The sequence below is a fragment of the Rhinolophus sinicus genome, chromosome X (genome assembly GCF_036562045.2).
Source record: "Rhinolophus sinicus isolate RSC01 chromosome X, ASM3656204v1, whole genome shotgun sequence".
Taxonomy (NCBI): Eukaryota; Metazoa; Chordata; class Mammalia; order Chiroptera; family Rhinolophidae; genus Rhinolophus; species Rhinolophus sinicus.
Window position 1 is genome coordinate 96,960,381 of NC_133768.1, and position 137,679 is coordinate 97,098,059.

Sequence of the window (137,679 nt, forward strand, 5' to 3'; positions counted from 1 at the left end):
AGATATCACCTCACCCCAGTCAGAATGGCTATCATCAACAAGACAAATAGTAACAAGTGTTGGAGAGGCTGTGGAGAAACAGGAACCCTCATACACTGTTGGTGGGAATGCAGACTGGTGCAGCCGTTATGGAAGGCAGTGTGGAGGTTCCTCAAAAATTACGAATAGAATTGCCATATGACCCAGCATTCCCTCTCCTATGTATCTACCCAAAAATCTGAAAACATTTATAGATAAAGACACGTGTGCTCCAATGTTCATTGCAGCTTTGTTTACGGTGGCCAAGACATGGAAACAACCAAAATGTCCTTCGATAGATGAATGGATAAAGAAGTTGTGGTATATATACACAATGGAATACTATTCGGCGGTAAGAAAAGATGATATAGGAACATTTGTGACAACATGGATGGATCTTGAGAGTGTAATGATGAGCGAAATAAGTCAGACAGAAAAAGCAGAGAACCATGTGATTTCACTGATGTGGTATATAAACCAAAAACAACAAAAGAACAAGACAAATGAGAAACAGAAACTCATAGACACAGACAGTAGTGTAGTTGTTACCAGACGGTAAGGTGGGAGGGGGGTGGGAGATGAGGGTAAGAGGGATCAAATATATGGTGATGGAAGGAGAACTGACTCTGCGTGGTGAACACCCATAGGGATTTATAGATGATGTAATACAGAATTGTACACCTGAAATCTATGTAACTTTACTAACAATTGTCACCCCAATTAATTAAAAAATATATTAATTTAATGAAAACATGCTCAACATCACTAACCATCAGAGAAATACAAATTAGAACCACAATGAGATATCACCTCACACCAGTCAGAATGGCTATCATCAATAAATAAATAAATAAAAGTGTTAGTGAAGATGTGGAGAAAAGGGAACCCTCGTGCACTGTTGGTGGGATTACAAATTGGTGCAGTCACTATGGAAAACAGTTTGAAGGTTCCTGAAAAAAATTAAAAATAGAACTAGGTACCTTAGGTATCTATCCAGAGAAATCCAAAACTCTAATTCAAAAAGAATTATGCACCCCTGTTTAATGCAGCACTATTCACAATATCCAAGACATGGAAACAACCGAAATGTCCACTGGTACATGACTGGATTAAGAAACTGTGGTGCATTTATACAATAGAGTATTACTCGGCTATAAAGAAGAATGAAATCTTACCATTTGCAATGATATGGATGGACCTAGAGAACATTATGTTAAGAGAACATTATGTTAAGTCAGACAGAGAAAGACAAATACCATATGATCTCATTTATATGTGAAATCTAAAAAATAGAATAAATGAACAAACTAATCAGAAATAGTCTCAGAGACATAGAGGAAAAACTGAGGGTTGCTAGTTGGGAGGGAGTGGGGATGAGGGAGAAGGTGAGGGAATTAGAAAGCACAAATCGGTAACCACAAGATGGCCATGGGAATACGACAGACAGTTTGGGGAATAGAATCAATGATGTTACAAAGATTTTGTAGGGTATCAGATGGGCACATGTCCCATTAGAGAGACCACCTCAGGGATGATGTAGATGCCTGACCACTGCGCTGTGCACCTGAAGCTGAAGCTGAATAACAATGAATGTCAAGTATAATTTAATACATATATGGTCACAGGATGTGGAGCTCACCATAGGGAATAGAGTCAATGGAATTATAAGAGCTATGTACGATGTCAGACTGCTAGTAGCTTGGGGGAGGGGGTTATCACTTCGTGAGGGGTGTAAATGTGTATTACATTGTTTTGTACACCTGAAACTAAACAAAAAAGAAAAAGAAGATGTGGTACATATGTACATGAAATATTACTCCGCCATAAAAAAGAATGAAATTTTACCATTTGCAACAACATGGATGGACCTATAGGGTGTTATGCTAAGTGAAATAAGTCAGACAGAGAAAGACAAATATCGCTTGGTTTCACTTATGTGTGGAATCTAAAAAACAAAAACAAACAAACAAACAAACAAAAAACAGACTCACAGAGAACTAACTGATAGTTGCCAGATGGGAGGGGGATTGAGGGCTGGGTATAAAAGGTGAAGGGATTAAGAACTACACATTGGTAGTTACAAAATGGTCACAGGAATGTAAAGTACAGCGTAGGGAATACAGTCAATAGTATTGTAATTAAATATGTATAGTGCCAAGTGAGTACTAGACTAATCGGGGGGATCATCACATAAATTATATAAATATCTAACGTCTAACCACTACACTGTACATATGAAACTAATATCAAATAATATTGAATGTCAAATATAATTGAAAACATTTTTAAATAAATTAATTTAAAAAAACTTAAAAGAACACACACACAAAAGCTAGACTGGTGCAGCCCCTATGGAAACAGTATAGCGATTCCTTAGAAAACTAAAGATGGATATACAATACAACCCAGCAATTCCACTTCCGGGTATCTATCCAAAGAAAACAAAAACAGTAATGCGAAAAGTTATATGTACCCCTATGTTTATTGAAGCATTATTTAAAATATCCAAGCGTTATTCTAAGATATGGAAGCAACCTAGGTGTCCACTGATAGATGCATGAATAAAGAAGCATATATATACATATACGCATATATATATTCAATGGAATATTACACAGCAATAAAAAAGAATGGAATCTTGCCATTTGCAACAACATGAATGCACCTAGAGGGTATTATGCTTAGGGAAATAAGTCAGGCAGAGAAAGACAAATACCGTATGGTTTCACTTATATGTGGAATCTAAAAACAAAACAAAACAAAAACAGACTCATAGACACAGAAACCAACAGGATGGTTACCAGAGGGAAGGGGATTGGGAGGATTCGTGGAAAGGGGAAGGGGAATATACTCAATGAATTGCAATAAATTTGCACAGTGACAGATTATTACTAGAATTAGTGGGGTGATCATATTGTAAGATATAAAAATGTCAAACCACTATATTGTACACCTGAAACGAATATAACCAATATAAGACTGCATACCACCTATACTTAAAACATAAATTTAAAAAAATAAATAAATTTGCCTATACAACTGAAAAAAACACACAAGCTACAAAAGTTAGCCTTGGAAAGGCTCTTTAGTTGAGCAAGGAAGGAAATCTATAACCAACAAGGAAAAGTAAGGTAAATAAACTGGGACTGTTTGGATGGAGCAAAGTTAAAGGAATCTAGATGTCTAGCACTATATACTGCATACTTTGCTATATGCTTTGCTATAACGAGGAATTATTAAACCTTTTTGAAATTATTCATTTAACTTTAAAATGAGGTATTTCTTGAATTCTTAATCCTTTCTGATGTCTGCTATAACAAAAACATATACATAGTTTATGAGAGAAGAAAGTTATTACAAATATATCATAAAGGTTTAAAATTAGTTTTAGTATTTATAGTTTTGTTATTAAAGTAAATTTTGAATGTTTTCCATGCTTGCATATGTAATATGATTTAAAAATCTAAATTAAGAACTTTTTTTTAGCATTACTTAATAAAATTATCAGGTTATTTCAACAGATATTTCATTAATGTTGCTGTTGATAAGATTAAGGTTTAATCATTAAACACCTATATCCTTCTCATTTTCATGATGCTGTATATTTCTTTATTGTTACTATTATGCTGAATTTTGAGTTTATTTGTTCCTCTACTTGGAAAAGAAAACCATTTTGTATAAAAAATTATAAACAAATAAATAAGAAAAGGTACCTTTACAGTGGAGCAATCTAGAGAACACTGCCTTGACCAAGTGATCAAACTTGACCTTTACCAGTGGGACAACCGACATCATGTATCTCCTGATACAATGCAATACAACTAGATGGTATTCCTGTTAGCAGTGTTTAACTAAGCTAATGTATAACTAAATATAATCATGAGAAAACAATCTAACAAGTCCAAATTACAAGACATAATATAAGACAATTGGCCCAGATTCTTCAAAAATGAATATTTCATGAGTGATGGAAAAAAAGTACAGGATTGTTCTGTATTAAAGAAAACTAATGATACATAACAACTAAATGAATTTACATGACCTGTGATCCTGAACTGTGGATCCTCAATTGGGAAAAAAAAAGAAAGAAAGCAAGCTCTAAAGTAGATTATTGGGACAATTTGGGAAATTTGATTATGGACTGTGAATGAAATAATATTTTATCAATGTTAAATTTTTTTAGTGTGCTAAGAAAATAATGATTATGTAGGCAAACACCCTTGTTTTTTAGGCAATACAGGCTGAAAAGATGTCTGAAAGTGTCTTGATGTTTGCAACTTAATTTCAAATGGTTCATAAAAATGTGTATATAAATATAAATATTATTACATATGTAGAGAGAGGGGAGGAGACAAAGAAGGAGAGAGACAAGAGAGAGAACAAATGTGGCAAAATGTTAACAATTGTTTAACCTTGCTTAAGGGTATATGGGTGCTCAGTGAACTATTCTTTCAACTTTTCTATAGTTGACATTTTTCTAAATAAAAAGTTGAAAAAATTTTTTAATTAAATTTGGAAATATCTATCAAAATTATAAATAAACATACCCTTTGACCCAGTAGTTCCCTTCTAGGAATTTATCTGACATATGATCAATATTATTCATTGCAGCATTGTTAGATAATAGCAAACGATTGGGAGCAATGAAAATTTCCTTCAACAGGGGACTAGCAAAATAAAATGGTTAAAAAACTGAAGAAGCTCTTTGAGGACTAATGTGAAATCATCTCCAAGATACAGTGCTAGGAAAAAAAGTTAAGGTACAGAACAATTCCTATAGGACTATGTTTCATGAAATAAATGGACCTCCCTCTTCCCCTCCCTGATCCCACACCCCTTGCAACATGGCTTTGCAGCTCCTCACATCCCTTGAATCCAGGCTACCCTCGTGACTTGCTCTGGTCAATAAATTATAACAGAAGTTACGGTATGCCAGGTCCAAGCCGAGGCTCCCAGAGGCCTTGTGTGCTTCTGTTCTTGTGCAACCCTGACACAACAATTAGAAAAAGCTGGAGGGTGAAAGACCCTGTGTTATAGAGCCAAATAATCCCAGTTGAGGCCATTCTAGACCAACTAATCCCCAATTGAGTCATCAACTGATCATCTGAGATCAGCTGAACCTGGCCTTGAGCAGTAGAACCATTCATCTTACAGGCAGACTCATCGGGAAAAAATGAATGACTATTGTTTTATGTCACTAAGGTTTTGGGAGGTGGAGGAGGAGATTACCCAGTTATAGCTCATACAAATAGGCTATCATTTGTGTAAAATTTTGGATAAGAGAATATATAGATGTGTTTGCTTGCATATGCAAACTTTCTCTGTTACGATGCACAAGAAACTGAAAACACAATTGCTTTTGAGGAGAGAAGCTACGGTGGCTGGGGGATGAAGAGGCGAGGGAGATATTTCACTGTCTGCTTTTTTGTACCTTTTGAATTTTGAAATATGTGAATGTATTTCCAATAAATGAGTGAATAAAGCAAATCTGTTTCTTTTACTCAAATCTTTCCAGAACCCTTGAATTATATCTAATGGGTAATGGAAACTGTCATACCAGGTTGGTGAGATTATAAATTGGTACAATCTTGGTGGGGTGAATTATGGCTTTAAGCAGCGCTGTGGGGACGGAGCCAGGAGTGCGGTTTCCAGGCTCTGCGCCTCACGTGGAGAGGTGCTGGCTCAGGTAGTAAATGGCCATCAACTGTGACTGGTTGGCCATTAGTTGTGGCTAGTTGGCCGTCAGCTGTAACCAGCGAGCCATTGGCCACTAATATAACTGCTGTGGCTACGCTAGCAGCGGATGGGGTCTAGCAAGATGGTGGCTGGCAAGCGCGGATTGCAGTTAGCAGGGAGTCGGTCGGTTGGCAGAAAAGCGGACAGCAGGTTGCACGTCGGGTGACACCAGCCTCCAGTGAGACTATACTAGTATGACTCCCCTACCTATGGCTCCGTGGGTGTTCCTTTTTGGCCTTGCCACATCCTGCGTTCTTATGTGGGGAGCAGGAGCAGAGACCCCGCAGGCCGCCCCGCACGACAAGCGCCTATAAAACATGTAAACACATAGACTATCTGTGGAAAAACCCACCTGAAACTAATAACCCTGGTTGCTTCTGAGAAAGGACCTTACAGAACTGGGGGTTAGGGTAGAAGAAAGACTGACTTTTCCTTATATGCCCTTTTTATTGCTTGAATTTTTTACACTGAACTTGTATTACCTAATGAATAATATGTACATACTATTTGACCCAGCAATTTATCACTTCTAAGATTCTCTCCTGCTGAAATACTTACAGAAGCAAAGATAAACGTATGTTATTACTTATATATATTAATAAAGTATAAAGTACTTAAATGACCATAAATTAAGGGTTAAAATAATTGCAGTTTAAAAGGTTAAAAATAATTGCAAAAACTGCAATTACTTTTGCACCAACCTAACAGTTAAATAAATTATGGAATGTTCATACAAGGGAATACTATACAGCTGCTAAAAATGAATGCATAAACCATCACCCAGATCAACACAGAACATTCCAGAACTCCTGAAGCACTCCCTAATGACCACTTCCAGCCATTCACCCCTATGAATGATCATAAACTGTTCTATGTAACCATCACCCAGGTCACCTATAACATTCCTAAAACATAGTTTGTGATAATTCATCAAGCTGTACACTTTTTTGTATGCTACATTTCAGTAAAAAATTTTAAAATATGCATATGTGTCTATTATAAATATGAAGGCTGTGTGGGGAGGAGTTTATTTACTTTGCATACTTCTATAAGGTTTGAACTTTTTATAATGAGCTTTTTTCCTTCATAATTGATCATATAAAATGACTAAAAAATAAATGAAGAAAACCAATAAAAAACAACATAATTTAAACACTTCTATGATATGTTGGTTTTGTCTTTGAGGAGAAAATATACACGGTCAGGATTACAAATCCTAGAATTTTTGACCCACCACCTACAACAGCCACAGTCGCCCTTCCATCCCCCCCACCCCATAGGTTCTGGAGGGAGATAAATGCTTCAAGAACAGATTCAGACAAAGAAACACTTCACTAGCTTTGGCTTTCAACTCAAACTTCAGTGTAGTTACCAGATTTGTTAGGCTAAAAATTCCTTTTGTCCAGCATAGGTAGGCCTCACTGACCCAAACCAGAAGTTTCTTTCTCTGAGCGCTTCATTCTGATCTTAGCTTCGGAGCTCTAACCACTCCCTAGTCAGAAGGGATAGGTAAGAAAACACAAAGTAAAGGAAAACCACAACTAAGGGAGGCAAGAAACCTTTTAGGGTGACAGATTGGTCCCAGTTTGCCTAGGACTTTGATTGTTTTAGCACTGAAAGTCCTCAGGAAACCCCTCAATTCCAAACAAACCAGGACCTAACAAACCAGGGCTGGAGTGCTCTTTAGACCCCTTTTCCCTGAGCCCCAAACAAGTTCCCCCCGTGACCTTCAAGGTAAGGGGGGGGTGTCTTCTCAGAAGCTAAAGGAGAGGTACCAGACTTCTCTTACTACACTTCACAGAAGAAAGCAGAATCACAATCCCAGAGAATCCAAAGGGGCACCCAAAAAGAGCATTCCACACAGATTCAACAGCTTTTAATCTGTTTGTAATGACAGTTCCAGACACCACTGTGACCCAATACTTTCCTGGATCTGAGTTCTGATTCATATTTTACTTTGAAGATTTGGGCCATATCTAGATATCTAGCACTCATGCTATAGTTTGCTTAACATGTTTCTTTAAATGAACTCACTTTTTCTTTATTATCCTTATTTTTTAAATATATGTATTCCAAAATATTATTTGCTAAATTTGTTTTAATAGGAAACTTCATATAATGCATAAACGGAAAACTGGTATCATGTGCCACAAACAGAAGGTACATATTAGGTATATATTAATAAATATTACCTCGAGGTGGAAGATTCCTCATGCAAGTTTTCCTCAGGAATGAGTGGAAGACAAGAAGCTTAATGCTCCTCCTAGAGGGCAGAGTGTGTGGTTAACACTTCCCCAGGGCATTCTTCCAGCTCCTTCTAGTATAGGTTAACATTCCCTGCTGATTTTCTTTCAGCTCCCTCTATTGGTTAGACTGCGGGGTTACTCAACAAAACTTTATTGAGTGGCTAGTATGTTTCTGAGGATACAGAAAAAAATGGGAACAATTTTCTATTGTAATTGAGCAAGGGTTGGTCAAACAGGACAGGAGGAAGTTAGAGAATTTGGACATAAATTCCTTTTATCCAAAGTAGACAGGCCTCAGTGACCCAAATTAGAAGCTTCTTTCTCTGAGCTCTATATTCTGACCTTAGCTTTGGAACTCTAACCACTCCTTTAGTTAGAGAAGATAGTAAACCTTCGTTTACTTAAGCCTCTGCCATCTGACTTTTACCCTTTCCACTTCACCAAAAGTACACATACAAAAGTCTCTGGGGGACCTCCTAATTATCAGATTCAATGAGAAATTTTCAGTCATCTTAAGTGACCCTGGAGATAATCTCCTCCTTAGCTTTGCTGATGCAGCTACCTTTCTGTTTTTCTCCTTTTTTTGCCACCTCATATCTCCTTCAACTGCCTTTTAAATGTTGATACTTGTCAGGATTTTGTCCTTAACCTTCTCCATGCAATCTCCCTCCTTACACCTACACATACAACTTCTACCAACATAAGCTAAAGACTCTCAAATCCTAAAAGACAAGATGAGGCCTGTTTCTCTCTCAAGCCTCATTTAAAAAAAAAAAAATATTGGGGTAACTGGTTAATACAGCCTTTTTCATAATTAGCAAATTACTCTTATTTCTGTTATAGTGTCTGGGTCTCTTCTTGCCTGTATCCTATTTCACTCTACCTGACTCCCACCTCCACCCCAAGTTTGTTCTTCAAGATTCAACTTCACTGTTACTCTTCCAGGAAGTATTCCAGAAGCAGACCACAGCCTGTGTTGGGTGCTCATTCTTTGTGCTTGCTCAACACACCCAAATCAGTGATTCTAACAGTTGGTGAACTTCAGTTTATTCCACTGGGCTAGTTTTCTTGAAGGTATGAACTTAATCTGCATTTACATTTCCCAGAACAGGGCTCAATAAATATTTGTAAAATTGATCAATATAAAAATTCCCTAAGATGACAGATTAGGTAAAGGCTATGCCTACGGCATCCCAGGATCACACCAAAATTACAAATAACTTACAGAACAATCAACCTCAAGAATCATCTGAAGACTAGTTGAACAGAACCTCTATAATTAAGGATATAAAGAAGCCACATCAAGACTGGTAGGAGGGGCAGAGACGTGAAACAGGCTGACCCCAAACCCACAGAGACAGGCTGAAGTCTGGGAGGCACACCTCAGAGACAGAGGTCCCTCCTGAAGAGGGAGGGGCTCCCCAGCCCCATACCGTGCTCCCCAGCCCAGGGGTCCTGTGCTGGGGAAAAAAGTTGCCACACCATCTGGCAGTGAAAATCAGCGAAGAGCCTGTCTGCTCTTCTTGGTGGAGTAGAACGTGGCTGGAAACCCAGACACCCTCTTGTAGAGCCGGCACATGGCCTCGCTTACTTGTGGGTACTTGCTTGGTCTCTGGTGGAGGGGGCGGCAGGTCAGGAGGCCCAGGGACACGTGGGGAAGGACTGAGTTGTGTGGTTTCAGTGAGGGAGCTGGAGGGACAGGAGCCATTGTCCCTGTGTGGAGCCTGACACACGTGTGGCCTACAGGAGGGCACCATCTTTTCAGGGTTAAGTCCTCCCCCAAAGGACCAAGACTGGGACTGTATTGGTCTGGTAGAATCCAGGTGTGCACACTGCCATGGTGGCACCCTGGGTCCCTGCCGTCTGCACAGCTGGTGCTACATCGCCTCAGGAACTCTTGACTGCTGGGATGCTGGCCCAACCCCACAGGTTGCAGAAGCCTGTATAAAGTGGGTGGAGGGCCTGTGGCAGCCCAGGAAACATTTGCTGGTGGGCAGTAACCCAAGACCTGCACCATAGGGTCTCTTGGGAAGTGCTCAGGAACCTGCAGGCCTGAGACTGATGGTGGTGGGCTGGAGACGGGTGGGGCTGGCTGTGGTCATCTTGGGGCGTTTTTGTGAGGTGGTCATGGGCCCAGCACTGGTGCAAAAGCCAAGACTGCATTGAATTTGTAAAAACCACCGACCACACCACTTAGCTGCCTGGAACCACACCCCACGCACCTACAGCTGCATTGCCAGGGGCACTCCGAGCGCCTGGGTGGCTGTCCCCCCCCCACAAGCCACAGAGGCCTTTTACAGCAGTAGACAATCTGCGGTGGACCAGGGAGACTTTGGTGGTGGACAGCAACCCAAACACTGCACCGCAGCCACTCCGGAGAAACTCTTGGGAATTTCTGACCCTGAAGCAGTGGCGGGCTGCGGTGTTCTTGGGGCACTGTGCTAAGTAGTCACAGACCAGGTAGTAGTATTAAGAACTGAATCTGCGTTAACTGTAAAAACCATCAGTCATGTCTCATGAGTCCCTTGAACTCCACCCCACCCAGCCAATGCTGCAATGCTGAGGGCACTCTCAACACCAGGTAAACCAACCCGGCCTGCACACCAAAGGAGCCTCTTTCAACGGCTGGGCCTTACAGGCAGCTGGCAGGTGGCAATAGGCCTAGGAGGCCCTGGGCTTCTTACTAAGCTGCCTCAGGTCCACTATTGGTGGCAGCCAGCCTCAGTTCACAGCAAGGCCACCCCCACATGCCTCCAGGTCCAGCAGAGGCAGCAGCCAACTACATATAACTTTGTGGCTCCTGCCAGGTAACCACGAGCTGGTAACACATAAGGCTGAAACTGGCCTTCACAGGAGTCCCTCCCAAAAGAAACCCGAAACAACACACTGAGAGGCTAGTTTCAGACCACAGAAGAGCACTATAATTAGCCCAATAAGTGGCACATCCAAAGAGGGGGTCTCAACAGGCAAAAGAGCCCTGGGGGTGAATCCCCCTCTGAGGGGTCAGCCCCCACACAACAGCTCACATACTGTGGGCATAGCCAATCCTTACAGTTAGTCAGCCTGGGAGTCAATCCCACCCACTGACATGACAAAAGCAATCAAGGCTTAACTACAACAGAACACACACAACACACTCAAGGGACACTCCTGGAACACACACACAGGCGATTTAGGGAGATGTTGCAATTGGACTACACAGGATACATACTATATAAGGTCGCCCAAAAAAGACTGAGAGACATAGATCTACCTAATATATAGAAGCAAACACAGAGCGGCAGCCAGAATGAGGAAACAAAAACACATGTCCCAAATAAAAGGAGAAACCTCCAGAAATGGAACTAAATAAAATGGAGGCAACCTACCAGAGACAAAGTTTAAAACACTGATTAGAAGAATGCTTGAGAAACTTAGTGAGAATTTCAACAGCGATCACAAGCATAAAGGACACAGAAACCATAAAAAAGAACCAATCAGAAATAAAGAACACAATAACTGAAATGAAGAATTCACCAGAAGGAATCACCAGCAGATCAGATGAAACAGAGACTCGAATCAGCTATTTAGAAGAAAAGGGAGCAGATACACCCTATCAAAACAACAAAAATAAAAAATAAAAAACAATGAAGATAGTTTAAGGGACCTATGGGACAACATCAAACATAACAACATTTGCATCATAGGAGAATCAGAAGGAGAAGAGAGGGAGCAAAGAATCGAGAACCTATTTAAAGAAATAATGACAGAAACTTCCCCAACCTGGTGAAGGAAATAGGCATACAAGCCCAGGAAATGCAAAGAGTTCCAAACAAGATGAACCCAAACAGGCCCACACCAAGATACATCACAATTAAAATGGCAAAGGTTAAAGACAAAGAGAATCCTAAAGGCAGCAAGAGATAGACAGATAGTTACTTACAAGGGAACCCCCATAAGACTACCAGCTGACTTTTCTACAGAAACTTTGCAGGCCAGATGGGAGTGGCAGAAAATATTCAAAGTGATGAAAAACAAAGGCCTACAACCTAGATTGCTCTACAGAGCAAGGCTATCATTTAAAATTGAAGGAGAGATAAAGAGCTTCCCAGAAAAGAATAAGCTAAAAGAATTCATTACCACCAAGCCAATATTATAGGAAATGTTAAAAGGAATTCTTTAAGCAGAAGGAGAAAACAAACTAGTAACAAAGGCTAAAAACATGAATAAAATGGCAATAACTATGTACCTATCAATAATCACTTTAAATGTAAATGGATTAAATGCTCCAATCAAAAGATATAAGGTAGCTGAGTGGATAAGAAAACAAGACCCTTACATATGCTACCTACAAGAGACCCACCTCAGATCAAAAGACACACACACACTAAAAGAAAAGTGATGGAAAAAGATATTTAATGCAAATGGAAATGAGAAAATTTTGGGGCAGCAATACTTATATTGGATAAAACAGACTTTAAAACGAAGTCTATAATAAGAGACAAAGAAGGACATTACACAATAATAAAGGAATCAATCCAACAAGAGGACATAATCCTAGTAAACATCTATGCATCCAACATAGGAACATCTAAATATATAAAACAAATATTGCCCGACATAAAGGCAGATATCAACAGTAACACAATCATAGTAGGGGACTTACACCCCACTGACACCAATGAACAGATCCTCCAGATAGAAAATCAACATGGAAACGGAAGCGTTAAATAACACACTAGACCAGATAGATTTAATTGATATTTTTAGAGCATTTCACCCAAAAGCAGCAGAATATACATTCTTTTCAAGTGCACATGGAACATTTTCCAAGATAGACCACATGTTAGGCCACAAAACAAGTTTCAATAACTTTAAAAAGATTGAAATCTTATCAAGAGTCTTCTCTGACTATAGTGGTATGAAACTAGAAATCAATTACAAGACAGAAACTGAGAAACAAACATATGGAGACTGAAAAACATGTTACTAAGTAATGAATGGGTCAACAATGATATCAAGGAAGAAATCAAAAGATACCTTGAGACAAGAGAATATGAAAACACAATGACTCAAAAATCTATGGGATACAGTGAAAGTAGTCCTAAGAGGGAAATTCATAGCAATGCAGGCCTACCTAAAGAAACAAACAAACAAAAAAACCCTCAAATCAACAGCCTGTCTTTGCACCTAACAGAACTGGAAAAAGACAGCAAAATAAGCCCAAAGTGAGTACAAGAAAAGAAATAATATAGATCACAGTGGAAATAAACAAAATAGAGAGACTGAAAAAAAACACACAATACAAAATACCAATGAAACCAAGAGCTGGTTTTTTGAAAAGAAAAACATAATTGACAAACCTTTAACCAGGATCATAAAAAAAAAAAAGGACCCAAATAAATAAAAACAGAAATGAAAGTGACAACCAACACCACAGAAATACAAAAAAAATGTTTTTAAGAAAATACTACAAGCATCTATACACCAACAAATTGAACAATCTGGAAGAAATGGACAAATTCATAGAAGCATACAATCTTCCAAGGCTGAATCAGGAAGAAACAGAACATCTGAACAGACCAATTACTACCAACAACATTAAATCAGTAATCAACAGGCTCCCAACAAACAAAAGTCCTGGACCAGATCATTCACAGGTGAATTTTACCAAACATTCAAAAAAGAATGAACACCTATTCTCCTCAAACTATTCCAAAAAATCCAGGAGGAGTGAAGGCTCCCAACCTCGTTTCACAAGGCCACCATTACCCTGATCCCAAAACCAGACAAAGACATTACAAAAAAAGAAAACTATAAGCTGATGTCCCTAATGAACATAGATGCAAAAATCCTCAAGAAAATATTAGCAAACCGAATTCAGCAATATATTAAAAAGATCATACACCACGATCAAGTGGGATTCATTCCTGGTACACAAGGTTGGTTCAATATCCACAAATCAATTAACATGATACACCACACAAACAAAATGAAAAATAAAAATCATATAGTAATGTCAAAATAAAATCATATGAATAAGCATTTGACAAAATCCATCATCCATTTATGAGAAAAAGTGTCAGCGAAGTGGGAACAGAGGAAACATATCTCAACATAATAAACGTCATATATGACAAACCCACAGCTAATGTCATGCTCAATGGGGAAAAGCTAAAAGCATTCCCCTTATGATCAGGAAGAAGACAATGATGACCACTTTCATGACTCTTATTCAACGCAGTACTGGAAGTTCTAGCCACAGCAGTGAGACAAGAAAAGTAAATAAAAGTCATGCAAATGGGAAAGGAGGAAGTAAAATTGTCATTATTTGCGGATGACATCATATTGTATATAGAGAACCCCAAACATTCCACCAAAAAACTATTAGAACTGATAAATGAATTTAGTAAAGTAGCAGGATACAAAATTAATATTAAAAAACTGGTTGCATTTTTATACACCAACAACAAACTCTCAGCAAGAGAAATTAAGAAATCAATCCCATTTACAATTGCATAAAAAAAAAACTTAGGAATAAATTTAACCAAGGAAGTAAGAGACCTGTATTCAGAAAATTGTAAGTCATTGAAGAGAGAAATTAAAAAGATACAAATAAATGGAAATATATACCATGCTCATTGATAGGAAGAATTAATATAGTTATAATGTCCATACTACCCAAAACAATATATAGATTCAATGCTATACCTATTTAAATACCAATGACATTCTTCACAGAACTAGAACAACTAATCCTAAAGCTTATATGAAACCATCAAAGACCCCGAATAGCCATGGAAATCCTGAGAAATAAGAACAAAGCTGAAGGTATCACACTACCTGATATCAAATTATACTACAAGGCTATTGTAATCAAAGCAGCATGGTACTGGCATCAAAACAGACACATAGATCAATCGAACAGTATAGAGAGCTCAGAAATAAATCCATGCCTATATGGTCATTTAATCTATGACAAAGCAAGCACAAATTTACATTGGCTAAAGATAGTCGATTTAAAAAATGGTGCTGGGAAAACTGCACAGATACATGCAAAAATGAATTTGGACAACCTTCTTACACCATATACAAGAAGGAATTCAAAATGGATTGAAGACTTAAATGTAAGACCCAAAACTATAAAACTCCTAGAAGAAAATATAGGAAGTAAACCCTCAGACATTACTCTTAGTAATATTTTACTGATATATCTCCTCAGGCAAGGGAAACAAAAGAAAAAATAAACTAATTGGACTACATGAAACTAAAAAGCTTTTTCACAGCAAAGGAAACCAACCATCAACAAAACAAAAAGACATCCTACTGAATGGGAGAAGATATTTGCCAGTGATTCATCTGATAAGGGGTTAATATCCAAAATTTATTTTTAAAAAACCTCATACAACTCAACACCAAAAAATCCCAAACAATCCAATTAAAACATGGGCAGATGACCTGAAGAGACATTTCTCCAAAGAGGACATACAAATAGCAAACAGACATATGAAAAAATGCTCAACATCACTAATAATCAGAGAAATGCAAATAAAAACCACGAGATACCACCTCACCCCAGTCAAAATGGCTATCATCAATAAACCAACAAACAAGTGCTGGCGAGGATGTGGAGTAAAGGGAACGCTTGTGCACTGTTGGTGGGATTGCAGATTGGTGCAGCCACTATGGAAAACAGTATGGATGTTCCTCAGAATATTACAAATAGAACTACCTTATGACCCAGCAATTCCACTCCTGGGTATTTATCCAAAGAAATCCAAAACACTAATTTGAAAAAACATATGCATCCCAATGTTCACCGCAGCACTATTCACAATAACCAAGATATGGAAACAACTGAAATGCCCATCAATACACAATTGGACAAAGAAATTATGCTACATTTATACAATGCAGTACTTCTCTGCGATAAAAAAGAGAATTAAATCTTCCCATTTGCAACAATATGGATAGACCTAGAGGGTATTTGTTAAATAAAATAAGTCAGACTGAGAAAGACAAATAACGTATGATCTCACTTATATGTGGAATCTAAAGAACAGAATAAATGAGCAAACAAAACAGAAATAGACTCAGAGATACAAAGAAAAAACTGATGGTTGCTAGATGGGAGGGGGGCTGGGAGATGAGGAACGTGAAGGGATTAGAAAGTACAAATTGGTAGTCACAAGTCATGGATATGTGAAACACAGTATGGGGAATATAATCAATAATGTTGTAACGACTATGTAGGGTGTCAGATGGGTACTAGAGCTATCGGGAGGGATCAATTCATATATTATATAAATGCCTAACCACTGCACTGTACACCTGAAACTAATATAATATTGAATGTGAAATACACACACACACACACACACACACACACACACACACACAGCCAAAAAAATGTGTATACATTTTAAGAAAGGAAAAAAACTATTAAAATTGTACTACTCAATATATACTGATAACAAAAGATGAATACAAGTCATGTGTATACATTTTTTGGCAACCCCGGTATACATATGAGGGTGCCAAAAAATGTATACACATTTTAAGAGATAACACTTTGGTCAACATTGCTCAAGCAGTAGTTCGCCGTAATCAGAAGTGTCTGGATGCTGATGGTAACCACTTTGAACACCTCGTGTAATTGCAGAAGTCAAACATGACTTGTATTCATCTTTTGTTATTGGTATATATTATTGTCATTTTAATAGTTTTTTCCTTTATTAAAATGTGTATACATTTTTTTGGCATCCTGTGTGTGCGTGTGCATTACTTTTGCTAAAAGAGCATTATTGAGACCATAGGCAAAATTTGAATGGGGTCTGTAGATTAAATGGTATCAAAATTAATTTCCTGATTTTGATCATTGTAATTTGGTTATGTAGAATGTCTTTAGGAAATTTTCACTGAAGCATTTAAGGATAACGGTATCATATCTGTAACTTAGACGGTTCAGAAAAAATGTGTGTCCATACATATACTATATATACATACAAAAATATACACATACCTATGAAAGACAAAGAGATAAAGTAAATGTGGTTAAATGTTAACAATTGGGGACCTGGGTGAAAGATACATGGGAGTTCTTTAGGCTATTCTTACAACTTCTCCGTAAGTGTGAAATATAATAGTTCATATATTTTTTAAAATACTGAAAAGAAAATCAAGTGTTTGTAACCTGAGTCATACATAAAAGATTTTATATTTTGCCTGTCTACCCCTCCATCCTGTTCTAAAAACAATTTAGTCTTACAAATATGTTTAAAAAAATAATAAGTTGAAAACAAATAAGAAATACATGTGGTCTTGGCAAGAACCTTCAAATTGTCAAATTCTACAAAATGCTCTTGAAAATTTGACAGATTATGGGGAGACGTTTCTCTTTGTTTTGGGAAACAGCTCAAACTTTAATATAGCTATTAGTTCTTTTGTGTTCCTGATAAATTTTTATTCAAAACCTCACTGAAATTAGACATAGAGAATGCAATGCTGGGCTATGGAGGCAGAAAATAATTGTTAATAAGAATAAAGGAAATAGACTTTAAAACTTTTTACAGAATTTTATGCAGTGGTACACACTTTATTAAATTTGCACTCTAAGATATACATACACAAGGTCAGCATTTCACAAAATTTCCTATTATTACAAAAGCAGGTATCATGAAATACAGTGATAATATAACTCAAGCAAAAGTTCATCATCTATAGCATTTTCTTATCATATTATCTCGTACTTGTTTTCAAATAGAAGCCTGAAATATGATATAAGACTATATTAGACCAGGAAGGGATAATTTTAATTTATAACAATGATCACTTTTCAAATATTAAACTTTATATAAAAATAAAGGAGTACCATCAATCAAGCTCATCTGAAGGTCAGTATCTCTTTTATTTATTTCAAAACAATCCCTGCACAAACTTAACTTTCTAGTCACTTTAAACAATAAAAACAAACCTTAGTTTAAACAATAAAGTGAATCATCTTGCCTCCTAATTCTCATACCACTGGAACAATTTCATTTTCCTGTCCCAATTCTATCCCACCGCTGAATTTCAAAAATAAATATCATCACATTCCAAAGGTTATTTCTTAAGAGTCCTAAACTAGAGCCAAAAAATCATGGCTAAAAGTGTCCCTTTAAGGCATAAAAGACAGTAGAGTGAGGGTGGATCAATATCCCGTAAGACAAAACCATCTCTTAGTACTATATAGGCAGAAACAGCTTAACATGGTTCTTTCACAAACAGAATAAACACACTGAATAACATCAAAGTAATGTTTCTTTAAAATGGCATACAAGGGAACAATCTTCACAATATATACATTTATGTTAGGTTTGAAGGATTATGGACTTTGCACAGGTGAAAGCAATAAGAGAAAGCCATTAATGGCCATTATGGCAGTTAGTAGAATTTAAAACAAGCAACACATCTGATGCTAACAGAACTACTTACTGCTAGCTAAGTGATGCTCTCTTATAACTGAAAGAGAATAGGGTTCCCTTCAAGCCATACAGTATTACTAGTTTGTGAGTACCCACAACGTGCAACATCTTCCTTTAAAATTCAAGGATATTTGCCTTCAAAAGATACAAGTGCAGTAGTTTTCGTTTCTTACATTCATTCAAAAATAGAATATTATGATCCTAGCAGGCAAATTTGCATATTAAATACAGACAATCCACCCATGATACCTGAACATTAAAAGAAATTCATCACAACAGACATTTTTACAGTTTTAAATAATAAATAACACAACAGACTAAACTCAGGTTTTTTAAATAGCTCCGTTCAGGACTTCCCTCTTTTAAAATGAAATAACTTCTGGTACCTCAGACTTACTATCACAGAAACTGTTCACAGCTCAAACAGCTTCTTAAAAGCAGAATGCGCAATAACATTGACTTCTTCAGCTCCTAAAAGCTGCCTCGTAGATATCAAACCACCCTTGCTATAAAGCAACATGAACAAGAACTGGATTCCAATTCCAGTGGCAACAGAATGACCAAAACACAGTCAACAGCACCACTCACCACACACGACAAAACAAACGAACCCAATGACAAAAATGTAATCAGAAAAAAGTAGCAGTTGAGAAAGCATGTGGCAATCAGGCACATAATGCCCCCTTTTCTACCCTACCATGTGATATACATCTTTACAGCACAGCACTACACCCCAAGACACCTCAGGCCTCATAATACCCCCCAAGACAAGACAAGCTGTCAAGCTCCATGTATGCTTTTCTACACAGTGGTTTGTGTGTAAAGAACATTATTCATTCATTTGTAGATGCTCCACACATCTGGTCAAGGCAGGAATTTCTTCTCCTTGATGACACCACCTAAAAATATTAACAATATTTTATACATTCCGTGGGGCAACAGGTTTGGGGAGAAAAACAACAACTGTGGTAGCTAAGTCATAAGAACCTGTGGCGACAACTCCAGGCACCCTGTAAGTCCATTTCCATTCTCAGCACTAAAATCAATCCTCACATCACACACGCCAACAGCAAACAAGCAGTATGGGTAGTAATGAAAGAAACTATGTGTTTCTTCTGCTCTGTGAGAAAGGGGCAAGTAAGCAGCTCAAACAGAAAGGGCAAACAAAATAATGTACTTTAGGCTGATGGAGAAAAAAAAGAAACATTTAATGTAATCAAATGCAATGCATCTGTTGTTGTGAAATGAGAGATTTGAAACTATGTAGTCAACAGAAGACAAAAATCTCTCAAGCAAGAGAATTTCTGATCAATTCTAGCTGTCATATCACTGCTGGGAAAAAAGAACCATTATTGAAAATACATCAGTGCTTTTCTTAAAAGTATAGACTCTAAGATGGGCACTCTTTGAGGCACTGAGAAAAAACTATACATACTCTAAGCAATCAAAAATGAGTACTTGAGATTTAGTCACTAGATCCAAAGTGAGATCAGCAAAAAGAGACATAAGTAAGGTCACTACACTTGTAAAATTGAACTTTAGAAAAGAGAGATGCCAAAGAAGAATGGCATCAAAGTAGTGGTTTAAATCTGTGACACTTTAATCCTCACTACGGATCAAAGTTCTGTGTCCCTCACTGAATGTTTTATGTAGGAAACAGCAGTTAAAACACTGGATCAGAAGTCACTTGGGTGAGAGATCATCCATCAAGATGAACGGAGGGCATGAATTGGAGCATGCTACTGGAGACTGCGGTTGTGCTGCCTTTAGCCAGTGAGGCTGAGGGTAAGCCATTGCTGCTACTGCTGCTACTACTGCCATCCAAAATATCTGAACTGAGGACAAAGCAAAAACAATTATAAGCGGATGCATCTATCAGGGTAAATGTAAACATAACATGCAACAACACAGTTTCAAGAACTCACGAATCAGTAAAGCATTTGTAAATAACAAAAAAGCATAAAAGCAATAGCAATGAACTACATTGTGCGTGTACTATATTCAGATATCTGCAAAAGGACAAAGTCATGGAAATGCAAAGTAAGACACCTGAGGTTCTGTACCATTTTGAGTGCTCTCCTGGAGGCACCAGAATGTCCAACATACAATAAGTGCTCCTCTTGACAGGTCATGGTTTTCGTGAGGGGGTTCCCTTACCTTCAGCTCAAGAGATTTCTATGCTTATATTTGTCTTCTTACCCTCCCATCAGCCTTAGAGTGAAAGGAATGGCTACTCACTGAGGTACCTACCCCAGACTGTGTGAAGAATTCTGTCAAGTACATTACTTCACGGTCCCTCTACTCCAGAACCAAAGCCTTTCAACTGCCCTAGATTTTACCACTTCCCCACTCCCAAGAGGCCTTCGCTTCAAAAACATTTTTTTCTCTAATTTCCCATATTATTTGCCCTTTATATTCTTCTCATTTTATGAATTTCTTACACTATTTCCTTTCCTCTTTCAAAACCCAAAGGTCTCCCTGCCATCACTAAAAGACTCCTTTCTTTAATCCCTTCCTTTACTACCCAGCTAAGCTTCTAAAAGGAATGCTCTGTATCCACAGATCCAATACCCTCACAGTCCATTCACCTCTTTAATCCCGATGACTGCCTTCTGCTCCTACCTTTCCACTAAAACACCTAATCTGGGCATTAAGAGCCTCTACAGCGTAGCCCAGGGATACCTTACCCATGCAGCCCAGGCCTTCACGGCTCCCGACAATCAATCTGGCTCATAAATCTGACTCCATACTTCAACATTCCCAATCAAGAACCTTCACAATTTGGCATCAGGCTGCCTTTCTGGCTTTGATGCCCATCAATCCAACATAAAAACTCTATGCTCTATATTTGGCCGAAATTCACTCATTCCTTTATTCTAATATTATTGAATGCCTGCCAAGGGCAGGAAGTATGCTAGATATTAGAAAAACAATGGTATATAAGACAGACCTTATCCCTGCCCTTATCAAATTTACAAGAGAGTGTAGGAGACAGACATTGAAATAACCATGCTAATAAATATGTAATTATAAATTTGTGATCAAAGCAATAAAGGAAAGATACAAGGGATTTCAGAATGTATAACATGGGCAACCTGATCTAATTTGGGAGAACAAGGAGGAACAAGTCTCCCCAAAAATGATATTTGAGCTGTCATCTGTAAAATGAGTAGGCACGAACTAGGTAAGGTTTGAGAGGAAGCAAGGATAGTTCTAGAGGCCAAAAGAAGGTAAGTTGGCTATAGTAGAGTAAGGAGAACACAATGAGAGACAAAGCTGGATAGGTAGTCAGGCAGTTTTAGGATTTACACATTTTTTTATTTTTGAAAATAAAGAAAAGCATAGAATTGGAAAAGGAATTATGAATCAAGAAATGTGGGTTCTAGTTGAAGTTTGGTCACTAGCTCCTTTGCAAAAGCCCACCCTAATCTAATGTGCACTAAGGTTAAATATTGAGTCTTTTAATATCATTTCTATGAATTTCTGTTAATATATTTCTAATGTTAAGCAACCTGTGGTACATTTGTAAGTTTCTGGGCCCTATACCACCCTCAATGAAATATAACTCCCCCACTTCTTTACCCTTCTATTTTTCTTCAAAATGCCATTTCTTTCTATTGCTTCTGGATTGTTTTTAGGTGGAGACAGAATACAAATAGGCTTTGGAAAAGTAAAAATAAAAATGGAAATAGTATATTCCACAGTGCTCCCACTCTATGCTCACTGCTGTCAAATGCATCATTAATAATACCACTTTTAAAAAAATAAGTTTGGAAAATTTAGCTGGCTCTGATATTTTTTCAACCAAAAGGCAAAAGGCGTCTAAAATATGAATTATTCAAACTAGTGAAAGTTGCACAGATAATCTAAGACATTGGAAAATCAAAAGACCTTTATATTTGCTTTGGAACATATGTGATTTTTTTCCTCCTGCAGCATTTTGCCTAGACTAATATTAAAACGAATTTACTTTCCTAAAGCACATGTTGGCTGGGCAGCCGAAGGGCACGCTCTGTGCTATTTAGCAGGAAGAAACAGGCTTGGATTAACCAGACTTATGGTGAGCCCTGGGTTGAAGGATTCCATTTGTAATAAGACCCGCTTGTTTAGGTGAATCCTATATTCATTCAAAAACATAGAACATGACTCACGCAGAGCAATCTGTCATTTAACACTGTTGATTACCTTGAGAAAAAAAAGCTGGCGGGGAAGTTACTCAGAAAAAATAAATAAATCTGAACATTTCATTTCATCTTTTTTTCAAGAATTTCTTCTCTATTATTAAATATGAGCACACAAAATTTTATTCATTAACAGAAAAATAGCACACTTACATTTAGTCGCCAGCGCAATTTAGATTCAGAACTTGGTAAACCTTTAAGCAGATATTTTCACTAAACTAGAATCTAGTTTCTGTTCTATTATGTTGGTGCAAAAGTGACTGTGGTTTTTGCCATTGTTTTTAATCTTTTAAACTGCAATTACTTTTGCACCAACCTAATAATTAATCTGGCACCTCTACCCACGGACATGGAAGCGCAGACAAATTACCACTGTTAGCATATTCTCATAAAGCAAGACTTAGGTGATGTTTTTGAATCCACAGAAAGATCACTGGACAAAAGTTGATTTTCACAGTGTCCATTAGTAAACCTTCTAAAAGCAACAAAGTATGGTCTAATTTGAGTTTCTCTCTTCTTTCTTTCCTAGCTTAAGCTCTGATGGAGATGTTAATGAGCCTTAGACTAATGGCCAAAAGCCAGACAATGGCAAGAAAGCAAAGGATCTAGATAATTCAAATTGGACAAAGGAGTCCATGAATCAAAAGTGAACTAATTCATTCCAGCCACTGAATATACATTTTGAGGCAATATTTAAACCACACAACCAAAAATACTTATGACTGTTAAAGTAGTGCCCTCTGTCTAAAAAAACGAAGGGTGAACTTGTAAGAGAATTATTAAAACATTCAAATGACAAAGTAACAACAAAACTCTGCTGTCCGGTGTGACTTGTGCTCTCATACGATCCAGCTGAGCCACTTTGTGCCTTGTCCAGTCAATAAACTGGGTTCTGTCAGATTAATGGCAGGCAGGTAAATGCACTAGAAACTGGCCATAGCCCTATGAAGCCCAGCACAGATTCTGATACAAGGTCAGACTATAGCAGGACAGCCCCTACCTCTTGATGTGAGTTAAACTGGTCCATACAGCATGTACTCTGGTCTCTACTATTTTATCTTAGGAAGCTCCAACATTATCCATATAACCTCTAAGTTTTTAAAATCAGACATTTAAAGATGATCATTTCCACAGTCACCTTGGGTGCAGATAAAAGTATCTGCACAGATGTATAAGCTTTCACAAACATCTTCAAAGTATATGTATACATTTCTATTATTAAATAAATCATGATTAAATCTTAGTCTTTGTCACATATTCACTACGAAATGCTCTTGCCATGACACATATAACATTAAAAACAATGTTAAAATCACTAACATAAATCTAATGAAAAATGTTAAAATAAAACCATAAAGGTTAGATCAGCAGTCACATTAACACTGACATACTGGGCAAGAAAATTCATGGAAGACTTTTGCCTTTTCTATAGGAGAAACAGACTATCACTTAATCTTCGCTACATAACTAGCAGCCCTAAAATTGCCTTTACTTTCATGCCACAGAGTCTTATTCACAAAAGAAAGAGGAGCAAAACAAGAGTTCCCCACATACAAAATGAATCAAAGCACCATGCAAAGGTACGAAGTGTGATCAAAAGATATGGTAAATGTTTCAATTTTTAAAAAACGTATTACAGTAAAGACACATTGCCATTAATCCCCCTCAAAATGCTACCCCTTGCTTCGAACACACTTATCCCATAGTTCTTGCTACTTTCTGAAGCAGTTCTATAAGTCCTCTTTCTTGAGCGTCTTTGGTTATGCTGTCATGGCTGTCTCCATGTCATGAATCGATTCAAACTATTTACCTTTCATGGTCATTTTGACTTTGGAGAAGAGCCAGAAGTCACACGGTGCCAGATCCGGTGAATAAGGTGGATGAGGACACACCATAATGTTTTTATTTGACAGAAACTGCTGTACCAGAAGTGATGGATAACGTGCAGTCTTTCTGCTGTGATCATAAAATACAGTGAATGCTGCTGCCTAGTGCCATTCAACGGAATGGTAGGGATCTTCAATACAGGAAGCGGCGCATCAAACCTTGGTAACAGTGTGTGACAAGTTTCAACTTGTTTGGAGCAGTCAGTTGGGTGTGAGCTATGGTTGAGAGAAGGTGTGTTTTAAAGTGTGCCATAAATCATCCTCCATAATGACAACGCTCTGTGTTACACATCGCTTTTGGTATACGGCAATTTCTGTCAAAAACATTACGGTGTGTCCTCATCCACCTTATTCACTGGATCTGGCACCGTGCGACTTCTGGCTCTTCCTCAAAGTCAAAATACCATGAAAGGTAAACATTTTGAATCAATTCAGGACATCAAGGCAGCCATGAAAACACAACTAATGACACTCATGAAAGAGGACTTCCAGAACTGCTTCGGAAAGTGGCAAGAATGGTGGGATAAGTGTGTTCGAAGCAAGGGGGAGTATTTTGAGGGGGATTAACGGCAATGTGTCTTTTACTGTAACACATTTTTTTAAAAATTCAAACATCCACCGTATTTTATCACACCTTGTATACTTCCCAGCTGTCATCAAACTCTTGATGTTTATGAGGACTAAATGCGGAATGACATAATTCCTGCCTTGTGGTGACGATGGTCCCCAAGTTTGGTTGGCAGAGATTTCGGAATTTTCATTTCGTAAGAAATATGATAGAGAGTAAGCCTACTATTTCTTTGGGCAGCGGTTGGCACACTCGGCACAAATTCCAAATGGATCCATACTCAAACTTTACATTTAATTTGTACTTCAAAGATGTCAGATTTTAAAGGTCATTATCTAGTATATAAACTTTAAAGTGTTAAAGCCCATCTTTTCTTTGCAGGGTGGGGTGGGGAACAAATTATAACAATTTAAATGATTAGATAACATCTACTAATGATCTGATATTTTCTCTACTCCCTCAAAGGTATACAAGTTGTTTCCTTAGCTTTGTTATCAAGTAGATTGCTATCTTTGGCAATGAAAACCAGAACACAGCTATTTCCTGTCTTTGACCCCATTTCTAAGAATATAGATATCTGATCAATGAAAATACATTAAAGAGATAGAAAAAAGTTTCTGCAAAAGCAGGATCCAATTTTTACGTATCAGAAATAAATCATATTTAAAATCTCTTAGTTGTAGACAAAAATATCAGCAATATTAGTATCCAAGGTATCCCCCAAATCTTAGTACAATCTTAAGTTTTAATATCCTCAGAAGCCCAGATGCTACAAACTTACTAAAAATGTCATTTAAAATTTTAATTACTTAAGTATTTTTGACACTTAATTTTGTGCATTTTGAGAAATTTCTTTTTAACATATTATTTGAGCCATATGTTGGCTTATTAGTGCTCTATGCGTAGCTGTGATAAACAAATCTCTCCAGTGTAAGGGAACACTTTTTGTGTTTATGGATCAAAAGTGCCCTTCATCATCAATGCCAATGATCCTGGGGCTCTCATACCAGTCACAGTTCTTTGGAGAATGGGAGTTATGGCAACAGAAATAGAAACCTCACAACAGCCACCATTGATAGCTTGGGTTTTGCTACTCAGAGGAATAAACATCTGAACAAGGGGAGAGGACCCTTGGTAAATACCATACCTTCTCTTTCTTATTTATTTGCGTAAACCTGTTTTATGGCATCCTGCACAGTCAGCTTTACGACAATTTTTTTTTTTCAAATCACCTTACTCTGTCTGTATGTTTTTAGCTTGGCAAAATTCTTTCACATCTTTTACCAACTCGGCTACTTGGTTAGTAACTGGGTAAGCAAATCTATTTATAATGTCATGTGCCTACATTAAAACACACTTTACCATAAAAGTGATATGCAGTTTCCACTAAGTATAGAGTTTCATCCATTAGTCCTCTTGACAAGCTTTAAAAGATTTCTCTTTGCAATCATCTACATACCTGGAAAGGCACTCTATACCAAAATTAGCTCACTGAGCTACCAAGGACAGAGATGGGAGAGAAGAAAGACTATGGGGCTGAAAATAGCTAGAACAATCTAAAAGGTATTTGTTCCAAGGTTAGAACAGTACTGATCAACACGTCTAATAAACGAGAATAATCTAACTTCTTGGTCAACTAGAAGTACAGGTTATCTTCCACAAAACATGGAATAAGTGATTTCGAAAGAAGGAATTGTTAACCCTTATATCTTAAATGGCTTACACAATTCTTCCATTTAGAGAACACCATCCTTTTAAAGTGAATGAAATAAAAAAATAAATAAAGTGAATGCTCTCGTGGGCTCTTTAAAAAGACCCTCAGCCATAAAACTCAGGGAACGGAAAGTTCTGAACAAGGAACAGAAAGTTCATACACAATCATGTCTAAAACATGGGTGCTTAGTGAGTTGATTAGAATGTATTTAAAAATTTAAATTACCCTGCCACTGCTATTATCCTTTCCCCTTCCTTCCAATATATGTCAGTATCCAAGTGCTCAAGTTCAGGTACCGGAAAATAAGTTAACTTCAGCACAAAAACAGTGAAGGGCCTTAAGTGAGATACCTAAACTAGGATGAGTGAGACTATATATATATATATATATATATATATCTATATCTATATCTATATCTATATCTATATCTATATCTATATCTATACACACACACACACACACACATACACACACATATGAATAGACCATAGGAATCAGGAAGTGTTACTATAAAAATGAAACCTTAGCATTGTGACAGAATACCCCGAAATTTTCAAAAATATTTTATAACAACAGATAACGCTATTTAGAAAATGCCAGGCTGAAGAGAATGCTGGTATTCTCTGCTAAGTCGCGGGATTCAAAGTACAAATTGGCAGTTATAAAATGCTCATGAGCAAAATAAGTCAGACAGAAAAAGCAGAGAACCATGTGATTTCACTGATATGTGGTATATAAACCAAAAACAACAAAAGAACAAGACAAACAAATGAGAAACAGTAACTCATAGACACAGATAATAGTTTAGTGGTTGCCAGAGGGTAAGGGGGGTGGGGGGTGGGGGGTGGAGATGAGGGTAAGGGGGATCGAATATATGGTGATGGAAGGAGAACTGACTCTGGGTGATGAACACACAATGGGATTTATAGATGATGTAATACAGAATTGTACACCTGAAATCTATGTAATTTTACTAACAATTGTCACCAATAAATTTAATAAAATTAAATTTTAAAAAATAAATAAATAAATAAAATGCTCATGGGGATGTAAAGTATAGGGAATACAGTCAATAATATGGTAATAACTATATATGAGTTTAAGTGCAGGTGGGCACTAGACTAGTCAAGGGGATCACTTCTTAAATTACAGAAATGTCTAACCACTATTGGTACACCTAAAAACTAATATAAAATAATACTGAATGGCAACTGTTAATAGAAAAACTTTTTAATTGCAAAAAAGGGATAAAGTACAAAATGCAGGCAAGGCAGCTATAATCAGTACACCGTTACCCAGAGCAACCCAGAAACCCTCTCTCACACCATCCAGCTGTTGACTCTCCCACACCATTAGCACCTACTGAGAGAGGCTGACCTAACAGGAGAGAGGACTGAAAGTGAAGGTGCCAAAAAGATACACATTTCCAAAGAAGTACTCATGACTCTCAAATAATCTGCTTTTTCACATTATATACACCTCCATGGAGATCTTTGGAGCATGGATCAAAAGTTCAATATATTTTAAATGATCCCAACACACTTTTTTTTTTCTTTTAAGGAGGGCGTAGCTCACAGTTGCCCATGCGGGGATCAAACTGGCAACCTTGGTGCTAGACCATGCGCTAACCAACTGAGCTAACCCCCCCCCCCCCAATATACTTTTGATGTCTCTTTTTAAATAGATCATACCCTAATATCATTTTGATTTTATTTCTTTTTTTTTTCTTTCTTTTTTTTTTTTTACCAGGAACTGAGATCAGACAATTGTGCAGCCTCGGGAGAAAGCATATTGGTAGTGCCTTGAAAGAGTCTCTTGGGCTGGCTTTCAGTCTCCATTTCACCTAAAACAGAAAGAGATGATGGTTCTGTAAAACAATGTTACAGGCTTACTACTAAAGCAGGTTGATCTTTGTTTAACCAAAGCTCAGAATACTTCTTTAAGCTGTTACCTGAAAGACATTTTTCCACGTGCTTTAACGTAGAAGAAATATACGTCCACATAACCTCAACCAAAAAGTCAGCAACCCTAAAAAAACCTTCTCATTGATCACATATAGCATGCTATGGATATACTCATGTTCTTTAATGGAAGAGTAGAACACTGATTGCATCAGGCAAAATGAATCAAGGCTAACTACAGTAAAAATAAAGTATCTCCAAATAGTTGAAAGTCACAGTGTAATAATTTATGCTAGATGATTAGTAGAGACCACTGATTTTATATATTTTAATATCAGAACATTTTCTGAGTTGAAGTCAAATGAGTTTAAATGTTTTTAGTCTGATAAAGAGTGTATAAAATCAAAGGTTGCTTTAGGCTACTTAGTGAAAATGAAGATTGAAAACAGTCATGGGCTGCATAACAATGACACTTCAGTCAACAACGGACCTGATATTTGATGGTGGTCCCATAAAATTATAATGGAGGTGAGAAATTCCTATAACCTAGGGAGGCTGCAGTGCATTCCTCATGTATTTGCAGTGATGCTACTGTAAACAAACCTACTGCACTGCCAACCATATAAAAGAATAGCACATACAATTACGTGCAATGCATAATATTTGATGATGATGATGAGTGACTGTTAACGGCTTTGTATTTACTATACTATACTTTTTATCATTATTTTAGTCTACTCTTTCTATTATAAAAAAAAGTTTGCTGTTAAACAGTATGTCATGTTACACCAGCAGCAGCCTCATACATCTCATGTTTACTGTGTCTCTTAATGGCATCATTTTCTCTCGTGCTCAATTTAATCTCATGTTGTTTTGTAGAGTAACATGCTGTCCAGCCTTGTAGCCTAGGAGCAACAGGCCACACCATACAGCCTAGGTGTGTAGTAGGCTAGACCATCTAGGTTTGTGTAAGTGCACTCTGATGGTCGCACAATGATGAAATCTCCTGATGCATTCTCAGAACATACCTCCATTGTTAAGGGACACATGGCTATATAACTTTGAAAGCATATCCATAACTGAAAGCAATTATTAATCAATTCACAACATTGGTATTTTACCGGCTACCTCAATCCTACAGATTTTCTCAGAACTGGTAACAGAAAAATTTGCATCAAAGGAATAAAGCTTAACATTTGCCACCAGGAGTGCAAAGACTAACAACCCTAAGTTAGGCAGAAAAATCCCTTTTCCAAATAAGCTATGATTTAAAACATGCACATGCCTTGGTTTTGAAGCTCTTTATCTGAGCCTTAAAATGGAATATTAAAGAAAATTAAGTCATGGGCCTATCTATATTCCAGTAGGAAATGAGTAACAGTAAACTTAAACCTGTACAAGATTCTTATGATGGAAAAAGATCAAGCATAAACAAATACAGCATTCATTTTTTTCCATATTATCAATTACTCAATATTATCTTTCCTCTGGAGCTATTCTGAATATTACTAAAATTCAGCAAAGGTTATATTTTTATTTGCCTGTTCCATACTTTAATATGCAGCTTTTAAAAGCTGCCGCTGGGCTTTCAACACCTCATGAGCAACAATGCTCCCGTCCTGTTTAGCAAAGAATCCCTCCATCTGCTGGTATATTTTGGAATAGCTCTGAAACGAAACAATCATACTAATTCCACCAATTTCCCGCAACAAATTTCAAATTCATAATAACGACAATAATAATAGTTTGAATTTCCACATGTTATTTTCATGTAATAGCCCCTGAGAATGTTCTTAGGACTATAAATAATTCCTTAAAGAATTAAGGAAAAAGACTACTGGTTTATAAAAAAATATTCACTAAACGCAAATATTGTCACTATATCAGGATCTATTTTCCAGAACACACCATCTTTAATTTTAAGTTGTCTGAAATATAGCACTTTTTGATTCTGTGTATGATGCTATTACTGGAAAATCTTCACCAAAGCAATCAAGTATCTGTTTACCTAACATGAGGGCTGATTTACTGGCTCTGAAGGTGATCTACACAAAGAAATTGCTTATTGAATTGCTTTTTAAAAATTATTGCTAAAACTCTTTGTTTAAAATGACATCCAACACTTGCAATCATGTAGTCATATCCCCAGGAATAATGACTAAAACTGTTAAATTTCTTTGGCCGTTTTAAAAAATAGACTCCATTAGGTGTCTTCCATAAGCATCTAAAACTAGCACTGAGTGAGATCATTTTCGTTTAGTGCTTTGTGGTCCAAAAGAAGGTAATTAAGAGAGCACCCCCATTATATCAAAAACCCTATAGACTTGAACATGAGGCAAGTCTCTCTTTGCCAAGGTACAATTTGGTGGTGGCCTATATTTGAGCATACAGCATGCTTATAGACCTATCTGCCATGGCATAAGCATATATTTCTGCAACATATCAACTTGCATCTCTTTTATATTCAGATCACTGAGAGGCACAGTTTTTGGAATATATATTGATGATATGAATATATGAATAAGATTCAGTTATGAGGTACAAAAATATAGACAGTATCGAATAACTAATTTACAAAAATTAGAATCAGTAAAGCGTACATTGGGAAGAGTATCATACATTTCCTTAGGAAAAAAAAGTCATGCCTAAAACTAATTTCAGACAGAAATTCTAATTGGAAATTCAAGTTCGACTAGGTTTAATATCAGAAATATCAACGTGATGCTCACCTTTTCTTTTAACAGGACCAAGAGCACTGGGCTTAATGCATTTGACTGGACTCCGATGCCTCCTGCTTCAAAGAAAAAAACAAACAGGATGACATGAAGTACTTCTAAGATGCAAGATAAACATTACAGCCCACCAAATAAGTAAAAAAAAAAATTGACATTCATAGAGGGAGAAATGGAAAATGCCTGTGTTGTAGGTTGAGTAACAATTGCCAATACATGACCTGAGCTGGCATAGGCAATCTGGAATAACACGGAATTGCAAGCTATCTTTTTTTCTTTTTTTTTAAAAAAAGCTATCTTTTAAAATCGTTCCATGACATAAAATATCCACAACAGTTTTTTTTAAAAGATAAACCTTATTAAAAAGTTATTTGGATTTGACAGGTCTACAATCTTAAACAAATTTTCTTCCTTATAAAGGACATATTATGGGAGAGGGATGTTCTCTGAATATAAACTGGCACTAAAACCTCAAAAAAATGAATCTGGTAAAATGTTAATGGTAGAATACAGGTGATAGGTATATGAATGTTCACTGTGAAATTCTTTCAATTTTTCTGTCTGTTTGAAAATTTCCATAATAAAATGTCATGGAAAAAATTCATCAGAAAGACAATTTTAATAAGTAGCATTTCAACCACACTTGAAAAGCAGGTTTACCTACCTGGAAAAGCATCTCGGAGTAGGAATGGGACTTGGTGGTAGCCCACTGCTGCTCACAAACATTTGTAAGGATGGTGAAAAACATTGCTAGAAAAACATACTCAATATTAAAATAGGTCTAGCGCTCCGGTTTTCAAAAGATTCTTCTCAGAATGACAGAAACATCATCCTTAGAACTGTTTAGCTGCCTATGTGTCTCTCATGTACATGTGAATGAGACTATATATACATAATTTTTTTCCAAATTACTATCATAGACTTTCATTGAATTTCCTTCCAGTTGTTGGATTCATTAAAAGTGCGGTGATGTGTGTGTGTATGTGTGTGCGTGTGTGTGTTTTAAAAAGTAAACAGCTCAGTATGTGAAAGAGTTAATACCACATCAATGAACCTACCTTTCCAAATCCTCTGGTGGGTGATGGTGCCGGAGAAACTGGAGTGAAATCAATCCTTTTAGGAGAATATAATTTCTCCGGCTTGTCAAAATCACTATCACTCTGTAAACATAAAGCGTTATTTCCTCATAATTCACAATTCAGCACATCACAGCTCTTCTTTACTACTCAAACACACCTACATTTTTAGAGTAGAAATGTACAGACCCTAATTGCAATACAATATTCTGGTGGAAAAGCAGAGATCAAAAATGAATACAAATTTGGAAACAGAAGGGACGGAAATGGAGGAAAAAAATTAATAAAGCCAATGAACACTATAAAGGTTTCTAGAAAATAAAAACACAAGCAAACGTGAAAACTTTACCAGGCTCAAGCTCTCATCCCATGACTGGCTTATCTGCATTGCCGTTTGTACTTCCCTAAAACAAACAACAATGAAACACCATCAGTGCTCAGAAACAAGACAGACATTAGGCTGTGCCGTGGTCTTGTGACGTGCTAACCTTTCATGTGCGGTTTCTCTGTTCATCAGATCCATGCCTTCCTCCTGCAAAGACAAACATGTGCTGAAAATAGAATATTTGTCCACACAGTTCTTTATTTCAAAGAAAAGAAAAAAGACTTTTCTACCTGATTGGACATAATCATAGTACAGCAGAACTAACATTCTAAGACTGTCAGCCACGCCACATCTGTATTTTATCTGAACACTCAGAAGAATTTCAATCTGTCTACAACTAGCCAGTTGCAGCCTGATGCATTTTTGCTACCTAAAACTTCAAAATGAGAGTAAAATCAAAATGTAAACTTCAGAAAATTGTGGCTCTGTGTTAGAAAGTAAAATTTACCCTTTTGATTTGGTGCAGTCGGCTACTAGGAATCCGATTAGGTGAGGGTGACAGCAACTAGAAAGAAAAAGTAAACATGTACTGTTTTCTGAATCACAAAGCAACAGTCTGCTGTCAGCACCAGTGTACAACCTCTTTCTAGATAATTTCTCATATTCTTCTTAGAAATCTAGGTCTTTAAATTACTGAACATTAATGCACTAGAGGCAGTACATTCAGTCTTTAGAAAGTATACCAGGTGTCCAACCTCAAGGCACCATCTGTCGCTAGACAGGCACCGACTTTAACATTTTTCCCAAATGAATGCAGAGCTGTGTACATTTATATAAAAAAAGACTCCAGGACTTGGAAATATCCATTATCCCACTAATCTAAAATCAGAAACTGTAATAAGAGAAGAAAAAACTGATTTTACTCATTTTTATTACCAATGGACCAATGGAAGAAGACAGACTGAGAAGCCCAGTATAATGTTGTGTCTATGATTGTTTATCCAAAATACTTTAAAACTGCAATACGAAGATATTGTTTGCATGAGCTAAATCAATTCTGAAATTTGATCACTAATGTTATCACCACAAACCTTACTGGTTAAGAAAAATCAATGTGGAAGACAAGATGTAGTTTTTAGAATAACTTGCTTTCCCTTAGATCACTATTTTTTACTAACACAAAACTGAAATGATTTGGGGGCCAAATTATGTTCCTTTAAAATAGTTACAATCTGATGACAAAATATAAGGTACGATTCCTATCAACAGATCTTACAAGGTTCTAATAGCAATAATGTGAACAACTACTGTTTATTCTCTAAAGAAATGCAAATGAAATTGTAATACTATAAAACTCAGTAAGACAATTATCCTGTTACAAGAGGCCCTATCCTATTAAAACTTGTTTGAATACTAATGTAGTGAGTGGTATAAAACGGTGATAAACTGTTCTAAGTTGTTTGGGCAAAAGCTAACTCAGGTGAAAAAAAAATTTAAGTTATCCACTGAAAGATGATGATTTTACCTCAGAAGATACCTCTTCATTACCCACTCCTTTCTTTGACTTATTCCTCTCTTAGGTTTTGAAAAGAGAAAAACTTTACTAGTAAAATCCTTTTTAAAAAAAGCGTTTTTTCCCACTGTGAAAGTAATACATGTTTACTGGTGAACTCTTAATAAGGTCATCTGAAAACCACTAAGCTACTAGGCAAGCAAATAAGGCAGGAGAGATTCTAACAGGACAGTATGGAGGAGAGCATGGACGTGTCCAGCAGAGAACAAAAGAAACCCCAAAGGCGGTGAAATAATCAGGAAAGCCAAAGTGAGGACCGCGAAACACTGACTGTGGAGAAAGTCGGACATTTAGATGCTGCACCTTCACGATGTACAACATGTCAGTTAGACAGAACTGGAAAGTAGACCCGAAAGGGGTATGGAGGAGCAAAGCCATGTCTAGTGCCAGAAACAAGAGTAACGTAGGTTGAGAAAAAAGCCAAGAGGTGCTGGTAAATGGTGTTCAGTGAAGCAAAGAGCTCAAGAAGGATAAGAAAAGAAGCCCCAACATGGACAAGCAAGTGGGCTTTAGTGGCTTTTGCAAGAACAAGTTTTTAACTGAGTTGTAGTAGGAGTAATGAGACTACAAACTGGCCAAATAGTTGGCAAGAAATTAGGAGACAAGGAATTAGAGGCAGTTGAGTGTAGCTCAGCTTTGGAAAACAAAACAAAAAACTCTGAAAGGCAAAGAGAAGAAAGGGAAGGAGAGACCTACGAAAAAAGAGAACAGTTTGTTTTCCAGATAGTAGATGTGTAAGTTGGGAGAAGGAGGCGGAAAGAAAAGAGCTGGTGAGGAAGGGACTGAAGACACACGATAGAGACAACAGACCGACCAAAGTGACAGGAGAGTCAGAAAAACTACATGAGCCATTAGGAGAAAACATTACATGTGAAGGTAAAGACGTTTTAAGGAGAAGAAAGCTGACGTGTCTGCAAGATAGGTGTCTGCCTTCTCTGCAAAGTGAGAAGGGTCATCTTCTGAAAGTGAAAGGTGGTGAGATAGGAGGCTTGCAGAGTTTTTAAAAAACGATTTAGAATATTGCTTTGGAAAATGGCACGGGGCCAGTGGCACCGGGAACTCAACATGCCCAGAAAGCATTGATCTTTTGTCCCTTCAAACGACCAATTCCTCTCAATTTCCCTACTCGTAACAAAGGCAACACTTTCCCCCTCATCACCAAGAAATAAAAGTGCAGTCACTTTGAGTCCTCTTTTCCCTGCCTTTATATCTAATCAGTGGTCAAATCATGAACATCTTACTTCTGCATGTCTCTTTCATCAGTCCCGTCCTTTGCACTTCACCCATCAACACCTTACCTTTTGCAGGTTAATACAGCACATAGGTAAGCACATTAAGATTTCCAGAGTACACTGTGATATACTGTATCTGGTGTAATCGATATTATGATGGAAGTACCCAAAGGGCGCTGTGGAAGGCTTTCCACACTGGAAAGCTAGAAAGGAAACAGGGATGGGATGAAGGGTAGCATAAGGATCAAAAAAGAGCAAGAATCAACAAGACCCCTTCAGCAAAGTAGGTATTTTAGTGCAGCCAGAGCCTAGGGTATTTGTCAGGGAGAGGTGAGAGATGAGCCTAGAAGAGTTAAGAATCTTCCATTCACATCTTAGAAAAGATCAAAGTGAAGTGTAAAGAGGCAAATACATTTCCCCTTCTTTGCTATGCTACTGACGCAGAAACATTTTTCATATATACAGCAAAAAAAAGTACTTACATTTTCCAGGATCCTCAGGGAAAGGAGGTGAAGTGAATCAAACCTCCAAATAGCTAACGTTTTCCCCTTTAAGTATTTTCAGCCACTTCAGCTGGAAATCTTTCTTAAAAGTGTGATATTTGTCCCCTTGTTAAACAGATTATACCAAACAGAATGGCACTGAAAGATCTCTATTCTAATCCCAGCTCTGCCACTTACTAATTGTGTGATTCTGAGCAAGCCACTTATATCAGCTAAGTCTAGCTGCTGCCTCTTTTAATTGGGAAAAACATCTTCTGCTCTGCCTACTTCATTGGGTTGCTATGACATTAAATGTGTGAAAGTACTTTGTAACATGTAAAATGTCATACAAGGGTATGTATTACTATCATTTAAGAAAAGGTGGAAGGAAGACCCAGGTGTCCTTAAGAACATCAATTATTTTACGCTTCTGTGCCATTGACACTTCAGGGGCCATTAATACGTTCTTAGCCCTTATCCTTAGCCACAAACTTTTTTAAAGACACCTCTGTCTGCTTTTCAGTTTTCCCCTCTCCTCCCTTGCTGGCAGTTATTAGTATACCTTTAACCCAAATGTACCTCTTCTGATTTGCTGCTTCTCACACACTACTGGGTTGGAAGCTTATTATAATTGTGCATAAATTTTAGATGATTCAGAGATCAGAGAGGCTCTCATATAAATAAACTGATGAACCTTTGTGCACAGACTATGGAAATCTAGTTCAGCCATTTAGAGAGAGATCTGTTTGCTTACATCTCAGATGTCTTCCAGAGCACAGCAGCTACTGGGCTGCCCATGTGAAGTGGTGCTATATAAAAACGTCATCATAATTTCTCCCAACACAACCAACTAATAAGGTGATCCCCGACAGCTCTGGCTATATAGAACAGTCATGATCAGCAACTCAACTGAGAATACAAATACAGCATTTTAAAGGAGTCTTTCTTTCGATAAACAGCATTGGCCAACAGAAATAAATACTCTGCTACCATTTACGTGATTTTTTTCATTCTAGGACAAATAAAGACCACTGTTCTAAGCTAGAATTAGAAGTTAATCCTGACTTACCTCACGATGATGCAAGCAGTGACACAAAACAATGAACAATTTTTTAAAATACAAAGCCCCACAGCCAAGAAATTTTTTTAACCAGTTCTCCTCTTTTGCACCGAAAGCTGAACATGGGCACAGCATTAAGCAGCAAACAAGACAGAAAAAATAATTTTTTCTATTGTAAACAATTGTGCATAGCACATCATCTTAAGAAAGAACTACATTTGAAAGTGCTTCCCCCAATAAAAACCACTAAGGATACTTACTCCTATACTTACCAGGTTGTGACGGCTCATAATTGTTGTACTATTCCTCCGAGTTTTAAATGTGTAAGGCTGAAAAACCTGCGAAAGGTCACTGAAAAAATGAAAATAAAATTATTAAGGTCTTCTCATTTAAGATATCCTTTGACTATATTAATGCCAATTCTCCAGTTAACAATGAAATCTTCGATGGCTCATTTCAGACAATGAATACACTCTTCACCATCCTCTTCAGAGCTTCCTGAGTGATGGGTGTGCTGTGGATTACAGGTTAGCCAAGATACTGATCTCGGTGGTTGGGAGACCCACTAGAAGTATGGGGCGGAGCTCCAGACTGGTTGCCTCCAGCTGCTTCTTCTCAGAGCTTAGCCCCCCCCAAAACCAGTTCCCACCAGTCACAAATGAGCAGCCTCAACTGTTTACCCCAGCGGACCTACAAACAGTACTGCTTTCTGTGAGTGCCATGATGTGACGAGGGCTGGGGAGCCCTGTTCTACAATACCCATCAGCATGGGGCCCTAAACACGTGTTCTACTTTTGAATCCCACTGTCCAACTAAATAAATGTACCTGGAATTTTGCTCATGTTGCCCCTTCTGTTTCAAATGCCCCCCCTTCGACCTACCACCATCTGTCAAAATCCTTCCTCTCCTTCAGCACCCATCTCAAATGCCATGCCCGCCATGAAGCTTCTCCTCATTTCACAAACCTAATGCATCTTTCCCTCCTTGGAACCCAAAGAGCACAATGGGAAATTAGATGCTTCCTGAGACATTGACTTTACCTTTCATTAAAGAAAACTAAGCATGTGCATGTGTCTTAAACCCCTTGGTAGAGATGTTTTGTTCATCTTTGTACAATATCCTGCAGTGCCTAGCAGAGTGCCATGCCCACGATGAGAGATCAAGAAGGATTTTTAGGTTTGGGACCATGGAGATCGCCTAATGCAGCTCTCCTACATTTTAAATGAGAAAACAGAGACTCAGAAAGGCTAAGTGACTCATTCATAATCATAGTCAGTCAGGGAGAAAATTAGGACTAGACCTCGTCTCCTCACCCCTTCTTCTGTCACCATGCTACCTTTCAAGAAATTACTTAAATCGTGATTCAAAAAACAGTATGTTATTTCTACAGCAGTCTACACGCAGGTCAACGGGATCACCCTAGTCCCTAGTCCCTAGCAATTGCTTGCCTACCAGATTTAAAAAGGCAACCAAAAAAGACCGGTTTATTCCTATAGTATCAGAAATAAATGTAGAACAGAGGATGGCATTAGGAAAGTCACTCCATCTTTCCCTCAGTTTCACAATTGAATAAAAGAAAAAAAGTAAATCCATTTTCCCCCAAAATGAGAATATTATAATCAGTTTGATAGACAAGGATTACCTCTTTCTTTGCCTTCCCTGTGCTTGATTAATGTTTCTGGCTAACTCTACTCCCATCCCCTTTTTTGGACTAATTTCATTTCTACAGGGTCTCACAAATTGGCTCTCTACCTAATATAAACTGTCTACATATAAAAGTGAAGTGGAATAGACTCAGGAGGTCTGCCAGCCTAACCTTCACTATCACAAGATTCTACCTTAAAACAGACCCTCCGTTGACTAATTCACATGAAAACGCAAGACCCTACCACTAAAATTCAAGAGCAGAGTCTTTGTACTGTTTTCTAAAACCTGTGTTTTCACGGACCTATGCTACATGCCACCCTTTTTTATTCACTGGAATGCATTTCAGGCAACTTTAGGATTTGCAAACATTGCAACAAATCTGAAACACTTAATGGGACATGAACACGCCATTCAATTTCACGCTATTAGATAAACTGTGATTTATTCAAGTAAACCTCTGTTAATGCCAGAGTTCCTAAACTAAGCTTAGAAATAGCAGCTCTTAGAGACAGGTGTCAAGTTGCAAGTCTAGTTCCAGGGGCTTCAGTCTGACATTCAGTGGTGTAAATTAGGCAGGGCAGGCAACCTGATAGAAGAGCCAGAAGATTCTTTTAGTTTCTTTTAGAGTGGACCAACAGAGCTCCAGGTAGAGGGCCCCGTTGTCCCCACACTGCCCAGAGTTTGGGGTCAAACTTTCACTCCACCTCAGGACCCTAGTCACTGTCAAGCAAACAAGTGCTCATCCCCTCAGTTTGGAGAGCCCAAATGTGCTCCAAACCTCACTCTAGGGAAGGAAGACTGCTTGCAGGGGGTCGAGGAACCCCTGAACCCCAGTAGTCCACCCTCGCCAACCCTGCTCACCTGAGCCCATGGATCAGGGGAGCGCTGCTGGATCTCCTCAGGGTGCCCCCATCAGATGTGTCAGGCTCAAAGTCCAGCTCCATTTTCTCCTGAGCCATGTCGGAGACTCGCAGGCAGGCACAGTGGACAGTGCTCAGCTCCTGGGGCTTAGCTATGGACTCTCAACACTCTCACTGCAGGACTGAGCTGCTGGGGACTGGCAGCTGGGGGCGGGGGCTAAGGGGCGGAGGCTTGGGGGCGGGGGCTGGGGCGGAGAAAAGCAGGAGAGGAAGGAAGGACGATGAGGATGAGGAGGGGAGGAAGCTAGTGAGTTAGGGGAGAACGGAGAGGTTGTGGTGGAGGGTGACAGAATAAAGGAAGAGAATGGAAGAGGGATGGAAGGAGGACGGAAAAGAGCAATAGGATGGGGGAAAGGATAGATGTAGAAGCAGGAGGGCAGAGGGTAAAAGGCAAAGGACAGAAGGGGGAAAGGAATCAAAAAGACGGGGAAAAGACGGCAGGGTGGAGGGAAAAAAGGAGCACGGGGGAGGAAGAGAAGAACGATGTATGGGGAAGAGGAAGGAGAGGAAAGAGGACGGGGGAGAAGAGAAGGAGGGGGAAGAAACTAGGCAGCGACGGAACTCATGCTGCTATCTTTCGGCCGACGACCTCCAGCGGGGCCGGGCTACAGATTCGGCAGCTGCCTGAGCAGCGCTAGCACCGAGGAACTGACAGTCGGGCAGGGCCCGGCCAGGCAACCTCGGCGGTTCCAGCTCCCCATGCTTGGGGACCCGGTCCAGCCCCCCATGCTCCGGGATCGGTCCCGGAGGCTCCTCAGCCCTGTGATCAGTGCTTCTCCCCTCCCTACGACCCCTCCCGCCTGGAGTACAGGTGGGGGTTCGGCCCCTCAGCCCCCGCTACGGTGCCTCCTCTTCCTCTCTCGGGTTCTAATGGCCCAGGGGAACCCCTTGGGGCCAAGACCAAAACCTACAACCTGCCGCGACTTGCGCCTCCCACGCTTCAGAAGCGGGAACCTCCGCGGGGCCAGGTCTTCCGCGTTCAGGCACCCATTGGGTACTGCGCACGCGCCCGGCCGCCGCGCCAATGGGCGCACTAGCACGGAGCATGCGTGGGAGCCCCGCCCCGCAAACCTCCTCCAAAGGGGAGGGGCGTTTCCACGGGGGCCCCCGGCGTTTTCCTCCACAGCATTGGCGCTGGGAGCCTAGCGCCCGATTTTGAAAAGAACCAATAGTTTGGAGACACTGGAGCATCATCTTTCAGGAGGAGTTTGAGCCAATATTCAAGTGATATAGAAACATGCGGGTTCCACGTTATTTCGTTCCCAGTTTGTATGCTCTTGATTTCTGTGATCCCCGCACATTTTTTCAAACCCTTCGATTTTGTTGGTCTTTGTCTAGAGGGGCCGGTTTTTTTGTCAGATGATCCGTTTGGATTCACTACACTAAAGGGAAGTGAAAAAGCAAAGCGAATATAAAAAGCGTTCATATAGCTAGTGAGAAGCACTCACCTCCATTTGACAAGCACCGTTAGCTTCAACGATATTATTAGTAGGAACACGTCCGGAAGAACAAGTAGCAGAACCAGAAGTTTTTTTTTTCTTTCCAGGATTTATGGACCCTAACAAACATGATTAGGCACGTGTGAGATCTGGAATTATTTATTTTATTTAACAAACATCTACATAGCAGTTACCGTGTGCTAGGCACTATCCTACGAACTTTAGAAATATTAATTCATTTCATCCTCAGCACTGGAAGGACCCAGGGAGAAAGATGGTCATTGTATTGTGTTAATCATACATACATAGAAAGTACAGGAAATTTAATAATTATGAAATTAGTTTCACAATTTAGCAAAACTAGTTTTACCTGCCTCTTCAGTTGTCCCATATTAAACTTGCCAAGCCCCTTTGTCAATTTATTCCTCATTTTTTATGTTTTCTGCTCATTGTTTATGTTTTCTGCTTGTAATATGAGAGTTTTTAAAGCACTTTTGGAAAGTTTCCTTTAAATTGCCTATATTTTCCTGCCAACTGGATTAGAAATGCAACCTGTTTTTAATCAATTTATGTATCTATCTCAAGGTCTTTAGCAACCCCCCATCCAACTTACTCTAAAAAATTATAGTACATTCTATTGTTCACAATAACTACTAAACAAACATTTGTTGACCACATGCACAGTCCCTAACTGAGGAGTCAAACAATTTAATAGAATCCCTAACTTTCAGGAGCTTAACAATTAGGAGAAACTCAAGGATATGTGAAAAGATGGATACTGCCTTGGTCATTTCCAGGTTTTATTCACATCATTCTTGCCTGTAGGTTTCTTGTGCTCTTCATGTATACTTTTTGGGGGTTTGGGGATGTTTGTGACTTGTGGACTTGGGGTCAAGTTGCTCTTGTGATAACTAAAGGTTAACATGTTGCTTAAAATTTGCCATGGCAACTGGTATAATAACAGCTAATTATGACATGTTTGTGGGACACCTTTTATAAGTAAGATGGCAGCAGACGGGGGCATACAAAGAGAGTAGCATAAAAGTTAAAGTATATCTAAGCAAACCAGCGATCTGAGATCATGGTATATTACTATGAAACAGCAAGAGCTGATCATGAAACACAGCTAGGTTGGTATAATAATGTGTAGCAGAAATGAGAAGAAGTAAAAATAATCAAATGCTGTGTTGATTATACAGAATTCTTTGTTTCTGTTGTTCTTGCTCCTTTTGACATTCCAACCTGTGTACGTACTATGAGTCCCGTCTCTATCTTTATGGGTTTTGGGTTCCTGATGTGTAGGTGCACTTTAAAGAGAATTCCTTCTCTTTGATAACAGTTGGAAACTTGTTGCCATCTCATGTATTTAGTCGTTTCATATCATTACTCCCTTTCTAGAAACAGTCTCTCAGTTGTTCTTTCCTTGTTTCATTATGCCTATTTTCTTAGTGTTACTGTACTTAGATGTTTGAAAATTAGGTATCTGTAATGCATAGGCATGATGAGATTTTTGTCTATTCATTCAAAATGTATCCATTAGACCTTATTACCTGCCAGGAATTTAACAAACTTTTTGAAAAATGAGAGTAGAGTAGAGGTGAAATCCACTTGTTCTCTGGTGTACTCCATATTTTCCTGCTATTCAGAAAGTTTGTTTTTGACCCTCTGTTCTGTATTTAACCACTGCCTCTTGCATACACCCTAACTTTACTCCCTTTAGCTGCCACCTTTCATAAAATTTTGAAGTACCCTAAGAACTTTAACTGTGGCTTTCAGGAGATCTTGGTACAAGCTCAGATTCTACTGCTACTTAATTATGTGCCATTAACCTCTCTGGAATTTTATCAACTGTAAGGTAGAAATCATTTACCTACTTCACAAGATAGCTGTAAGGACAGATTATTTAAACCCGCATGTATTCATGAAACAATTTAATAAGTATTTATCAAGTGCTTTTGAGTACAGAAACAGTGTCCAGAGAAATATCCAGAGGCACCTCGTCTGTCTTTTCACTTAAATAGAAGGGCAGAGGAAACTTGGCTTTGCCACTTAGGAGTTGTAATTTGAGTAACCCCTCTGCGCTTAGGTTTCCTCCTTTGAAAAATGGGTATTGTGATGGCACCTACGTCACAGTTATTGTAAGTATTAAATTCGATCACATATTTTAAGTGCTTAGGACAGTACCTGACATGGAGCCTCCAAAATGGTAGCTATTGTTAATCCACCTTACACCAGGAATGATAACTCCAAATCCCCTCATGTCTGGGATTTAGCTAACCTAATTCTCCTTAATATAATTAAGCTTTTCTTATTCTATTCTCAGAATGAATGAAGAATGATTATGATCTTTCATGTCATAACTTGTCATGAACTGTTTCAAGATAATCCCATTTTAAGTTCACCATTGATTGGTTGAGCAGATTTCATGATTGAACCAATTGAGACAAGGATGTGAAAACATTTTTAAACTATAAAGTGCTATACAATGTTATGACTATTTTAATTAACAACTCCCATTTCACTAGTTGCACTTGCCTTCTGGGAACTGCATATCGTTCCTAAAATGTGCGGTTTTACAAAATTATTAGTGTGCAGTTAAGATTTCAGTACTCAATATGGCTCATTACCTGATGGTGAAAAATTCTAAAAACGAAGTTCTTAAAATGTTTTGAACCATGACAACAGCATTGTTAAATGGAAACACTGATTTGTATGGACACTAAATTCTGAGATATTTGTTTTAAGAAAACAAGCCTCCCGCCCCCCCCCCCGCCAAAAAAAAAGGAAAAAGAAAAAATAGAAAAGAAACAACAAAAGAAAAAAGGATGTTAAGCCTCCCTGCTTTAACTCAACCTTTTTCTTAAACGAATAACTTTCAAGAGCTAGATTTTATTCACTGTAAGAATATACACTGTACGATATTGTAAAAAAAAAAAAATAGTAATGAAACCACATGGAAAACAATGATTCATCTGCGCAAGTGATTCAATTGGATTAGCGCCTTACCAAGGACCCTTTGGGAGCAGGTGGCATCTAAGCACTTTGGAGTGGTTTTATTTCCCAGACTTTAGCTTTTTAAAAATTACAAAGGTGTAGTGTGTCTGCTGTAACAGGATGGAAAAATTCGTTATGGGAGGTAACAAGCTTGTTGGCCTCAATCATAAGGGGTTCATGAATTAACCAAAGAAGAAAATTTAGTATCACACATAGGGCAGAAAGGAGGGCTCTCCCGTACACCTTACTCCTCCCCACCCTTTGTACCCTAAACAATGGTTAACGAAACCATTCCAGGGTTAACGTAGGAGCAGAACTACCACAGTAAATATGCACTAGGAAAAGAAAAGGGAGGACTGAGCTTGGCAAAAAAGGGGGGCTCCTCAACTGCGCGTGCGCCCCTGGCCTGACTGACAAAGGCGCCCGTAATAATACTCATCGCTTGCGTAATGAGCATGTGCCGCCAGGCGGGGCACGGGGCGCATGCGCCAAGAGGCGGCGCCCAACTGATTTTCTAAGATGTGCCGGTTGTAATCTTCGCTTTATTCCGAAAGGTTTACCTAGGTTTCCCTTGGCCGAGACAGATAAAGGAGAAAGATTCGAGGAGGTGACTAAGATAAATTCCTCATTTTCATTATAGGCTTGGATATGGAGGATCTTTTCGACGTTAAGGGTTCCGAGCTTGGGGGGCAGGCGATTCGGAGCCAGTCCTGCCTCACTTTATGCCCGCTGGTTTTAGGGTTAGTAGGGCTGCAAAGGTGAGCACCCCTCTCACCTAAGAGCTTCCTCCTCTCTTTTTTCCCCCTTTTCGTCTCTCTCTACATCATCTCACCAAGCTGACTTGTCCTTATGTGAAGGGGAGCCAGAAAACCTTGAGAACTTATAACTAAGCAGTGGTTTCTTCCTCAACACAGATATGTCACAGGAGATAATGAAATTAGACTTGGAGCTGCTGCCGAGTTCAACCACCACAGAAGGCAACATCCTCAGAGGAACCAACAGCACCCCTTTGATCAGTGGTCTTGGGTGAGCAGGATTGAGATACTGGAGGAAGCAAGCAGGGGGATGGGTGGCAAGAGTTGGGGAAAATGAGTTCCAATAGCATTCCCAGCCCTTCATTCATCCAGATTCTGCAGGTACCTCTTTTGTTCCTGGGTTCTGGAGACCCCACTCTTAGCCAAGGGGGAAATGGGATGGGATGGCCAGAAAGAGCGAGCACACACCTACCCTGAGGTTAACTCGTATATGAAGCTTAATGTCCTCTTCTGACAGTCCACCAGCACCTGAAAGCAGCAACTAATTGCTGTGGAACATGACTTTTTCTAACTTCATCCCATCTCTTATCCACTCCTTTAAAGAAACTGAGCACGCCCCACCCTCGCCTCCACATCTTCTGTGATTACTAATTTTTGTTCTTCTCTCAGCTGCTTTGTCACCTCTGACCTTCACCTCCAACAAATGGAAATGGTTGTCAAGCAAATAAACTTGGGCCTCTTTTATATCTATTTTTTATTTGAACAAAAAGTTGAAGTACTACAGAAATTGATCTCCTAAATTTTGTATTCCCAATGGCCGATATTGTCCCCAACTTGGTTCTTGGGTGGGGGGGGGGATGTAAAAATATATAACTTTTTTATGTATAAAGCACAGACATACATGTGGAAATTTCGTGGGAATTTTCAAGGGAGAGTGATTGGGAGAGAAATGTCTGAAAAGGATCCTTAGAGGGAGATATATATATACATATACACATATATGCCAGAAGGTGCCAAAAAAAGTTTACAAGTGGACACTTTGGTCAACGTTGCTCAACGTTTGAGGATGCTGATGGTAACCACTCTTGTAATTGCAGAAGTCAAACGTGACTTGTTTTCATCTTTTGTTATCAGTATATAATTGAGTATTACAATTTTAATAGTTTTTTCCTTTCTTAAAATGTGTATACATTTTTTGGCACCGTGTGTGTGTGTGTGTGTGTGTGTGTGTGTGTGTATATATGTATATATATGTATATATATATATATATATGTATATGCACACATACATACATATATGGTTTAGAAACACTACCCTAACTGATTTAACTGTTATTTCTTGCATGTATCCAAAGTTTTGGCATGACTCAAGCTTATTATTTCTTAAAATAGAATTTTAAAGTGAGATAGCTCATCTCACACCCCAACATCATAAGGTTTTCTCAATATTGTAAAAAATATCTGAAAAATGTATTCACTGCATTGTTAACTTTGCTCCTCACCTCTTGCTGGCATCATGCTAATTGGTGATTGTAAATCACAACTGTTAGAAGTGGACTCAGAGACTAGATCTACCCTCTTTGTTTAATATATGAAGAAACTGAGGCCTACAGATCCATAAATCTCCAAAATGGCATAGTAGTAGAGCCAGTACTAGGAACCTGTCTTTGTCTCCTAACTCCTACTGTGTTTCTCCGAAAATAAGAACTAGCCAGACCATCAGCTCTAATGCGTCTTTTGGAGCAAAAGTTAATATAAGATCCATTATTATATTATATTTTATTTTATTATATTACACCCAGTCTTATATTATAAGACTGGGTCTTATATTAATTTTTGCTCCAAAAGGCACATTAAAGCTGATGGTCTGGCTAGGTCTTATTTTTGGGGAAACAGTAAGCTAGTGCTTTGTCCACTACTAATCAACATCTAGGCTGATTAAACAAATGCAGCTTTCTGCTCGTTTGCGGTAAGAGCATATATTGTTACAAAATGCAAAGCAAACTAAGATCGACCGAAAAATAATACATTGCCATTTTCAGTAGGTGGGTAGAAAAATAAGGGTTGGGGGGAGGCTCCATATGTTGTGCTGAGAACAAGAACATCCTATAAATTCAGGATTTTACTCTGATCCTGTTGTACAAATAAATGAATTGTTATGGACCACTCTGCTAGTAGAAGAAAGCACTTGGGGAGAATGTTAGTTTTATTGGAAGCCTTATGAAATGAAAAAACAAGTTGCAAATAGATGATGGAGGATATATACTTGAAGAAACATGTGGATCCTGTTTAATATGTTAAGTGCTGGGGGGAGAGTAGACCCCCTTCCCCAATCCCCAAAGTCCTGGAAGCAAACAGAATGATCCCAGTTATTCCTTCATACTTTGCTTTATTCTGCAAAGGATTTGAAATTTTTCTTTTATTTTTATCATAATTTGAGCATAGTTGCAGTGTCAAATTCTGTAGCTTAAGATCCTGATGTATGAATTGAAATTTGTACAGAAGGGTGCGGGGCAGTTGCATCTTTATCTAGTAGGAGTTAAAGGTAAAGAAACCGCAACGTGGGCCAAGTCCGGGGGCTGTTGTTTATGAAGAAGGAGTAAGATAGGAATGATATATGACATGCCTGAGGTCAGGAAACTCGTCCAAATGATCTGAGGGCATATTTTGTGCTGTTGTGACAAGTTTAGGGTGTGGTCAGAGAAGTTACAGTGAAGGGAAAAAAAATGTAGAATTACACTGAGCCTTAGTTGGATTCATTTTCACCTCAGTTCTTTTCAGTTGCACATATACACTGCTCACTTTTCTCACCTTCCCTTAGTTGGGCTTTGCCTCTTTCACAGCTCACTAAATATCATTGCACTTCTTACAAGTAATTTTCCAATTTAGCTTGGAGCTTCCTGCAGAAAGTTTAAATCTCTCTTGCACCAGCATTTGCAGACTTTGTTCTTTTAATGTCAATTCTTTAATACAAGTGTTACTGTTTTTAAGAAGTCTCTGCAGTGTTTTGCATACATCTTATATTAATATTAGTAAAAATACCAGTGTCAAAAGTTTTGAACCTCTTGGTGCTTTATACTCTTTAGACCTCCAATTGGCTGACTTTACTACTGGTGTCAATAACTTTATTTAAAGGTATTAGTTTTTGTCTTCTATTTTTCTGGTTCTTATTAGAATTAGAGATTAAGTTCTTGAATTTCTGCCAGTGCCTTCCCCCTTTGAATACCTCTAGCCTGAGTGCACACTTAGACTATTATTGCCTCAATTCTGTTTGAAAGTCAAACTACTGCACGTGGGCCAAATCCAGCCTGCCACTTGGTTTTGTAAATAAAGCTTTATTGGAACATAGCTGTGCCCATTTGTTTACTTATTGTTCATGGCCACTTTCCCACTACAAGGCAGAGTTGAGTAGTTGCAACAGAGATTCTATGGTCCACAAAGCCCAAAGTATTTACTATTGGCTCTTTGTACAAAATGTCTGCCAACCATGTGGTTTAGTAAACACTTAGAAACCTAGAAGAAGAATAGTGGTCATGAAGTATGATTGCTTTGGGAATATAACTAACAAATATATTGTAGTTTAGACAGAACTGCTTACTGATCGTTTGATATGGAGCATTGAACATCTATCTGGTTACATTACTTTCACTTTTTCTAAGTAAGTATAGCACTTAACTCGGTTCTAGAAGTCACCAAGGATTTTGTGAAATCGTGTTGAGTGACATAACAATTGAAGTATATGCTGCCTTGATTTCTTTCAGTTATAGTCTTATTAAATAAAATTGGCAGACAAAATTTTAAGGGAGAATATAATTGCCCGCCTTAAGATTACCCCCACTCACAAAAGATAGTGGAAATATGTAACTCATTAGCATCCCCCCAACTTCCTTCTAAATGACTGCTAGAATATATTCCTGTTCTTATAGGGAAAATGACTGGGAAAGGAAATAAAAATTAGATCCATACATATATCCTCTTGTAAAATATTGAATTACTGCCTATTATATGCAAATTACCATGCTGAAAAAAATGTATCTCAAGGCTCAATAAGCTTTTACTTTAATAGGAAAAATAAATACACAAAGGACTTAAATATGTGGTAAAGTTAGATCTGTGCTTAGGAAGGGAAAGAAAGTGCTAGGGGAATTCAAAGAAGAAAATGAGAAATGACAGTGGAATTGTTGAGGGATAAGGAAAAGCATTTGAAGTATATGGAACAGGCTTGGAGGCAGAAAAGCATAGGTGTATTCCAGATAGCTAGTCAACTCTGCCTGCATCACTGTCTCTCCCAAATATTCATCTGCTGACCATTACTGATCCCAGGTGATGTTTTCACCAATCCATGGTTTTAAAGTTAAGTACAGCATAATTAAATACGTTGTTAAGTAGTCACCAATCATCCTTTCCTGGGCAGGACTATATTCTGAAATTGCTATTCCTATTTTTTTGTTGTTTTTTTAAACTACCAAAAATGTCCTTTTTAAATGAGACAATGGTGTTGGCAGATGGTAATTTTTTTTTTAAGTGACCTTACTTGGCAAAAGAATGGTAGCAACCATATATTTGTGCCAAGATTTCATTTTGAAATTTTAGTAGTCCATGAAATCCAAAAGTCGAACTAAATTGTGAAAGGCTTTGAATGACAGTAAAGAAGGTAACTGAATTCGCAGGCAATGTGGAGAGTCACTGAATGTTGGAGCAGGAGAGCATGCTGTTCTCTAGGGAAGTGATCTGGTAGTCTGTTAGAAAGATGGCAGTAAGGAAAGAAGAGAGGTGAGGTGACCAATTAGACTATTTCAGGATCTATGGAAAAGTAAAGTGGCTTTGAATTGGTTTGGGACAAGACTGAAAAGAGTAAGACAGATGCATGTGAGATCACAGAGGTAAAACCTAGAAGACCAGGCACCTGATTGAATTTAGGGAGCAAAAAAGAAAATGTTAAAGATAATTTCTTATCATTAGGGAAACCTGGATAAAAGGTTCACAGGAATATTCTGTATTCTTTTTGCAGCTTCCTGTGAGTCTTAAACGGTTTGAAAATAAAGTTATAACAAAAAGAAGACATAAAAAGGAAAAGATGACTTATTTAGGGTCCCAAATAGGGCTGAGGTCGGCTGGGTGGGCACCATCAAAGCTGAGGACACAAGCATCATTTTCAGCAGGCAGCAGCTGCTTAGCTTCAGTCCACTGCTGCCACTTGGGAATGTGGCCCAGTGTGACAAAATCTTGCAAATTTTCAATAGAAGCCAGAAAATCTGGATTATTTATGTGAAGTCTCTCAGTGTTTGAAATGTGCGCAACTAATTCAAAAACAAAACACTGAATCGGCCAAATGAAATACATTTGTGAATATCTCAGTGCTATTGACCCCTGCTATTGGTTATCCCTCCTGTTCGTGTAAAAGTTTGGGAGTTGAGAGGAAACTGGTACTAGCACATTGTACCTCCACACATAAATTTCAATCAATTACGGGTTTACACAAAATATGAGGTATTTCCAAGGACACAATAAATTGTATTTATTCTTGGTAAAATGATTAGAGGTAAAGTCGCATGCTTGAGAATTCCTTACTTTACGTGGACACTTGTTTAGGCTCAGCCAACTAAGGCTTTGTGTATATGTGTGTGTGTATGTGTGTATATGTATTTTCATGTCTACATCTGCACAGCTGTCCCAACAAAGAAGCCATTTACATTAATGGCATTGCTATTTAAGTATTTGAAATTTTATTTCTTTAAAAAGTTTTTGTAATGGATTTTAAATGACCAATGTTTTCTTTTTCTTGCCAGTGATATTCCACAGGTGTTGCAATCTGGCACATTAAGAACTAGAAGAAGCAGTACAGCATTAATGCCACGACAGTGTCTGGTAAGAAAATGCCTATAGCAGGCACACTGGCCAAGATTGTGCTCTTGACCTTACCCAGTGGTTCTCAAACTTGAGTGTGCACCAGGAAGGCTTGTTAAAACAGACTATTAGCCCTCAACCCCAGAGTTTCTGATTCAGGAGGTCTGAGTGGGGCCTGAGAATGTGCATTTCTAACAAGCTCCCACTTTGAGAAACACTGCTCTAAACATTACTGAAGGACAAACACATGGGCTACAGTTATGATTGCTTTGTTGCAACTGCAGCAGAATTAACTCTTAAATCTCATATAGATTTAACATTGAGATTTGTTTTATGTATAAGACCATCTGGCTTCCAGTTTTTAAAAGAACATTATAATTTTGAGAGGAAAATTTGCAAGCCTTCCTAAGAGTAGTTTTCAGGCTTTTAGTTCAACTTTTATCTCGCATTTATCTTGAATTGAAAATGAAATTTGTTTTTCATGGTGTTTTGATGCAATCTCTAAATTATAACTCTTATCTACTAATTATCCTGTAAACATAGGAAAAATGCTAGGAGATCAGTCAGCCAAAGTGAATAAATGATTCATCATGTAAATTTTTTTTATTGAGGTAAAATTCATATAACATACAGTTAACTATTTTAAAGTGCACAATTCAGGGGCATTTAGTGCATTCACAATGTTGTTCAACCACCACCTCCCTGTTTCAGAAAGCACATATCTTTGGCCTGTTCCTGATCGTTGCTGGAAAGCTTTCAGTCTTTCATCATTGAGTTAACTAATTTTTCTTATCATATTAACTCTGTAGGTTGTGGTAAATGCCCTTTATCATGTTGGGGGAGTTCTTTTCAGCAATAAAAAGGATGAAATCCTGCCATTTGCTCCTTGCTGAGTATTTTTATCATGAAAGCATGTTGAATTGTTTCAAATGATTTTTGGGTACCTATGGAGATTGTCTTGTGTGGTTTTTTTTTCCCCGTCCATTCTGTTAATGTGATGTATTACATTGATTTTCTCATGTTGAACCACTTTGCATTCCTGGGATAAATCTCACTTGGTCCTGGTGTATAATCCTTTTAATGTGTTATTGGATTAGGTTTGCTTTCATTTTGTTGAGGATTTTTCTACCCACATTCATAATGGTTATTGGTCTGTAGTTTTCTTGCAGTACCTTTGCTGGCGTTGGTATCAGGGTAATGCTGATCTCCTAGAATGTGTTAGGAAATGTTCCATCTCTCCTATTTTGGGAAGAGTTTGAGTAGGATTGGTGTCAATACTTTTCTAAATGTTTGGTAGAATTCACCAGTGAAGCCATCTGGTCCTAGACTTTCTTTTGTTGGGAGGTATTTGAAACTGATTCTAACACGTTACTGTACTTGTTACAGGTCCGTTGAGACTTTCTATTTCCTCTTGAGTCAGTTTGGTAATTTGTGTGTCTTTAGGAATTTGTGCATCTCATCTAGATTATCTAATTTGTTGACATACAATTGTTCATAGATTTTTCATATATTATCTTTAAATATGATGGAATCTATAAAAGATATTTTAGTGAAATATTATAGCTTGAAACCCATTTTAAAATATTGCCTCCTAATCTTAAAACTGGATATTCCTCTTAATATAATCATATTCAGTATTATCCTCACCATCGACATAAGAAACATCTAAATCTGTAGAGAACTTTATGAGTTTATTTGAGCCAAACTGACAACATGCCAGGAAGCAAGATCTCAAATGCTCTGGCAAATGACAGTTTTGAAGTTCTTTTTACATATTTGGAATTAAGGAGGGAATGTAAGGAAGATTAAACATGATTATGTGCTTCCTTGAGGGTGGTTACACCTCTGAGGGGTCTGGAAAACAGGATGACTTCTGGCATTTCAAAGATGTGTTAATCTAGATGCAGAAGAACAGTGGACAGGGCTTGCTTAAGGCAAAGATAAACCTTTTATAGGCCTGGGACATGACTACCCACCAGGACCTGCCCAGTTAGGAATTTATGATCAGATCATCCTGTGAGGTTACTTTTGGACACTGAAATTGTCTGATTTATTACACAGCCTCCTTTTCTTTTACTTTTTTCTCAAATGGTGGTTGAATTTATTTGCTTGATCAATAACGGTCCTGGCAAAAATTAGTTAACCAGCACTGAGACAATTGTAATAAAAAATACTAAATTTTAAATACCCATGACACCTTGATAGAAATTAGAGTTTACATAAACAAAAACGAAACCTCCAATGTTGCTAGCAAATACAAAATGAATGTAATGTGACCGACAGGACAACAAGAATGCTTTTATATATTTATATTTGACACCTGACCATATTTTCAGTCACCATAATATCGTCTCTCCAGATTAAAAAAAATAGTATTCTTATTTCTATAACAAAGCTTTTTTTTCATACAAAATTCAAATAATGGCCAACAAATCACAGCAGTGCAATAAGTAGAGGATAAAAAAAAAGCTATCAAACAGGAGCTGAAAATAAAAACTAACTACCATGTTTCCCTGAAAATAAGACCTAGCTGGACAATCAGCTCTAATGCGTCTTTTGGAGCAAAAATTAATATAAGACCTGGTATTATATTATATAAGACCCGGTCTTATACTATAGTAAAATAAGACCGGGTCTTATATTAATTTTTGCTCCAAAAGACGTGTTAGAGCTGATTGTTCGGCTAGGTCTTATTTTGGGGGAAACACAGTAGGAGGAGGAGGACAGAGCCCTCCTGGGAGTTTGTTTCTGTCACCTTGACTATGTGGTTTGTCTTCACAGCCATATCAGAGAGCTGACCTATCTCATGGGTGCCATTTATTCAGGCGGAACGTGACTGAGCCAAGGTGCCTGAGAGCCAGCCGCCCAAATGCCTCAGGTCACCAGGGAAGTGGCGAAAGCAAAAAAAGAATGGGGTTGGGGATCACAGCTATCATTAAAAGGAAAAGTTGTGTTTTTCTATTGCTCGATCTCATAAATTGAGAGTCCATCAGCAGGTTTACTGAGAAGATATGGATAACTGAAAATGTGTATTTAACAGCATATATATGGCTTATTCAGGCAAAGAGACATTTATATTCCAGGCCAAGCAAGCCATCTAAGTAATTCTGTTTGTAATGGAAGGTCAGTTGTATGGAAGATTTCTGGTTTGAGAAACAGACCCTTTGTGTGGATTCCTTAGGTCTAGGTGGCTACCTTTGACCAACCCAGTGAAAGGCATTTGGAAATCAGTAGCAGCAAGGAGTGAGAGGAGCCCGAACAAGCCAGAAGGAACAAGGTGGCCCCTCTTCCACCCTGGGCCACGCTGACCCAGGGTTGGCAGGTGGGCTCCATAGGCAGCTCTGTCTGCGACCAACTGCAGAGCCCCTTTTCCGTTCAAACCACAAATGCACTGATGTTATATTGGGGAAAAATTACAATTGTTCATTAAACAAATCTTCTATCCACTCGTTTACTCATTCTTTCAACACTATTTATTGAGCACTTGCTTGTCTGTCAAAACCCCCATACCAATCCAGTCTTTTCTACTCAGCAAAGTCAATAAATATTTTTAGGAACCTACTATGTATTAGCCCTGATCTAGTTGCCTGGGAGATCTAACCTAGTTGGAGGGTTGTAGGGAGGAAATGACATCTTAGCTGAGATCTTACTGAGGTGTAGGAGTTAGCTAGTTTAGGAAATAAAAAAAATGGCACGCTTGAAGGCCTGGATTGAAAGGGAATCTGGTGTGTAGAGAATTTGAATGAAGGGCGTTCTAGCTAGAGTGGAAGTAAAGATGAAGTGGTGAGAGTTGAAGTTGGAGATGTAGACTAGTGCAAGATCTTGCAGGGCCTTCTAAGTCATGCTAAATATTTTGCACTTTACCTAAGGTCAATGGGAAGTCATTGAAGAATTCTGTCTGATTGACATGATCAGATTTGCATTTCTAAAAGATTATTACCTTGGCTGCAGTGTAGAAAGTGGATTGAAGAGGGCAAAAGTAGATGCAAGACGATCAGATAGGAGGCAACTGCAATAACCCTGGCAAAGACCTAATAGTAATTTAGGGACTAATGTGATAGCAGTGGGCATGGAGAAAAGTGTCAGATTCATGAAATATTTGAAAGGTACAATGAATTGGTGATAGAGTCAATGGAGAGTGGGAAACAATAGAGGCAAAGGTGACTGCTAGGTCTCTGGCTTGGGCAACTGATGGGGTGGTGATACCACAGAAGAAGAAGGGGATATTGGAAGAAGAGTCGATTTAGAAGGGAAGACAAGTTTAGTTTTGGACATGTTACATTTGAGGTTTTCTGGGATCTCCATGTGGAAATGTTAGATACACTAGTTTGAAGTTCAGGATAGAGATCTGGTCTAGAGACACACGTTTAGGAATCAATAGATTGCTATTTAAATCTATGGGAATAAATGATATGACCTATGGAGAGAGTATAAAAGGAGGTAAGGCTACAGGAAAAAGCTTTAGTGTTGGCAAAAAGATTGCCAACACTTACACATCAGTCAGAAGAGGCGCCACCAAAGAAGCCTAAGATGGAATGGTCAGAAAGGTGGGAGGAGACTCAGAAAAAAGCAGTACCATGAAAAACCAAGGAAAAGTATTAAGTCATATGCTCTCAAGCTGTCAGACATGATAAAGTCTGAAAGGTGGCCTTTGGGTTACCAAAATGGAGATTATTCACAAATTTCTTATATTTGAAAGCAATTTCAATGGAGAGAGGGGTGGAATGAAGGCAGACTGGATTGGGTTGAAGAATGACTGAGAGGTGAAGACCTATAAGTAGCACCATATAGACTAGCCTGGTTATTCAGGGGTAAATTACCCTTTCTATGCCTTAATTTCTTCATGTGTAAAATGGGAATGTAATAGTATCTGCCTGTAAAGTTTGTTGTAGTGATTACATTAATGACAGTATAATACTATCAATAAAACATGTAAAGGAAAAAAGAAAAAAAAACTTAGCGTACATAGCACAACAATGTAATTGTATTTAATACCACTTAAAAATGGTTAAGATGGTAAATTTTATGTTATGTGTATTTACCACAATTTTTTAAAAAAATTTATTGGGGATTATTGGGGAACAGTGTATCTCTCCAGGGCCCATCAGCTCCAAGTCATTGTCCTTCAATCTAGTTGAGGAGGGCACAGCTCAGCTCCAAGTCCAGTCACTGTTTTCAGTCTTCAGTTGCAGGGGGCACAGCCCACCATCCCATGCGAGAATTGAACCAGCAACCTTGTTGTTGAGAGCTTGTGTTCTAACCAACTGAGCCATCCGGCCACCTCTCCGGAAGCTCAGCGGCAGCTCGTTGTCTTCAATCTAGTTGTGGAGGGCGCAGCTCACTGGCCCATGTGGGAATCGAACAGGCAACCCTGTTGTTCAGAGCTCGTGCTCTAACCAACTGAGCCATCTGGCCTCCCTACCACAATTTTTAAAAAATAGCTTATAACATGTAAAAAAAAATCAGTGTAAAGCACTCAGCACAGCACTGGCACATACTAAATGCTCAATAAATATTGTATGTTTATATAAGTAGTAGTACATATACAGAGCAACCATGTACCTGCCATTTTTTAAACTATGGACTTTAGGTGATTTTGTTGAATAAATTTTTTTATTAGTTTCAGGTGTACAAACAACATAATGATTAGACATTTATACTTGTCACAAAGCGATAACCCCCTCCCAATCTACTACCTGTCTGACACCGTACATAGCTATGACAATACCATTGACTATATTCCCTATGCTGTACTTTGGTTTACATCCTGTGACAATATATACGTACATATCTACAGAGTGCCAAAAAAAAGCATACACATTTTAAGAAAGGAAAAAAAAACACTATTAAAATTACACTGATGGTAACCACTTTGAGCACCTCTTGTAATTGCAGAAGTCAAACGTGACTTGTATTCATCTTTTGTTATTGGTATATATTGAGTATTACAACTTTAGTACAGTTTTTTCCTTTCTTAAAATGTGTATACATTTTTTTTGGCACCCTCTGTATATGTGTGTGTGTGTGTGTGTGTGTGTGTGTGTGTGTGTGTGTGTATAAAATAGTTGACATTCAATATTATTTTATATTAGTTTCAGGTATACAGCAAAGTGGATAGGCATATATATTATCTAGGAAGTGATTACCCAATAAGTCCAGTACCCATCTAACACCCTAAATAATCTTTACAACATTGTTGATTATATTCCCCTCACTGTATTTCACATCCCAATGACTATTTTCTGACTACCAATTTGTACTTCCTAACCCCTTCACCTTTCCCATCCCCCAAACCTCCTCCTGTCTAGCAACCATCAGTTTTTTCTCTATCTCTGAGTCTATTCTGTTTTGTTTGCTCATTTATTCTGTTCTTTAGATTCCACATATAAGTGAGATCATATGGTATTTGTTTTCTCAGTCTGATTTATTTCATGTAACATAATATTCTTTAGGTCCATCCATGTTTTTGAAAATGGTAAAATTTCATTCTTTTTATGGCAGAGTAGTACTCCACTGTATAAACATACCACAATTTCTTTATCCAATCATCTATTGATGAGCATTTCAGTTGTTTCCATATCTTGGCTATTGTGAATAGCGCTGCAGTAAACATAGGGGGTGCATTCGAGGAATGATGAAAAAATACAGTGAATGTTTAAATTAAAAATTATTATAGTAAAAGACACATTGCCATTAATCCCACTCAAAGTACTCCCCCTCATTTTGAACACACTTATCCCATCGTTCTTGTCACTTTCTGAAGCAGTTCTGGAAGTCCTCTTTTTGTGAGTGTCTTTAGTTGTGCTGTCGTTGCTGCCTCCATGTCCTGAATCGATTCAAAACGTTTTCCTCTCATGGTCATTTTGACTTTAGGGAAGAGCCAGAAGTCGCACGGTGCCAGAACCAGTGAATAAGGTGCATGAGGACACACTGTAATGTTTTTATTTGACAGAAATTGCCGTACCAGAAGTGATGTATGACATGGAGCGTACTCATGATGGAGGATGAAGTAAAGACAGTCACAAAAGAGAACTTCCAGAGCTGCTTCAGAAAGTGGCAAGAACGATGAATAAGTGTGCTTGAAGCGAGGGGGAATATTTTGAGGGGGATTAATGGCAATGTGTCTTTTACTGTAGTAATTTTTTTATTTACACATTCACCATATCTTTTGATCACATGTCATATTTTTTTGAATTAGTGTTTTGGATAAATAACCAGGAGAGGAATCTCTGGGTGATAAGGTAGTTCTCTTAATTTTTTGAGAAACCTCTATACTGGTTTCCATAGTGGCTACATCAATTTGCAATCCCACCAACAGTGCATGAGTTTCCCTTTTCTCCACATCCTCGCCAACACTCGTTGTTTGCTGATTTACTGATGATAGCCATTCTAACAGGAGTGAGGTAGTATCTCATTGTGGTTTTTATTTGCATTTCTCTGATGGTTAGTGACGCTGAGCATCTTTTCATATGTCAATTGGCCATCTGTATGTCTTCTTTGGAGAAACGTCTATTCAGGTCCTTTGCCCATTTTTAAATTATGCTGTTTGTTTTATTGGTGTTGAGTTGTATTAGTTCTTCATAAATTTTGGATATTAATCCCTTATCAGATGTATCGTGGGCAAATATCTTCTCCCATTCAGCAGAATGTCTTTTTGTTTTGTTGGTTTCCTTTGCTGTGAAAAAACTTTTTAGTTTCATGTAGTCCCATTTGTTTATTTTTGTTTGTTTCCCTTGTCCGAGGGGATATGTCAGTAAAAATATTACAAGGGTAATGTCTGAGAGTTTATTTCTTGTATTTTCTTTTAGGAGTTTTATGGTATTGAGTCTTACATTTATGTCTTTAATCCATTTTGAGTTTCTTCTTGTATATGGCGTAAGAAGGTGATCCAGTTTCATTTTTTTTTGCATGTATCTGTCCAGTTTTCCCAGCACTATTTCTTAAATAGACTGTCTTTATCCCAATGTAAATTCCTGGTTCCTTTTTCATAGATTAAATAAACACATAGGCATGTATTTATTTCTGGGCTCTCTGTACTGTTCCATTGATCTATGTGTCTGTTTTGATGCTAGTATCATGTTGTTTTGATTACTGTAGACTTGTGGTATAAGTTGATATCAGGTAGCATGATACCTCCATCTTTGTTCTTATTTCTCAGGATTTCTGTAGCTACGTGCTGTCTCTTACGTTCCATATAAATTTTAGGATTATTAGTTCTGTAAAAAATGCCATTGATATTTTGATTAGGATTGCATTGAATCTGTATGTTGCATTGGATAGTATGGACATTTTAACTATGTTAATTCTTATATCCATGAGTGTGGTATATGTTTCCATTTATTTGTATCTTCTTTAATTTCTCTCTTCAGTTTCTTATAATTTTCTGAGTACAGATCTTTTACTTCCTTGGTTAAATTTTGTCCTAAGTATTTTATTTTTGATGCAATTTCAAATGGGATTATTTTCTGAATTTCTCTTTCTGAGAGTTCATTATTGGTGTATAAAAATGCAACCGATTTCTGAATATTAATTTTGTACCCTGCTATTTTACTAAATTTATCAGTTCTAATAGTTTTTTGGTGGAATGTTTCGGGTTCTCTATATACAGTATCATGTCATCTGCAAATAATGCCAATTTTACTTCCGGCTTTCCCATTTGGATGCCTTTTACTTCCTTTTCTTGTCTATTATAATTCTGGTGGCTAGAACTTCCAGTACTATGTTGAATAAGAGTGGTGAAAGTGGTCATCGTTGTCTTCTTCCTGATCATAAGGGGAATGCTTTTAGCTTTTCCCCATTGAGTATGATGTTAGCTGTGTGTTTGTCATATGTGGCCTTTATTATGTTGAGATATGCTTTCTCTAATCCCACTTTGCTGAGAGTTTTTATCATAAATGGATGATGGATTTTGTCAAATGCTTGTTCTGCATCTATCGAGATGACCTTATGATTTTTATTTTTCATTTTGTTTATGTGATGTATCACATTAATTGATTTGCAGATATTGAACCAACCTCGCATACCAGGAGTGAATCCCACTTGATCGTGGTGTATGATCTTTCTAATGTATTGCTGAATTCAGTTTGCTAATATTTTCTTGAGTATTTTTGCATCTATGTTCATTAGGGATATCAGCCTATAGTTTTCTTTTTTTGTAATGTCTTTGTCTGGTTTTTGGATCAGGATAATGGTGGCCTCCTGAAATGAGCTTGGGTGCCTTCCCTCCTCCTAGATATTTTGGAATACCTTGAGAAGAACAGGTGTTAATTCTTTTTGAATGTTTGGTAAAATTCACCTGTGAAGCCATCTGGTCCAGGACTTTTTTTGTTGGGAGCTTATTGATTACTGATTCAATTTTGTTGGTAGTAATCAGTCTGTTCAGATTTTCTGTTTCTTCTTGATTCAGCATTGGAAGATTGTGTGCTTCTAAGAATTTATCGATTTCTTCCAGATTGTCCAATTTGTTGGGAGGTAGTTGCTGGTAGTATTTTCTAAAATTTTTTTATTTCTGCAGTCAGTTGTCACTTCTTGTCTTTCATTTCTGATTTTATTTATTTGGGTCCTCTCTTTTTTTCCTGGTGAGTCTGTTTAAAAATTTGTCAATTTTGTTTATCTTTTAAAAAAACTAGCTCTTGGTTTCATTGTCATTTTTTTTTTTTGTCTTTATTTCATTTATTTCCACTGTGATCTATATTATTTCTTTCCTTGTACTCACTTTGGGCTTATTTTGCTGTTCTTTTTCCAGTTCCCTTATGTGTAAAAATAGGCTGTTGATTTGAGATTTTTCTTGTTTTTTTGATTAGGCCTGCATTGCTATGAATTTCCCTCTTAGGACTACTTTCACTGTGTCCCATAGATTTTTGGTCATTCTTTTTTCACTTTTGTTTGTGTCTAGGTATCTTTTGATATCTTCCTTAATCTCATTGTTGACCCATTCACTATTTAGTATCATATTATTTAGTCTTCATGTGTTTGTGTGTTTTTCAGTTTTTGTCTTGTAATTGATTCTAGTTTCATACCACTGTGGTCAGAGAAGATGCTTGATATGATTTGGGTCTTCTTAAATTTATCGAGACTTGTTTTGTGGCTTAACATGGTCTAATTTGGAAAGTGTTCCATGTACGCTTGAAAAGAGTGTATATGCTGCTGCTTTGGGGTGAAATGCCCTAAAAATATTAATTAAATGCGTCTGGTAGTGTGTCATCTAAGGCCGCTGTTTCCGTGTTGATTTTCTATCTGGAGGATCTGTCCATTGGTGTCAGTGGGGTGTTGAAGTCCTCTACTATGATAGTGTTACTGTTGATATCTGCCTTTATTTCGGGCAATATTTGTTTTATATATTTAGGTGCTGCTATATTGAGTGCATAGGTGTTTACTAGGGTTATGTCCTCTTGTTGGATTGATTCCTTTATTATTATGTAATATCCTTCTTTGTCTCTTATTATAGTCTTCATTTTAAAGTATATTTTATCCAATGTAAGTATTGCTACCCCAACTTTTTTCTCATTTCCATTTGCGTGAAACGTCTTTTTCCATCACTTTACTTTCAGTCTGTATGTGTCTTTCGATATGAGGTGGGTCTATTGTAGACAGCATATGCATGGGTCTTGTTTTCTTATTCACTCAGCTACCCTATGTTTTTTGATTGGAGCATTTAATCCATTTACATTTAAAGTGATTATTGATAGGTACATAGTTATTGCCATTTTATTATTCTTATTTTTGATATTCATTAGTGTTTTTTATTTTTATTTTTGTTTTGTTTTCTCCTTTCTTCTGCTTAAAGAAGTCCTTTTTAACATTTCCTGTAATACCGGCTTGGTGGTAATAAATTCCTTTAACTTTTTCTTATCTGGGAAGCTCTTTATCTCTCCCTCAATTTTAAATGATAGCCTTGCTGTGTAGAATAGTCTTGGTTTTAGAACCTTGTTTTCCTTCACTTTGAATTTTTCCTGCCACTCCCATTTGGCCTGCAAATTTTCTGTTGAGAAATCAGCTGGCAATCTTATAGGAGCTCCCTTGTTGTCTTTATCTTGCTGCTTTTAGGATTCTCTCTTTATCTTTAACCTTTGACATTTTAACTATGATGTGTCTTGGTGTGGGCCTGTTTAGGTTCATCTTGTTTGGGACTCTCTGCACTTCCTGGGCTTGTATGTCTATTTCCTTCACCAGATTGGGGGAATTTTCAGTCATTATTTCTTCAGACAGGTTCTCAATTCCTTGCTCCCTCTCTTCTCCTTCTGGTACCCCTATGATGCAAATGTTGTTATGCTGGATGTTGTCCCATAGGTCCCTTAAACTATCTTCATTGTTTTTTATTCTTTTTTCTTTTTGTTGTTCCGATTGGGTGAATCCTGCTCCCTTAACCTCTAAATTATTGATTTGATTCTCTGTTTCATCTAATCTGCTGGTTATTCCTTCTAGTGAATTCTTCATTTCAGTTATTGTGTTCTTATTTCTGACTAGTTCTTTTTTATGGTTTCTGTGTCCTTCATTATGCTTGCTATCTCTTTGTTGAAATTCTCACTAAGTTTCTTAATGATTCTTCTAATCAGTGTTTTAAACTTTGTCTCTGGTAGGTTGTTTGCTTCCATTTCATTTAGTTCCACTTCTAGAGGTTTCTCCTTTTCTTTTACTTGAGACATGTTTTTTGTTTGTTTGTTTCCTCATTCTGGCTGCTGCTCGGTGTTTGCTTCTATATACCATGTTTCCCCAAGAGTAAGACCTACCCCGAAAATAAGCCCCTGTTAAGATGCATTTAGTATGTCATTAGGATGTTCCAGAAGAAGACGACGTGACTGTATTTGAATAAATGTAGATTGTTGTACATGAAAACATAAGACATCCCCTGAAAATATGCCCAAATGCATCTTTTGGAGCAAAAATTAATATAAGACCTGGTCTTATTTTGGGGGAAATATGGTATAAGACCTGGTCTTATTTTCGGAGAAGCACGGTATTAGGTAGATCTTCTATGCCTCTCAGTGTTTGCCAGATGGCCTTATGTAGTATGTATCCTGTGTGGTCCAATTGCGCAATCTTCTAATCTCCTGTACTTGTGTTCCAGGAGTGTCCTTTGTGTGTTGTTTGTGTTCTCCTGTTGTAGTTGAGTCTTGATTGCTTTTAGTGCATCAGTGGGTTGGATTGACTCCCAGTTTGACTGTGAGTATTGGCTATGCCCACAGAGTATGAGCTACTGTAAGGGGGCTGACCCCTCAGAGGAGGCTTTGCCCCCATGGGCTCTTGTGCCTTTTGAGACCCCCCGCTTTAGGTGTGCTTCTTGTGGGGCTAACCAGGTAGTGCTGTGGTGTTGTCTGAAGCTGGCCTCTGGGTGTGTTGTTTCTGGTGTCTTCTGGGCAGGGCTCTCGTGCAGGCCAATTTCAGCCTTGCCTGGTACCAGCCCACAGCTACCTGATAGGTGCCTCAAAACTACATATGGTTGGCTGCTGACTGTGCTGGACCTGGAGACATGTGGGGGTGGCCTCTCTGTGTACTGAAGCTGGCTGCCACCAATAGTGGACCTGAAGTAGCTTAGCAAAAACCCCAGGTCCCCCTAGGTCTGTTGCCATCTGCCAGCTGCCCATAAGGCCTTGCCGTTGAAAGAGGCTGCTTAGCTGCATGTACCAGGCTGGTTGACCCAGTGCTGAGAGTGCCCTTGGCGGTGCAGCACTAGCTAGGCAGGGTGTAGTTCAAGAGAGTCATGAGACATGACATGGTTTTTACAAAGTTAATGCAGATTCCATTCTTACACCAACCAGTACCTGGCCTGTGACCACCTTGTACAGTGCCTCGAGGACACTGCAGCCTCAGGCTTGCACATTCCCGACAGCTGCCACCGAGTAGCTGCCATGCAGTTTTTGGGTCATGTATACCACTCAAATCTCCCCGGGCCATTGCAGATTGTCTGGTGCTGTGAAAGTCCTCCATGTCTTGTAGGGCTGGTCCGGCCACCCAGGTGCCCAGAGTGCCGTTGGCAATGCAGCTCTAGGTGGGTGGGGTGGGGTTCCAGGGAGCTAAGTGCTGTGGTTGTTCGTTTCTACAAAGTCAATGCAGTCTTGGCTCCCGCAGCACGGTTGCTGGTCCAATGACCTCCCCACAAAAATGTCCTGAGAACACTTCAGCCAGCCACCGCCTGTCTCAGGCTCACAGCGCAGGTCTTGGGTTACTGCCCACCAGCAAATGTTTCCTGGGCTGCCACAGGCCCTCCACCCACTTTATACAGGCTTCTGCAACCTGTGGGGTTGGGCCAGCAGCCCAGCAGTCAAGAGTTCCTGAGGCGACGTAGCACCAGCTGTGCAGGCGGCAGGGACCCAGGGTGCCACCATGGCAGTGTGCACACCTGGATTCTACCAGACCAATACAGTCCCAGTTTTGGCCCTTTGGGGGAGGACTTAACCCTGAAAAGATGGTGCCCTCCTGTAGGCCACACGTGTGTCAGGCTCCACACAGGGACAATGGCTCCTGTCCCTCCAGCTCCCTCACTGAAACCACATAACTCAGTCCTTCCCCACGTGTCCCTGGGCCTCCTGACCTGCCGCCCCCTCCACCAGAGACCAAGCAAGTACCCACAAGTAAGCGAGGCCATGTGCCGGCTCTACAAGAGGGTGTCTGGGTTTCCAGCCACGTTCTACTCCACCAAGAAGAGCAGACAGGCTCTTCGCTGATTTTCACTGCCAGATGGTGTGGCAACTTTTTTCCCCAGCACAGGACCCCTGGGCTGGGGAGCATGGTATGGGGCTGGGGAGCCCCTCCCTCTTCAGGTGGGACCTCTGTCTCCGAGGTGTGCCTCCCAGACTTCAGCCTGTCTCTGTGGGTTTGGGGTCAGCCTGTTTCACGTCTCTGCCCCTCCTACCAGTCTTGATGTGGCTTCTTTATATCCTTAATTATAGAGGTTCTGTTCAACTAGTCTTCAGATGATTCTTGAGGTTGATTGTTCTGTAAGTTATTTGTAATTTTGGTGTGATCCTGGGATGTCGTAGGCATAGCCTTTACCTAATTCACCATCTTTGACCCATCTCTTGTGGCATTTTTTTTAATGCATAATTTTCCTTAGGAATTCTAGGCTCTTAATTTGCATAGGGTACAATTTAATATAATGCATATTTAAAAGTAACCATCTTATATAATGGATTGTGTTTGGCAAAACTGAAGTCATTTTATCTTTTTTTTTTTCCCCAATTTTTTTTTTTATTAAATTTATTGGGGTGACAATTGTTAGTAAAATTACATAGAAGTTGTGGTATATATACACAATGGAATACTATTCGGCGGTATGAAGTCATTTTATCTTAATTGATGATGGGAATGTCAAGGCTTATTGGCTTAACTTGGTGTAACACATTATGCATATGCTTTTATTTTGTTCAAAGTATCACTTCATTGTCGGTATACACTTGCCTTAGTATAGACATTCTGAGTTATCTACAAGAGTGATATGATAATTAGAATGCTTTTGCCAGAATTAAAAAAAATCCAATCAGAAGCAACTTAAACAATAAGGGTCATTTATCTCAAATAAGTTTTGAAGAAAGGAAGGTTTAGGGTTGTTTAAATCCAGTTGCTCAGTGATGTCATCAGAGTCCCAAGTTCCTCCATCTTACCACTCTACCAACTTCAGCAGCCTCACTAACCTTTGTAGCTAGTGATTAGACCCAGGGTTCAGAATCATGAGTATAGTATGCTCATATATATTACAGATGTTGAGAAGAATGTGTATCAATCTATTAGTAGTAGTTATCTCTGGAGCATGGAATTAGAGGACGAATTTTAATTCTACTGGATGCATTTCTATATCATTTAAATGCTTTTCACAAAGTATCAACAATTCAGATTGTTTCATTTCTAGCTGATCTGTATCACATTACAAAATAGAAACATCTTTTTTGAAAATATACAATTGTTGTTGAGTGATATCATGAACCATACATTTGAGAGTCCTCTCCCATACTGGACTGTCCTTAAAATCAGTGCTGCAGGGACCTAGAGAAGTGAAATTCATAGAGACAGAAAGTAGAATGGTGGCTGCCAGAGGCTGTGGGGAGGGGTGAATAGGGAGTTGTTTAATGAGTATAGAGTTTCAGTTTTGCAAGATGAAAAGAGTTCTGGAGATTAGTTGCACGACAATATGAATATACTTAACACTAATGAACTGTACCCATAAAGATGATTAAGATAGAAATTTTTATATTATAATATTTTACCATAATTTAAAATTTTAAAAATTCGTGCTGCTTTTCATGTATTTCAATGTAATTAAAACAGTGTTTGGAAAAAAAATCAGCGTGACAGAGGGCATTGAAGAACCATCGGTATCATTTAGCATACAAATAAAGATGCCTATTTTCCAAATGTTGTAAAAATCCGTTACCCACAATTATTTTTTTAATTAAGCTCAAATGTTTTCTTCACCATTATCAGGAAATCACTTCACCCCGCTTCTGATGAGCAGAACCCCAAGTTGGCATGCCTATTCCCCCACTTTGACACAGAGGAAGAGATTCCTCTGTTGAATTTGGTGCAGCCATGTCTTTTCTCCATCCCTGCCTCTCCTATTCCAAAAGAAGCGGGAGAGTGTCTCGTCTTCCTGTCAGAAATGGTTGTGCTTTTCTTGAGCAATCTGTTCATTTTAATTTTATGTCTACTAATATTTATCTAATTAGGTTTTGCTTTTCACATTGGCAACTATTATACAAACTCTAAATCCAGTTTGTGGTCCACCCAGTAGTGAGTGTATAATGCATTCCTGGTCCTACTTTATGCTCTGTCCTTCTAGCCTACATTCAATTCATGTTCAGAATCTTCATAAACCACCTTAAATCATTTGAGGAACTACTAGGCAGAAACATGCGTAGACATAGCATACAACTCTTGTTCAGCATTTTCTAAGTGTTTTATGTCCTGTAACTACAGTAAGAAATGGGTTAAAAAATAGCAAACATAATAAAGTTAAGAATTATTTTTAAGGAATTTAATGTGTTTACAATAGTAGTGTTCTGTGGTCTTTTAAATGGAACTAAGCTTGGTCTTTCTTTTTACCTTAATTCCTTCACTGGAGATAACGCTTGGGAATGAGCTTCACTCAGCACCTTCCCCAACCCCTCCAATTTCCCCCTTCACATCCTTCCTTGCTGCTGGGTGGGACTCTTGCTTCCTCCCGAGGACTTTTTTCCCTCCAGAGGGTAAGAGAAAGGCACAATGAGAAAATTACACAAAAAACACCAGTGAAGTTTATTGACATCCCAGGAAACTATTTCTATTTTAATACTTTGTTTCATATAGAAAAATTATCTAACGTAATTCCCTTGCAAACACCACCTGTAGTACTTAAGCTGGGAGAATTCTCTTCCAGAAAAGAATTTTCCACATTATTACTATAAAAGAATCAGCCAAGTCCAATGCTTGATCCATATTTTCTCCAATTTAAAAACTTTCCTGTGGCTTACGATTCTATAGCTTAAATTCAAATCCTACCTTCTGCAGACATTTCACACTATATCCCTGTTGATGTCATCAATTTCAGTCAGGCAATCTTCTCAGGATTTCCTGGATAAAGTTTTCCAATAGGAAATTCTAAGCCTTTGTCTAAAATGAAACCAGTTCCTTCCTTAGATATCAGTTAAAAATAATTTCTTCCAGGAAGTTTTTCATAATTACCTTAGAACAGTTTGCCACACCATGCAATTCTCATATATAAATATAAATATATATATATATATATATATATATATATATATATATATATATATATATAAAACATCATTATAGTATAGTTAAAGTACCGTAGTTTCTGTACATAGAGCATATGTATATATTTAAGTTCAGGTTAGCATGTCTTTTCAATTAAATTATTACTCTTGTAAACCCTTAGTATTTCACATTCTATATTGTAAACTTTCAGGGTATTTGAATGATGATGATATGAACTTCAGTAGCATGAGTTAAGCATATCAAAATTCTGCTTGTTCAAAGGTGTGGGGGGGACAGGGGTGGTTAAAGGAAAACCTCAATTTTTCAGATGTGGTGCATGTCCCTGCACAATTTCTCACTGATCAATGCTAATGAAGGGGAACATGGGAGAGGGGGAATATCCCAAACTGGATAAACCACAATATTTTCTACTTGTTTGGAAAGTAGATTAATCTTTACAGTATGCATTAAGAATTAGCATACAAATCTTTTTTAATTAGTAATAATATCTAACGTTGGAGAGGTACAAGGAAATTGATATTCTCGTACACTGCTGGAAAGTAAATTTGTATAAGCTTTCTGGAGGGCAGTTTGGCAATGTGTATCAACAGCCTTGTGACCCAGAAACTCCAACTCTGAATTTACCCTAAAGAATTCATTAAGGATGTGTGCAACGATTAGCTTAAAGGTTGTTATCACAGCACTATGTATAAAAGCAAGCAAAAATATGGCAACAGTATGAATGCCCAACAACAGGGAATAGGTTAAATGATTGAGCCTTCATTACCTGTGTTTGAATCCCAGTTCTAGCATTTACTAGCTGTATGACCTTGGGCAAGTTGCTTAATTTCCCTGGCCCTCAGTTTTCTAATCTTTAAAATGGAGACAATTAGAATGTCTGTATCGTGGGGTTGTTGTGAGAACTGAGTAAGATATGGCTGGCACATAATGAGTGCTTTTTATTACGGTACATCCATGTAGTATAATGTTTAGCCTTTAAAATGGTGTTGCTGGTGAATTTTGACATGGAAAGATACTTAGAATGTATTAAGTTATTTTTGTTTTGTTTCTAAAGTAAAAATTCAGTTTTTTCATCTGTTTACAACACAGTACACAAAAGGCAATGTGTTTCACATCATAGATTGCACTTCCATAGCCTTGTATTGGTCATTTCTTTGCCTAAAGAGAGACTAGCCAGGAAAGCCAGGCAATGCTTACATAAATAAGTTTGGTGGGGGTGGGGGGTGGACGATGTTAATTTAATATCATCCTCACGGGGATAGGCACATGGGGGCTGTTAGTCTCAAGCTGATTTTCAATGGCCATCAAGCTGGAAGCATCAGAACACTACTTGTGGATGCTCATGCCATCTGAGGTTTCAGGCAGCCCCCACACACGGGCTCGACAGCGCTCTCTGGTAATTGCCCTTGCTGCCTTCCTCGATGGAGTCAGCAAAATACAGGGGCTTGTTCTGAATACACTGGACCAGGTCTCCTTTGACCTCCTTCTTGATCATAAGGGCTGTAGCTCTTGCACATTTCAAATACTTTCTGGAGGCCACACACCCTCTGCTCCTTCATGATGCTGATCCACTTGGAAACATCAGTTCCTTTCCTCTTCGCTCCATCATCATAGAGATCCCAAGCATTCTTGGGTCTGTCAGTTCATAATCAATGACAGAGCCACCTTCTGCTCTTCTGCCCTTTGCAAGGACAACCGTCAGCTTGCGAAAGTCACCAGATGAGTCGAAAACAGTGTCCTCCAGATTAGTCTTGTACATTTCCTGTAGACTGTTAATTTCCTGCAGCTCCTGGTTGTTCCTTGAGCAGATGATCTCAATGAGGGAGTCCTCATCAGTCCCCAGCCCCTTCATGGAGGAGGCTTTCACCTCAGAAGCCTCATACTGAACAGGTGTTTTCAAAAGGCCCCAAATCACCATCTCCAGGTGGCCGGACAAGGCTGACTTCGGAGGTGATGCAAGTTCCTTTTTGGTCCTTCTCTGGTAGGTGGAGGTGATATCCTGTCTCTGTTCATTGCTGTGGCTGGTCATATGTTGATGATGGTAACCTCATTCTCACCTTTAGTCATGATGGCCATTTCAGTGTTCAAAATATCCCACTCAGCATAAAAGTTGGTGTACACTTTGACATCTGCATGCACTTAGGGGTGTAGAGTGGTCACTCTCTAAGCTGAGCTTGCACAGAATTTCATGAACAATGGACATTTTGATAGAAGCTGGTCCTGGAGCTGAGAGCTGTGGACATCTCCAGATGTGGAGCCAGAATGTGTTGTTACTAAAAAAAAAACACAAAAAAAACCCTCCAAACTGCAAAATAATATGTGCAGTAGGATCCAGGTCTGGAAAATAAACAAGATATTTACTATATTCATCTCTGGATGGTGGATGATGCTGTTTTTCTCTCCATTAATTATGTTTTATACTGAGCATGTATTGCTTTATAAAGAGGAAAAAAATAAGTCAGTTTCTGTTGAAAAAAATAAAAGCTCAGGATGAATAGATGGAACACAGAGGACGGGCAGTGAAAATACTTAATACAATACGATAATGATGGATACATGCCATTATACATTTGTCCAAACCCATAGAATGTATAACACCAAGAATGAGCCCCAATGTAAACTATGGACTTTGACTGAGAACGCTGTGTCAGTGTAGGTTCAGTTATTGTAACATTTTACCACTTCTCTTTGGCTTTTGATAGTGGGAGAGGCTATGATTATGTGAGGGCAGGGGAAATCTCTGTACCTTCCACTCAATTTTGCTGTGAAAACACTGCTCTAAAAAATTAAGTCTATTAAAAATTAACAAAAGTAAAAGATCTGATGGGAAAACGATGAAGAATGCTGGGTAGTAGGGAGTGGATACCCTAGTTTTATAAATACCATATATAATCCAAGTTGTTTATAAATTATTAAACATTGAACTCTAGAAGTGTTTGATGATGGTGGTGATAATGGTGGTAGTGGTAGTAATAGTCAGTTACCATTTATTGAGCACATACTATGTGCCAGACACTGTGCTAAGCATATTACATGCATTATCACCATTATCACATTTAACATAAATAGATGCTTCAAAGAGCTGTTACAGTTTTCATAACACTGTTTCAAATAGCAACAAATCATATATCCAATATATCCCTTTTATGTAAGTTTTAAAACTGTTTTTTATTAAAATATAGTTGGCATACAATATTATATTAGTTTCAGGTATACAACATAGTTATTTGACATGTATGAGTATATACCTTACAATGTAATTACCACGATGAGTCTAGTACCCATCTGTCACTCTGCAGTTATTGTGATATTATTGACTATATTCCCTGTACTATACACTACATCCCCATGGCTTATTTATTTTATAACTGGAAGTGTGTGTCTCTTATTCCCCTTCACCCTTTTTTAATGCAAGTTTTATTGAGAAATGTTTCCTGACTTTTGTGAGAAGGGTCAGCTAGTAGCATTATTGATTTACATTAGGAATTTTCTTGAAATATCAACCCTGGAACACAATCAGTACAGTCCAGCCTGAGTTTCTGTCCAGTTGGCAGTCTATAGCTGTCCAACCCCTCCCTCTTTATGCTCACCCACTGGATAGAAATGAACCAGACTCAGAATGGATGCATATGTGAGTATGTCTATGCCAAAGTTAAATAGACAGTGCTGTTAGGTATAATCTGCTCTTCTGTGTATACCAAAGTAGATAATTTTTCCCAAAGTACAAACTTTGACTATGGCATTCAAGGCTTTCCAGCATCTTCACCCTCTCAGCATCAGAGTCTTCTGTACCTCCACAGATGCCCGGCTTTCCACTCACACAGGACTAATCACCCTTCCTAAAATGTGTCAAGCACTCACACTTTTCTGTTGCTTACTCGTATGCTGTCAAAATCCTTGTCCCATAAGGTCCAACTCAAATTCTGCCTTATGCTTTTTTTAATCTGTCTTCCCACCTCCCACCCCCTACACCCGTTCACTTAATCTTTGCTTTTCATTCCCACCCCGCTTTGCCTCCATTTAACACTCATTTCCTTGTCTCTTATATAATATTCGCTTTTATGTCTCGATAGTAAGGTCTCAAATAGTAATAACTATGGATTATTAGGTGTGTTTTTTTTCTTAAATCTTTTATTCCCCTCTGAGCAGAAAAACAGTTCCTTGCACATAATAAGGGCTCAATTAATATTGAAAAACTTGAGTTAGCCCTATTTTTTCTGGTATGAATTGTTATAATGAAGTAATTGTCACTAATTATGAAATATAATTTATATGTAATGAATTTTCAGTTACCCACATAAGAATATTCTATTGTTGCTCTTACAACCTTGGCTGTTTTCTCCATCTTCTAGCTAATGATTAGAAAAAACAAACTGATTTTAACACTTTCTTCAGCAAAATATAATTAGTGAGGTAATATGCTCCTTTAAAAGTCATATGGGGGCCCGGCCCGGTGGCTCAGGTGGTTGGAGCCCATACTAACTCCGAAGGCTGCCAGTTCGATTCCCGCAAGGGATGGTGGGCTGCACCCCCTGCAACTAGCAATGACAACTGGACCTGGAGCTGAGCTGCGCCCTCCACAACTAAGACTGAAAGGACAACAGCTTGACTTGGAAAAAAGTCCTGGAAGTACACACTGTTCCCCAAAAAGTCCTGTTCCCCTTCCCCAATAAAATCTTTTTTTAAAAAGTCATATGATGTATTATAGAAATGTACACTTGAAACCTATGTAATTTTAGGAACCATTGTCACCCTAATAAATTTAATTTAAAAAAAGAAGAAACATTTAAAAAGTCGTATGATACATTTTAAAATCTAATGAAAATTCATACAATCTATTCATAAAAAGATGTATTTGTTTAACGCATTTTTTTGAGCACTCATCTTCTCCGCACCCACCAGCTCGCTCCTCTTACTGCCTTTCTTGACCACCATCCACCTAGAGGTTTCAGCTAGAAACCTCAGGCCAACCTTTAGCTCTTTCCACTCTTTCTGATCATTTCTCCAGTCTGCCTCCTCTTCATCCTTCCCTTTTTCATTCAGACCCTCACCATCTCTCACCTAGCCAGTGACCCTGCTTCTAGCCCCTCTTCCCTCCACCTTCAATTTGTTCTGCGTATGCTGCTAGGATTGTCTTTCTAAAACAGATATGATCTTGTTTAAAATACCTTTGAGGTTTAAGAACTCAGAGGGACCTATGCTTTAGGTTTTCTATTGGGTTCAAAGGCTAAAGTCCAAAGTCCACAAAATGGTTTCAGCCAAATTTCCCCAAATTTGCTTCTGTCATGCCCTGTCATGTACCAAGTTTCAGCCACCCTGAACCTCTCTGTTCCCCAAGCATACCTCTCTGCTTGAGCATCTCTTTCCACTCCCTGAAATACCCTCCCTATTCTTCTCTATCTACTGAATTCCTACCCTCTTCTGTGAAGCCTTCTCCAAGACCCTAGGCAGAGTTCTCTGTCCTTTGAACTTTCACAAATCATAACTTGTTCTGGCACTTACCTGTGACCTAGTTACCATACCTAGACTTTGAATTTCTCAAGGACAGGAAAATGTCTTATGTCTCTTTGGATCCTCAGGGCCTAGCACAGTACTTGAGCATATCGTAGGTGCTCATTAAATATTTTTCAATACACAACTCAGTGTGCTCTTAAGATATAATGTGCAAGTAACATATGGTTAATTCGTTATCTGGCATTTCAAGAACCAACCAGAATACAAATAGAATGGATAAATGAATTCTAAAGGTAATTTTCAAGCCTTATTTTCTCAATTAGTTTTAACTCCCTCCATTCTTTCATTTCCCTCTTGTATGGGTCCTCATAAACCTTGAGAAAAGACTGAAAAGGAGAAAGTAGCCCTGAAAAAGAGAAAGTGCCTAGACAACAAGCATCTGAGCAAACAAGAGTAAAATAGACTGAACTACTTGAAAGTGATTGCCTTAACTCACTCCATGTATGAAAGTTTGGTTTCCCCAACTAGATTCCAAGATAAGAGTTATTGATGGAGATATTTTGTTTATATTTCTTTTGTATACTTGGCAAGTTAGCTGCTGATTTATGACTGTTCCAGCTTTTTCTGGATAATGCCTATCATTAAGCTTTACTAAAGGGCTAAAACTGGGAAGAAAAAAATAGATGATTTCAAGATCTAGTGCCTTGGGAAAGGAAAGGTAGAGATCAACAAAATGCTCTATCTTCTGTCCCATATTTCTTATGTTAACAGTTATTTTATTCTGTTCTGATACACACACACACACACACACACACACACACACACACAGTGCCAAAAAAATGTGTACACATTTTAAGAAAGGAAAAATTTTGTTAAAATTACACTGATGGTAACCACTTTGAGCACCTCTTGTAATTGCAGAAGTCAAACGTGACTTGTATTCGTCTTTTGTTATGGGTATGTATTAAGTATTAGAATTTTAATAGTTTTTTCCTTTCTTAAAATGTGTATACATTTTTTTTGGCACCGTGTGTGTGTGTGTGTGTGTGTGTGTGTGTGTGTGTAGAGAGAGACTTCATTAGTACAATTTTCTGTCAAGATTCAACTGTGTTTTTAATTTTTTAAATGTTAAACTTAACTAATATTGTTGCTAGCATGCATTAAGCATTTAAGAAATATTTAGATAATTCACCATTGCCTTAATTAATGTTAGAAATAATCCAAAACATTAAAACAAGCTTGACTTTTATATTTTCAATTTCAGTTTTTGCCACCTTCTCCCACTTGTACTTCTATCAGTCGCCTTCATCAAATCAAACAGGTAAGAAGACTTTCAACACTGGCAGCTGTTCGTTTAGAAAAGTTAATTTTATTTTTCTTTTAAAAAATACCTATGGTTCAGTAATTCTAAGTGAGGTCACATGTGTTTACGTTTTTAATTCCAGGAATGGTTTCTCTTAAAAACAAAAAACAACTGAAAAGTCCTAATTTTATTTGGTTTATTAACTATTTTAATAAATTGAAATTTCCACAAAGACTGTGTACTCTTCTACATTAAATCTAGCTTCTTTCAGCATTATCAAAGAAAAAGAATGCTGTATATAAAAATTAATTTTTTTGCTTCATAATTATCATGATTTTCTTGAAACTAGCAGATGAAGAATTTTTTTTGACAGATAAAATGGCCTTTATGCTATCATGTTTTGTTCACTTCTTAGTGACCTGAGTTCAGAAACACATTGTACTTTACTGGCTTGTGTTTTGTGCATGTGTGTGCGTGAATGCATGCATGTGTGTAGGTGTTTAATAGCAAAAGCCTAACATAGAATTAAATCTTTTAATTATCCAAAGATTAGCTACAGAATTCTAAAGATCAAATCACCGTACTACCATAGGTAAGATTTTTTTTTTTACCCAACTACAAGCAGAGTTTTGTTCAAGGGGGGCTTAACTGTTACGAAGCACTTATTTATTATTCACTTACTACTGTAGTAGGTACTGTACATCTGTGACCTCATTTGATCTCACAACTAACTTACAAGGTCAGAAACTAAAGATGGGAGAGATTTAGTAATTTACCCAATGCCCAGAGTTAGTAAGAGTCAAAACCAAGATTTACCCAAATTACAGGATTCTTTTCCAGCTACCCTTTCCCTGTTTCAGTGGCACGAAACCCGTAGAATCTTGTGACCGTAGTTTTCGGTACGCGACTCCTGCTTCCCTGCTTCTTTTGTCTCTCTCCCTCTCACCCCATGGCTTCCCTAAGGCCCAGCTCATGCACTAGCAAGAAAATATGGTAAAGAGTATTTTACCTTTTAGTAGATAAAACATTCTTTTACTGTTTGTCATTGTGAGTATGTAACTATTTAGAAATTCTTAATGAAAGGACCTAAAACTAGTAGGTAAGGTTACCTCTGGTTTATCTGTGCACTTTGGTGTGTGTTGTTTTTTTTCTGCTTCCCCTAAATTAGACCATTTTTTGAAAATTGATTACATGTTGCTATGTGATTATAAAACTTGAAATCAAGGTTAATTTAACTGGTTAGTAATATAAATTGTAAAGCAATTTATTTCCATAGTGACAGAATATATATTGTAAACATTTAAAATGAAAAACAAGTAGAAAATAAATGGGAAAATAGAAATAACATTACTACAGATTGAATGGAGAATTAAGATTTACTTTCAGCAGTATAACGGTCTCATAGGTATCTTAAGTTGCATATTTCGTTACATGCGTTCTTTATCATGACTTCTTTTAGCTATTGAACTTAACCTTTTAAGTACAAAACAAATGTCTGGTTTTCACCTCATTACATTTCACTCTTATAACATTAATAAAGGCACTTATTTCACTTTATTTTATTTTTCAGTAAAATAGGAGAAATAATAGTAGCTACCTCATAGGATCATTGTGAGGATGAAAGGAATTAATATATGCACAATGCCTGGCACACTGCATTAAAAAATGTTTAAAGACACAAAATAGAACCTCTATGTACTCAACCTCCAGATTTACCTATTTTCTACATTTTATACATCAGTTTTAATCTATCCCCTTCTACTTTGGGGGAAGGAGGATACTTTAAAATAAATCCCTGATATCTTTTTACCCGTAAACACTCGGTATGAATCTCTGAGGACTTTTTTTTAACATAATCACAATGTCATCAATACATCTAACAAAATTAAGTTATTCCTTAGTATTATTTAATAAACTGTTTCTATTAAATTTTACCTGATTCTCAAAAATACCCTTTTTTTGGCATTCAAACGTGTTCCAACAATGATCTCTTAGGTCTCTTTTGTTTAAAACAGCCTTTTCCTCTTGTTTTTGTTCTATATCACTCATTTATTGAAGAAACCAAGCTTTCTGTCCTGCAGAATCCCTTCATTCTGATTCTGCTTCCATGTGGTATTATTGAATATGTTCTTTTATTCCCTGTATTTCCTATAAACTGATTTGATTAAATTTGCTTTTATTTTTAAATAAGCACACTGCCCCAAGTCAATATTAGATTCTGGGTCAACATTTAAGTAAGTGTATGGTTTAAGTTACCCTTCCTGGTAGGCAATTAATGGACAATTTCTTCCTGACTATGGTTGTTAGCTGTTTTCTAGGTATCGAAGAGCTTGAGAACATCAAGCTAGAATTTTTTAAAAATTTTTTTATAAATTAATTTTTTTGGTGTGACAATGGTTAGTAAAATTACATAGGTTTCAAGTGTGCATTTCTGTAATACATCATCTATATATCACATTGTGTGCTCACCACCCAGAGTCAGTCCTCCTTCATCAAGCTGGAACTTAATTTACTTTTTTTCCTCAGCTTTATTGAGATACAATTGACATATAACATTGTGTAAGTTTAAGGTGTACAATATAATAATATGATATATGTATATATTGTGAAATGCTTAGCAAGGAAGTTAATTTTCTAAACATATACTAATTACTACCTATTCAGGAATTATTATTTTAAGTAGTTTTCCTTTCCTAATAACAACTGAGCTGTATTTCAAGAAGATTGAGAAGGGACGTCATCAAAATGGCATGTGAGGTGAGCCTCTGTAAAGCTCCCCTGGAATTTACAACTAACTGAACAACAATAACTCCACAAAGGACTCCCTGCACAGCAGACAGACAAGACGAAGAGGCCCATTACTGAATTCACCTAAAGGTGGGCGAATTGCGTGGGTGGGGGGAGGAGGGAAGGGAGAAGTGCGGAGACGGAGCCACGCAGTCGCAGGACAGAGACCTAGCTCAGTGCTCCGAGCTCGCTGCATCCTGGAACTACAGCAGCTGTGGGAGAGGGAAGAACTCGGACTGCTAGGGCTCCGCTTATGGCCCACAGGGCTGAGGGGACAGCATATAACACGACTGAACCCAACGCTCACGGCAGAGACCTCGGAGAAAAGACTGAGGGAAGAAGGCTGAAAACGGTGGTTTAAGCCCTCATTGCTGAGCAGAGAACAGAAGCCTTAGGCACTGAGACTAGCCCGCCCCTCCCTAACCTCCCAGAGCTCGCCCCGGCCCCACCTGCCGGTTGCTAGAAGCAGAAGAGTAGCAGTGTCAGATCAAAAGAACAGAATATTGGCTATTCTGAGAACTGTGGACCGCAGACACAGATTGGCAGCCCAAATATTTCCAGCAAAGGGGAGGGAGCTGTGGAAGCAGGACCGGCTGAGGTGGTGATCTGGGCCACCTCTCACAACTCACCCTGCCCGTGGCCCCACCTATCTGGGCAGACCCCTGCAGGAGTAAACAGAACTGCTGAAACATGCATACGGGCTCTGAATCTGGTGCAGGAAGAGCTTTGGAACTTCTAAAGCTCTCCGCATACCCACACGGACACTGCACCCTGTAACCCAGGCGAACTATTAACAGAGGAGAAGCCCGTCTACCAGGGAATCCCCCCATTGGGTGAGAAGCTGGAATACTGCAGAGGAAACATAACACTACCATTTGAGAGAGAATCAAAAGGCTGCAGTCAGAGAGAAAATAAAACATTCTACCAACAAGTACTGGAAAACAAAAGAAAGACCTCTTCCTATCAAACAGTTGCAGAAGCCACTCCTGTACATGTCTAAGAAAGGAAATAATAAATCAGTAATTGCCATGAAAAACCAAGGCAACAAGAAAGCTCAGAAAAAAAATGAAAAGTCTCCAGAAAAGGAACTTAAAGATATGGAAATATGGGACTTAAATGACAGAGAATTCAAGATTGCAGTTCTGAAAAATCTCAACGAGATGCAAGAAAACGCAGAAAGGCAGTTTAATGAACTCAGAAACACAATCAAAGAAAAACATGAGCATTTAACGAAAAAGATTGAAATTTTTTAAAAGAACCAAATAGAATTTCTGCAGATTAACAACTCAATACAAGAAATGAAGAATGAAATAACCAGCTTACGTAGTACAGTTGACCAGATGGAGGAAAGAATCAGTGACATCGAAGATAGAAACCTGGAAATGACACGGATGGAAGAAGAAAGAGACTTGAGTCTTAAAAGAAATGAAAGAACGCTACAAGTCTTTCTGACACCATCAGAAAGAGCAATATAAGACTAATGGGCATACCACAAGGAGAAGAAAGAGAGAAGGGAACAGAGAATATGTTCAAATAAATTGTTGATGAGAACTTCCCAAACTTGTGGACAGAACTGGATCCTAGAATCCAAGAAGCAAATAGAACACCTAATTACCTCAATCTCAACAGGCCTTCTCCAAGGCACATTATATTGAAGCTGCCTAAAATCAACGACAAAGAAAGAATCCTCAAGGCAACCAGGGAAAAGTAGACGGGAACCTAACAAGGAAAGCCCATTAGATTATTATGAGATTTTTCAGCAGAAACCCTACAAGCCAGGAGGGAGTGGAACCAAATATTCAAACCACTGAAAGAGAGAAATTATGATCCAAGAATAATATATCCAGCAAAGATATCCTTTACATATGAAGGAGGCATAAAGACCTTTCCAGACATACAGAAGCTGAGGGAATTTTGTAACACACGACCTGCACTATAAGAAATACTAAAGGAGGCTATTCGACCACCATCAACAGGGACAATTTGTGGCAACTGAAACATAAAAAGGGGGAGAGTAACGGCCTGACCGGAACATGGCAATTGAGAAAGTAAGCGTGCTGAAGAAAATGGAATACTCTAAATACCAAACTTTCTTTTTTTTCTTTTTAATTTTATTTTATTAAATTTATTGGGGTGACAATTGTGAGTAAAATTACATAGATTTCAGGTGTACAATTCTGTATTACATCATCTATAAATTCCATTGTGTGTTCATCACCCAGAGTCAGTTCTCCTTCCATCACCATATATTCGATCCCCCTTACCCTCATCTCCCACCCCCCACCCCCCGCACCCCTTACCCTCTGGCAACCACTAAACTATTGTCTGTGTCTGTGAGTTTCTGTTTCTCATTTGTTTGTCTTGTTCTTTTGTTGTTTTTGGTTTATATACCACATATCAGTGAAATCACATGGTTCTCTGCTTTTTCTGTCTGACTTGTTTCGCTCAGCATTACTCTCTCAAGATCCATCCATGTTGTCACAAATGTTCCTATATCATCTTTTCTTACTGCCTAATAGTATTCCATTGTGTATATATACCACAACTTCTTTATCCATTCATCTATCGAAGGACATTTTGGTTGTTTCCATGTCTTGGCCACCATAAACAAAGCTGCAATGAACATTGGAGCACACGTGTCTTTATCTCTAAATGTTTTCAGATTTTTTGGGTAGATACCCAGGAGAGGGATTGCTGGGTCATATGGCAATTCTATTTGTAATTCTTTGAGGAACCTCCACACTGCCTTCCATAACGGCTGCACCAGTCTGCATTCCCACCAACAGTGTATGAGGGTTCCTTTTTCTCCACAGCCTCTCCAACATTTGTTACTATTTGTCTTGTTGATGATAGCCATTCTGACTGGGGTGAGGTGATATCTCATTGTGGTTTTGATTTGCATTTCTCTGATGATTAGTGATGTTGAGCATTTTTTCATATGTCTATTTGCCATTTGTATGTCCTCTTTGGAGAAATGTCTCTTCAAGTCCTCTGCCCATTTTTCAATTGGGTTGTTTGTTTTTTTGTTGTTGAGTTGCATGAGTTCCTTGTATATTCTGGATACTAGCCCTTATCGGAGGCACTGTTTGCAAAAATCTTCTCCCATTCAGTTGGTGGCCTCTTTATTTTGTCAATGGTTTCTTTTGCTGTGCAGAAGCTTTTAAGTTTCATATAGTCCCATTCGTTTATTTTAGCTTTTACTTCCATTGCCTTTGGAGTCAAGTTCATAAAATGCTCTTTGAACCCAAGGTCCATAAGTTTAGTACCTATGTTTTCTTCTATGCAGTTTATTGTGTCAGGTCTTATGCTTAAGTCTTTGATCCATTTTGAATTAACTTTGGTACATGGTGACAAATAGCAGTCCAGTTTCATTCTTTTGCACGTGGCTATCCAATTCTCCCAGCACCATTTATTGAAGAGGCTGTCTTTGCTCCATTGTATGTTTTTAGCTTCTTTGTCAAAAATTATCTGTCCATATTTATGTGATTTTATTTCTGGGTTCTCAATTCTATTCCATTGGTCTATGTGTCTGTTTTTCTGCCAATACCATGCTGTTTTGATTATTGTAGCCCTGTAGTACAAGCCAAAGTCAGGAAGTGTGATACCTCCATTATTGTTCTTTTTCCTTAAGATTGCTTTGGCTATTCGGGGTCTTTTGTGGTTCCAAACAAATCTGATGATTTTTTGTTCTATTTCTTTAAAATATGCCATTGGGATTTTGATGGGGATTGCATTGAATCTGTATATTGCTTTGGGTAATATGGCCATTTTAACTATGTTGATTCTTCCAATCCATGAGCACGGAATGTCTTTCCATTTCTTTGTGTCTTCTTCAATTTCTTTCAAAAATGTCTTATAGTTTTCAGCATATAGGTCTTTCACATCCTTGGTTAAGTTTATTCCTAGGTATTTTATTCTTTTTGCTGCAATTGCAAAAGGAATTGTTTTTTGTATTTCTTTTCTGAGATTTCATTGTTAGTATATAGGAAGGCAATGGACTTTTGTGCGTTGATTTTGTAGCCGCAACTTTACTGTATTCGTTGATTGTTTCTAATAGCTTTTTGGTGGAGTCTTTAGGGTTTTCTATATATAGCATCATGTCATCTGCAAAGAGTGATAATTTAACTTCTTCATTCCCAATTTGGATGCCTTTTATTTCTTTCTCTTGCCTGATTGTTCTGGCAAGGACTTCCAACACTATGTTGAAAAGCAGAGGTGATAGGGGACATCCCTGTCGTGTTCCTGAACGTAGAGCAAAGGGCTTCAGTTTTTCTCCATTAATTATGAGATTAGCAGAGGGCTTGTCATATATGGCCTTTATTATGTTAAGGTATTTTCCTTCTATACCCATTTTATTAAGTGTTTTAATCATAAATGGATGTTGTATCTTGTCAAATGCTTTTTCTGCATCAATTGATATAATCATATGATTTTTGTCCTTTATTTTGTTTATGTGATGTATCACATTGATGGATTTGCGTATGTTGAACCATCCTTGTGCTCCGGGGATGAACCCCACTTGGTCGTGATGAATAATCTTTTTAATGCATTGTTGTATTCGATTTGGTAGAATTTTATTTAGGATTTTTGCATCGGTATTCATCAGAGATATTGGTCTGTAGTTTTCTTATTTTGTGCTTTCCTTACCAGGTTTTGGTATCATGGTAATGTTGGCCTCATAGAATGAGTTAGGGAGTACTGTCTCTTCTTCAGTTTTTTGGAAGAGTTTGTGCAAGATTGGTATTAGATCCTCTTTGAAGGTTTGGTAGAATTCACTAGTGAAGCCATCTGGTCCCAGACTTTTGCTTTTGGGAAGGTTTTGGATGACTGATTCAATTTCGTTACTGGTGATCGGTCTGCTTAGATTCTCCAGTTCTTCATAGTTCAGCCTTGGAAGGCTATATGTTTCTAAGAACTTGTCCATTTCTTCTGAGTTGTAGAATTTGGTGGCATATAGTCCTTCATAGTATTCTTGGATGATCCTTTGTATTTCTGTGGCGCCCGTGATAACTTCCCCTTTTACGTTTCTGATTTTGTTAATCAGTGTCTTCTCTCTTTTTATCTTAGTAAGTCTAGCCAAGGGTTTGTCAATTTTGTTAATCTTTTCAAAGAACCAGCTCTTTATCACATTAATTTTTTCTATTGTCTTTTTGTTCTCTATTTCATTTAGTTCTGCTCTAATTTTTGTTATTTCCTTTCTTCTGTTGACCTTCGGTTTTACTTGTTCTTCTTTTTCTAGTTCTTTAAGGTGTAACATGAGGTTATTTATTTGGGAGTTTTCTTGTTTCTTGAGATAGGCCTGTAATGAGATAAATTTCCCTCTTAAAACTGCTTTCGCTTTTTAGGGAGATTTAGGGAGATTATTGATATGTGAGGATTTCCTGTCATTCTATCTTTAGTTTCTGGTAAGGCTGTGTCTCCATTGTTTCTTTGCCTTTTTGTTGTTGTCTATTATTTCTGTGTGGTGGTATTCTATGATGTTTCCCTCTGTTTCTTCTTTTATTTCAGTATATATTTCAGTTTGGATTTTTTTTTTTGAGTGGTTACCCTTAAGTTTATGTAAAATAAAGTTTGATATTTAGAGTATTCCATTTTCTTCAGCACGCTTACTTTCTTCATTCCCATATTCCGGTTCAGGCCTTTACTCTCCCCCTTTTTGAGTTTTGGTTGCCACAAATTGTCCCTGTTGATGGTGGTCGAATAGCCTCCTTTAGTATTTCTTGTAGTGCAGGTCGTGTATTAGAAAATTCCCTCAGCTTCTGTATGTCTGGAAAGGTCTTTATTCCTCCTTCATATCTAAAGGATATCTTTGCTGGATATATTATTCTTGGCTCATGATTTCTCTCTTTCAATAGTTTGAATATTTGGTTCCATTCCCTCCTGGCTTGTAGAGTTTCTGCTGAAAAATCTGATGATAATCTAATGGGCTTTCCTTTGTAAGTTACCGTCTTCTTTTCCCTGGCTGCCTTGAGGATTCTTTCTTTGTCGTTGATTTTAGACAGCTTCAATACAATGTGCCTTGGAGAAGGCCTGTTGGGATTGAGGTAACTAGGTGTTCTATTTGCTTCTTGGATTCGAGGGTCCAGTTCTGTCCACAAATTTGGGAAGTTCTCATCGACAATTTGTTTGAATATATTCTCTGTTCCTTCTCTCTTTCTTCTCCTTCTGGTATGCCCATTATTCTTATATTGCTCTGTCTGATGGAGTCAGAAAGTTCTTGTAGAGTTCTTTCATTTCTTTTAAGTCTCAAGTCTCTTTCTTCTTCCATCCGTGTCATTTCCAGGTTTCTATCTTCGATGTCACTGATTCTTTCCTCCATCTGGTCAACTCTACTACCTAAGCTGGTTATTTCATTCTTAATTTCTTCTATTGAGTTCTTAATCTCCAGAAATTCTATTTGGTTCTTTTTAAGATTTCAATCTCTTCGTAAAATGCTCATGCTGTTCTTGATTGAGTTTCTGAGTTCATTTAACTGCCTATCTGTGTTTTCTTGTATCTCGTTGAGTTTTTTCAGAACTGCAATCTTGAATTCTCTGTCATTTAAGTCACATATTTCTGTATCTTTAAGTGCCTTCTCTGGAGATTTTTCACTTTCTTTCTGAGCTATCTTGTTGCCTTGGTTATTCATGGCGATTACTGGTTTACTATTTCTCTTCCTAGACATCTACAGGAGTGACTTCTGCAACAGGTTGATAGAAAACGGTCTTTCTTTTGTTTGCCAGTACTTGTTGGTAGAATGTTTTATTATTTCTCCAACTGCAACTTATTTTTCTTCTCCCACACGGTAGTGCTATGTTTTCTCTGCACTATTCCAACTTCTCACACAATGGGGGGATTCCCTGGGAGACGGGCTTCTCCTCTGTTAATAGTTCGTCTAGGTCACAGGGCGCAGTGTTCCGGTGGGTATGCGGAGAGCTTTTGATGTTCCAAAGCTCTTCCAGCTCCTGATTCAGAGCCCGTATGTTTCAGCAGTTCTGTTTACTCCTGCAGGGATCCGCCCAGATAGGTGGGGTAAGGGGCGGGGTGAGCTGTGAGAGGTGGCCCAGAGCAATGGCAGCGACCACCACCACAGCCGGTCCTGCTTCCACAGCTCTCTACCCTTTGCCGAAACTAGTTGGGCTGGGAAATTGTGTCTGTGGGCCACAGCTCTCAAATATATCAAATTTTCTGTTGTTTTGATCTGACACTGCTACTGTTATCGCTTCTAGAACCGGGCAGGTGGGGGCGGGGCGAGCTCTGGGAGGGGAGGGAGGGGGCGGCTAGTCTCAGTGCCTAAGGCTCCTTTCTCTGCTTGGCAGTGCGGGCTTAAACCGCCGTTTTCAGCCTTTTTCCCTCAGTCTTTTCTCCGAGGTCTCTGCCGTGAGCATTGGGTTCAGCCGTGTTATATGCTGTCCCCTCAGCCCTGTGGGCCATAAGCGGAGCCCTAGCAGTCCGAGTTCTTCCCTCTCCCGCAGCTGCAGTAGTTTCGGGAAGCAGCGAGCTCGGAGCACTGAGCTAGGTCTGCGTCCTGCGCCCACGCGGCTCCGTCTCCGCGCACTTCTCCGTTTCCTCCTCCCTCCATTCACGCGAATCTCCCACCTGTAGGTGATTTCAGTCAGTAGTGGGCCTCTTCGTCTTGCCTGTCTGCTGTGCAGGGAGTCCTTCGTGGAGTTTTTGTTGTTCGATTCTTTGTAAATTCCAGGGGAGCTTTACAGAGGCTCACCTCAGTCCGCCATTTTTCCGGAAGTCTCCTAAACTTTCTTTTATGTAACTTAAGGGTAAACACTCAAAAACAATCCAGAACTGAAATATATACTGTAATAAAAGAAGAAACAGAGGGAAACATCACAAAATACCACCCCACAGAAATAATAGACAACAACAAAAAGGCAAAGAAACAATGGAGACACAGCCTTGCCAGAAAAATAAAGATGGAATGATAGGAAATCCTCACGTATCAATAATCTCCCTAAATGTAAATGGACTGAACTCACCAATAAAAAGGCACAGAGTAGCAGATTGGATCAAAAAACTAAACCCAACCATATACTGTCTCCAAGAGAAACATCTCAGCTACAAGGACAAGCATAGACTCAAAGTGAAAGGGTGGAAATTGACACTCCAAGCAAAAGTTATCCTGAGAAAATCAGGTGTAGCCATAATGATATCAGATGAAACAGACTTCAGGGTGAAAAGATAACAAGAGACAAAGATGGACATTTCATAATGGTAAGGGGGACTCTACAACAAGAAGACATAACAGTCATCAATATTTATGACCCCAAACAGGGAGCACCGAAATATACCAAGTAACTACTAACAGAACTAAAGGGAGAAATTGACCAAAACACAATTATACTAGGGGACTTAAATACATCATTGACAGCTATGGATAGATCATCCAAACAGAAAATAAATAACGAAATAGCAGCCCTAAATGACACATTAGATGAAATGGACATAATTGACATTTATAGAGCACTTCATCCTAAAACATCAGACTATACATTCTTTTCTAGTGTACATGGAACATTCTCAAGGATAGACCATATATTGGGACATAAAATCAGTCTCAGCAAATTTAAGAAGATTGAAATCATACCAAGCATATTCTCTAATCACAAGGCTTTGAAATTGGATATCAACTGCTAAAAGACAGCAGGAAGAAACACAAATACATGGAGACTAAACAACATACTTTTAAAGAACAACTGGAAAAGAAATTAGAGGAGAGAGCAAAAGATACATAGAAACAAATGACAATGAAAATACATCCTACCAAAATTTTTGGGATGCAGCGAAAGCAGTTTTAAGAGGGAAATTTATATAATTACAGGCGTATCTCAAGAAAGAAGAAAAATCCCAAGTAAATAACCTCAAATTACACCTTAAAGAACTAGAAAAAGAAGAACAAGTAAAACCCAAGGTCAGCAGAAGAAAGGAAATAACAAAAATTAGAGCAGAACTAAATGAAATAGAGAACAAAAAGACAATAGAAAAAATTAATGTGACAAAGAGCTGGTTCTTTGAAAAGATTAACAAAATTGACAAACCCTTGGCTAGACTTACTAAGATAAAAAGAGAGAAGACACTAATTAACAAAATCAGAAATGAAAAAGGGGAAGTTATCACGGACACCACAGAAATACAAAGGATCATCCAAGAATACTATGAAGGACTATATGCCACCAAATTCAACAACCTAGAAGAAATGGACAAGTTCTTAGAAACATATAGCCTTCCAAGGCTGAACCATGAAGAACTGGAAAATCTAAACAGACCGATCACCAGTAACAAAATTGAATCAGTCATCCAAAACCTTCCCAAAAGCAAAAGTCCGGGACCAGATGGCTTCACTAGTGAATTCTACCAAACCTTCAAAGAGGATCTAATACCAATCCTGCTCAAACTCTTCCAAAAAATTGAAGAAGAGACAGTACTCCCTAACTCATTTTATGAGGCCAACATTACCCTGATACCAAAACCTGGTAAGGACAACAAAAAAAAGAAAACTACAGACCAATATCTCTGATGAATACAGATGCAAAAATCCTAAACAAAATTCTAGCAAATCGAATACAACAATGCATTAAAAAGATTATTCATCACGACCAAGTGGGGTTCATCCTCAGGGCACAAGGATGGTTCAACATCAAATCCATCAATGTGATACATCACATAAACAAAATAAAGGACAAAAATCATATGATTATATCAATTGATGCAGAAAAGCATTTGACAAGATACAACATCCATTTATGATTAAAACACTTAATAAAATAGGTATAGAAGGAAAATACCTTAACATAATAAAGGCCATATATGACAAGCCCTCAGCTAATCTCATAATTAATGGTGAAAAACTGAAGCCCTTTGCTCTACGTTCAGGAACACGACAGGGATGTCCCCTATCACCTCTGCTTTTCAACATAGTGTTGGAAGTCCTTGCCAGAGCAATCAGGCAAGAGAAAGAAATAAAAGGCATCCAAATTGGGAATGAAGAAGTTAAATTATCACTCTTTGCAGATGACATGATGCTATATATAGAAAACCCTAAAGACTCCACCAAAAAGCTATTAGAAACAATCAACGAATACAGTAAAGTTGCGGCTACAAAATCAACGCACAAAAGTCCATTGCATTCCTATATACTAACAATGAAATCTCAGAAAAGAAATACAAAAACAATTCCTTTTGCAATTGCAGCAAAAATAATAAAATACCTAGGAATAAACTTAACCAAGGATGTGAAAGACCTATATGCTGAAAACTATAAGACATTTTTGAAAGAAATTGAAGAAGACACAAAGAAATGGAAAGATATTCCGTGCTCATGGATTGGAAGAATCAACATAGTTAAATAGGCCATATTACCCAAAGCAATATACAGATTTAATGCAATCCCCATCAAAATCCCAATGGCATTTTTTAAAGAAATAGAATAAAAAATCATCAGATTTGTTTGGAACCACAAAAGACCCCGAATAGCCAAAACAATCTTAAGAAAAAAGAACAATACTGGAGGTATCACACTCCCTGATTTCAGCTTGTACTACAGGGCTGCAATAATCAAAACAGCATGGTATTGGCAGAAAAACAGACACATAGACCAATGGAATGAAATTGAGAACCCAGAAATAAAACCACATAAATATGGACAGATAATTTTTGACAAAGAAGCTAAAAACATACAATGGAGCAAAGACAGCCTCTTCAATAAATGGTGCTAGGAGAATTGGATAGTCACGTGCAAAAGGATGAAACTGGACTGCTGTCTGTCACCATGTACCAAAATTAATTCAAAATGGATCAAAGACTTAAGCGTAAGACCTGTCACAATAAACTACATAGAAGAAAACCTAGGCACTAAACTTATGGACCTTGGGTTCAAAGAGCATTTTATGAATTTGACTCCAAAGGCAATGGAAGTAAAAGCTAAAATAAACAAATGGGACTATATGAAACTTAAAAGCTTTTGCACAGCAAAAGAAACCATTGACAAAATAAAGAGGCCACCAACTGAATGGGAGAAGATTTTTGCAAACAGTGCCTCCGATAAGGGGCTAATATCCAAAATATACAAGGAACTCATGCAACTCAACAACAAAAAAACAAACAACCCAATTGAAAAATGGGCAGAGGACTTGAAGAGACATTTCTCCAAAGAGGACATACAAATGGCAAATAGACATATGAAAAAATGCTCAACATCACTAATCATCAGAGAAATGCAAATCAAAACCACAATGAGATATCACCTCACCCCAGTCGGAATGGCTATCATCAACAAGACAAATAGTAACAAGTGTTGGAGAGGCTGTGGAGAAAAAGGAACCCTCATACACTGTTGGTGGGAATGCAGACTGGTGTAGCCGTTATGGAAGGCAGTGTGGAGGTTCCTCAAAAAATTAGGAATAGAATTACCATATGACCCAGCAATCCCTCTCCTGGGTATCTACCAAAGAAATCTGAAAACATTTATAGATAAAGACACGTGAGCTCCAGTGTTCATTGCAGCTTTGTTTACGGTGGCCAAGACATGGAAACAACTAAAATATCCTTCGATAGATGAATGGATAAAGAAGTTGTGGTATATATACACAATGGAATACTATTCGGCGGTAAGAAAAGATGATATAGGAACATTTGTGACAACATGGATGGATCTTGAGAGTACAATGCTAAGCGAAATAAGTCAGACAGAAAAAGCAGAGAACCATGTGATTTCACTGATATGTGGTATATAAAGCAAAAACAACAAAAGAACAAGACAAACAAAGAGAAACAAAAACACATAGACACAGACAATAGTTTAGTGGTTACCAGAGGGTAAGGAGGGTGGGGGGTGGGAGGTGAGGGTAAGGGGGATCAGATATATGGTGATGGAAGGAGAACTGACTCTGGGTGGTGAACACACAATGGGATTTATAGATGATGTAATACAGAATTGTACACCTGAAATCTATGTAATTTTATTAACAATTGTCACCCCACTAAATTTAAAAAAAAAAAAGATGATTGAAAACACTCAGCTTTTAGTGCCGTATCTCCCAAAGCCCCAAACATAAATAACTGCCTGGCAGAAATAGTTTGTGTATTAGTTTGCTATGGTTACCATAACAAATTACCAGAAACTAGGAGGCTTAAACAACAGAAACTTTTTTTCTCACAGTTCTGGATGCCAGAAGTCTGAGATCAAGTGTTTGGCAGGGTTGGTTCTTTCTGAGGCCACGAGAGAAGGACCTGTTCCAGGCCTGTCTCCTTGGCTTGTAGATAGCCATCTTCATGTTCACATGGATTACGTTCACATGGTTTTCCCTGTATACATGTCTGTGTCCAAATTTCTTTTTTTATATGGACCTCGTCAGATTAGCACCCACCCTAATGACCTCATTGTAACTTGATTGCCTCTGCAAAGACCCTATCTCCAAATAAAGTCACATTCGGAGACTCTGGGGGTAGGACTTCAACAGATGGATTTTAGAGGATGGTTTACTCACAGTATATTGTTCTATAACTTTACATTTATTTTCTGACGTGTTAAATAGGATATAAAATCATTGGTACCAGTAAGAATGTGACTTTCTCTGTAGTGTCTTAAGTAAAATTAATTTTTAAAATTATCAACTTGCATAGTATCTCTGTATTTCTAGCATCCCTTATATCTTCACAAATGTGAACTTTAGAACACATACTACCATCTTTTTATATTACCTGGTTTGGATAATTTAAACTGGATTTAGACACAAATATAAGGGAACTTTGTGCGATGAAGCCATTTAAAACAGATTATACCAGTTGGAGTACAGGGCATGTTTCTGAGAGGGACAATTTAAAGATCATCTGTTACATAAAGTGAGCTTTTTCATCTGCTGGCCAGGTTTCACATTTAGTCTGTCTTATGACTTTGCTAGCATTTTCTACTCTAGTAAAACAATGACATTAGATTTCTGTGATATGTTTTTGAATTTTCTTTGGAACCTGCTAAGTACCTAGTCTCTTTTATGAAGAGACATTCTTTAAGGGAATAGCCTACCTTGTTTTAAAAGAAATATATGGTGGTGGAAGGAGGATTGACTCTGGGTGGTGAGCATACAATGTAATATATAGATGATGTATTACTTGAAACCTATGTAATTTTAATAACCATTGTTACCCCCAACAAATTTAATTTAAAAAAATAAACTTAATTTGATCTTAGTTTATAAATTATTTGATTCTTTCAACAAATATTTATTGAGCACTGGACCGACACTAGGCAACTAATATCTTTCAGGCATACTCTCTTTCAGAGAGCAAAAATGAGTAACTTACTGTTTTTATCTTGGATGCTAAAAAGTAGAAAGCTAAGATAAGTGCTCAAGCAACTCTCTTTAACCTAGGTTTCTGGCATACAGTACTCTTTGCCCTTGACATTTTCATGGCTCTTGACCTTTTATCCTTATTTTTAAAATCTTTTTTCATTATAAGCCATCTCATATTCATTTTGGAAATAGGCAAGATATAAATGGTAAAAGAGTCAACCCACTTTTACTAATGACCCTCAAAATAACTGATGATGGCTAATCTTCCAACTTTCAATGGGACGAATAATAAGCAAAATTCTGCCCTAGTTCTGAGAAAACTTGTTCTTTACTTGTTGATTGAGTGAATTACAAAATACTTTGAGCTTCTCACTAGAGGAAAACATCTACATAAATATTCATGGAAGAACTATACTAACAATTATATTTTGCTGAAAAGACATACTGTTATTCCCTTGTTTTAAAAGACTGACTGGAGGTTCCTCAAAAAATTAAGAATAGAGCGAGCTTATGACCCAGCAATCCATCTTCTGGGTATCTACCCAAAAAATTTGAAAATGCATATTCATAAAGATATACGTACCCCTATGTTCATTGCAGCATTAGTTACAATAGCCGAGACATGGAAACAACCTAAGTGTCCTTCACTGGATGATAGGATAAAAAAGATGTGGTATATATACACAATGGACTACTACTTAGCCACAAAAATGATGAAATATTGTTATTTGCAACAACGTGGATGGTTCTTGAGAATATCATGCTAAGTGAAATAAGTCAGATGGAGAAAGTCGAGAACCATATGATTTCCCTCACATGTGGGATATAAAACTGAAAGCAACAACAAACAAAACAAACTCATAGACACAGAAAATAGTATGCTGGTTACGAGAGGGGAAAGGGGCTAAGGATGAAGAGGGTAAACAGGGTCAAATTATGGTGATAGAAGGAAACTAGACTCTGGGTGGTAAGCACACAGTGCAATATACAGATGATGTATTATAGAATTGTATGCCTGAAACTTATATAATGTTATTAACCAATGTTACCCCAATAAATGTAATTAAAATTTCTTTTAAAGACTGATTAATTTCTTAAACTACCCTTCCCAATTTCCTTCATTTTCCATAATGGCATCAAAACAGTCACAGTCACACAGCTTTAAGGCTCCAAGCTCTAGGTTCATCTTTAATTCTTCCTTATTTTTCTACTGTATCTAATTAGGCATCTAATCCTATTAATACTTCCTTGACAACATCCTGTCTGTTCCCACTGCTACTTCCTTCTGTCTCTTGGGTCCAGATTACTCTAATAAGATTGTCCCATCTCTGCCAGTTTAATCTGACTTCCATAACCAACACCAAGATAACTTTTCTAAAACATCAGTTTCACCTTTTTCTCTCCTGTGCAAAAAGTTACAATGACTTCCCACTACCTATTGAATAAGAATAAGAATGGCTAGGTTACATTGAGTATTTTCTAACATAGGTTGCAGGCACTATGATAAGAACTCTATAACCATCTCATTATCCTCATTATTACCATAATCTTCATATGGATGAAGAAACTGAGGCTCAGGTTAGGTCACTTACCCAAGGTTGCACAGGTAATAAGTTACAGAACTGGGATTTGATTCAGTTCTGTTTGGCTCCAAAGCCTGTGGTTCTAACAGCTATGCTATTCTGCACAAACTCTTTTAAGTTTAAACTCTTCAGTTATTTAAGGTTATAAAATCTGGCCCTGTTTCACCTCTCCAGTTTTGTTTTTCATTACTTCGTAGCACAAACTCTGTTTCAATCAAGCTGTATTTTTCTCTCCTCTAAACTTTTGTTCATATGGTTCCTTCTGCTTGGAATACCCTGACCTTCACCCTCTGCTTGTCCATATTTTAAAAATCTTTCAAGGCCTAACTCAAATTTTAATCCACACAACTCACACCACTCTTCCATTACAGACTGCCAATAACACTTATTGTCTGTATTATAGACAATGATATTTAAACTCTTTTGATCACATACTGCATCAGTAAAAAATGTTTGAGCAAATGTTTCCAATATATGTACACTGTATTTAAATTATGACTATATACTACTATGCTAGTATATAATGTGAATCATACAATATATGCAAAATAGAAATATAAAAAGGATAACCTGAAAATGAATGGTTTTAGAAAATTTTAAATTTTATTAACTATAGGTCATTATTGAGAGTGAATGTGAGTTCCTATTTCCAATAATCTTTATGATTTAAAATTGTTTTAGCCAGCTCCTTGACAGAGCAGATGAGCTCAGCATTGTGTTTTCATAATAATGTAGCAGATGATGAGGTATGCTAGGAGTAACACAAGTTTCACCTTTGCCATCTCCCTGTTATTTGCTTAGAGTTCTATTACTAATCTTCTGTCCTAGGTTTCCTTGTAGGAATCTTCTTAAGGCACTTGTTAATTTTGTGGAACTTGGTTTAGTTAAAGCTACATAACATATGCATATGGCCACCTAACTTGGCTCAGGTGAACTGCAATTAGTTGTAATTAGCTAAAGGAAAAAAAAACAAATCAGTACTTACAATATAGCCATGGGGATGTGAAACACAGATTGGTAAATATAATCAATAATTTAAAGAAAATGTAGGGTATCAGATGGGCATGGGAGTTATCCGGGGGATCACTTCATAGACTGTGTAGATGTCTGACCACTGCACTATACACCTGAAGCTGAAGTAGAATATTGAATATCAACTATTATATAATCATATATATATATATATATATATATATATATATATATATATATTCAGGGGATGTAAAGTACAGCATAGGGAACATAGTCAATAGAATTGTAACAGCTATATACAATGTCAGATGGGTAGTATATTGGGGAGATATCACTTTGTGAGGGGTGTAAATGTCTATTACATTGTTTCGTACACCTGAAACTGATAAAAAAACATACATCTCCAAAACCCAACCAATTCACATCACCTCAACTGCCACAACTCTAGTCTGAGCCACCATCTATCTGATTTCAATTATTTTTTTTAAAATGCCTTACGTCATAGAAATGGCACAGGTGAGCCTCTTGAAATCTCCCCTGGAATTTACAACAAATTGAACAGCTATAACTCCATGAAGGACTCTCTGCACAGCAGACAAGCAAGACTAAGAGATGCGCAATTGAAATCATCTAAAGGTGGGCAAATTGAGCAAGTGGGGGACGAGGGAAGTGAAGGGGGAAATTTGGAGATACGGGCCCCACGGGCCACAGGATTCAGACTGGAGCTCCGAACTCCATTCTGGAGCTACTGTAGTTGTGGGAGAGAGAAGAATTCGGAATGCTAGTGCTCCATTGTGCCACACAGTCCCACCAAAGGGATCAGCATATAACACAGCTGAACCCAACGATCACGGCAGAGACATCGAAGCAAAAACTGAGGGAAGAATGGTGAAAACGGTGGTTAAAGGCCTCACTGCCCAGCAGAGAATGGAAGACATAGGCACAGAGTCTAGCCAACCCTTCCCTATCCACAGAGCTCACCCCATCCCCACCTGTAGAGTTCTAGAAGCGGAACGGTAGCAGTGTAAGCTAAAAAAAAAAAAAAAAAAGAATTTTGACAGTTCTGAGAACTGTGGCCCACGGACACGGGCAAAGGAGAGGGGACCTTTCGTGCAGGACTGGCTCTGGTGGTGGTTGCCACCATTGTTCTGGGCCACGTCTCACAACCCAGCCCACCCCTGCGCCCACCTATCTGTGCAGATCTCTGCAGGAGTAAACAAAGCCACTGAAACACATAGGCTCTGAAACTGATGCAGGAACAGCTGTGGAAATTCAGAAGCTCTCCACATCCCCCCACGGAGGCAGTGCCCTGACCCAGGCAACCTGCTCACAGAGAGGAAGCCCACCTGCCAGGGAACACCCCCATTGTGTGAGAAACCAAAATAGTGCATAGAAAATATAACACTACAGAGTGAGAGAGAATAAAAGGCTGCAGTTGGAGAGAAACTAAAACATTCCACCAACATCCAGTGGAAAGCAAAAGAAAGACCTTTTCTTATCATCCTGTTCCAGAGCCCACTCCTGTAGATGCCTAGGAAGAGAAATAATAATTCATTAATTGCCATGAATAACCAAGGTAACGAGACAGCTCAGAAAGAAAGTGAAAAGTCTCCAGAAAAGGAACTTAAAGACATGGAAATATGTCACTTAAATGACAGAGGATTCAATATTGCAGTTCTGAAAAAACTCAACGAGATGCAAGAAAACACAGACAGGCAGTTTAATGAACTCAGAAACACAATCATAGAACAAAATGAACATTTTACCAAAGAGACTGAAATTTTTAAAAAGAACCAAATAGAATTTCTTGAGAGTAAGAACTCAATAAAAGAAATGAAGAATGAACTAGCCAGCTTAGGTAGTAGAGTTGACCAGATGGAATAAAGAGTCAATCACATCAAAGATAGAAATCTGGAAATGATGCCAATGGAAGAAAAGAGAGACTTGAGACTTAAAAGAAATGAAAGAAACTCTACAAGAACTTTCTGACTCCATCGGAAAGAGCAATATAAGAATAATGGGCATACCAGAAGAAGAAGAAAGGGAGAAGGGAACAGAGAGTATATTCAAACAAATAGTCGATGAGAACTTCCCAAATTTGTGGAAAGAACTGGATCCTCAAATCCAAGAAGCAAATAGAACACCTAATCACCTCAATCCCAACAGGCCTTCTCCAACGCACATTGTATTGAAGCTGTCAAAAATTAACGACAAAGAAAGAGTCCTCAAGGCAGCCAGGGAAAAGAAGACGGTAACCTACAACGGAAAGCCCATTAGATTATCATGATATTTTTTTCCACAGAAACTCTACAAGCCAGGAGGGAGTGGACTCAAATATTCAAACTATTGAAAGAGAGAAATTATGAGCCAAGAATAATATATCCAGTAATGGCTCTGTGCGATGTCAGAGGGATAATGGATGGGGGGAGGGGGGTTCACACAGTGTGAGGGATATAAATGATAAACGTCTAAGTAATGTCTAAGTATTACTTTGTCTTGTGCACCTGAAACTAATAAAAAATAATAATATATCCAGCAAAGATATCCTTTAGATATGAAGGAGGAATAAAGACCTTTCCAGATATACAGAAGCTGAGGGAATCTTCTAACACACGTCCTGCACTACAAGAAATACTGAAGAAGGCTATTCGACCTGAAACAAAAAAGCAAAGGAATACAAAACCATGAGCAGTATTATGAACGGACAGACAGAAGCACAACATGGCAACTCACATATCAAATAGGACACTATACACTTAAACATATACAAGGTAAACAAGAAAAAAACACTTCAAAAAAAGAGAGAGGAGAAAGAGAACATGGTACTGCAGCGCAGAATCAACTCACAGCATAAATAGGGATAATTTGTGACAACAACAACATAAAAGGGGAGAGAGTAAAGGTCTCAACCAGCACAAGGGAATAGAGAAAGGAAGCATGCTGAAGAAAATTGAATACTCTAAATATGAAACTTTATTTTACATAAATTTAATGGTAACCACTCAAAAAAAAAATCCAGAATTGAAATATGTAACATAAAAAAAGAAGAAGCAGAGGGAAAAATCATAGAATACCACCACACTGAAATAATAGACAGCAACAAAACTACAAAGAAACAATGGAGACACCATCCTACCAGAAAACCAGAGATAGAATGATTGGAAATCCTCAAATATCAATAATCACCCTAAATGTAAATGGACTGAACTCACCAATAAAAAGGCACAGAGTAGCAGATTGGATCCAAAAACTAAACCCAACCATATGCTACCTTCAAGAGACACATCTCAGCTACAGGGACAAACATAGACTCAAAGTAAAAGCATCAAAATTGACACACCAAGCAAACGGTATCCAAAGAAAAGCAGGTGTACTTATGCTGATGTCAGGTGCAACAGACTTCAGGATAAGAAAGGTAACGAGACAAAGATTGACATTTCATAATGATATAGTGGTCTATACAACAAGAAGATATAATAGTCGCCAATATATAAGCCCCAAACCAGGGAGCACTGAAATGTACTAAGCAACTACTAACAGAACTAAAGGGAGAAATTGACTAAAATACAATTATAGTAGGGGACCTAAATCCATCATTGACAGCTATGGATAGATGTTCCAAACAGAAAATAAATAAAGAAATAACAGCCCTAAATGACACATTAGATGAAATGGACATAATTGACTTTTATAGAGCACTTCATTCTAAAACATCAGACTATACATTTTTTTCTAGTGTACATGGAACATTCTCAAGAATAAACCATATATTGGGACATAAAACTAGCCTCAGCAAATTTAAGAAGATTGAAATCATACCAAGCATATTCTCTGATCACAAGGCTTTGAAATTGGATATCAATTACAAAAAGAAAGCAGGAAAAACCACAAATATGTGGAGATTAAACAACATACTTTTAAAGAACGACCGGGTCAAAGAAGAAATAAGAAGAGACATCAAAAGATACATAGAAAAAAATGAGTATGAAAATACATCCTACCAAAATTTTTGGGATGCAGCGAAAGCAGTTGTTTGTTTTTTCAATTTAAATTTATTGGGGTGACAATTATTAGTAAAATTACATAGATTTCAGGTGTACAATTCTGTATTACATCATCTATAAATACCATTGTGTGTTCACCACCCAGAGTCAGTTCTCCTTCCATCATCATATATTTGATCCCCCTTACCCTCATCTCCCACCCCCCACCCCTCTTACCCTCTGGTAACCACTAAACTATTGTCTGTGTCTATGAGTTTCTGTTTCTCATTTGCTTCTCTTGTTCTTTTGTTGTTTTTGGTTTATATACCACATATCAGTGAAATCACATGGTTCTCTGGAAAGCAGTTTTAAGAGGGAAATTTATATCATTACAGGCCTATCTCAAGAAACAAGAAAACTCCCAAATAAATAACCTCACGTTACACCTTAAAGAACTAGAAAAAGAAGAAGAAATGAAACCCAAGGTCAGCAGAAGAAAGAATATAATTAAAATCTGAGCAGAACTAAATGAAGTAGAGAACAAAAAGACAATACAAAAATCAATGTCACAAAGAGCTGGTTCTTTGAAGAGATTAACAAAATTGACAACCTCTTGGCTAGACTCACTAAGATCAAAAGACAAAAGACACTAATAAACAAAATCAGAAATGTAAAAGGGGAAGTTATCACGGATGCCACAGAAATACAAAGGATCATCCAAGAATACTATGAAGGACTATATGCCACCAAATTCAATAACCGGAAAGAAATGGACAAGTTCTTAGAAACATATAGCCTTCCTAGGCTGAATCATGAAGAATTGGAAAATCTAAATAGACCGATCACCAGTAACGAAATTGAATCTGAAACCTTCCCAAAAGCAAAAGTCCAGGACCAGATGGCTTCACTAGTGAATTCTACCAAACCTTCAAAGAGGATCTAATACCAATCCTGCTCAAACTCTTCCAAAAAACTGAAGAAGAGACAGTACTCCCTAACTCATTTTATGAGGCCAACATTACTCTGATACCAAAATCTGGTAAGGACAGCACAAAAAAAGAAAACTACAGACCAATATCTCAGATGAATACAGATTCAAAAATCCTAAACAAAATTCTAGCAAATCGAATGCAACAGTATATTAAAAAAGATTATTCATCACGATCCAGTGGGGTTCATCCCAGGAGCACAAGGATGGTGCAACATACACAAAACCATCAATGTGATACATGACATAAAAAAATAAAGGACAAAAATCATGTGATTATATCAACTGATGCAGAAAAAGTGTTTCACAAGATACAACATCCATTTATGATTAAAACACTTAATAAAGTAGGTATAGAAGAAAAATAACTTAACATAATAAAGGCCATATATGAAAAACCCTCAGCTAATGTCATAATTAATGGTGAAAAACAGAATCCGTTTACTCCACGTTCAGGAACACGACAGGGCTGTCCCCATCACCTCTGCTTTTCAACATAGTGTAGGAAGTCCTTTCCAGAGCAATCAAGCAGGACAAAGAAATAAAAGGCATCCAAATTGGGAATGAAGAAGTTAAATTGTCACTCTTCGCAGATGACATGATGCTATGTATAAAAAACCCTGAAGACTCCACCAAAAAGCTATTAGAAACAATCAACAAATAGAGTAATGTGGCCGGCTACAAAATCAATGTACAAAAATCCATTGCATTCCTATATATTAACAATGATATCTCAGAAAAAGAAATTTTAAAAAAACCACAATTCCTTTTGCAATTGCAGCAAAAAGAATAAAATACCTAGGAATAAACTTAACCAAGGATGTGAAAGACCTATATGCTGAAAACTATAAGACATTTTTTAAAAGAAATTGAAGAAGACACAAAGAAATGGAAAGACATTTCGTGCTCATGGATTGGAGGAATCAACATAGTTAAAATGGCCATATTACCCAAAGCAATATACAGATTTAATGCAATCCCCATCAACATTCCAATGGCATTTTTTAAAGAAATACAACAAAAAAATCACCAGATTTGTATTGAACCACAAAAGACCCCGAATAGCCAAAGCAATCCTAAGAAAAAAGAACAATGCTTGAGGTATCACACTCCCTGATTTGAGCTTGTACTACAGGGCAACTGTAATGAAAACAGCATGGTATTGGCTGAAAAAACAGATACATAGACCAATGGAATAGAATTGAGAACCCAGAAATAAACCCACATAAATGTGGACAGATAATTTTCACCCAAGAAGCTAAAAACATACAATGGAGAAAAGACAGCCTCTTCAATAAATGGTGCTGGGAGAATTAGAAAGCCACATTCAAAAGAATGAAACTAGGCTGCTATCTGTCACTGTGTACCAAAATTAACTCAAAATGGATCAAAGACCTAAACATAAGACCTGAAACAATAAAACACATAGAAGAAAACATAGGTACTAAACTTACGGACCTTGGGTTCAAATAGCATTTTATGAATTTGACTTCAAAGGCAAGGGAAGTAAAAGCTGAAATAAATGAAAGGGAATATGTCAAACTAAAAATCTTCTGCACAGCAAAAGAAACCATCGACAAAATAAAGACGCGACCAACCAAATGGGAGAAGGTTTTTGCAAACAACGCCTCCAATAAGGGGCTAATATAAAAAATATACAAGGAACTCATACAACTCAAGAACAAAAACAAACAAACAACCCAATTGAAAAATGGGCAGAGGACCTGAATAGACATTTCTCCAATGAGGACGTACAAATGGCCAGTAGCCATATGAAAAAATGCTCGACATCACTCATCATCAGAGAAATGCAAATAAAAACCACAATGAGATATCACCTCACACCAGTTAGAATGGCTATCATCAACAAGACAAATAGTAACAAGTGCTGGAGAGGCTGTGGAAAAAAAGGAACCCTCATACACAGTTGGTGGGAATGCAGACTGGTGCAGCTGTTATGGAAGGCAGTGTGGAGGTTCCTCAAAAAATTACGAATAGAATTACCATATGACTCAGCAGTCCCTCTCCTGGGTATCTACCCAAAACATGTGAAAACATTTATCTGTAAAGATATATGTGCTCCGATGTTCATTGCAGCTTTGTTTACAGTGGTCCCGACATGGAAGCAACCAAAGTATCCTTCGAGAGATGAATGGATAAAGAAGATGTAGTATATATACACAATGGCATACTATTTTTTCATAAGAAAAAAATGAAATACAGTGGTACCTCGGTTTTCGACTGTAATCCATTCCGGAAGACCATTTGGATTCTGAAACGTTTGAAAACAGCCGACAGCTAGGCCTCAGGATCTGCACTCGGTGGAAGGTGCATGACATGTTAAACTTTCGAGATGTGTTCGAAAACTTAAGCGTGTTCGAAAACTGAATTATTTACCTCTGGGTTTACAGCGTTTCTAAACCGAAATGTTTGTCAATGGAGACGTTCGAAATCCAAGTTACTACTTTAGTATCATTTGCGACAACATGGATGGATCTTGAGATTATTATGCTAAGTGAAATAAGTCAGAAAAAGTCGAGAACCATATAATTTCACTGATATGCGGTATGTAAAACTGAAAACAATAAAAGAACAAGACAAACAAATGAAGAAACAAAAACTCATAGACACAGACAATAGTTTAATGGTTACCAGAGGGTGAGGGGGGTGGGGAATGGTAGATGAGGGTAAAAGGGATCAAATATGTGGTGATGGAAAGAGAACTGACTCTAGGTGGTGAATACACAATGTGATATATAGATGATGCATCACAGAATTGTACACCTGAAACCTATGTAACGTTACTAACAATTGTCACCCCAATAAACTTTAATTTAAAAAAAAAAGAATTTCAGAAAAAAGAGGTGTGCATTAAAGTGTGTTAGTTGAAAAACAAAAATTTAAAAAGTGCTCTTCTCTCACAATATCTTTGGACTCTGTGGGCTGAGTGAGGGCACCTTTGTCAATCTGTATATCTAATATCAGCAAGCCTTCACTTCTTACTGTTTTAGATTTTTGAAAATGTAAAAGTTGAATTTCTGTGTTATTTTTTTCTTTTTGCTTCTCAGTGGATCATCTTGTACGCCTGGCCTATGATTATGCTTACTTTGGAAAGCACCGACTTAATGTACATAAAGCTTGCCTATCAAATATGATTCTAGGTCTCTTTAGGGGACGCTCATCTGCTTATTTCATGTTCCTCATAATACTTAGCACCATATTTTCCCAGCACTATTTTACATACTTTATTATGTGTGAAATATGTTTTTAGGAACACTAGGATGAATTTGGACTGTGGGTTCTTATTAACCATTTTGAGAATACAATTTAGTGGCATTAAGTACATTCACGATGTTAACCATCATCACTTTCCAGTTCCAGAACTTTTTCATCACGCCAAACAGAAACTCTATACCCATTTAGCAAGAACTCCCCATTTTACCCCCCATCTCCTATAACCTCTATTCTACTTTCTGTCTATATGACTTTGACTATTCTAGGTACCTCATATAAGTGGAATCATATTTTTTCTTTTGTGTTTGGCTTATTTCAGTTAGCATAATGTTTTCAAGATTCATCCATGTTGTAGCATATGTTAGAGCTTCATTCTTTTTGTAGCTGAATAATATTCTATTGTATGTATATACTACATTTTTATCTGTTCATTTGGTGATGAACACTTGGATTATTTCCATTTTCTGGCTATTGTGAGTCCTGCTGGTGTGAACATTGGTGTACAAGTATCTGTTTGAATCCCTGCTTTCAGTTTTTTGGGGTATATATCTAGGAGTGGGATTTCTGGATCATATAGTATTTTAATGTTTAACCTTTTGAGGAACTGCCAAATTGTTGCCCACAATGTCTGTACCATTTTGCATTCCCACCATTAATATATGAAGGTTCCAATTTCACCACATTCTCACCAGCACTTGTTATTTTCCATATTTTTAAAACAGTAGTTATCCAAATGAGTGTGAAGTGGTACCTCATTGTGATTTTGATTTGCATGTCCCTAATGACAAATGATGTTGAGCATCTTTTCATGTGCAGATTGACCATTTGTATATCTTCTTTGGAGAAACATCTATTCAAGCCCTTTGCTCATATTTTAATTGAGTTGTTTGTGTTGTTGTTGTTCAGTTGTAGGAGTTCTTTATATATTCTTGCTAGCAATTCCTTATCAGATATATGATTTGTAAGCATCTCCAATTCTGTGATTGTCTTTTCACTCTCTTGATAGCGTCTTTTAATGCACAAAAGTTTTAAATGTTTATGAAATTCAACTATCTATTGTTTTCTTTTCTTATCTCTGCTTTGGTATCATATCTAAGAAATCATTGCCACATCCAGTGTCATGAAGTTTTTGCCCTGTTTTCTTCTAAGACTTTTATAGTTTTAGATCTTTAGGTCTTTCATCTATTTTGAGTTAATTTTTGTATGTGGTGTAACGAAAGGGTTCAACTTCATTCTTTTGTGTGTGGATGTTCAGTTTTCCATGCACCATTTTTTAAAAGACCACCCTTTCCCCATTGAATGGTTTGACACCCTGTCAAAAATTAATAGACCATATATGCAAGAGTGTATTTCTGGACTCTCTATTCCATTGATCCAAAATGTCTGTTCTTATGCCAGTACCACACTATTTTGGTTACTGTAGCTTTGTAGTACGTTTTGAAAACAGGAAGTGTGAGCCTTCCAAGTTTATTCTTTTTTTTTCACAATTGTTTTGACTACTTGGGGCTCTTTGAGATAATGTGTGAACTTTAGGATGGGATTCCTTCTTCAAAAGAATGCCACTGGGATATTTTTTCCCCTTCTTCTACCTCCCCCTCCCCCACTCTGGATGCCGGCCACTCACATTGGCCACCGGCCACTCCTGGGAGCTTATGGTAGCCCAGGGCAGCCCAGGGCATCACACAGCAGCTCATGGCAACCTCCAAGCTACTCAAGGCAGTCCAGCTCCAGGGAGAGCCGTTGTTCACAATCTTAGCTGTAGAGGGCACAGCCCACTGGCCCATGTGGGAATCGAACTGGCAACCTTGGCATTAGCAGCACGGCGCTCCAACCACCTGAGACACTGGGCTGGTCCCTGCCATTGGGATTTTGATAACGGGTTGTTGCATTGCATCTGTAAATCACTTTGAGTAGTATTGCTAGCTTAACAATATTAAGTCTTCCAATCCACAAATACAGGATGTCTTTCCATATGTGGGTTATTTTTTTAAAACTATGTGGAAAATGACATTTGCGTATTATAAAAAGGTCAGACAAAATGGTAAAAGCATAAAGTAAGGAAGAACAAATTACCCCAAACCTCACTATTCATTGATAAGTATTGTTGACATTTTGGTGAACATCCTTCTGAACACCTTTTGTTTATAATTTTACATAAATAGCATCTATTTTTTTCTTACTTAATATGTAATGAATATTTTTTCAATGTCAATGACTAGATTTAAATCATATTTGTATCATCATTTACTTAAGTAAACCCATACTGATAAACATTTAGTTTGTTTTGGACTCTAAGTAATATTAATATCATAGTATTAATGATAGGAAACATAGTATAATATTTTATGTGGAATCTAAAGAACAAAATAAATGAACAAACAAAACAGACTGATAGATACAAAGAACTAACTGATGGTTGTTGCCAGGTGGGAGGGGGGTTGGGGAAGGGATTAAGAAGTACAAATCGGTAGTTAGAAAATAGTCTCTGGGATGTAAAGTACAGCATAGGGAGTATAGTCAATAATATGGTAATAACTATGTGTGGTGCCAGATGGGTACTAAACTTATCAGGGGATCACTCTGTAAATTACATAAATGTCTAACCATTATGTTGTATATCTGAAACTAATATAAAATAATATTGAATGTCAACTGTAATTGAAAAATAAAAGTAAATCAAAAAGTAATAATTAGCATGAACAGAAAAAAAAGGGAAAATAGTATAATATTTAACATTTGATGTTTTCTCTTTTGAATGAAGAAAGGTACAAAGTTTTTCTCCAATTAGTTCTTGCATATCTGATGCATTGCAATGCATAAGTAATAGATCTTCAGTGTGGTAGGTGCAACAATGAAAAGGAGAGAACAAGACACTTGTTTAGAGGTTCCATTGTACTCCAGCTCTTCTATAGCCCAGTGAATAATAACAAAGGTACAGCCAAATGAAATCACTTTGTAAAACTGTAGGAACTTTATTCAGTTTATTCTCATGTTCTTGCCTTTCAGGAAGAATGCATGGATTTAATAAAAAGAGAAGCAATGCATGAATGGTGAGTAGTGTACTTTGAATTACCATTCTGATCATTTGTATATTCAGTCACATCTTTTCTTTTAGATAGGCAAACTGCGATACTGATGTATTTTCTTTTGTAGGGAGGTACAAACTACAATGAAGATAAGTCGATCTATGGAAGAATCTTTGAACTTGGTACGATATTAACACTTCAATTTTGTAGAAAATTTGAAATTTTTACTGATTTTCAATGTTGGCACTACCTAGTTTGCTATAAAATCTAGAAATCTAAGATTTCATTGACAACTAAAATTATATATGCTGCATAAATAATTTTTGCTTGCTCTTAAAAAAGAGTTTATGATTTTCCCATACAAATAACTAACATTGTTTGAAAGTGGGGTTCAAAGTAAATAGTTGTCTGAAACAAAAATATTGTTGTGGACCAGCTTCCTGTCTATCCGAGTGGGTCTTTAAAAAGTTCAGTTGTGCTGGTTAAATTGCTTAGATGACAAAAAATAAAATAAATGATTTCACTTCCTTCTACATAATTTATTAACTATATACTAGAGTTTTAAGCCATAGACATTGGATTTACTGGAAAACAGTGCATTTTTATGCCTGTAACACATATACTCCCACTAACATACAACTTTAAGTTAAACGTATTTGGGATTTAGTTACATCCCTTGCTAACATTTGTTAACGTCTTCGTACACGTTATGATTACTTAGTTGTGGTAGTTGAATGATGTTCAGGGTTCTCTTCCAGGTACATCTCAGGTAATAACAAAACAAGAAATGAGCTGAAATTTGAGTAGAAGAGATTCTGGTTAGATGTCAATTTCCAGATTTGGGAATTATTAGATAAAGAAATGGGTCATCAGCAAAAACAGTGACATCTTATTATTGTTTGAGCGTGGAGTGCCTTAGATGGGCATCTATCCCCGATTCAGTAATCCTGAAGAATGAGTAGATAACCTCTGGAGCCTGTCACTCTCCATGTTTCGGTGCTAATACAATTTACAGATGCTTTGGATTCCCTTAACTGACAGGATTCTAATTACTTTAGGTGTTGGTGTGAATGAATCTGCGAGTGTGTTAGGAGGAGGAAGGGAATGTGTAATACAACTCTCCTGTGTCTTGGAAAAGAAAAGAGGACATTTTAAAATCCTGAATTATGTAGTACTGATTTTGTGTACATAAAATCTATAAGCATCTTTTATAGCTGTATTTATTTTTGCTGTCCCATTTGTATCTTAGTTCTAACCAAATCCTTTTTGCTACTTCCTAGGCAGAGTATTATAGGTTTGGGGGGGTTTTTTGTTTTGTTTTGTTTTTTGAGGGTGGAAAGAAAAGCAGGTTTATTCAAAATGCCGGCATTCTGGGAGGATGGCGGACTCCTGTCCAAAGGCTAACCCCTTATATTTTTCAATAGCAAAGCATAAGTCAAACCAAAAGAGAAAAAAATTAAATTTAGGATTTGTGTGTATAGTAGGTATCGCTCAATATTGAGTATGCACATTTTAGGTCTTCTGGGGTCACTAGGGAAGTCCCTCAATTACCATGTAGTTCTCTTTCCCAAAAGGCAAAGGGTACCTTTGCTTATTGAAGTGAATCTAGGGTTCCCTGCTTGCTTGAAGATGGTGAGAGCTCCTCACCTTAGTATAACCACTGACTCAGTAAGGATTCCCTTCCCCATGCCACAGCTACCTCCCTAATTATTTGATAGGTAAATAATTGGTGGTGCTACAATTGTACACTGTTTTCTGCTTACACAGCTTGACAACAATTTAGAGAATCCATCTTCTCTGAAGTGTACTGATTTAATTCCAGTATCCTCAAAAGCTTCTATTACCAGGGGGATTGGGAAGGTAAGAAAGGAGTGTGTAAAAGTCTGTGTCCCTCGAAATACTTATGAAGCATTAATGCTTCACCACCCAAATCTTTTGGGGACCATATGTATTGTATATCTGATTCCAAATTATAGTTTCCCCTTTCTTTTCATTTCCTAAAAGTATTATTTACATGTAACAAAAGTCAGCAGCTTTTAATTATTCAATATGATTAATTTTGGTAATTGTGTACAATCCTGTCACAAGATACAGAACAGTTCCCACACTCTAAACAAGTTTCTCATGATCTTTTGCTCTCTCTATCAACCCCCTCCCCTGCCACCCGCCCCTGTTTCTGTGAAAAGTGGCAGATTTAAAACCTCTGTTCCAATTTGGTTTCAGCAATGTTTTTCTCCATCATTACAAACTGGTGTGAGTTGTACTGATTTGCTTACAAGTCCTAAACCCAGTCCTATGCGACGATTTACACTGTAAGTTTATATTATATGAAAATACCAAATTGTTTATTAAAATAAGAATTTTAGAAACTTCAAATAAATTATAGCTCCAGGTTCTGTGACAACCAAAGTAATGTCTTTTTTAGCTAAATTAAAATGTCATTGTTTTGCTTTATCATTTTGTATATTGAAAATAATCAAGTGACTAAGAATGTGTGACAACATGTGAATGTATGAAGAATCTGCAATTATTAACCTGTTTGAACATACTCTTCCTCTGACCAAGCTTGTTGATAAGAATCAGAGCTAACTCTTGAACTTTAAATAACTGTACCTGCTCATTCACCCAGGATTCTCACTTGAGTCAAGGCAAGTCAAGGCCAGGACTGCAGATAACTTCTAGCTTTTGTCCCCACAACTCAGGGAAATCCTGAATCCTTATAAATTGTAAGATAGCTTTCTGTCCTGGAGCATTCCTGTTTCTACCCATATTTAGAGAAAAGCAGTAGAATGATGTGATGTAGGATACTATACAAACTCTCCTTTTAAAGTCTACGTCTTTAGATCTGTTATGATGAAATAGTTATAGCTGATTTTGTTCAAACATTTTCTTGTAATGATTGTGATAATTTTATTTTAGAAGAAGTCAAAGTTCCACCAACATTATTAGACCAAGTATCCTTGGATCAATAAAAAGAAAAGGTACTTTTATCTACCGGCAGAAATAAATATAGCCTTGAATTATTTTTGTAAAATATCATAAAATTAAGTGTTATACAAAAATTCATCTTAGAGGATTTATTTATTTGAAATATGTTTGATAAGTTACTAGAGGCCTTTCAAAGAAAACTATATGTAAAGTCATTTTGAAAGCTATAAAATGCCATATAACTGTGAATTGAGAAATTTGATTCCAGTTTAGTCGAGTATTATGATTTCCATTATATAAGTGTAATTCACCAAGCTAGCTGCCTTAAATACTTTCTGAAATAAGGTGGGGAATGAACGAATGAACAAATAAATAGAGTAAATCAGTTATCAAGTATTCTGCTGAATCTCAACCCCTGCCCTGCCCTGCCACCACACGTACATGCTAATATCATATGAAAAAGTTGATACAAATTAGATGCACTTACAATACTAAAAATGCATGCTAAGGTATATGTTCTTTGATGTTTCACTTCTTTATGGGAGTTATTTTTTGATTAAATATATGGAAAATGACCTAACTACTCAGTAATAAAAGGGCAATGGAAAAAACAGAAGTATGTTTTTTTCTTAAACTCCCACAATCCTGGATCCCATTCCTCAACCCCACCTCACTAAACTGTGTTCTTCGTCTTTTGTTAACACCACTACTGAATTCTAGGCTTAGTATGAAGTTTAACCAAATAACTAATTGGAAGGGAAATGGATAAATAAGAAAGGAGATTAAACTTTTAAAATGTGTATTTGTGAAAAATCCATTAAGATGGGAAAGAAGGAGAAGGGGAAGGAGGAGGAAGGGGTGTAGAGGAGGGGAAGGAGGAGGAGGAAGAGGAAGAGGAAGAAGAAGAAAAATAGGAGGAGAGGGAGGAGGGGAAGAAGAGCAAAACTATAGGGAAAGAAATTGAAACATAACATACCTAACTCAGCATGTACTTATTATATTCTAAGACTAGATCAATTCTGGAAGATACTCTTTTCCAAACTAAGTACATTGTTTTTTGATGATGGATCAATGACCTAGCTTAGGGGTGTTTTGCCTGTGCTGGAAAGTGTGGGCTAGTGTTGAAAAAACATTCAAATATATTAACAGTTAAGGAGCTGTTAGAAAGTTGGGCTCATTTGAGGTTTTAAAATAAAACATGCTTAAATTGAAGACACTGTTTTACTAAATTAAATTATTTCTCCTTTAAGACATTTACACAGAAAATGTTTTATGACACTGAAAATGCTTGGAATTTTCTGAGAATTTATGATTTAAAAATTTATATTTCAATTTTGACATAATAGACTTGGCTTCTGCCAAGTGTCTTGGTGGACATGGTATATCACAAACAAGCTTCTTATACCTGGTTTCCAGCTGCTCTGGAAGGTGACTGCCTCGTTTCTTTGAAGTGTCCCTAAGAACTCCACAGTGAATTCTATATGTACTATATAGTCTGTATTTTTAGTCAGACCCTCCCAAACATAGCATGTCCAAATTTGGTCAAAATTCATCTGGTCTTTCAGATGCAATAACAGATTGAGCAGAAATTTTATTTATGTATTTTAGAATATGAATATTGATTGGGGAAACCAGAAACTATATCCTACCGTGTTTCCCGGAAAATAAGACCTACCCGAAAATAAGCCCCAGTTAAGATCGTCATCCAGATGGACGCATTTACATAGTACGTTATGACGATGTTCCAGAAGAAGATGACATGACTGTATTTGAATAAATGTAGATTGTTGTGCATGAAAAAATAAGACATCCCCTGAAAATATGCCCTAATGCATCTTTTGGAGCAAAAATTAATATAAGACCTGGTCTTATTTTCGGGGAAACACAGTATTTGGAGCCCATTAATACAAGGGAAATGTGGGGAAAGATGGTATAAAAAATCAAAAAGAGGTCCTGGTGGGGGAGGTGCAGGAGAATGAAAAAGAATGAGGACTCTGTGAAGTGGAGGAGAGTGGAGATAAAGGTTAGAGTCTCCAAGCATATGAAGGTGTATTTTATGGGAATAAGCAGCTGTTACTTCCATGAGAAATAAGCAAGAGAAAATAAGGCTTCGAGTGGGAATTCTAAGAAATCTGCAGAAATTAGGCAGCTGTAAATATCGTTTTGCAAATAATAATTGTTTTAGCAAAGAAAATTTTAATTTTCTTCTATGATGAATTTGTTTTGATTTGTCTTATCTTTGATTTAAACCAAAAATAAGAGATGAGTCATTTTTCCATGGTGCTGTAAGTGTAATCTGGAATGGGACAGGATACTTTTTTGAGCCATAATTATACTAATCCTAAAGAAGGCCTGTGGAAACTGTCCTTAGGGATATTTTTTAATGAATTAGGGGGGCTTAGTATTTTATCATTCAAATATATTCTACTCTAGAAGTTACGGGCTTCAACATCAGTTTTTCTTATATCCACCCATAGTTATCACATGAAAGTGTAGCATTGTACAGATTTTGACATTTACTTCAAAGTGAAGTTTATGGCATTGCGTTTTCTTGAAATTAGATTTTTCTTCTTAATCTTTAAAATTATATTTATTTTGCTCATTGTATGCTATAAAACATTGATCTTTTTATATTTAGTTCATTATGTATGTTTACTAGCAAAATAAAGATAGCAACAACCTAAAGGTTTAAAATGAGGAATGAGATTAAATTATGATACAGCCTTACTACATGGCTATATAAAACCATGTTTTAGAATTTACTGATTATTATGAGAAAATTATAATCATTAGAAACAAAAAGTAGATTATATATTGGTATTATATACAGTACAAATCTAATTTTGTTGAAAAAACCAATTATGTGTACATACCCATATTCAAGAATTACTAGATTTCTGGTCACAACGGCAGTGAAATGGATGGACCTGGAGGGTATTGTGCTGAGTGGAATACGTGAAACAAAGAAAGACAAATGCCATATGTTTTCATTTATATATGCAATCTAAACAACAAAATAAAGAAACAAAACAAAAACATACTCATATACAGAGAACATTTTGATGGTTGCCAGCTGGATGGGGATTTGGGGGTGGGTGGAAAAGGAGAAGGGATTAAGAAGTACAAATTGGTGGTTACACAGTAGTCATGGGGATGTAAAATACAGGGAGTATAGTCAATAATATTATAATAACGATGTATAGTGTCAGATGGATACTAGATTTATGGGGGTGATTACTTCAAAAGTTATATAAATGTCTAATCACTACATTGTACATATGTCAACTGTAATTGAAAAATTTAAATTATTTTTAATATTAAATTTTTTTTAAAAAGAATGACTGAAAAGTGATTATCTCTGGATAATGGTGATAGAGAATATTTTTCCTTTGTGTTTTTCTGTACTTTATATATTAATTGCAATATACAAGTTTTACTTTTGCAATAAAAAACATAATAAACATGTTAGATGAAACATATCTACCTTGATTTGCTTTTTTGTCATAGGTGAAACTGCATTTGAAAATCAGCCTAAGAGATTTTTCCAAGGCACAACCAACGTGGCTTCTTCTGATACTATCTAAATGTCTGATATGAATGAGTGGTGAGTCTTAACATCAGGTTGTAAACTTTTATTAGCCATTTTCACTTAATCTTTAAGTTTACTTTGACTATTGTATATGTTCAAAAGTATGGTATGTTATTAAATATTTTTAGAAGTTATAAAACTAATGTTCCAAATAAATACTATGAACTTTAAATCTCCTCCCAGGCTTTCATGTGTGACATTAATATATGGTGGATACAAGTGGGGTCTTGGTATTCGATTAAGAGGTATTAGAGAAATACATAAAAATGCAAGCTTGGTAAAAGGTTATCTTCTGCCCATCTTTTCTATCTTGGATTTTTGTGTGCTTTGTTAGGCTGAGCATATTATTGAAAAGTGTGCCAACAAAGTATGTGTTTTTTTTGTTTGTTTGTTTTTGTGTTTTTTTTATTATTAAATTTATTGGGGTGACAATTGGTAGTAAAATTACATAGATTTCAGGTGTACAATTCTGTATTGCATCATCTATAAATCCTGGGTGATGAACAAAGTATGTTTTAATAATTAAAATGGGAAATACAGTGAATGGATTTTTTATTTATTGTTACTGTGGATTTGTTTTACTGCTCTTGTGAAATTGCTCTTGTAAATAGTACAAGTTCTTTGCTTCACATGCTTTGCGTTCATTTGTAGACAAAGCAGAGTTCTCGCAGATCTCTTGAATTCTGTTATCAATAAGTGGCATTGTCTTCTCCTAGTCTGTCATCTGTTCAGATGCTCTTGATGGAAACAACAGCAGTACAGGATCTCCTTGTAATTCACCAGCTAAAATCAGCACTGTCACAAACTCGCCTGTGTTGCCTACAATTCTGGTTCTCCTTTTATTATAGTAGATGAACCTTCAACTAAGTGATTCACCCATCCCAAGACTTTCTCACCAATGGAGAAATACACATGCACATTCTCTCACTTGTATGTGTGCGCTCTCTCTCTGTCTCTCTCTCTGTCTCTCTCTCTGTCTCACTCTCTCTGTCTCTGTCTCTTTCTCTCTCTCTCTCTCTCTCTCTCTCTCTCATACACACACACACACACACACACACACAAGTTGGAGCAATAACAGAATTGTATGGCATAATTTAGACTACTTCCTATTTATCTTTTTTCCTAAAATTCTGTTTATTTATAGAACATGCATGTCTAATTCCTGTGTATGTCCTTAAAAGTAATATAGTAATATTTTCAAAGTTGTTTTCTAAATAAGAACTATGTTGAAGATAGTTATATATCTTTAGGCTGCTAATATATAGAAACATGCTGCACTTTGACTTAAAGAAAATGAATTGAAAGCTCCATTTATTTATGTGAATAAATACAGAAATAAAATTATACTCATAAGTTCTGATGGAATGTAATTGTTCCATTAATCAACAGGTAAAATGATTTTTCAAGATTACATACTAAATATCCATTCTAGTTTTTAATGATATTTTCAGTAATTGCTAGTTTCTACTTACTAAGGAAAAAAATCACTTATCAAAAGCAGTTTCTAAAAGCAAGCTAGTTATACGGTACTGATCCAATGATTACCTATTTTATATATGAATCCTTGGATGTTTAATTTTGGGGGAAGAAATAGGTAGGGGAAGCAAGATGAATAAAAGCTAATTGAATAGCAAGAAAATAATATGTAATTGGGGCTTTACTCAATTTGTGTTTAACTTGATTATCCCTGATTAATTTTGTATTCTAATTAAATGTGGAAAAAAGACAATGTCAATAAATTGTGGTCTTTTACATTTCAATAAATTACTTTTTTATTCATCATCATGACTACTGATTTTATTAAATACAGACTTAATATGTTAGGGCTTCTCTTCGAGAGTTATGTGCTTCCAGTTATTCCCTAAGGGCTATAAATGTTTGTTTAAACCCCAATTTTCTATTTGAGAGTCTTAAGGGGTTTTCTTAATAACAAAAATCATGTGTTAAAAAATTGAAATCTAAAGTAGTGTTTTAAGTAGTTGAAGGTAGTATTAGCATTTTGAAAAATAGAAATGTATCCTTGTGAAACCAAGTTGGTAATTAGTTTAAATTTCCTCATTAATGACAGGAATGATTATCTAAAATTTTCTAAGTTTTTCCTTTTCGTTGGAAATCATCATCAAGATGGAAATCTGATGTAGGTATGCCCCACATGGGAAAAATTCTGTGGCACCAATAATTTTTTGACAGTGGCCCAGATGGAATTGATTAGAATGGGTATATATGTAGGGGAAGATTCTTGTTACCTATGAATAAATGAAACTGAATGTTTATGAGATGACTGGGATCATGATGGTCTCCTGAAACTGGGAAAGGATTTTACTTGGCTAAGGACAAGTGAACTATCCATATTGCCTTTGTTACCCAGCTTCTTTACTAGCCAGACCCTTACTCGGCCAATTGTAAATTATATAAGGGGCCTTCATGGCACGAGGTGTGATTGCATTGATGTGCCTTGTTGAAATTGTAGATCGTTGACAGACGAAAAGGTCCTCATGCATTATTGACACTTCAGAAAAAAAAAAAAAGTTTTGCAGAATGTTCAGGCACAAAGACTCAAGATGGAGAAAGTGAACAGTGGGGGTGAAACTACTACCATATTTCCCCAAAAATAAGACCTAGCCAGACCATCAGTTCTAATGCATCTTTTGGAGCAAAAATTAATATAAGACCCGGTTTTATTTTAATATAATATAAGACTGGGTCTAATATAATAATTGTATAATACCAGGTATAATATAATATAATACCAGGTCTTATATTAATTTTTGCTCCAAAAGACATTAGAGCTGATGGTCCGGCTAGGTCTTATTTTTGGGAAAACACGGTACTCAGTTGTATAAGGAACATTTATCAATAAATCTTGGTAATCTCTCTCCTAGCTTCTTCTGGTGGTTGCTGGAAATCCTTGCGTTGCAGACATACCAGTCCAGTCTCTGTATCCATCATCCTATGGGGTTCTCCCTGTGTCCCTGTGTTTTCACATGGCCTTCTTATAAGGACACCAAAAATTGGATTTAGGGACCCCCCCCCCTTCCAATGTGACTTCATCTTAATTTGATTGCATCTACAAAGCACCTATTTCCAGATAAGGTCACATTCACAGGTACTGGGGATTAGAACTTCAGTATTATCATGTTGGGGACACAGTTCAACCCACAACAGGATAATTTTGGAATTTTTATTTTTGCTTGTTTCATCTGTCTTAAATTCATTTTTAAAATCATCTATCTTATAACCCATCTTTAAAACAGAATAAGAGGTGACCATTTTTATAAATGTGTTAGTATGTCTGATATATTATAAATATATAAATATGCTAATTTATCACTATATATGTTTGTATGTGTACATACATGCTAGTTTTCACATTATCAATGAAAGGGGAAATGAAAGAGGCAACATGTTTTTCAATTTTTTTAAAGCATCATTTTTAAGCCTTAAATATGTATTCATGTTCAATCAAGTACTCCTATTTTACTTATAACCTTATGAAAGAGCAGCACTCCAAATTCATCTTAACATAAAAATTCACTGCAGTAATAAAGTTAGAGTCTCATATCAGGGAAAGAAATATGGTTCTTAACTTTTATAATGGCTAAAGCAACCAATTAAGGTTATAATTTAAAGTATATTCAATGGGTATTTAATGAACACTTTCTGTGTACAGGAAACTATACTTAAAATTGTATGATATATGAAGATGAATGAGATATCATCCCTATCTTCAAGCGGGATAACAAAAGTACAAAGATAATGATACCAGGCAGTCTAAGATAATGACTATAGATACACACATGAAAGGACCCTTGTGCTATGAAACTAGGAGAGAATGACAATATTGGAATCACAGAATCTTAGAATTTAAAGGATTTTAGAAGTCTTAATCTACTTTTCAATGTAAAAATCCTTTTAAGAATTCCAGACAGATTATTACCTTTTAGCCATAGTTTGAAATCTGTAGTAACAAACGGACTCCCTCACACAACAGTTCGTTCTCTTGTTGGACAACTCTCTATTAGAAAGCTTTTGCATTAAAAAGGGGAAATAGGGTTAGAATTTGTATCTAGGTGGCCTGTTTCATTGGCTCTTCAGAATTGAGGGAAATCAAATGAGCTATTAAAAGCCCGTGAGTTAAGATTCTAGTTTTTCATTAGTCTTCTTCCTTGCTCCTTGAATTAGTACTCCCACTACAGGATATATTTAATCTCATCTCCTAAATGAATTTTTAAAATTAACCTAGAAGCAACTATATATAAATATCCATGATGAAAATGCATGTATGGCACTTTGTATAGCTATAGAGAAAACTAATTACAAGTTGCCTGAAATGTTTTTAAATATTTTAGATCCTAAAAGGTGAGCTTGAAAAATCTATCATATAGGTAGACTTCACTGTCAAATAGTTGAACTGTACATTTAGAAAAGGCCAGAGAACAGTAGGCACTCTGACAAAAAGGTAGTTTTGTTGCCCTTAAATTCCATGGTATCTCACAGATTTCTTAAAATGTAGTTCTTAACCCAAGAATAACTAAGGTTGATTTTTACAAATGTATGTAATGTATAAGTGGAAAGAGTCATATATCATAGAGGAATCTTGGAAACTTGCTCAACTTTCTTAACAATGGGAGACTTAAAATGACCATGGTCTCTCGAAAGAAATACATTAACTTAATACAGCTATGGACTAAATCCTATTAATTGAACAATAGTTAGATGTATGAAGTTGGAGAAATCTGTGGCATTACTGACAGCAAAGTAAATTGGTAACATAATTGTTCATGTCAACTTTTTAGGGGTATGGCCGGACTACATTATTAGTACAAGAGTCAGGAGAACTGCTCTGTCATTAGCTCTGTATGACTGTGGGCAGGTCCCTTCACGTCTGAGGGCTTCATGTTTCCAATCTGTAAAGTGAGGTTGGACTAGATATTTATAAGATCCCTTCTGTCTCTTACAATTTTATTGATTCTGTAAAAACATCTGCCTTCATCTTTACTAGCATGATGGTGAAAGTCATGATGGCATTAAACTTCACAAGGCTTTAAGAAAATATTTAGGAAATTCGAAAGCTTTCTACCTAATATTTTGATTCTTTCTGGCAACAAGAAGCTCATTTTGTTCAGCTTCATCAATAGTTTCCTCTCTTCTATGAATTATGCATGCTTTATGATGAAATGTGGAAAGCTAATTTCCCCCAGTTTCTTGTTTTGTGTGGATAAATGATCCTCTCAGGATTTCCATATTAATAAAAGTTCCCACTGGCAAAGCACTCACCATAAAATTTTCTTTCTACTGTAACTACAGCTTGAGAAAAAATAAAATAAAGATATACTTGGCATGTTTGTTTCAGAGATGCAAAGGAGACAGGGCCAAAAGTTACATCAATTGTAGAACTCTGTCTCAATACACATTTGGAAGTACTCAACTAGTACTGAAAAGCAGATGACCAGCAAAATAGCTTTTTCTTTTTCAATAATTATCAATGACTATAAGAAAAATCCTCTAAATTCAGTTTAGTTGATTTCTTGGCATGGCTCTTGGTGCTTGGTAATTCTCCGTTAAACACAAAGGAAGAGGGACACATTTGAAAGTCACAAACAGCTGGTTTGTGATTTTGTGCCGAGGAAGGAAATATTTTGAAATTGCATTATCCAGCAGAGGAACCAAATTATACTTTGCATTTCTAGCCTCACTCTTCAGAGAGGAAGGGTTTAGATTGCTTCCTTAACTAGACTGATATTAAACTCCACAGTGGTTTACATCAAATCCTATTCTTGGGTAATCTTTTCACAAGTGTGAGGTCTTTGGAAAGGAAGCTGCTGAGGCTAGGATGTTGGGGCTGTCAAGGGAAGTTCACTACAACTCCCTGAAACTTGATTTGGAACACATTCCCATGCCACATGGATTAGTAGAGGCTTAAACATTTTTTATAATATACAAGGCTGTTGAGAGTGTGAGGAAAGTGGTATTTGAATTTACTGTGGTAGTTTCCTAATGTCGTTTCTGGAGGAAGTTTGGTGGTATGTACAAAAGCTTTCAAAATGTGCACATCTTTTGATATAGCCCCTCTTCTAGGAATTTTTCTTAGGGGAAAATATGGAACAGTTTGAAAAGGATGTTTACTGTAATGTTATTTGTAATTGTGAAAAACCTAATGTTTTCAACAAATGGTGCTAGGGCAACTGAATATCCACATGCAAATAATGAAGTTGGACTCCTACCTCAACCATATATAAACATTAACTCAAAAGGAATCAGTGTCCTAGATATGAAGAGCTAAAACCATTAAACTCTTAGAAAAAAATGGGGTAAATCTTTATGATTTTTGGATTTGGCAGTGCATTCTTAGATATGGCACAAAAAGAATAAGCAACAAAAGAAAAAAGTTAATGAATTGGACTTTATCAAAATTAAGAAATTTTGTGCATTGAAGGACATGAACAAGACAATGAAAGGAGAATCTATAAAATGAGGGAAATATTTGTAAATCATATCTGATAAGGATTTAATCCAGAATATATAAAGAACTCCTATAATTCAGCAACAAAAAGACAAACAACCCAATTAAAATATGGGCAAAGGACTTTATGAATAGACGTTTCTTCAAAGACGATATACAAACGGCCAAGAAGCACATGTAAAAGATGTTCAATATCATTAGTCATTAGGGAAACACAAATCAAAACCACAATGCAATACCACTTTACACCCACTAGGATGGCTATAATAAAAAAGATAGATAATTACAAGGTTTGGTGAGGATATGGAGAAATAGGACCCTTGTATATTGCTGGTTAGAATGTAAAATGATGCAGCGAGTGTGGAAAACAGTTTGGCAGTTCCAAACTGTTAAACAGAAAATATTAAACAGAATTATGTGATCCAACAGTTCCACTCCTTGAAAACAAGTACTCAAACACATACTTGTATGTCAGTATTCCTGCATTGTTCCCAATAGCCAAAAGGTAGAAACAACCCAAGTGTCCATCACCAGATGAATGGATAAAAAAGTGGTACATCCATACAATGGAATATTATTCACCTGTGAAAAGGAATGAAGTTCTGATACATGCTATAACATGGATGAACTTCGAAAAACATATGTTAAGTGAAATAAGTCAGACACGAAAGGACAAATATTGCATGGCTCCACTTATATGAGATATTTAGAAAAGACAAATTCATAGAGACAGGAAGTAGATTGCAGTTTACCAGGATCTGGTGGAAGGGAGAAAGAGGAGTTACAGAGTTTTTTGGGGGGATGATGAAAAAGTTTTGGAAATAGTGGGAATGGTTACATAACAAATTGAATGTAATTAATGCCATTAAGTGTAACTAAAGAATCAGGTAAGCCAGAATTTCTCAGGGTGTTTTATAAAATGTGAATAAGTAGTATCCTGAAGAATTAAAGAGGGAGGAGGCCACAGGCAGTCTTTGGTTGAGTAAGTTTCGGAAATTAAGTTAAATTTGATTCTTTAACATCTTGAAAGCCCAAGAAAGGGAATATGGTATGAAACATTTTTAAACAGTTTAACCTAAGTTCTCTTTTTTTAAGGGTCATCTTATGGGATTGCTGTTATGTGAATACCGTTTGGCAAACATTGGGTTAAACAAATCATAGTACATGTGATATTATTAGATTCCTGTGACTAAAAAATTCATTCCATGGAAATCTCTGCACAGTCATATATCATTTGACATCAAAGGATGTTTATACTATATTGTACAGTAGAAAAAAGCAATGTCAATGGGATCTCATTTTTGTTTTTAAAAAGTATATGTATACATATTTATATGGATAAATAACAGAAAAAAGTCTGTAAAGCTACATGCCAAATGTTTAAGTCTTTGGGAGGTAGGAAGATGGATGATTTTGTTTTCATTTGCTTTTCTCTTTGCTTGTCTGTATTTTCAAATTGTTCCACATAGAATATTTGTTACTTACATAATCAAGCAATAACAAAAGTTAAAATACATATATTTTTGAAACTTGTGTGCAGTTATTAATTGTGCGAGGGAGGGAATGAGAGGATCAGGACTCCCTCACCACGATTGGACTCTTCACTTACTTCTACTTGAACTTTCATTGAAGGAGAGTCAGAGAGACTTTCAACTGTTAGAAAGTTCTACTCATTCAAAAATTCTTCCTGATATTGAACTCATCTACCTTCCATCCTTTGGTCATAATTTGCCATAGGGAATGCCAAAAAAAAATAAGCAAAATCCATCTCCTCTCCCATAGATACAGACTTTCAGATATTTAGCAACCGCTACCACGTCCCCACAAATATTTTCTCCTCTAGGTTTCCATTCTAGTCTTTTTTTCTATGAGGTAGTTTCCAGACCTTATTACCATCCCAGCCATTGGCCTCTGAACATTTTCTGGTCAATATCCTTCAAGTGTGGCACCCAGGAATGACCTCAACCCTCCATACTTTTAAAAAATATCTCTTTATCAGTTCCTTTAAAAAATGTGATACTATTAGATTCCTGTGACTAAAAAAGTAATTTCAGAATACTTCCCAGTTCAGATAAGTCCTCGGGACAAGGGCTCTCTCTCTCTCTCTCTCTCTCTCTCTCTCTCTCTCTCTCTCTCTCTCTCTCTCTCCCCCCCATCTTGCTTAGGCCTCTCTCTCCCACCTCAGCTAAGCCTGTCTCTTCCCTGAGAACACATCACTGATAAACCTTGCTTGCAGACTAATCAACTTGCTGACCTTTGATTCTTCACTGTGTTGACAAGAAGAACCGAGACTCCCGTAACATATCTATTTCCTTTGCCAGGTGAGGGAAGTTTTCTGTCATTACTACAAACAGGTTTTTCAATTCCTTGATCTCTCTCCTCCTTCTGGTACCTCTATGATGTGAATGTTGGTACACTTGTTGTTGCAGAAGCTCCGCCCTTAAACTCTTCTCAATTTCTCAATTTTTTGGATTTTTTTCTCTGTTCTGATTGGGTATTTTCTGCCACCTTATCTTCTCCATTGCTAGTTCAATCCTCTGCTTCATCTAATCTACTGTTGATTACCTGTGATGTATCTTCATTTCCATTATAGTATTCTTTATTTCTGCCTGGTTCTTTTTATGTTTTCTATGTCCATTTTTATGTTTCCTATGTCTTTGTTGAAGTTCTCCCTGAGGTCATTGAGCATCCTTATAACCAGTGTTTGGAACTCTGTGTCTGGTAGATTGCTTATTTCCATTTCGTTTAGTTCTTTTCCTGGAGCTTTGTTCTGTTCTTTTATTTGGGACATGTTTTTTTGTGTCCCCATTTTGGCTGTCTCCCTGTGTTTGTTTCTATGTATTAGATAGGGCTGCTATGTCTCCTGGTCTTAGTATAGTGGCCTTATGTAGTAGATGTGCTGTGGGGCTCAGTGGCACAGTCTTCCTGGTCACTTGAGCTGAGCATTCCATGTGTGTCCCTTGTGTGGGTTGTGTGTGTCGTCCTCTTGTAGTTGAGCCTTGGTTGCTATTTGCATGCCAATGGGAAGGATTGACCCTTGGGCTCATTGGTTGTGAGGACTGGTCATGACTACAGTGGAAGAGTTGTGGTGCAGGGACTGACCCTACAGAGCAACATCTGCCTCAGTAGGGCTCTGGTGCCTGCCTAATATGCCCCCTTGGTTGTGTCCTTCTTGGAAGCGGCTGGATGATGCTCCAGATCTTTTTGAAGCTGGCCACTGCAGGTGCCAGTCCAAGGACCACCTTGGAAGGTATCTGCCGCATGTCAAGTTCAGCTGCGGTCAGTGCAGGAGCCACAAAGAAATCCACGGATTGCTGCTGTCCGTGCTGTGCTTGGAAGTGACTTGAGAAGGCAAGCTGCGAACCAAGGTTGGCTGCCGCTATTGATGGCCTTAGGGTTGCTCAGCCAGAGGTACAGGAAGTGCTCTAGCCAGATGCTGCTTGTCTGGGTTCCAAGAAAATGTGAGAGACCCTAGGAAAGTCTGAAGCATGAGCTAAGGCCAGCAGTTTTTATGCAAAAGCCACTAGAAGTGGAGTGGGTATGTGTGAAATTTGGGTGGGGCAGGGTCTCAGAATCACCAGGGTGTGGCAAATAAATGGCATTAGCCAGTTTGATGGAGACTCAGATATGGCAGCCACCTGGGTATACACGCTGGGAAGAGGGAGGGCTCAACAAAGAAAAAATGACCTCCACAATTTCCTCCTTCCAGAAGAAAACTGCCCTTCCAGTTCCCATCCAAGCCAGATAACTCAGTTCCCCACCATATGTCCCTGCTGCCTTTCCACCTGCTGCCCGAGCACTGGATCTCAGAGCCAGTGATTCTGTCAGTGAATAAGTCCTTTCAGGGTCCCATTAAGAGGAGTGGCTGGGACTCCAGCTGTTCTCTGTCTAACTCAGCCACAATCTCTGCTGGTTTTCACAACCAGAAATCATGGGGACTTCCCTCCCTGGCACTGGAACTCTGGGCTGGGGTAGGGCTCAGATGTCTCACTCCTCTGGGTGTGGGATACCTCCACAACTGAGATACCCCTCCCAATTTTTAATGGTCACCCATCGGTGGTGACCAGCCCCTTCTGCTTCTCTGACCATCCTACCAGTCTCGAGGTGGCTTCTTCTGCACGTCCTTAGTTGTAGGGCTTTGGTTCAGCAAGATTTTAGGCGATTCTCAATGATGGTTGTTTTGTACTTTAGTTGTAATTTTGATGTGGTCATGAGAGAAGGTAAATACAACATTTACCTACTGTGCCATCTTGACTGGAACCTGATTATGATCTCAGTTGCTGCTTTTAAGATTTTCTCTTTGTCTTTAACCTTTGACATTTTAATTATGGTGTGTCTTGGTGTTGGCCTCTTTGAGTTCAGCTTCTTTGGAGCTCTCTGTGCTTCTTGGGGTTGTATATTTATTTCCTTCACCAGGTTAGAAAAATGTTTTGTCATTATTTCTTCAAATAGGTTTTCAATTCCTTCCTTTCTCTATTCTCCTTCTGGTACCCCTATAATGCAAATGTTGGTATGCTTGATGTTATTACAGAGACCCCTTAAACTCTCCTCTTTTTTTTTTTTTTTGGATTCCTTTTTCTTTTTGCTCTTTTGATAGAGTGTTTTCTGCTACCTTATCTTCTAAGTTGCTGATTTGATCCTCTGCTACATCTAATCTACTGTTGATTCCCTGTTATGTATTCTTCATTTCCATTATAGTATTCTTTATTTCTGACTGGTTCTTTCTCATGTTTTTTATCTCCATTTTTATGTTTCCTATCTCTTTATTGAAGTTCTCACTGAGATCAATGGGCATCTTTATAACCAGTGTTTTGAATTCTGCATCTGATAGATTGCTTGTCTCCATTTTGTTTAGTTCTTTTTCTGGAGCTTTATTCTGTTCTCTTATTTAGGACATGTTTAGTTGTCTCCCCTTTGGCTGCCTCCCTGTGTTTGTCTCTATATGTTAGGTAGAGCTGCTATGTCTTCCCGTCTTAGTAGAGTGGCCTTATGTGGTAGTTGTGCTGTGAGGCTCAGTGGTGCAGTCTTCTTTGTCACTAGTCCAGGTGCTCCAGGTGCGTCCCTTGTGTGGGTTGTGTGTGCCCTCCTCTTGTAGTTGAGCCTTGGTTGTTGTTTGCATGTCAGTAAGAAGGATTGACCATCAGTTTCATTGGTTGTGAGGACTGGCCATGACTACAGTGGAGGAGTTGTGGTGCAGGGTCTTACCATACAGAGCAGGATGTGCCTCAGCAGGGGTTTGGTGCCTGCCCAATCCACCCCTTGGGTGTGTCATCCTTGGAGGAGGCTGGCTAATGCTCCAGCTCATTTTGAAACTGATCACTGGGCATGCCATCCCCAGAACCACCTGGGAGTGCTCCTGGCTACAGGTCCAGTTCAGCCACAGTCTGTTTCCCACTCAGGGCCAACCAGCAAGAGCTACAAAGCAATCTGCAGATGGCCACTGCAGGTGCCATGAATGGAAGGTCTTATGAGGCCAAGCCACAAACCAAGGCCAGCTGCCACTAGTGTTGGTCTTACGGCTGCTCAGCCAGAGGTATGAGGTATTTAAAAAAAAAGACAAGTTCCTAGTTCAGTGTGACTATACTCTGAATCCTAGCCTAAGATTGTATATGAGAGATATTCAATTATATATTTCCCCCATCTTTTAATTTCTAAAGCTATATAGATGAATAAAATATTCCAGATCAATTTATCATCTAATCTCCTGGTTATTAAAAACCCTAGTAGAACTTCTTACCAAACACTTAAAGGAGCATGAGATAGGTTCCATTCTGATGGGGGGAGGACAAGGGATTCCCTGCAGTTTCGCCAAGGAATCTGAAGACCCTCTTGTCCTTTACCATTTTCTACTTTTTGTCCCAGTCTTTGGAACCACTTTTTAGACAGTTGAGCTGCATCCAGATTGATTGTCCTCTCTATTGCAAGGCACCTCACAAGATGACAGGAACAAGCCAGGGTTCATGGTGATGTAGAATATCATTTCTTGTCCTTGATCTGATCCCAGTTCTCCTGACAAACCTAGTGTATACATTGGTCTTCCTTCCAGCCTAATGAATCTTTTGTCTTTTATTCCTTTTGCACTCCTCCCACTTGGTAAGCACTATTTAAAAGAGCCTGGGAAACTGTATATACCAGCTCCATTAGCATCGATCCAATGTCTTCCACCTGCATATATGACTGTGCACTTAGTTTTTTGTTTATATTTTTTAATTAGTTTCAGGTGTACAAAGCAACTTACAACATTGTTGATTATATTCCCCATACTGTATTTCACATCCCCATAACTATATTGTGTCTACTAATTTGCACTTTCTAATCCCTTTACCTTCTCCTCCTCCCATCTAGCAACCAATAGTGTTTTTTTTCTATGTCTCTGAGTCTGTTTCTGTTTTGTTTGCTCATGTATTCTGTTCTTTTGATTCCACATGTAAGTGAGATCATGTGTCATTTGCGTTTTTCTCAGTCTGACTTACTTCACTTAGCATAATATTCTCAACGTCCATCCATGACCCAGCAATTCCATTCCTGGGTATCTATCCAAAGAAATCCAAAACACTAATTCAAAAAAAATATGTGCACCCCAACCCACTGTTTATTGCAGTGCTAGTCACAATAGCCAAGATATGGAAACAACGGAAATGCCCATCGATAAACGATTGGTAAAGAAACAGGTACATTTATACAATGGAGTATTAGTCATAAAAAAAGAATGAAATTTTACCATTTGTAACTCTGCTTAGTTTTTTCGAAAGAATAGTTTTCTGATTATAGGGACTGCATCTTTGCACACAGTTTACATAGGATACTTAATACTTATACTTGTCAAGCAGAAATGACTTTAAATCTTCAACTTTTGAAGGATTTTCTATTTATGCTATTTTTTAAATCAACTTTATTGAGATATAATTTACATACTTATTACAAATTGCTCCCATTTTAAGCTTGCAATCAAGATATAGACCACTTCTAATACCACAGAAAATGTCCACTGCCCCTTTGTAGTTAATCTTTTCTCACTCTCACCACTGGCTCTAGGTTACACTGATCTCTTTTTATTCATTACTATCGATTAGATTTCTCTTTCATAGAATTTCATATATATATATATATTCATACAATATGTACTTTTTCGTGTCTGGTTACTTTTGCGTAAAATGTCCTTGAGATCCATCCATGCTGCTTCCTGTATCAGTAGTTCATTTTTATTGCTGAATTGTATTTCATTGTGTGTATATTGCACAGTTTGTTTATCCATTCACCTTTTGATGGATATTTGGGTGTCCACTTGGTGGTATTATGAATAAAGCTGCTATGGATATTTGTGTTTAACCTTTTGTTTACATTTCTCTTGAATAGGTACATATGTTTACATTTCTCTTGAATAGGTACCTAGTAGTATTTTTATATTATGTGGTGAGTACATGTTTAACTTTGTAAGAAAGTGCCAGCCTGTTTTCCAAAGTGATTTTACTATTTTGTATTCCCACAAGCAATGCTTGTTCATTTATGTAGTTCACATACGTAGTTCATTTAAACAATGTTTTGATTTTGAGATCCTACTTTTCAAAAGGATGTGTTGTATTAAATGTTGCTTGAGATAAGAAAGCCATCAGTGAGGGTGAGGAAATATGTTTAAATGTGTTTATTTTATCAAAAATGTTCATCAGATTATATTTGTTTTCAAAGAATTGACTCTGTATATCTTGGGTTTTGTTATTTGGTCAAATGCAATTATTCATTACTGTTTAAAATGATTGGCTAAAGTGCATACTTCCTTCAAAAGATAATTCTGTTTGATTTAGAAAGTAAACTGACCTGACTTCCTTCAGAGGCTCCTAAAATTCTTAGGAATAGCTTCATATGACTTCCCACTTCTTTTAGTTAACTCCAAGATAAATTCATAAATAAATCATACTCAGTTAAAGAGAAGCTATGTGTATGAGTGTGTAGACACCCAAACTCCCTCACTTACTCACATGAGAAGAGTCTGGCTTTGTACATTTTTTCCAGTGTCCTGTTGGTTAGAGGCTGTGGGTACCTGGAAAGCTATGAAGCGTGGTATCAACCTTTGGATCTTAGTGACAAGAAAGAAATTTTTTAAAAAAGTAAGACAAAACAGTGGATATAGTTGGACTATTTCACGATACCCAAGATCCAAGGGTTTAGAGAGCACACGTTACCAAGCAACAGGCTTTGCTATGTCACTTTACCAAATAAGAACTCCAGCGTAAGTGCCAGCGTGCCTGAATCTGGGACTTCTCAAATGTTGGGCGGGAGAAGGAAGCCATTTGTGTCCTAGAAAATGTGGTTCCACATTCCCCAAGCTATCAACCAAAGGATTTTGATGTCTATTTTCCTAAGGGGGTAGTATACTTGCCTTTGGGGATTTCTATCCCATCATAGATGGTCTGCATCAAACAGAGATCCAATACTGTTTTCCTGTGATATAGGATCCACATAACAGATCACATTTGCAGGCTATGTGGGGTCATTAGGCAATGCCTGCTCTGCCCCAGAGATTCCAACCCCTTCTGCTCCTAGATTTCTTGTTTCCATAAGATGCTTTTCTTTAGTCTCCAATTTTCTCTAAGCCATTAAGAAAACATTATTATGTACTCTATACAAGTGCTCATCTTCCCTTTATAAATCAAATATTGAAGGACTGCACTGGTGCTCGCATTTTAGGGTTACTATATTATATTGAACTTTTCTTGGTTGTAAGCCTTTGGCTTTTTTTTTCCTTCTTTTTTTTTTAGAAACAGAGCACACTTCTCAGGAAGTTGAATAGCAGTAGTATACTTTGAGAGATTAAGCAGGTTAACAGAACCTAGGTTCTGTCTCTCTACTGATGTATTATTTATTATATTTATATTCTGCTTCTTTCCCCAAAGGACTTGAATTAGAGACACCTGAAGTGGATGCAGTTTGTCTTTCGTTTCTTCCCACCTTGCTTTCTGTTGCCTCTTTCCCTGCAGCTGCGCAAGTGCCAACCTTCCCTCCCCCCACTGAAATCTGCCCAGGTCTGCCCTCTCCCAAAAGGGGCCAGAGCTCATGCTCCAAAGGTGCGTTTTCTTCCCCTCTTCTAATCAAAAGTCCCATCCTAGCAAGTCTGAAATCAGTTTGGACGTTCTGATTAAAGTTCTTCACAGGAAAATTAGTGACCAATAAATTTAACTCTGGGGGGAGGTGTTTTATCGTAAAGCAGTAATTTAGTTCTAATCTCAATCATTGGATTTTGGGGAGTAGTAGTCAAGGGATGATGTAGCTGGGAGCTTCTGTCCCATTTTTCCCCCAAGAGGAACATGGAGTGGGCAGAAGCCATGTGCCCTTCTCTCCTATATCCCCATTATTGTCCCCATTTATTTAGGAGGAAACTTAGGCTTGGGAGGAAACACTTGCTTAAGTTTCCTCCTAAACAAATGGGGACAATAGTGTACCTACATCATAGAATTACTGTGAAAATAAAATTATCTGCTGCATGTAAAATACTAAGCTACCTGAGAAATAATAAGCGCACAATTTTAAAAGTGCTTGCTGTTACTGTTCTTATTTATAAGCTGGTTTCTGAAAGAAAGAGAAGAGGTCAGTCCTAGGTATCCTCCAGTCTCCCTTTCTAGATCTTCATGGCATGCGGTACTAGGTTTCCATTCATGCTGGTGTTATAAAGCTTCCTTTAAAATAAATGTAAGTAGGGCAGGGTAAGTTCATTTAAAGAAAATCACCAGGTATCAGGTGGTATGTGGATACGGCAAAGATGGTGATGGTATAGTGAATGCCTACTTCAGTGATTCCTCGTTGCTAGAATAAGTTCAAACTCTGTAATACAGGAGCCACTCTATTTAATATTGCACCATGCAATGTTAATATTAAGTGTTAATATCCCCCCACACCCCGTGCTCCTGATCCCCTTTAGCCTCCCCTACTTTTTCTTTTTTCTATAGGATTTATCACCTTCGAACATTTTTTTTTATAGTTTACTTATTATTTTTATTGTTTGTCTCTCTTTGCTAGAATGTAAGCTCCCCTAGAGCAGGAATCTTTTTTGGCTTTTGTTTTTTGTTTGCTAAGTGAACAAAGTGCCTACAATAGTGCCTGGTCTGTTGTAGGGGTCACTAAATATTTGGTGACTGACTGAGTGAATGACTGTGGCATTGTAGTCCTTCACATCTGGTCCCATTCTCTTCCAGCCTCACTTCTTGTCATTCTCTCCTCTGTGTGTCACTGATACTAGCAGTTTCCCATGTACACCATTTGTCCCATCTCTGTGCACTTACTCATACTCTTTACTCTGCCCTGAATAAAGAATCATGGATCTATGCAAAGATTTAGTTGTAAGAATGTGCTTCACAGTCTGGGTTTGTATCCTTGAAAAACTTGAAATAGCCTTAATATCCATCAATAAGGGATAAGTTAGAGAAATCATGGTAACTCCCACTTGATGGAGGGCATTTGGCAACATCTAGCAAAATGACAAGAGTGCATGGTCTTTGAAGCGGCAGTTCTGCTTTTAGTTTATCCCACAGATAAACTTGCTCATGTGCCAAATGAATATGTGTTGTGAGTCACTGCAGTGCTTTAGTCACTCCCATTAGACACAGCCATGACAGAACTCATTAAATTATTATGTAGAGCTATATTTATTGACGTGGGAAGATCATAATAGCTAGCATTAATTCAACTTGCTATGTGTCAGGCACTGTGATAAGTGTTTTTCTATATTTTTATCTCATTTAATCCTCATAACAGCCTTGTGAGGTAGTTACTTAAAATAGTCCTCATTTTACACAGGAGGAAATGGACTCGGGGAAGTTAATATTCTTACCCAGAGTGAGACAACTAATACAGCAAAGCTAAGATGTCTGAAATATATTACGACAAAAACAGTGTGTATACTGTGACTCACTTTTGTAAGAAGAAATACGTATGGATATACACATGTATATATGTGCATATAAAAAGATTGGAAAGGAATACATCAAAATATTAACAGTTGGATGCTGGGATTGTGGGTGGTTTTTATTTTCTTCTTTTCGCTTATTATTTTCTGACCTTTCTGTTAAATTTAGGAGCTGACTTGGAAGCAGGAAGTGAAGCCAGCAGGCATGAATTACTTGTGTAATTTTAGAGATGACTAAATTTTAAAAGATTGGTGATAGTGTGGAAAAGTGACACAGAGGGAAATGTTTTTAGGCTGAGAGGGAAAAATTAGCGAGGAGGAATAGCTTGCCCAGAGGAAAAGAGGATGGCTCCTGAGACCAAGTGCAGGAGAGGGCAAGAGAACCTAGTGTTAAGGGTATAGGTGCAAGAGGCAGTCTTAAGGAGGAAATCCCTTTGTTCCCATGAGGCTGAGGGGTGGGGAAAAAGCTAGCACAGGCAAAAGTGCAGAGAAGCAGGGAAGGGCAAGGTAAAGGGAAGAATTGAGGGAGCTCCTGTTTGATGACCTGTGTCCTGTCATTGAAATCCAAAACTATGCCCTCCACTGAGGGGCCGGGGTGAGGGTGGGGTAGGGGGGTCTGAGGAGAGGGAGACGATCTGAACAATTGCTAACAGAAATACACATATACAAAAGGATTGCCTCCCAGCCCTTGGGGCCCTCCTGATGCTGGCTGGCCTAGCTCTGTAGCAGAGCCAGTTTCGTGACCTTCTCCAGCAATAGTTGGCAGCCTGGGAGTGGGGGATGGGGAGAATGAATGGTGGGGTTTTCACAGAGCAGGTGCTACAGAAGGTTGCTGGGAGAGTAAGTCCAGAGGTTAACACTAGCATGGTAAAATGGCCAATCATGCAGCTGACTTGGAAGGAGGAAAGGAAGCCAGCAGACCACGGATGGCCTCTGGGAAAGGAGCGGGGAGGAAGGACAAGCTGATGGGAGTAGGGGCCAGAGGGTGGTGGAGGGAGACCCATAGGAGGCTGAGGTCAGAGGGGTGTTTCTGAGTTTGTATGTTGAAGCAGTCCCCTAGGGGCCCTGGGAGTTAAGTGGAAAGGAGCAGCAGGGAAAATGTGCATGATAAAAGAGCAAAGATAGCATTAAAATAACTCCTACATGATAGAGGGCAATTTGGCAATATCAAAGTTACAAATGCACATTCCCTTTCATCCATCAGTCTGGCTTTGAGGAGTTTCTCCTACTGATATACTTACTTGCTTTTGTGCAAGATGAATGTGTAAGGTGAGTCACTGCAGCATTTTCTGTAATGGCAACAGATTGGAAACACCCTAAAAGTCCATCAATAGTGATTTTATTAGTTCAATAAAGTATGGCTCAAAAAATGAAATTCTAGGTAGCTGGAAAAAAGGAGGGAGCTCTTCATGTGCTATGGAATGATCTCCAAAATGTTTTGTTAAAAGAAGGAAGGTACATGCAGATGAACGTGACTAGTTTGCAATCTATTTGCTGACTTAATGCTTAAAACATCTCCAGAAGGATACATAAAAAACTGTTGCCACCGAGAAGGGAGAGCTACTGACTAGGTGACAAAGTTTGGAGGATGACTTTTCACTTGTCCTTTTGTTTTGTATCTTTTCTTTTTACTTTACGGAAGTATATTGAAAAATAAAAACTGTATACGTTAAATGTATACACCATGACATGCCGTTTGAATTTTGCGCCATGTAAATACATGAGTTACTGAGAAAATAAAGTAAAACATATATATGTATGTATATTATATAATTTGAATCTCTTTTATAAATATTAAATCATGAAACAAAAGCACAACAAAAGTTCCCACGGTGATTTGCTTCAAACCAGCCTGGATAGTGGGTGGAGATTTGGATGGCATTAAATCGACCATGTGTCAATAATTGCTGAAGCTTGGTGATGGGTTTATGGGGTTTCATTTGCATTTGAAACATGAAATTGGCATTTTTATAGGTCAAAAATGCATTTTGGCAGTTTCATGTGGTTTAAGCTAATGCTGTTCTCATTATTTTTGTACAATTTCCAGAAGATAAAAGTTTCAAAGGAAAAAAACTGAGCTCCTACCAGGCCCTTGCGAGGAACATTCGTATACTTTCTCATCGTGGCTCTTGTATTTCCTAATTGAGTGGAAATTCCCATTCCCCAATTGACTTCTCAGACAGCAGTACTGCCTCACTGATTTCCCTTTATTATGGGACCCGGTACTGTTCTCAGAATTTTTCCTATTAACAACAGTCTCTCCCCATCCTGTTGTGTGTTAATTGGGTACTACCTTATCCTTATTGCTGGTAAAGCTCATCCTGTTCTTGAAAAATATCTTCTTTCATTTCTTATGATCACCTGATGCTCTCTTCCTACCTCACAGTGTATTATTAGCAATCCTAACTAATTTGGGGTCATGTCCTTATCCAAGTTACTTATATTTATCAATCTGGGGGCTGATGTCTCTGAGGCATTCAGTATACAGCACCACCAACTTCATCCCTAGCCATCAGTAAAGCACACTTATGTTCAACCTTTCAGCCTCCAGTTGTTTTGCTTATGTCTGTGCTCCTTATGTTACCTTAGAGGCTATGGTGGCATTGGCCTGGCCCCTGACACCTGCTAATACATGCCTTTTTGTGTGTGCCCAGGAGGCAGGTTACTTCCTCTTCCTGCCTACAGGCCCGTGCATCATCTCTATATCTCATAGTCTGTTGGTCAGCTGTGTCTGCACGTCCCACTGGCATCCCAAACATAATTAGTTCCCCCAACTTTAAGCCTCCCCTTTACCTCATCTGTAAAGAGCCTCCTCTGATCCCCTTCCCCTGGCAACTCTGAGTGTAGCATGCCGCCTCTGTGCTCTCACAGCATCCTTTATCACACTGAATTGTGCCGACCTCTTTATCTGTCCTGCCCATGCCAGGCTGTGAACTCCTGGGTTAAGGACAGAGACGTGTCTTCTCCCTTGAATGTCTCACACCAAGCATGACATCGGGCACATGGTTAAATGCTCAAAATAATCTATTTTTTAAATTTTAATTTATAGAAATTATATACAGAAGTAGCAAAAAGAACTTTCACATACCCTTTATCAAGATTCATCTGTTAGCATTTTGTTACATCTCTCTCTCTTTGTGTCTCGCTCTCTCACCACACACACACACATTTCTCGTGTGAAACACTTGAGAGTAGGTTATAGACATCATTTCCCTTTGCCCTTTAAAACTTCAGTGTGTGTTCCCTAAGAACAGGGACATTCTGTTATATAAACACAGTAAAGTTAGCAAATTCAAGAAATATAACATTAATACAGCATACTATAATATACGGGTCATATTCAAATTTTGTTAGTTGTCGCAATAATGTGTTTCATAGCTAATTTTTTTTTCTTATCCATTATTATACTCTAGGATCACACATTGTATTTAGTTGTCATTTCTCTTAATTCTCTGAAGTCTCCTTAAATCTGGAACAGTCCTCAACCTTTCTTTGATATTTTAGAAGAGTACGTGCCAGTTATTTTGTAGACTGTCCCACAATTTGGGTGTGCCTGATGTGTCCTCATGATAAGAGATTATGCATCTCTGGCAGGAGTAAAACATAAAAAGACACATAATTGTTGATAATATTAACTTTGATTACTTGTTTAAGATGACGTCTGCCAGGTCTGTCCACTGTAAAGATACTATTTTTCATTTGTACTTAATCACTAATGTATGAGAAGATACTTTGAGACTACATAAATAATATGTTTCTCATAAAATTTTCCCTACTAGTTTTAGGATCCATTTATGACTCTTGCCTGAATCAGTTATTACTATGGTGGTTGCCAAATAGCAGATTTTCAGAATAATACATATACATTGATTAAATGAATCACTCATTTGTCCTACAGAAGGGATGCCTTTGCTAGGACAGCAGCTTCTGGTTGGCTGCAAGAGTCAAGTCTAGGCAGAGAAGAGCTGGCAGCTTGGTTCTAAAGCACGATGATATTTTGCAGTCCTTGAAAACCTTAGATGAGGTCAGTTCTGCAAGCCCTGCTGGCCTTTATCAGGACCCAAAGTGGACTCCATGGCTTTCCCAAGATAGTCTCCATGCTGAGGACTAGCAGCAGTGGCTGGTTGCTCGGTAGGCCCCATACCTGCCTGCTCTTACTATTTTCCATCAAATTTCAGAGCAGAGTAAAGGAGGTGGGACACTCTTGCCTTCCATTTTGACTTATTTGAAAAACATAAAATGGAATTCATTATTCCACATAAGCTCCTTTGCCATTCTGGAGGCCCACATTGTTAGGCATTGGGATCAGGGCATCATTTTTTCTGTGTATCCGTGTATGGAAAAGGAGGGGATGCTGTGACTACATGAAGGGCAGAGTACATGGTGGGACTATTTCTGTTTGGGGATTGTATTAGTTTCCTTGGGCTGCCAGTAACAAATTACCACCAACTGTGTGGCTCAAAACAACAGAAATTTATTCTGTCACAGTTCCAGAAACTAGGAGTTTTAAATCAAGGTGTGGCAGGGCCATGCTCCCTCTGAAGCCTCTTAAGGGAGGGTCCTTCCTTGACTCTTCCAGCTTCTAGTAGCCCCAGGCATTCCTTGGCTTGTGGTTGCATAACTCCAATCTCTCCCTCCATCTTCACGTGGCCTTTCTTCTCTCTGTGTCTCTGTGTGTGTGTATGTGTCTGTGTCCAAATTTCCCTGTTCTTATAAGGACATCCATCATATTGGATTAGGGCCCACCCTAATGACCTCATCTTAACCTATTTCCAAATCAGGTCATATTCACAGGTACCTGGGGCTACAACTTCAATATATCTATTTGAGGGACCGATTCAAACCATAATAGGAGCCATGTCTGAAATCCAACCCATTTGAGAACACAAGGTAGACTGCCATTTCCTACAGTGCCTCAGCCCAGTGTAACAAAGCCCTCTGTCCCTCTTGCTCACTCCAGTCTTGATTCTCTTGCCAACATGCAAGGAAGGAAAATAAGGCAGGCAGAACATGCTCAGGCCCCTTGAAATAGACTTTGGACATAATTTTCAAATGATCACAAGCTATTAATTACAGACAGGGCAATAATAGAGAACAATCCACAGGCTGTAAGGCTCTGGCCCCTGCATTCCTCATAGAATTCTCATAATTATGATATAAATAGATTTGTCACCATTTGACAGATGGGGAGCATGAGACCCAGGGAGGTGAAGTGACTCCCCACAGGTCACACTGATAGGAAATTCCATGCAGAGCAGTATCAGGTCTGTGAAGCACAGAGCTGGCTCTGTGGTAGGCGCTCAGTAAATATTTGTTGGCTGAATGAGTAAATGAATGACTACATCTGGGACCATAGCTCTGGTCTTCATTTCCTGATCCATTACTCCTTCCACGATACCCTACAAATGACTGTACACTGAGGTATAGTCTCAAGACAATGACTGGAACACAGATGTGACTGGGTCATTTTCAGATTCCTTTGCTATATATGATAACCTTCTGAATTCTGCGGTAATGAGCACACCAGTCTGTAACTGGTTTTTTTTTTCCTGTTCCACATCTGATATACTGATCAAAAAGCCATTTTGTCAAGATACTGAAGCCATTGATTTTCATTTTACTTGAGCTACATAGTATTTGTCTAAAATTATATTTGTACCCAAAACAGGCCTTATCACATGGACAGTTTTATTAGAATAATGTATCAAGGAAGTAAAGAATTCCGCATATTACATTCATATCTTTGAAATGGAATGCTGATGTGCCTTATGCCCATTTCTCGGTCTTCATGAACATCACTGAGACAGCCAGGAAAGCTTCATTTAGCCTAGCCAATAAGGACTCATTAACAACATGCTGTGTGCCCAACCCTGTGCTAAGTACTGCAGGGGAAAAGATAAGAAAGAAGCTCTCTCAAGGAGCTTCCAGTCTAGTGAGCGATATGGCATCCACATGGCAAACAATGAACAAAGAGAAAGGTAACATTTGCTAAGCACCTGTGAGGTGCCAGACACTTTACATACAATAATACTTAGGTATTATTCCCATTTAACAGATGAAAAAACTGAGGAGCATAAAGGTTAAGACAACTTGCCGAAGATCACATAGCTAGTAGGTGGTCGAACTAGGATTTGAACCCAGGCCCCTGTGACTCAAAATAAGAGAAAAATGTGAGACAGCTATAGTCAAGTGCTCAGATGCAAAAGCTAGATGAGATGTACTGAAGAAGTTTCAGTGAGATGCATGGAATCCACGAAGGTCTCTGGGAGATGGTGTTGGTGCTCCCATCCCAAATCCCTTTATAACTTGCCCATTCCAACCACCTGTCCCCACTGAAAGCTCAGGCTCTGTCTGTCTCCTCTTCTGGTGTACTTGGTGAGGTGGGGTTCCCGTTTCCACATTGAACTCAAACTAACCCCTCTCTGAAGCTAACTGAATTGTTATTCTTCCAAGAGCCTGACCTCCTAGGGAAATTTCTCCACGTTTCTTAACCCCAGAAGCACAGCTCCCTGAGCTGAAAAGAGTCTCTGCTTTGTGTGGTAGCCCAGTGCCTCTTTAGAACCACAAGACCCCACACCCTCCTGGCCTACGTCTCCCTCCTTCTTACTCTTGCTTCTATTCACATCAAAAGCATGAAAGGAATTTAACATGTTTCTGCTTTTTTTTTTCCAGTGACAGAAGAGCTGGCTTAGTCAGATATAGAATCTTCCCAGTCTGCTCAAGGTATTTACCAATCAAATAGCTCCATCTGAAACAGCAATCTGTAGATTAAAATAAAAGAAAACATGCATTCTCTGACTTTTTTCCCCAATGAAGAAATTAAGATAGAGAAGGAAAATTTTGTTCCTAAGTCTAGTTCTAACTCAAGAATCAGGGAGTTGTGGTATGTGTAGGGGTAGGGAGGTGGGGGTAGGGGTCTCTCAAAAGAAAAATTAGATAAATGAAGGGTTTTGTAGGGCATTTAAAAGAAATGCAAGATTGTGCTTGAGTTTTTTTAAACTTTTCATTTTGAAATAATTATAGAGTTACAGGAAGTTGCCCTTCACCCAGTCTCCCTCAGTGATTACATCGCACATAATTATAGTACCATATAAAGGCCAGAAAACTGACCTCGGTACAATGTGTGTGTGTAGTTCTATACTATTTTATTGCATGTATAGATTCGTGGAACCACTACTGCAATCAAGATACAAAACTATTCTGTCACCACCCACCCCAAACCCTCCCACCATCCCTAACCTCTGGTAACCATTAATTTGTTCTCCATCTCTATAATTTTTTACTTCAAAAAGTACAGTCTATTTAAGAAAGTAGATTGGCACCTCTAGTTTTCACAGACTCTCAGGCTCAAGGGAGCGAATTCTCCAGCCCAGTCTTCTGTCCCATGCCCAAATTCCCTCTACAACATCTCTTCTAAGTGTCCATCCAGCCCCTACCACAGACCAGAACCTTCTCCAGGATTTAGAAGTGTTGAGGTAATTTGATACAAAAATTTTAGAGTACGGACATTGTTTCCTTGCATACACTTACTCATTAATTAGCAAAACTCTTATCTTTAGATTGAACATTATAAAATGCCCTCTCATGAGCCAATTTTCCCACCACAATTGTTCTGTCCCAAAAAGGCATCTTCCTATTCCATTCCTTTTACCTAGTGAGAGGGATGAGATAAAGGAAATCTGGAAGGCTCACGGAAAATCTCAGAAATTCCTTCCTTAACTATAGATTAAATAGTCTGGCCTTCAGCAATTCGGACCTTTCAAATGTAAGTGGTTCATGTGTGGAATTTATTTCTTCGGCTGATTGTGAGTGTGTTATCTACAAGATAATCGGGAGCCCAACTCCCCTAGGTCCAACTCCCAGGATTCCCTTGTGGGTAAGAGAGCTTTACAGGGCACTCTACAGCCCATAACATCAAAAAAGAATGACTCAAAGTCATGCTAAGACCAGAAGGGGCTTGCAGAAGTGAAGCCATGGGGGTTCCATGGCTGGGGTTAATTTGACTCCCCCACCTCCTCTCCCCTGGACTGTTTTGCAACCTTTCCACTTTGCACAAACTTATGTTCTTCACAAAGAGCACCGTATTCTCCTCAACTGGACAGCAGCACCTGTACAAATCCAGACTCAGACCCATTAGGAGGTGCTTTTTGGAAGAAATGACTTCAAACTAATGGTTCCCTCCACAGCCGGCCCCAGAAGTAGAGGTAGGGCAGGGATCTGACTTTGGGTCAGGAGACACTGCAGTCAGGTGAATGTCCTCTTCCTTCTTGAAGTTGGGGCAATAATGCCCCAGCTCCCTACTTTCTGAGAGTAGGGGCGCCTACCTTCCAGAAGATTCATCACTCCCCCTTAGGTGAGGAGAGCGTAGTGAGCAGTGAGGGAGGGAAGGAGAGAATGCAGCTAACTATGCCCCCCACTCCAAGTGCCCTTGTTCTCAGTCCACATCACAGCTTACAACCTAAAGGCCTCCAGCTCGCACAATGAATGCAGCTACTCATATCTCAGTTTTTTCCCCTCACCACATAACCCATGGGTGTAATTTGTCATTTGCAAAGTGAAAGGGTATTTCCAACTGATTTAATAATCCTGAGATGTTCTCAGCTGCCTTGGGTTTTTTTTTTTGTTGTTTTTTTTTGTTTTTTGGTTTTTTTTTAGGGGATAATTTTGTGGCTACTCTTGTGCCATCCTTTTCTTCAACTTGTGCTAAGTGGAAAGAAGACAGGGCCAGCTCATGGTCTGGATGCTGATTGATTTGGCTCTGTCCCTGCCTCACTGTGAAGCCCTTCTTGCGGACAGCAAGTAACTTCAACTTTCAGAGCCTCAGTTTCCTCATATGAAAAGAGGGATAAATAATAACTGCCCTCTTAACCTTACAAAGGTGGTCATTTAGATAAACAGATCTTAGAAAAGTCCTTGTGAAAGTTTCAGATGGGAAGTATAGTGACTAAAACATTCAAATACAGTATTAAAAATACTCTTTTAAAATGGTTAGAAAAATGTTCTTAAAATAACTTAAAATATTATCTATTTTACCTTAGATGGCTTTGGGGGCCTTTTTTGACTAAATTCTTAGTATTGCTCATTATATTTTTTAGCTTGAGGGTAAGGATAGCCATAAAGTCATATGAAATCCATGTTAAAAAAAACTTAACTTCCACGGCTGAAAGCTTTTTTAAAAGAAAGAGTTTATTGAGCCATATGCTACCCAGAAAAGTGCCAGGGCCAGCAACAGCAGGGCTAGATGGAGAGGCAACACGTCCGCCGTCCTGGAGTTGATGGGCAATTTTTATACATTATGCTTTGGGAAAGAAAGATGTAAGTTATTTTGAAAGAATTTACATTGACCACAGATTAGAGGGGTGGGAAAAGGTGAGGCGGGACCGTTCTAGAATAGGTGCGCAGCCTACTACTTTTGATCAGTTACGGGCAGCAGTCCTGAAAATTCTTGCTCATGCAGGATGCAGAGGTATCTAGTGGTCTGCTGATAGATGCCTGGAGATACGGTTTCCGGGGTGGGGGGGGATTCCCGCCCGTTCTCAGGAATTGTTTTCGCTTTCCCGTTCCCGAATCCCGAGAAAAGTTGGTAGGGAAATCGGGAAAATTGGCTCCTTGAACCCAGGTGGTTGGTAGTATCGGCCGTCACTTTGTGGAAATGATTCATCATGGAGAACAGGAAACAGTTTATATCTCGGGATTCGGGAACGGGAA

At 37.8% G+C, this 137,679-nt stretch overlaps 2 protein-coding genes, 1 non-coding gene and 1 pseudogene across 15 annotated transcripts; 1 reads left to right on the forward strand and 3 right to left on the reverse strand.

Annotated features, from left to right (window-relative positions):
- Positions 1-17,534: 17,534 nt before the first annotated feature.
- Positions 17,535-40,742, reverse strand: PABIR2 (PABIR family member 2). 12 transcript variants are annotated; one of them, XM_019717455.2, is made up of 10 exons: positions 39,681-40,742; positions 37,445-37,523; positions 33,334-33,390; positions 32,989-33,032; positions 32,850-32,904; positions 32,483-32,584; positions 32,089-32,174; positions 31,422-31,486; positions 28,538-28,634; positions 17,535-19,341 (listed from the first exon to the last, which is right to left on the reverse strand). In XM_019717455.2, the coding sequence occupies exons 1-10, from the start codon at positions 39,776-39,778 to the stop codon at positions 19,272-19,274; spliced, it is 753 nt and encodes a 250-aa protein (XP_019573014.1). In that variant the 5' UTR covers positions 39,779-40,742; the 3' UTR covers positions 17,535-19,271. The 12 variants fall into 12 exon arrangements, with proteins under 12 accessions (XP_019573014.1, XP_019573012.2, XP_074179378.1 ...); XM_019717453.2 differs by having other exon boundaries at positions 17,535-20,277; positions 39,681-40,738; XM_074323277.1 differs by having other exon boundaries at positions 17,535-20,277; positions 37,433-37,523; positions 39,681-40,735.
- On the reverse strand, positions 28,768-28,911 carry LOC141569804 (small nucleolar RNA U109). The gene has a single exon (XR_012493597.1). It is a non-coding gene; the product is annotated as a small nucleolar RNA U109 (small nucleolar RNA).
- Positions 40,743-44,645: 3,903 nt separating the features above from the next.
- LOC109437920 (PABIR family member 1) lies at positions 44,646-110,787 on the forward strand. 2 transcript variants are annotated; one of them, XM_074323863.1, is made up of 8 exons: positions 44,646-44,779; positions 45,087-45,198; positions 50,717-50,795; positions 74,200-74,256; positions 104,075-104,118; positions 104,222-104,276; positions 105,862-105,954; positions 110,530-110,787. In XM_074323863.1, the coding sequence occupies exons 2-8, from the start codon at positions 45,089-45,091 to the stop codon at positions 110,617-110,619; spliced, it is 528 nt and encodes a 175-aa protein (XP_074179964.1). In that variant the 5' UTR covers positions 44,646-44,779; positions 45,087-45,088; the 3' UTR covers positions 110,620-110,787. The 2 variants fall into 2 exon arrangements, with proteins under 2 accessions (XP_074179964.1, XP_019573003.1); XM_019717444.2 differs by lacking the exon at positions 105,862-105,954.
- On the reverse strand, positions 68,839-69,684 carry LOC109437914 (annexin A2; annotated as a pseudogene).
- Positions 110,788-137,679: the final 26,892 nt, after the last annotated feature.

Coding starts and splice junctions, on each gene's coding strand:
- LOC109437920 (XM_074323863.1), top strand. CDS start 45,089: ATGTCACAGGAGATAATGAAATTAGACTTGGAGCTGCTGCCGAGTTCA. Junction 74,257..104,074: donor GCCTTCATCAAATCAAACAG/GTAAGAAGACTT, acceptor CTTGCCTTTCAG/GAAGAATGCATGGATTTAAT. Junction 104,277..105,861: donor TGGAAGAATCTTTGAACTTG/GTACGATATTAA, acceptor CTGCTTACACAG/CTTGACAACAATTTAGAGAA.
- PABIR2 (XM_074323277.1), bottom strand. CDS start 39,778: ATGGCTCAGGAGAAAATGGAGCTGGACTTTGAGCCTGACACATCTGAT. Junction 33,033..33,333: donor GACTGCACCAAATCAAAAGG/GTAAATTTTACT, acceptor TTGTCTTTGCAG/GAGGAAGGCATGGATCTGAT. Junction 20,278..28,537: donor TTGTCTGATCTCAGTTCCTG/GTAAAAAAAAAA, acceptor CTTTGTCCTCAG/TTCAGATATTTTGGATGGCA.